Source organism: Rhinopithecus roxellana, chromosome 19, assembly GCF_007565055.1.
Source record: "Rhinopithecus roxellana isolate Shanxi Qingling chromosome 19, ASM756505v1, whole genome shotgun sequence".
Lineage (NCBI taxonomy): Eukaryota > Metazoa > Chordata > Mammalia > Primates > Cercopithecidae > Rhinopithecus > Rhinopithecus roxellana.
The window spans coordinates 51,424,597-51,568,431 of NC_044567.1; the positions used below are offsets into that span (position 1 = coordinate 51,424,597).

The window sequence follows — 143,835 nt, forward strand, 5'->3', positions numbered from 1 at the left end:
TATTCATAGTAATTCAACTGGATTTGTAAAGTTATTATTAAGCATTTGTCACCACAAAAGTCACTTTGATTTGGCTTTCCTTGGAGCTGTTCTTTCTGCCCAATTTTGCTTCCTTGTCTTACAAGGGAGGCCTAGAGTATTTAAGAGGCCTACCCAGAACACACAGAAAGAAACAGAGATGACTCTTCTCAGGAAGAGAAAACAAACCCTTTGAGACTTGCATCTCAGAGGAAGAACATGATGTGGATATCAATGATCGCGAACATGCACAGAGCACTTACCATGAGCCAGTCACTGCTCCAAAGTGCTTTATAACATTACAAGGTATGTGCTATTAATACCTCCATTTTACAGATGAGGAATAGGCACAGACAGGTTAAGTAAGTTGTCCAATGTCACACAGTAGACAGCCGAGTTGGTATTTGAACTCAGGCAGCCTGGCTCTGGGACTTGGGTTCAGAATCACCCAATGACAGCTCCTGGTGACCATCTGAGAGTATCTGAGAGACAGGTGGTGAGAAAGAAACGAGGACAGGGACCCCGTGAGACCAGAGTTAAATTTTGTGTTTTGTTCTGCAAGCCTAGAACGTTACTTCACTTGGCCTGGGGAGGGAAGGGGGATTTCCAAGTGAGGAAAGCACTCTGCAGGTACCCCCAGAATCCCCTTGAAGATCCCCTGCTGATGAACGTTGATGCGGACACAAGAAGTCCCAGGAAGGTCAGCCTCAGACGGCATTTATAATCAGATGTGCTGTGAGCTGGTGAATTGAACACAGGCTTTAAAAACAAACAGACTTGAGATCAAATCCCAGCTCTGCCAGTTTCTAGCTACATAACCTTGAACAAGTGACTTTCCCTCTGGGAGCCTCAGCTTCCTCCTCTCTAAATGTAGATAATATTTACATACCACCCAAGATGCTAGAGAAGCTTCAAAGAGGCTTTGGATAGAAAGTACCTGAGACAGTGCAGGGCCATGGTGTCTGAACTACTGCCTGTTTTGCCATATGTTCGTTCGTTCAGTAAATGTCTAGGAACATTCACTCCATGTGTGCAGCTGTGTTCAATGTTATGGAGGATTTAAAGATGAACAAAATGTAATCTGTGTCCCTCTATTAATCAATTATTGCATTGCTATAAAGAAGTACCTGAGGCTGGGTAATTTCTAAAGAAAAGATGTTTAATTGGCTTCTGGCTCTGCAGGCTACACAGGAAGCATGGCACTGGCATCTGTTTCTGTTGAGGGCCTCAGAAAGCTTCCAATCATGGAGGAAGGCAAAAGGGAGGGGCAGACATCACATGGTGAGAGCAGGAGCAAGAGAGAGAGAGAGAAGTGGGAGGTGCCACACTCTTAAACAATCAGATCTCATGTAACTCAGATCTGGCAAGAACTCACTTATGATCTCAAAGACAGCAACAAGCTATTCATGAGGAATCCGCCCCCTGTGACCCCTCCCACCAGGCCCCACCTCCAACACTGGGGATTACATTTCAACATGAGATATGAGGGGACAAACATCCAAACCACATTAGTCCCTACAGATTTTGTAAGTGAATGAGAGGAAGCCTAAACGAAGATCAGATGGACTTTAACTATGAGGCAGACAGTGATTGATCCCACCTGGGGTGGATGAAACAGACTTTACAGAAGGGCCCCAAGAAGAGATGGGGAAGGAGGAACAGGCATTCCAGCAGAGCAAAAGGGCACCGCAGCAGAGAAAGGCATGACTGATTGGGGAAGAATGGCCAGAACTGGGGAGGGTGGGCTGGAAGGTATGTGTCAAACCCTAAATGCAAATCTGGGGAATTTGGGATTAATCCTGTGGGCTGTGTGGAGCCATAGATGGGTTTTTAGCAAGAGGAAGATGTAAGGGAGCTGAGAATTAGATCTGGGAGGTGGGGTGGAAACTTGTAGCAGGATTCCCATCTTCAAGGATCTGGAAAGAGAACCTGGGTTTTGATCTCAACTCTGAAATGAGCTCCTGTGTGAAATCAGGCAAGATACCCACTGCTGTGGGCCTCACGTTCCCCCGTAACGCTAACAGGTTACCAGGATGGCCTCTAATGGCCCATCTGGCCATATAAGTCTATGATGTGAGGGCTTCCCCTCTTCAGAGCAGACCTGGCTTCCTCTGCAGTCCTCACCATGCCTGGCTTCTTCTCTCACCCTCCCAGCAGGCCCAATTGGCCCTCCTGCCCAGTTCAGGAATCCTGGGCACTGCCAACCCCAGGAGCCAGGCAGAGCTGGCTCAACAACTCTGGGAGGTCACGGGCAGTTGATCAGGAGGCCATGGAGAGAAGTTGGGCCCCCGGCTCTTCCTCTCCCACTTGTACCTGGCAGCCAAGTTGGCCAACAAACAAGTTTGTAACCATATCAGTTTGCTGCCATTTAGCTGCTGGGCTGTGGCAAAGAAAGTGTGCTTGCTCTCTTCGTCTCTGTATTTCTGTCTCTGGCTCCTGCTGTCTTTCTCTGGCTCGCATCAAGCAAGCGCTTTGCCCTGGAATTAAATGAAGCTGTATGGGGTGGGGAGGAAAAGAGGGGGAGGGGACAACAGAGCCCAGCCTGCATGGCTAAAGTCCAAATCCTCCCTTGGCTGGGTGCCCGGGGTGGTCCTAGCTTACTGTCCACGTGGGCCAGAGGGAGGAAGAGAAAGGGGACAGCTAGAGTCAGGGCTGGCCACGGGGTGGGGGTTGGAGGAACTGTGCTGCCTGAAGAGGAACTAAAGGTAGAGATTCTAGGGAAATGGGGGTAAAAAGATCTGTAAGCAGCCCATACAGAAGGTTACCCATTTTGCAGAGAGTTGAGTTGCCCAACTAAAGTTGGGCATGAATGTGGGGTCGGGGTCAGGGACTGTGCACAAATGTGTGGTGTCGGAGTTAGGGACTATGCACAAACACACTGATAAAATGCTTCGTAAGCATCCCAGTGTCTTTGGCCCCAAACGTGTGAAGTTGTATGACTGAATATAGTAACCATGAGCGTGCACGTCACACAGACAGGTATCTTTGGGCACAGAGGCAATGGGCCTGCTTCCTCTCCAGCCCCTTTCCTAGCTTCGCCCCAGCTCTCAAATGCCCCAGCCATGCAGAAACACTCACTCTCTCCTGATCACACTGTGTCCTCCCTGGATGCAGGCTTTAAAATGTTGTTTTCTGTTCTTGCAGCAGCCTCCTTCCCTCCCTTTCTTCTCCCCACTTCCCCAAACCAGCTTGTCCTACCCTCAGTGCAGCTCAAAGTCACCTCCTTTGAGAAGCTTTCCCATATCCTGCAGCACCCATGTCCTAGGCTGAAGTAGATGCCCCTCATTCCAGCCCCAGGGCTCCTGTGCTTTCCTCCAGGGTACCCACTGCCACTGGGCATCATAATCTTATGTGTCTACCCACTTCCCTCTCCCACACAGTGGCAAACTCCTTGAGGGCAGAGGCCATCTCGTTCATCTAGCATAGCTCCAAGCACACAGTAGGTGATTAATAATTCACTTAGTCTATAGCCATTAACTGAATACTCAACAGACATCAGGCAAGGGGCACATGACAAGGTTCAGCACAGATAGTGCCTGCCTTCCTGGGTCTCCCCTTTATGGGAGGAGACAAGCAAATCAACACAATCTGAAAGCTGCTTAGATGTGGGAGACGCAGGGCCTTACAGGTGAACTGAATAGGGATGGGAGTGTGGGCAGTGTCAGGGAAGGTTTCAGAGAAGAAGAAATGTCCAAGGTGAGGCTGAATGACTGGATGAGTACATAAATGCAACTGATAGAATTGGAGTCCAAGGTCTGGTTCAGTCTAGCATCCACACTGCATCAGGGACAAATCCCTGAAATAATTACCCAAGGAGCATCATTCTCTCCAGGAAAGAAAAGATGGGTTTCCAAGTCCAAGACAGGGCTGAGCCAGGCAGTGAAAGTTTGGGAATGGGCACACTGTGGGGCAGGGAGCCACGCATATCCTTACATGGGGTTATATTCCTGTCTGTGCCAGTAACTGGATGTGTGGACTTGGGCCTGTCACTAGCTCTCTCTGGGCCTTGGGTTTCTTAATTATAAAAATAGCAAGGGGGTGGATTCTGAGCAATAATCTTAATGAGAACATGACCCCTTTGCAGGGGGGATTTACTGTGTAGTGATGACTGGGCACTCAAGGTACGGAGAGAGACTAAACAGAAGGAAATGTGGTCAGAACTTGAACTCTGCCTGATTCCAAAATCTCTGTTTGTTCCTTTTTTCCATGAGGCCATATAACCATTTTGCAATGTGTCTGGGAACTTCATAAAGAAGACCCCTGAGCTGAAATGTGAAGATGGGCAGGATTTTAATTGGTGGAGAAGAGCACAAAGGAAGCTGGGTACAGCAGGAACAAAGGTGTGGAGGGAAGAATGAGGCTGGCATGAAGAGGAGCATTCCTCTTGATGGTGGTGGCAGGGAGTTCGGCTTGGCCCAGCTGGAGCAGAGGAGTCACGCTGGGGAATGGTAGGAGATGCAGATGCCTCTGTCCTGCAGGACTTGGTGGGGGTGGGAAGTGGTGGGAAGAATCAGGGCTCTGAGGTCCCAGCCCAAGCCCTACCAGTCAGGGTGAGGCTGACATGGCAGGTGGAGGAACTCCACCCTCAGCAAGTAAAAGGGCATAGTAAGAGTTGGGACTGCCAAGAGAAGCATCAGGGGCGTGGGCTGTGGGCTCCCAGACTCTGGAAGATCATGGAAGTGAGGTGCCAGGCAGAGTCCTTATGGGAACACAGACCCAAGACCCATTTATCGGGACTGGGTAAAATCAAAGACCAAGTTACTGAAGTCAGTGAATATGGATAAATAATCTAGTCAGTTTATTTTGTTGAGCACATATACCAGGCACCATTCTGGGCACTGGGGATACATTGGTGAATGGTTCATATAGAATCTTGGCCCTTGGAAAGCTTACATTCTTTTTGAAGAGACAGATACACAGGCATATTATAAAATAAAATACCAACTGCTATGAATCCAATTAAAGTGGCATAAAAAATAAAGCAATGGAAGTAGAACAATAGTTGATTATTTTGTATCAGCTCATCGTATATCTCGGAAGGCATCTCCAAGGAAGTGGCAGTTGGGCAAAAACCTGAATTAAGTAAAGGAGCAAGGGGTTAGGGGAAAAGCATTCCAGGTGGAGGGAAAAACAGGTACAAAGGCCCTGAGGCAGGAATGTGCCTGATATATGACTGCAGGGTGGCCTTTGTGGCTCCAGTGTAATAAAATAGAAGGGGGGAATGGGGAAGAAATGAGTTTGGAAAAGCAGCTAGGAGTCAAATCACATAGGCCTGTAAACCTTATTGAGCAGTTTGGTTTCAATAATAGCAATGGTTAACCTATACAGAGCATGCAGTGGTGCTCAGTACAGTCAGGTATAATCAGTATACATTTACTAGTATTTTTAAAGTGCCTGCTTGGGGGAGTTGGTATGATTATCTCCATTCAACAGATGAAGAAACTGAGACTCAGAGAGGTGTGGTGGTTTAAAAGAAGAAGGCTGTAGAATGAGTGATGGGGCCAGAATGTTAGGGTGTCCATATGTTCCAGTTTGCCCTAAATGGTCCACTTAAGATTGCTGCTCCAAAGTAATTTTAGCCCATTTATGCCCAGTGTTCCATTATTGGAATGCTAACCATGTGGGAATTATTTATATCCTACTGCTCCAGGTCATTGCCAAAATCCAATTGCAAAACTTCAAAAAATTGCAACCTCAGGCATAAATGGGTTAACAGAACCCCTTTTTACTCTCAAATATATCTTCCACCTCCAAAATTCATATGCTGAAGTTCCAACCCCAAGTAACTCAGAATGCAACCATCTTTGGAGGTAAGGTCTTTAAAAGAGGTGAGTAAGTTAAAATGAAACCATTTTCATGGGGCCTGAATCCAATATGACTAGTGTCCTTATAAGAAGAGGAAGATAAACCATGATTCATGAACACAGAAAAATGACCATATGTGAAAACACAGCAAGAAGGTGTCCATCTTCAGCCAAGGAAAGAGTCCTAAGAGGAAACCAACCCTGCCAGCACTCTGATCTTGGACTCCAGCCTCCAGAGTGGTGAGGAAAAAAAAACTTCTGTCGTTTAAGCCACTCAGTCTGTGGTATTTTGTTATAGCAGCATGAGCAAACTGATACAGTTGCCTTGCCTCCTAGGACTGGAACCCAGGTCTCTGCTTGGCAAAGCCATGTGCTGGCCATCGTGCCACGCTGCCCTTCACTGCTGACATTCTCCTGCCCCACATATCACTATTGGTCCTGGAATCTGAGCTGGGAGCTCAGCCTACAGGGAAAGGCAAAGCAGCCCAGCTGCATGGTGAAGGCTGGACAATTGCTACAATAGCCATGTGTATGTATAACTGTGTACTAAATGGGGTGAAAGTCCAACAGCCTATAGGTGTGAATCTGGGTACTGGGGAAGGGGAACAAGAGGGTGAGCTGCTCAGAACAGTACTGCAGAAAGAATACTACCTTCTCATCAGAGGTGCCTGTGCTCTCAGGGCCCCTGTGCTGGCCTCCTTCACACACTGCCCTCCCCATGTTGAATGGCCTATTTATGCCTGGTACCCCACTGCCCATAAACATGTCCACCCAGAAATGATAGCTTTGTCATATATGAAATCCTGGGACCTCGCATATCACAGTGAAAATGGCTAAATGGGTTACGTACCTGAGCTTTGGAATCACATAGATGTGGTTTTGAGTTGTGACTCTGCTACTTTCTAGCTCTATGACCCTAGGCAAGAAACTTACCTTCACTGAGCCTCAGTTTTCTCATCTGGAAAATGGTAATAATAACAGTATCTACTTAACAGGGTTGTAGTGAGGACTCAGATAGCGCATGCAAAATGCCCGGCACAGTGACTGGCACATAAAAAGCACGTACTCTTTAAGATTAGCCATTAATATTTCTAGGTTCTCTGTACAGGCTGTAAAAGCGCTTGAACTTCTGCCATCTGGGCCTTATCTGTCTTGTTCAACCTATGCATTCCAGTACAGAAGCATTCCATAATGCTTCACACACAATTAGAGCTCAATAAAAATGTCACAGGATTTCATAAAATGACTGAATTAACAGGCCTCCATTTTTGCAGCTGTGAAATGAGAGGGCTAGCTTAGGAAATCTCAGAACCCCCTTGAGCTGAGACAGAGTAGGATTCCAGGATGATCCCAGGAACGTGTCTTCGTGATGCTCCACATTGGCTCGTCTGATTGTCTCCTGATGGTAAGCATTCTGAAAAACAGAGGCATGCTGAAGGACAGATGTCACCTGGCCCATCATGAGGGCAGGTCAGGCATGGGAGGAAGTGGGTGCCAGTTTATATATGGGTCCTTGATAAGCATCCATGCAGGGCGCTGGGGCCTGGGACAGAACCCCGCTTGCTGCCTGGTTCCTTGGCAGGAGGACAGGGCTGTTTCAGGCATCACCTGGGAACTGGTGACTGAGATAACCTCCAACCATTGCCAATCCTCTGTCCAGGAAGACACAAATAGAATGGAAACAGCAGAGACACTACCACTTTAAGTTGATAAGGTGCTCATCTGGGATGGAAGAGTACACACATGCCAGGTCCTTTCTCCAGCCTGGGCTCCAGTTGGGGTGACTCCTCTGACTTCCCCTTATCTAGGCTCCAGTGGCATTGCTGGTTGGGAATCCATAACTAGGACTCATAGGTAAGGCTGAGGGCAGTCTGCTGGGGTAGTAGGAAAGGCAGAGGGAATGTATAGAACCCCTTTCCGGGTACATGGCATGCAGGACTGGAATAGCTGAAACAACTGGCTGTCTACCTTGTGCCAACTGCCTTCTCTCTGAGCTGTAGGATTTACACTGCTGAGAATGACAGGTCCATGGAGCACTAGAGGTTGGAGTCATATTTTGTTCCTCAGGTGGGCTATCGGCTGCCCTTCACTTCCCTGAGGCAAGGAGGAGGAAAATCTGGCATTTGGAGAGTCAGATGATCATCAGGCCCACGGACTTGGCAGAAGGCTTCAATCCAGGAAGGGTAGCTCCATATCAGAGGTACAGGAAGAACCTGGGGCTGAAATTGTATTCTCTAAAGATAGCAGGCTGCTCCCTCACCCTTTCCAACCACAGGCCTCAGTCTTCTCCATAAGATGGGCAAAGTGCATGATGCCAAATCACACCACAATTGCAGGCAATTAGAAGCTTAGTGTCTGCCTTCCCTTCTAGAAAGTAAGTTCCACGAGGACAAGAGTTAGTTTTGTCTTGCTCACTGTTGTACTTACAATGCCTGTGATGTTGGAGATATGCACCGTACTATTGTGAAAGGGAGGGACAGAGACAGAGAGGAAGGCAGGGAGGAAGGAGGAGAAACACTCTCAAAGGAAGGTCTATTTTCCTATCACGTAAGAGCTATGGGGTGGGGTGAGATGGGGGTGCAGAGAGAAGAATTCGATGTCTGAGTCCCTGCTCACCCTGACCAGAACACCGTGCTGTTTCCACAGACAGCTGGGAGAGGGGTGGCATTGCTGCCCCTCAGACGGGAACATTTCAGGGGAAAGGGAATTTGATCCACAACACAGAGTGAGGTGTGTCTTGGGCTGGGTAAAGTACCTCATCTCTTCCCTCTGGCCATGCTCAGGCTCCATGTCCCTTCTGACAGAGTGCTGGGCAGGGACGGAGGGCCCTCCTGGCTTCCTTCCTCCTCTTCCTGAAGCCCTCCCCTGCCTCAGGAGGTGGATCTTTCCCCTTTCTCCCCCACGCAGAGCCTGATTGCTAGCTTGCTTCTCAGTGGGTTGGTGAATAAGCCCTTGGGTGACATTAATTGCCATCAGGCATTAGGGGCCTAATGAGAATCATCTTCTTTGACGACTCCAGCACCTTCTATCCCCAGGGCCTCCAAGAGCTGGCCAGCTCTCGCCAGGCTGCACCTCCCCCCAACTCCAGACAGATGTGGGGGTGGGGGAAGGGCCAGAGCAGCCCTCTACAGGCCCCAGTACCAAGCCAGGCAGCAACAGCCAGCAGCCAGGGAGGAGGAAGGCTTCCAGGAAAAATGCAAACACATTTTCCAAAAACAAAATGTCACTGTCCTGGATGAAAGGAAACTCTCAGGGTCAAGAGGGCTAGCATGGAGTCAGGCAGATGGAGGGTAGGGTTTGAGCACCCCAGCTGGCTTTGCTCTGATCTGGCCCCACACTCTCACTCCAGTTGAGTGCAGAGGTATAAAACGGTGACCCTCAAGATCCATATCCTCCCCAGTAGGGATATGCCCATGGGGTTGAAGACCCTGTCCCTCCAGAGTAGGGTGGAATTGAAATGCATCCTCTGGGGATTGGGGCTGATACCCAATGAAGCTATAAAATCACTGCCATGGATCCGATGCCTGGTTATCAGATGAGGGGTGAAGGTTGACTTGTCGGGTCTGAGCTAGGTTGCACTCTAATGGAAAGGGCCTGATGGGGGAACAAATATCACTCCAGCCACCCCTCCCCCTAGTCAGCAGGTGCCTGGGTGAGTAGGCAAGAGGGGCAGTTCCCCACCCCCACCTCATGCCTCTTTAAAGGCTTGCTAAACAACCTGTAGGAAAGCACTCTCCCCTCCTCTTCTCCGTCTTCCTTCCCCAGCAGCGAATAAATAGGTCTCCCACAGCTGCGCCCCGGACCCATCCCGCACGAAGCTGAGTCCCAGAGCCCCCGCGGCCCGAGAGGAGCTGGGCACAGCAGCGAAGCTGATTCCCAGCCTGTGCCCAGCGGACTCTGGGGATGGGTGTAGGGTGCCCCCTACCCGCGCCTCTGGCAGAGCGGCTGCAAAACACCTCCGGCTCCCGGTGGGGAGCGTGCATCCTTTGAAAAGGGACATCAGTGACTGCGGTGGCGTCTACCCTGGAGAAACGCAGCTGCCGCAGCTGGCCGGCCCCATTCGGGTCCCAGCGCTAGCCGGCGTTGGGAAGGAAAAATCAAACATAAAATAGGGGCGAGCGGAATCGCGAGGTCGGCCCTTGGCCCGAGTCTCATTAAGTAGCCGCGCGCGCCCCCAGGCTGGGAATGCGGAATGGACACGTGGACAGAGGAGGGGGAGCTAGGAGTGGGGGGAGTCTCCGTGGCGCGCAAGCCGTGGGCCGCGCGCTTCGGGGCCACGTGACCACGGGGAATCTGGGAGGGGTGGGAGCGAGCGCGCCAAGCTCGGGGCCCGCTTCTGCCCGGGTGGGCGCTGAATCCCGGACGGAGGAGGAGGGCGGGCGAGCGCGAGTGTGTTTGTCTCTCTCGAGTCATTTACGACGGAGCAGCCGGCGCGAGCGCCGAGGAGGCGGCGACAGCGGCGGTTGCTGCTTCGTGCAACTGTGGCTCCCCCCACCTCCTCTTCCTTTTTGCTCCTCGATTCTTTTTCTCCCCCCACACACGTCCGTGGGGAGCCGGCTCCCCACCCGGCACCTCCTCTCCTCGCCGCCCCGTAGGCACCAGCTGCCGCTTCCCTGGCCGCAGGCTGCGCTGGTGCCGGCTGCCCTGGCCCCTGGCGCCGCGCCCGCCTCTCACCGCCCGCAGCGCGGACTGGCGCGGCGATCCGCTCGCCCAAACTGACTCGGAGAGAGCGGGAGCCGATGCCCGGCAGCACCGAGACGACAGGCGAGCGGGCGTCCAGGGGCAGGGCGAGGGCGGCGGGGAGAAGGAGGCGTCGGAGACTCTGAACCCCAGAAAAGTTCAAGGTTTGTGCAGGTTCCCCTAGGGAAGGCGAGGAGCGAGGCGGGGCAGCGCGCCCCTCTGCTGAGACAGCGAGACCTGAGCGGAGAGCGAGGTGGCCCGAAGCTGTCGCGAGCTGCCGGAGCCCCTCTGCATCTTACAGCGTTTATGGTCATCAAGCTGGAGTCGACGCCCTGGGCAGGAAGGGCTGGAGCAGGGCCATTAGCCGGCTTTCTCGCTCCTTCGCTTCTCCAAGCCTCATCTACATGGGGCAGCCCGTTCCGGCCGCGCCACCCTTGCCCCAACCGCCGAGCGGCTGCCTGGGCAGGAGGCGCTGACCTGGCCTGTGTGGAGCCCTGGCCCTGATCCAGACTGGTGAAAGCGCGCTGGAGCCGAGGAGGGAGGCTTGCAGAGGGGACAAATATCTGGCCGCCCGCCTCGAGCATCCGGTCTGGGCGTCGCCTAGGGTGGTGGCGACCCGCGTCGCCAGTCTCAGCACCGCACGGAAACTTTTCCTTCTCCAGATGGATTAAAGTTCCCTGGATTTCCTCTTTCTTTGAGAAAGACAGCATTCATTTGCACCTGACCTGGGATTTTTACGCTGGGCTGCTGCAGGGTCTTGGAGGAAGACAGCGGCTCTATCCATGTGGGGTTACTACCGAAACCGAGGAAACTGGGGCTTGCATTGGAAGTCTGCAACCTCGAGTGAGTTCGGATTCGAGCTGGGCCGTGGGGCCGGGAGATTCAGCACTGGGCTCTAGGTAGCCCCCGGGACGCCAGCGGCCACCGGGCTCGGGACTGCACGTGCGGCTCCCCCCGCGCCTCGCAGATCCTGCAGGGGGCACCAGCTGGGGGAGGTGGAGGCTCCTCCCGCCCCGAGCTGCGCCCCCACCGGCTCCGAGGGTGTAGCCGCCAGGGCCTGGGACGCCCCCTCCCCGCAAAGTGTCCCCGAATTGCACTCTCTGGCCCCGGAGCTGCATCTGAGACAGCCGGGCGCCACGGCCGCCCTGAGTTGGATGTAACCAAGCCCAGCCTGGGACCAAGTCGTCGTCGACAGTTGCCCTCTCGGACCCCTCCCGCCCCCGCCTCCGCCATGGCCCCGGGGATGTCGGGCCGCGGCGGCGCCGCCCTGCTCTGCCTCTCAGCGCTGCTCGCCCACGGTAAGTGTCGCGGCGCGGACTCGGGGTGAGGATGCGGCAGGCGCCACTGGAGGGGGCACGGGGAAGAATGGGGAGAAGAGCACCCACACCGCCTGGACTCGCAGCCGCCACTCCGGGTTTGGCCTCTCGGGTTGCAGCTCGAGTTACCGCCAGCCCCCGAGTCCTCCGGCGAGCTCAGCTGAGGGGACCGAGCCCGGCACCAGAAAAGGGTGGGGGGAGGGCGTCGCTCCAGTCCTCTCCGGGTTATAAAGAAGGGTTCGAACCCGAGGGTCTGGGGGCGTGTTCGCCCACGGAAATCTAGAGGGATCCGAGAGATCCTCCCGATCGCGTCCCGACCGCCCCCCGCCCCAGTCTCCCCTTGCGGTCAGCCAGCCTGGGGTCTGCTGGGATCCGCCGGTATTGCGTCTTTCAACGCCCCGGGCGCGCAGGCCGGTGCGGGGCCGCGCCGCCCGGCGTCTCGCTTCCTGCGGCGGTCCTCGGGAAGGGAAGTGGACTGACTCCGGGCCGGGCAGCCGCCGCGGCTCGCACGCCCACGGTCCTGTGAGCCGCATCTAAATGGCCGGCTTAGGCGAGCCCGGAGGGCGGGGGTCTGGGCACCGGCACAGGCCGGGGCCGCGGGCGGCGCGCGAAGGGAGCAGGCTCCGCGCTCTCGCATTCTGCAATCTGTTGCGTCTGCTCCCCAGGCTCGCCCCGGGCTCCGCGGTAAAGCGGGTGGGAGAAGGAGGGACAGGGGTTGGCGCGCTTTGGCGGTGGGACAGCGGGCATACGGGTGGCGGGCAATGGGTCTTTGAACAGCCCCCAAGAGTGGGAACTCAGACCAGAGGAAAGGAGGCTGCAGCGGGCCTTCCTCAAGCTGGAGACGCTCCAGGAGGCGAGGGGCGCAGACCGAGGTGGGAGGGAGACAGCTCTGAGAGGAGAATGGAGAAGCGGGGCCCTCTGCTCCCTCCCAACGTGAAACCAGCAGACGTGGGATACATTTTCTCAACCAGCAAGGTGTGGCGGGGTTGGGGGGCGAGGGTGTTTCGGTGCTCCACGCTGAGGGTTGAGCCTCAGGCAGGATGGAGGGCGCTTAGATGGAGGGGGCAGTGGGCTGTCTGCATTGGTGGAGCGCCCTCGATGTGCCGGGCTCAGCTCTTGCCCAGATCTGCCCAGTCCCTAAGAGCCTGCCCAGTCCCTAAGAGCCTGCCCAAGCTCGCCAGGAGTGTGCCCAAGATCTCTAACCAGCGGCCTCTTTCACCCCGACCAAAGCGCATTCTCAAGGTTGAAAGAATAAGAAAAGGAAGGGGCTCTCGGAATCTTAGGGTCCTGGGGCTAGGAGGGGAGAGGGGAGCAGGCGGACCTCCCTCTGTGGGTGGCTTGGTTATTCCCGGCTGAGGTGACTCCAGGGGGGTTGTTGTGCGTTCAGTTCACCAGAGACAGCTAACCTCAGTTCTTTATGGGAGGAATGGGCAGAGCAGCGTGCCAGCAGGGGGACGAGGGTGAGATAGGGGGAAGTGGGAGCATAGCGGGGAACCGGAAATCTCCAGGCTCTGTGTGCAACACTGAGAATGGGGTTGGGGGAGAGGGAGGTGGGCTGCCTGTCTGCGTGCTGGAGCTGCATGGACTGCACTTGTGACCTAGCACTGGCCGGCAGGGAGTTTCCCTGCCCAGTAGGGGGAAGCCCAGAAACCCAGGCCTGAGTCCAGGTGGCTTCTTCCCCTTTTCTTTCATCTTGCTGTCAGAATTCCCTACCCAAAGCCCAACCACGGCCTCACCTCAAACGCTGTTGATGGGCAGCTCAAACTCTGTCATTAGGGCCCCTCTGCCCACCTTCCTGATCCCTGAGACTGGAATTAAAGATCCCTTTCCCTTCCTCACCTGCCAGAATCCTGCCTGTTCCTAAGACGCAGTTCCAGCTGGGCCTTAGCGTCCTGGCTGCCTTCCTTTGGTCTTGGCCTTGGCCTCCTTTTGTCCTTAGGCACCAGTGCCCTCTCTGTGCCCCAGTAGCCCTGGATTGGTGGAGGCAGAGCCGTGGGCTTATTCCCTGTCTCTCCACACAGCCAGTGCCTAACACAGTGACAGCACACATAAGGACAGAGGGCTTGGCTGCCTGAGCAGAAAGAAGGTATTTGAGGAGGTAGGGTCAGAATCGCCCCATTGAGTAGACATTTTCCTCCTGACTATGTGGCTCCATTTCCAAGCTCCTTCCCTGAGTCCTGAACTCTCTTCTCCATCCCATGTCTCAGTCTCCCCTGTCTCAGAGAAGGGTGCCAGCAGATACTTAAAACTTCGGGGATCCCCCAGATGGGTAAGGCCAGTATGATAGAAATCCCCCCACAATAAAACCCCCTCTCCTCTGGGCCGCCCTCCTCCTCCAGGGCTGCCTGACACCCACCTAGCCACCCCTTCCCTCTGTTAAGAATAGGGTACAGGGACTTAGTCTCCCTTTGAGCTGACTCTTGGTTGGGGTTTCTGGGCTTTTCTAAAATACTGGGGGATAGAGGGACAGTTGCAGTTTTCTGTGCCTGGCAGGCAACTGAGGTCACAGGGTTCTGACCACACGGCCAGACTGAGAGCCAAGTAGCCTGGGTTTCACTCTGACTCTGGTGCCACCAGGCAGGGTTACCTTGGGCTGCCTCCCTCACATTCCCCATTTCCACAGGCAGTATGGTCTCTGGTCTGTCTCTCCCCTTTCCAGTTTCTGCCAGGAGTCTTGGACAGAGACCATGTGTGAATGGAGCCCCACTACCTTTTCAGGGCCCAGTTCAGCCCATGAGATAGGCAGAGTGGTGTGTCTGGGCACCTCTACACTGTTCCCAGTCTCCAGGCTTCTTCCAGGGAACATCTGTGAAGACCACTTTCTTGTATCTAATCTTTGAGGAGACTCCCAGCCCCGTTGTTAAGTTCAAATAGGAGTTTGGAGGTCAGCGTGGTGGATAAATCTATTAGAGAGTTGATTATGTCAGCTCCCTACTCAGGAACCATTACTGGCTCCCCACAGCCTCTAGGATCAAGGGCACACTCATTGCCCTGGCCTCCAAAGCCCTTTATGATCTTGTCCCAATCCACATCTTCACTTCCATGATACTGGCCTCTCGCCATCCTCCATGTGCCCCATGAGGTATTGCTTTTTCTCACTTTCCTGCCTTTCTGCTTTTGCACCCACCAGCCCCTCCATCTGGATTACTCAGCCTCCAGAAATTCTTACTTAACCTTCAAAGCTGAGTTCAAATGTCACCTCCTCCAGGGAGCCTCCCTAGATTACCCCCTAGCTTCTCACCAGCAGTCCCCATGCCCCGATAGAAATATATGAACTTTTTCCATGACTTCTTTGGTACTTCATGTGACTTTTCTAGCACTTCTTCCTCATAGGCTGCTGTGTGAGGGGTATACATGGGCATGCTTACCTGTGCAATCCTCCTGATCCCCACGTTCTTGCATTTAGGGCAGGAGCCATGTCTTCCACATGTTTGCATGGCTCTCCAGTGTTTGACACATAGCAGGTGCCCAGAAGAAATGGATGGGGCAGGAGAACAACTCTGCATTGAGGCACCCTCCCAGCATCAGTTGAAAAGGGAGCTCTGGGGTACAGGGTAGAAGAGGGGCAGGGGAGGAGACAGGCAGAGATACCACAAAGAGAGTAAAAGGATGGAGCAGGCCCATGCCGTGCGCCTTGAGTGGGCACATACAAGATCCAAGTGTCTCAGGTGACATGCTATGACATGGTCTCACAGGATACAAATGTAGTGCCCAGGGTCATTCTAAATACATTATCTCAAAACGTGTCCTCACCTCCATGATCCCCAGCCCAGCAACCTTGAGTTTCTCCTGTGGGTTGTGTCCACACACCCCACCCCATCCCTGATCGCCCAAGCCCTGAGCCCTTTTGGAGATGCAGGAGGAACACAGCAGGACAGGGTAAGCATCAGCCCTTGGGAGACCCCCTTACTGCCGGGCGTGAGGGATGATGCTTGTCTCCCCTCTCCCACACCCATCTTTCTTCTGGCCACACACAGCCATATTCACAACACAGCCTTGTTAATGTTTAAGACCAGTAGGTGGGGATGTGTTATAAACTTGGTGGCAGAAAATGAGCTTTATTGGAATCCATTCTGAGAATGGCTGGTGCTTCACTGTGGGGGATAAGGCCACTGTGGAATACCAGAGCTAAACTTGGGTGTCTCCTAGGCCCTTGCCAGGGGCCTGTCTGGAACTGATAGACCCTGGACCTGAGATTGGTAGTGAGTGCTGGTGATGCTGCAGAAACTGAAACCCTGAGAGGCACCAATTCCCACCACTGGGGTCTGGCCCGCCTACCTGGGGTAGGGGAGTGTGCATTGGGGGCAGAGTCTCACCTTGTTGCCCTGCACATAATGATGTCCACAACACTGAAAGAGGAACCGCCAAATTCAGCCTCATGTGGATGAGGACATGGACACACAGAGAAGGGACTGATCCAGGTCATTTTGCAAGTTTGTTCTGGGATCAGAACAAGCACCAGAGCCCAAATAGGGCTCCTGGCTTGGCTGTCTGCCCCAGACTTCTCAACAGATTCCACCACCTCTACTTTCCCCTCTCTCGGCAGCTTCTTCCAATGATGGGCTTCTAGCCTCAAGCCAGCCTCTGGTTGCAAGCAGTCATGATAATCAATCACTAGTAGCATTCATTAATAAACCTTACCAAGTGCTATGAAAGAAATGTGAGGGGTTCCACACCTGATCCCCAGCTCTTTCAGTAGCTCAAAGTCCAGCTGGGGGGAATGAGACAAAGGTCCAAAGTCTTGAAATTCAAAGCGGTTTGAAATCACACAGTCCTCAGGATATAGGATATCTGGGTTCAAATCCTGACTTTGTCATCAGTTTGCTGTGAAGCCACACGTATTTCACCTACTTCTCTGGGTCTTGTTTTCCTGCTCTCCCAAATGAGAGGGGGCAGTTTCCTCCAAGCCCCCTTCCAACTCTTTTATTCTGTGATGGAGAAGCCCCTTCTTAACTCCCTCATCTTTCTCTGCCCAAGCCCACACCTCTCTCCCCTGATTCCTGCAGCCGATGCTAACAAGTGGATACGATTCTTCCTCCCCATTTCCTCCCCAGGGTCTTCCTTACTTCTTCCTTGCCCGTGCTCAACACAGAATTTTAATAAGAGATTAATGAACCAGTTGTGTGTGTGTGTGTTTTCAGGAACATAAATTTCTTTAAAAATTTTCCTTCTCTGTCTTTTTAAATGAAAAGAAAAGTAGGCCTTATTATCACCAATTCAGCTGGCTCCAGCAGTCCCCAAGGATTGGACAGGGTATCACAGAGAGCCAACACTCATCTAGCTACTGCACGGGGTCTCTGGGGGACAAATGGAACCTCCAAAGAAAGGGGGGACTGAGACAAGTGAGGCCATTGTTGCAACAAGTGGGGACAAGCAAGCCATTAGAGTGGTCTCAGCACCCACAGTCTGAGTCCAGGCACCATTATCTCCTTTCTGCTGTCTCAGCTAGGATACCTCACCCTTACTTCTAAAGCCCTTTCAGCTCTCCACCACCACCACTTCCCACCCACTCTCTGCCATACACACTTCCACCCCAGGCCCTGCTGGCTATCAGACAACCCAGGAAGATGAAGTGGAAAATGGAAGCAGTTACCTAGATAATTCAATGCTTGTTGCATGAATGAATGAGTGCAAGGATGAATAATTCAATGCAAAAAAAAAAAAAGGAAGTAGAAAAGATAATTGAAGGAAATCTCTTCTTGCCTAAATTATCTAGGACATTACTTGCCCTCAAAAAGTTCTGCTTTTTATCAAACTTTAATCCTTCCTGCTGCATTCTCACCCACACTTTTTTGGCCTGTGAGAATGAGCGGCTGGTTATTCTCTTCTCTTACATGGCTTTTTCTGTTCAGTTCAAACTAATGGCAGTGGGCAGGATGTGTGCCTGCTGGCAGAGTTTCTCAGATTTTCTGTTTCCCTGGGCCTGTTTTTCATGACCACAGGAGTTAGAGAATGAGGTACCCAGTGTTACCAGGATGGATAGGATGACTCTTAAAATGGTCCAGGTTCTCAGCAGTATCTCCATCCAAGAATTTCCAGAACTGAACATCAGACCCCATGGGGCCCTGGCCTTGAAAGAACAGGCAGCTAGGATACCCCACCCTTACATCTAGACCCCTCCCCAGGAATACAGCCCTGGAGCTGGCCAACCCTTAAACAGAATCAGTCACAGTCACACTGAGTGGCAAACTCTCTCTTATTCTGAAGAAGAAAAGTGGTGTGGGGGTGGGGGAGTGGGGAAATGGTTCTTGCACTTGGGGAGCATCCAGTATAACAAGGGAGGCACATTCCCATCTTCAAACAGGCCCCAATAAGATGAGGGAGGCACAGCTCAAGACCTCAGGGGTAGCGTTTGTTCCTTGCATGGTGAGGGTCTAATGGTGAGTGACTGACCACTTTGCCCAGCCCTTCCTGGTCTCTCCTTCCCCACCTCAGCCCCCAGGGTTTTGGGGGAGCCTGGCTCTGGTCCAGACGCCAGTGTATTTTTAGTGGCTTGGTACAGGTGATGCAGCGACCTTGTCATGGTGGAAGAAGGGTGTTGGTGGGAGGTAGGAGCGCAGATGCACACTCATGTGCACACCCACTCAGTCATGGCCACACACTGCTAACCTTGAACATTCTAACACTTCTCCAGTTCAGATCTATGATGACTTTGTCACAGTGGCTGCTATCTGAACGCAGCACTGTGATCCCCTTTTTAGGCAAGGCAAAGCTGAGGCTCAACAGAGTCCTGGCCACACTGGCTCTTGAAGTCAGGTTTTCTGACCCTGCCTTCAGAGGTCTTCTTATCATACCTCTCTGTCTCCTGCCAACAGAATCAGCACAGATGCAGGCAGCCAGCCATGCGAGCCAATATACCTGAGTGAGTCCTGCCTGGTGCTGTCAGGGCCCACTGACCCTCCAGTTTCCTCTGAGCCTTTATCTCCCCTTGCCCTCTATGCTTCTTTCAGTCCCTTGAATAAGTCATGCTCTTTTGCATGTCACGGTCTTTGTACATGCTGTTCCCTCTGACCAGAACACTCTTCCACTCCCTTGCCTACTCAGCTTTCAGGGCAGAGCATATCCACCACGTCTTCCTGAAAGCCCATCCCTAATCGAAGAAGAACAAGGACCCACTGCAACTCATGACAGATTTGCCGTGGTTTTAAGTCTGCATTGCCCGGCTTCCTGCTGGCTGAAAGCTCAAATGGATCTGGACCGTGTGTGATCTTTTCCCTGCCTCCGTATTCCCAGAGTCTGTCTGGGAGGGGATGTCTGAAATAAAATAGGCAGCCGATGACTTGTCAAATGAACCAGTGAACAAACCATTGTGCACATACATGCACATAGAGACATTGTCACTCAACAAGTATTCAGTTAGTGCTTACTATGTGCCAAGCACTGTTCTAGGCACTTGGTTGTAGTCAGTGCACACAACAAAAATCCCTGCACTCGTGGTGGGTATGTTTGTCAGAGGAAGGATGCACAATATACATTCTTATGTATATTGGGGGTGGAGAAGGCAGACAGTAAATAATAAATACATTGAATAAGTGAATTATATATGTTCAAAGGCAACAAGTGGTTTTTATTGTTGTTTTGTTGTTGTTTTTCTGAGACAGAATCTCACTCTGTCACCCAGGCTGGAGTACAGTGGCGCCATCTCGGCTCACTACAGCCACTGCCTCCTGGGTTCAAGTGATTCACCTGCCTTAGCTTCCCGAGTAGCTGAGACTGCAGGCATGCACCACCACACCTGGCTAATTTTTGTATTTTTAGTAGAGACGGGGTTTCACCATGTTGGCCAGGCTGGTCTCGAACTCCTGACCTCTGGTGATCCACCCACCTTGGCCTCCCAAAGTGCTCGGATTACAGGCAAGTGCGTTTTTTTTTAAAAGACAGGGAAACGGGATAAGGAGAACTGGAAATTCTGAGGTGGGTGTGTGTGTCAGGGGAGGGATGCCCAGCATTGATACCAATGATCATTTGATAGTACGTCCTTCAGCAAAGACATTAAGGTGAGAGAGAAACTAAGTGAATATCTGAGAGCCTTTGGGGTGGAGGGACCAGCCAGGTTAAGAGCTCTAGGGGGAGTGGGCTTGACCATTCAAAGAACAGCAAGGAGGTCAGTGGGGTAGAGCACCTGGATGGACCAGGAGGGAGGGGATGATGGGGCTGGGGGCGCCCTTATAGGAACAGTGACTGGCAGGCTGAGGGAAATAGGGAGCTGTCATGATGGAGGCCACATGCCGGCTGTTCTTATCTGCCCAGGGCATTTGGGATCCTAAGCAACCTTCAATTTATTTCGCAGGTTTGGATTTTCTTCCTAATTACCTACCTTTACAAAAAAGCAGTTCAGGGGCAGGGATTACATGCACTTGTTTGGCCTGTCTGATCTTACACCACTGATTTGCGGAGTGTGACAGTGGCAGGTGTGGAGGTCCTTGTGTTCAGGGACTGCAAAGTCAACTTCTTCTGAGTCCCTGAGCACCCTGCAATGGCCCTGGGTTACTTGTTGCTCTGACCTCACTGCCTGTTGCCAGTCTATGTTTGCAAATGCCTTAATTGGTGGTCCCTCCACCCACCACTGGAGCCCTGCCACCTCATGACCGCTGTGGCCCACGACTCCTAGCCAAGGAGGTGACCTGCCCCAGGATGACCACATTGTCCCCTGCCCTGTCCCTCCTGGGGAGAGGCTGGCTTATGGGGTCTTTGTCCAAAAACAAGTAACTATTGAATTGGAATAGGAAAAATGGCCATTTTCTCAGCTGCCAACACATCAGAGAAATGATCTCAATTTTCTGTGGCTGTATTCGGCAGGAGAAAAACTGCCATCAGTCAGCCCCGTGCATGAGAGGTCTGAAATGCTGTGGGAGGTTGTGGGGCGAGAGGCAAGGGGACTGGCATGGTGCAGACGACTGGGCTCCCTCCTGGGGCATTGCCAGCCCTCCTGCTTGGGAAGTTCGCCCCCACCTCCAGCCACCACTGGCCACACACCTGTGTCTGAGCAGTTATTGCACTATCTAGTTATTTCAATGGTCACCCGTTATGAGCCACACCCTGTGCTGGACACCAGGAATCGTCCCCCCCGGAGCTGGCTGTGGACTCTGTTCTCTCAGCTTGGTCCCGACACTCATAGCTTTCCTCCTCCACTTTCAACCTTTCCCTATACTCAGCTCTGAAACCAACCTGTCTGCTGTCCTCACTTCCACATCTGCACAGATTGTAATAAAATGCAGAGTCATAGAGATGTTGCAAAGGATACAGAGCATTGCAGAGGAAGAGGGAGAAATCTCATAACTGTTAGAGGGACCCGGGGAGGCTTCATGGAAGAAGTGCCACTTTAGGAGCCCTTGATTAAGTTCAAGAATTCTGCTTCTGAAGACTAATCAGTCGGCATCTACTGTTTGTCTGATACCGTTGGTAAGATAAAAACACAAGGCAAAAATGGTCACTGGCCAGCTAGCACTCAGAGTGTTGGTGGGAGAGAGCCAAGCTGCCTGTGAAGAAATAGCAAGATATGGTGATGAGTTCATGGTATGTAATTGGTAACTGTTTACCTGGGTGATCTTTAAAGACCCCTCGGAACTTTGGCCCAATGTTCCATGGAGTGCTGGGGAGCTGTAGAGTGTTATGGAGTGAGGGAATGACATCATCAAAGCAAGGTTCTCAATAATTACTTGGTCAGGGAACAATGGGCAGATTGGAGCAATGCTGAAGGAAGTGTTGGCAGCATCTGATCTGGGAGTGGGGGTCTTGGGATGGGAAATTAGCACTAGAAGTCATTCGAGGCGCCACCACATGGCAAAGAGCCCATCATTAGAACCAGAGTGATGCATCTGAGTGTGAGTGCTGACTCTGCTGCTTACCAGCAGCCTGACTTAGGTGTCTACTCCTTGGTTTCCACCTCTGTAAGACTGGATGACAGATTGAAGGTGAGGAGCCCGCAGCACGAAGGCTGAGTACTTGGAAGTGTCTTCATTATTTTAGCAGCCAAGGCCTGGAGAGCAGAAGGGACATGCCTGTGACTTCACAGCCAGTTCTGACTACTTGGGTTACAAGGAGCATCTTTATGGTCCAGTCAGGAGTTCTGAAGAATATGACCAAGTAAGAGAACCTAGAGAGAGATGGGATCTCCCACACTATTTTTTTTTTTTTTTGGAAGTCAAGGTCTTGCTGTCACCCAGGCTGGAGTGTAGTAGTATGATCACAGCTGGCTGCAGACTCAACTTCCTGGGCTCAAGCAATCCTCCCACCTCCACATTCCCAAGCAGTTGGGACTACAGGCACATGCCATCATACCTGGCTAATTTTTAATTTTTTTCTTTCCCTGGGGTCTTGCCATCATTGCCCAGTCTGGCCTCGAATTCCTAGCCTCAAGTGATACTCTGGCCTTGGCCTCCCAAAGTGTTGGGAGTATAGGCATGAGCCACCACATCCAGGCTTCCTCACTATTTTTAATGGAGAGGAAGCCTCCCTCCTCATTCCTCACCCAACAGTCAGCCAGCAGCTGAAGGAGCAGATCCACACAGGTATCACTCTCAGCATTTGGGCCCCAGGAAGGCCTTAGGAACCAGTTATGTCAGAGAATCGTGGTGGGTCTTCAAGTCACACAAATGTAGGTTGAAATGGTGTGGGCTGCCTGCCCTGCTGCGGTGTAGCTGAGTGACCCAGGAGCACTGACTGACATCTCCCTGAGGCTCTCCTCCCCCATCTGCAAACTGGGAGTAATACCCTCTCTCAGGCTGGGCTGCCACATGAATGAGATCCCGTGGTGTGTTTGGAACTATCCAGAACAAACGCTACGTGCCTGCTGGAGGGGCTAGGTAAACTGGGGTCTTTCCATCCTTTCTTGCCTAGAGCCAGGCCTTACTGCTGGGAAGCATGTTTAAGACAGCACCAGAGACTTCCTGGAGAGCTGTGTTCTGGTGGTGGGGTTTTTTTGTTTTGTTTGGGATCTTTTTTTTTTTTTAACCCTTGATGCCTCTTAGCAACATGCTGCTTGTCTTAAAAACAGCAGTGACCAGCTGCTGGCCCCCTCCCTTCCTCCCTCCCGACTTTCCTTCCCAGGAAAGAAGTCACAGGCATCGTCCCATGTTCCCAGTGCTTCTGTAGCCCAGCCGGGGTGGAGGAGGCATTCCTGGGTCCAGCAGCCAGCCCCCATCACAATATCAAAGTTATACCCAGCTGGCAAGGCCACTGCTTCCTGAAATTTGCATCCTCCCCATAGTGGCCCCTAAGGTGGGTATAAAGTCTGTCTACACACTGACAGGACAGCACTGCCATTGCCAGATAGCAGGTCTAGGGTTATAGGGAGTTTCTGGCAAGGAATACAGGCCTCCCTAATCTGCAGCCTAAAGGTGTGTGGGGAGAGATACAGGCTTGAACCCTGAAGATCCTGGAGCAGAAGCCTCCTCGTCCACTCCTAGCAGGATGGCCAGGTGACCACAGGCAAATTACTCTTTAGTTTCAGTTTCTTTATGTGCAAACAATAAGAAGAAAAACCTACCCATCTTGCAGGGTTGTTGAGGATGGGGCCACTGCAGTTATGCCCTGTCAGTGCTCGCTTAGTAAATGGTTGCCATAATCATTATTTCATAATGGTATCATTGGCATCAAGGAACCCTTAGGCGTCACCTCAGACAAACCTGATCCACCCAGCGTGTCCCCCACCTCCCCACCTTCCCACCTCTGGTGTTGCTCTTTCCACTGCTGTTCTCTCAGCCAACTGCATACCCTGTGACAAACCCTTCCTCTCAGTGGAATTTTGTTTTCTTGTCTTTGAAATAGAGGTTGCTGAGCAGCATCGGCACTGTCCAATAGAAATATAACACCAGCCACATGTCTCACTTAATCTTGTCTAGTTATCACATGAGAAAAAGCTAAAAGAAGCAGGTGGAATTAATTTTAATAGTATGTTTTAACCAATATGCCCAAACAATTGTCATTTCAACATGTAATCAGGACCAGGCGTGGTGGCTTATGTCTGTAATCCTAGCACTTTGGGAAACTGAGGCCAGAGGGTCCCTTGAGACCAGGAGTTTGAGATCACCCTGAGCAACAGAATAAAACCCCATCTCTACATTTTTTTAAAAAAACAAACATTATATTAAAACGATCAAAAATAAAAACGTAATCTGTATAAAAGATTATGAATCAGATATTTTGTTCTTGTCTCTTGTATTACATCTTCAAAATCCCTTGTACATTCTGCCCTTGCCGGCAGCACATCTTCATGCCAATTAGCCACATTTCAGTTACTCCACAGCCACATGTGGTGAGTGGCCACCCAACAGGACAGTACAGGGCTGTATGCTGTCCACGGGCTTATCCATACCCAGTTCTCCTATTGGAGGTATTTTCAGGGCCCCGGAGTCAGTGCTCTGGGACTGATGAACTGAGCCCACTTACCTCCTGCTGTCCTTGGAAATCCCCTGCCTAGCTCAGTGCCTGCTCAGCCCTTCCTCAGCTCTGGCATGATTTGTGCTGGCGATGATGACTCCCATCCATTCAGAGGCAGCAGCTCCCAGGGCCGGGGTAGGCAGCTCCCAGCTGCCTCCCAAGGCCACCTTCCCTTCCCCTCTGCCAGGAGATCCTGTAAACTACAAGTCAAATCATCACCCTTCTGCTCAGAATCACCTCATTGAGAGTGACAGCCAACGTCCTCACAGCAGCTCACACCGCCAGCATGATCTGTCCCTTTTCCCGACACTACCTCTCTGACCCAGTCTTCCCCTTCACCTGCTCAGCTCCGGTCACGCTGGCTTCTTTTCTGGCCCTGACATGCCAGGCACAGAGCCTCAAGGACGATTCCCCACTCTTACCTCCTACCTCTTCCGGGTCCCTCCCTGGTCACCCTGTATCTAAAGTAGCCCTGTTCACTTTCACTCTGTCCCCTGACCCTGCTCTGTTTCCCTTTACCTGACATATGACATGGTTATGTGTCCCATAAACCCCTGAGAGCAGAGGCCATCTCTGTTTTGTTCAGTGCTGTATCCCCAACTGCTGAGGTCTGGCACAGAAGAGATGCTCAATAATGATCTGTGGGATGAATGAATGAACCTGGGAGCCTCCTCCTTCCCACCCGCTCACTCTTTCAAACCAAGGAGTCACTAGGAAGACAGATTGGGTGGCATGATTGGCAGTAACCAGAGAGAAAATATATTCCTTCATTCACTCATTAACACATTCATCTGCCATATCCCAGCTGTGTGGTCTTGGAAATATTGCTTAAATTCTCTGTGGCTCCATTTCCACATTTATAAAATGGGATAATAAGAGTGCCTTTCTCATAGAGTTGCTGTAATGAATAAATGAGTTAATGCATGTAAAGTGCTTGGAGCAGCGCCTGGCTTGTAGGAAGTGCTCAAATAGACACTCGCTATTGTTTCATTCAGCACGTGTTTTTTTGTTTGTTTCTTTGTTTGTTTTGTATTTTAGAGACAGGGTCTTGCTCTGGCATGATTATAGCTCACTGCAGCCTCGAACTCTTGGGCTCAAGCGATCCTTCTGCCTCAGCCTCCCGCGTAGTAGCTGGGACTACAGATGCATGCCACCATGCCCAGCTAATTGGTTTCTTGGAGTTTTATTTTTGGAGATGGAATTCTAATGATGTTATCCGAGCTGGTCTCGAGCTTCTGGCTTCAAGTGGTCTGCTCGCCTCAGTTTCCCAAAATGCTGGGGTTACAGGTGTAAGCATGTTTTTGAACACCTACTGCACACCAAGCACTATGGCAAACACCAGGTAGGCAGAGACGAAGATACAGTGGCTGGCTGATATGAGACAAGGATGCAAATAATTTCAGTGCAGTGTGATTGATGCTAGGGTGCGGGAAGAGCAGGGACTGGCCTACCCGGACTTTGAAGAGGGCCAGGTGTGGCTTCCTGTCATTCTGTAGAAACCACTGCCAAAATCTATGTGAACTGGTGAGTTGAGCTCCAGCAGCACCATGGCATAACATTTCATCCAGGGCTTTTCCCATTCAGTCACTGCAGTGTGCTGAACAGAGCACAGCCTAGGAATTAGGGAACCTCAGCTCTGACAGCAACCTGATGGGAGTCACTTTTCTTCCCCAAACTTCAGTCTTCTCACCTGTAAGGTGGTCTATAATGAACAGTGCCCACCTCTTAGATCATGAGAATTCAATGAGCTGATGGATGTAAAGTACCAGCATGTGCCTGGACGCTCAATAAACAGGAGAGATACTCTGATTATCCTCATTATTGGTACCAGCCAATGGGAAGACCTCCTTATAGGGTGCCCTGCATACAGCTAGCGCTAGATCTGTGTGTGTGGACCTACACTGAGAGCCTGTGTGTACTCTGAATTTCTCTCTGGACTGTGGCACAGAGGGCTGCACAATGAGGTGTGATCCTTAAAGTCAAAGAAACATGGGATGGGGGCTGGCAGGGAGATTCGGGCCCTTCTCACCTGGAACCATTTCTGTTTTAAAGATGGGAAAACCAAAGTCCAGAGAGGGGAGAGTTACAAAGCCAGGGTTAAGACCCATGTGCCTGACTCCCAGGCCAGTGGGCTTCTTCTTGTGTCTTCTTTGGTTTCACATGAGGGTATTGACAGGGGCAGCAAGGCCAACAATTGCTGAAGGAAGTTGGTTGGTCACAGCTGTGGGTACCCTCACCTCTGGCTTCCCTAGGGACTGTATCTGGGGAGGCGCCCCAGCAGGCCTGGTGTTTACATTGAGTAACCAGATTCCATCTCCAATAATCACATCACAAACAGCATGAAATGTGAACTATGGGGAAGGCTTTGCTAAATGTGCGACTGGTTTTCTTATTTTTCCCTCCATTCCCCTCCCTAGGATCCCAACCCCTCTCTCCCTCTCATGTCTCTCTGTCACACACACACACACACACACACACACACACACACACACGACCTGCATTGCCCAGGCAACCGGTGCAGGCCTTTGATTCCAGCCCAGTGAAGGCCATCTTTAGAAGAGAGATTTCCCCTGTCTGGGGTGTGGGCAAGGGGAATTGGTATTTGAAGATCAGGTTCTTGCTCCTTGAAGTTCACCACTGTTCCCCACCATGACCAAGGAATGTGGAGCCGTTGGCAGTTTAAAAATGGCTAAACATCTTATACCATGTAAGCCTCATCCATGAAATTGGCAATCATGATTCCCATTATATGGATGAGGAAACTGAGGCTTAGAGTATGGAAGGGACCACCAGGTCACAGAGACAGAATTAGCAGAGCAGGACTCTAGCTCAGGAGACAGTCCTCTACTCCCCCTGGGCCTGAATCCTCCAGGCCTCAAGACCATTCCTCCAGCCCCTGGTGTCATAGAGGATGTGTCACACCCATTCAGCTTAGTCCCAGTGTCATCAAATTTACCCGTGCAGGTGCCCCAGTCACAAAAAAGGGACACTGAGGCATGGAATGGCTGACTCATTCCTGGCAGTTGCTTTTCTCCTCACGTGTCTCAGCTCTTGGTCCATAATTTGCTTCCTTTCTCTTGGTCCCTGGCTATTCCCAAGGGGTCTCCCAGCCCTGATGTGTGGGACAGAACTCTGCAGCTCCTTCTCAGAATCCAGATTCTCCTCCACATCTCTGCAAAGTCGATCAGCATAAAACCATCCCTGGGCTTTGCCTTTAAAAGTCTTCATCTTTTCTCTTCTCCCTAAATGGCCCCTAAATGATTTCTGTAAATTGCTCTAAGTAGCTCAAAAAAAAAAAAAAAAAAAAAAAAGGAAGAAAGAAATAATAATAACTCAGCGACTGACTGCCTGACCGGAATGTCGATGGCTCTCCTCCTGCCTGGCTGCACCTCCCAGCTCCTTCCCACTGAGCATCCAGACACTCAGCCCCTCTGCTCCAAAGCTAGGAAGGGGGAGCTATGCCTCAGCCTGAGCCCTGCCTCCTCCCTCAGGCAGGAGGCTGCCCAAATCAGAGCTGCAGCCACCATATCAGACAGGGAGCTCCTCAGGACAGCAGTATCCTCCCCTTCCCTTCCCCTACCACCACCAGACTGGGGACTCTTCCAGGGGAGACCTGCACCTCCCTCATCAGTCTGGGGACTCCTCCAACTACCTCCTTCTCAGACTAGGGGCTTCCCCAGGAGAGACTGTGCCTGCCCTGTCAGACAGGGGATTCCCTCGGGGCAGGGCTCCAGAGGCACTCAGAAGCCCCTCTGAGTCTAACTTTCTGCATCTAGCTCCTTTATAGAGCCTCATTTTTTTTACCCCAGGTTAGAAATCTAGGTCCTGATTCCTAGGAAAATAGATCCTAGGATCTTTTTCATTGATTCAGTCAACTATTCATTGATTCATTCCATTCTACAAAGGTTTCCTGAACACCTACTGTGTGCCAGACACTGACTGGATATGTGTCCTTCTGCAGATATGGTTCTTCTTGGGGTAGGGCATCCAGCCCGAGGCAGGCACTGTGGTAGCCGCCCCTGTGGAGGTGAACCCAGCCTTTTTTCAGTGTGGGCCAGGGAGCAGAGCCCAGAGGTAGGAGGTCCCTACCAGTTCTGGCCTGGCCCTCCAGGCCAGGTGCCTCCCATGAGCCTCTGGCCTGGCCCACCTTTCCATCCGTAATCTCCACTCACGCTCTCCTCCACACTTCCTGCCCATGCAGCTCTGCCATCTCCTGGCCACTGGGGGCTCAGATCCTGCCCAGAGACCTCAGTCCTAGCAGCTCAGCCCCTAAAGTGATGGTGTGGACTTGAGCAAGTCCCTTCCCTTCCACTGGGTCTCAGTTTCCCTGTCTGAGACGTGACAGAATTGGACTAAATCAGTGATTTTCTAAAACGTTTCTAGCCAGTAAAGTATCTATGTGATAGATAATCCATTACAATATATAATATACATTACATATAATACATGAATTATATATAATGCATATATGATACCTGTGAAAGCAGAACTACTGGTTGAAGGGAGAGTGGAGGTACCTCCCTAAGGTCTCATCTGTCCCACCTTCCCCTGTCACCCCATGGAAGGCCTTGAGACATCCCCAGAGAGCCCCGCTGGCAAGTGGTTGGTGAACTTGATCCCTTCCTAACGCCACTTCCACTGTGCCATGGTGAGAGGGCTCTGGGTGGTGTTATTGAGCCCATCTGGTGATGGGACAGTGAGGGAGACATGGCACAGTGAGGGAGACAGTCCCGTCAGAGAGTCCCATCACCTGTCTGCCCCCTGAATCCCTGGGGCCCCACTCTGCTTTCTAGCGGGCGTGTAGCCCAGGAGAAAGATTGGCTCTTGCTGGGTATCCAGCACCCTCTAGGACTGGAATGAGTCCAGCCCCTCATTAGAAATGCAGGCCCCAGGGAAGCTTAGCAGGCAGAGGCGGGACCTCCCCAGGACAGCCCTGCCCGCCCCTAACAGAAGGCAGGATTGTTCCAGATGAGATAAAGCCTCTTTGTCATCCTCCCTGCACTCCCTTCGATGCGCAGAAGGTGGAAGGAGGAGAACAAACATAGACACAGCCCTCTGCTTCCTCTCTGATGTAATTGGAACCCAATTAAGTGAATAATTGTTACAAATGTTGAAATTACCTTCCACCAACTTGGAGATGTGAGCCTGCTCTCAGCAGGAGCCTTTGAGACCCAGGCTGGGACCTGGCCCTGGCCTAGCAGTTTTGGTTTCCCTTGGATGGGGAGGTGTTGAACTACAGCACTCTTGATTGTCCTGCCAGAAGAGATGCTGGGCGATCCAGTCCAGCCCCTGGCTGCTGCAGACCCTGGCCCCCAGCCTCAGATATTCATTCAGCTAACCTTTATTTACACTTCCAGAGCTCACAGACACTTGCACATAGGAGCTGACCTGAGTCCAGGTGCATGAAAATAAGTAGCATGGTCGAGGCATAGACAGGAGTCCCAAGGAGAAACAGAGAGGTAGGGCCCCAACTGGAACACTGCAAACCTTAGGCAAAACCTTGCAAGATGGGTGGGAGTGAGGTTCCTGGTTCTGTCCAGAGTGGGTGTCTTCAGAAGAAACTGAGGTGGGGGTTCTCCACAGCAAGAGGGTGTTTGGAGAATCAGAGCATGGAAGAAGAATGACTCAGATTAGGATGCATTCTAGAAACCTGCATAAGGAACACTCCACCATGGGGCGCCCGCTAATGCTGGTCAACCCCCACTGTCTAGCCGTAAGCGCAGTTGCACCATCATGGGGCGCATCCAGTCCTCACCTTCAGGGCTGGTTTATCTGATGGTGGCCTTTGTATTGGGGCTTCTAGAGTATACCAACCTCATTGAAGACACTTGCAAAGTGAATGGCTGATGCCACTGCTTCTGCCAGCGGTGGGTGGAGAGGAGAGTAGGAGGACAGGGCAGGTATGAATTTGGTAATGAATTTGGTGGATTCAGATGCAGGGAAAGGCAACACTTTTGTGAAAACTAGAACTCAGGTAGTGCTTCTCAATCTCGGCTGCACATTCAAGAATTTTATTTTTTATTTTTATTTTTTATATTTTTAATGTTTTTTATGCCAGTATCTGGGTCCTAGCCCTAGAGATTCTGAAGTCACTAATCTGGGCACAGCCAGGGATCCCAGGTCTTCTAGTGGGAAATCAAGACTGAGCCTCACTGTCAGAGCAAGGCTTCCCAAGTGTGGTGGAGCGAGTGGGGAGGGGGCCAGAATCACCTTCTCAGCACCCACACCAGACCTTCTGAATTAGGATAGCTGGGAGGGGCTCAGGGAACTGCATTTTATAAGGCCCCCCAGCATTGTGACAGGCCTAGAGGAGATCTCCTGATGCTGGGGGCCCTGGTGGGGAGGGGAGCTTGGAGGCCCTGCGGCCAGAGGATAGGACCCCAGGAAGGAAGAAGAACATAGAAAAAGTGTGGAGGAGAGGCATGTCTTATTTTAAAATGATTTGTAAGGGAAACTATTCACTTCCTGTCTTCTTTTCTTCCTCTCGCTCACTTACTCCCCTGTTCCAGGACCCAGAATCCAAGACAATGCTCTTAGAACCACTCTTTAGTCTCATTAGACACATAGTAGATGCTCAATAAATATTGACTGAAGGAATTATGGGTAAACTCTGGTGGGCTAACCCGGAAACGTAGCTACTGATAACTGCTACTACTACTGAACTACTACTGATAATATTGTCCCTGTGTGGGGAAGTATTGAAATGTGTTTCCGAGCTCTAATAGCTAATTTCCAATGAACTTTTGATAAGCAACCCATTTGTTAAGTTTGAGTGTATATGAGTGTGTGTGTGTGTGCGTGTGGCAGGGTAGGTGAGAGAGAGTTCTGCTCTCAATGAACCCAGCAGGGGATCCACTCTTGGGAGTCTGCCCTGAGGTTTGCCATGGGGCACCCAGATTGATATTCCCAGTGGGGCATTTATGGAGATGGCAAAGTAGAACAAGGTCGGGGTAGGAGGTCCTGAGTGACTGCTGAGGAAAGAAGCAGCCAGGAGAAGCCAAAGAAAGCTGATGGGTCTAGGGCAGGAGGGCCAGCAGTTGGAGTGCGGCCCTGGCACAGCTGGGGGTCCAGGATGGAGCTGTGAAGTACCCAGAGCCGCAGGATGCCTTGCCATGGCCTTGCTGAAGTGTGTGAGAGCAACCCCAGCAGGTCAAAGGCTCCAAGCAGGAAAGTGATGGATGCAGCTGCAGAGGCGGAGCTGTGAGACAGAGGCCATGAGGTCATGGAACCAGGAGGTCACTGGCAGCCTGGAGCCCCTAGGCCCTCGCCAGCTCACGGCAGACGCTCTCTCTCCATGTTTGCTGTGGGAGAGAAGAAGGGCTGGTCTCCACTGGGGAGCAAACAGAATCCAGGAGGCCATTGGGCTGGACAAACGGCCTTCCTACCTTCTCACAGGGTGAAATGTGAGCAGCAACAGCCAACAGGGATCCTAGGGGGTGCAGTTTTCAAGAGGATTTCAGGAAATCTCAGTTTGATTCTTGCCACATCCCCAACACCCCCTATGCCAGCATTAGTAAGGAAATAGGTAAAAAGCTGGAATAGAGAGAAGCAGAGCGAGTCCGGAGGCCTGGGAAGAGCCTACCGTTCTGTGAGCCTCTGGAAAGCCCAGGAGGCAGACAGCACCTCCTGGAGGTACTACAGTCAGTCTTTCCCAGTGAATCCCTCCCTCTCCCTGGGGCAGCCATTGATCTCAGAGTGAGGGTCTTAGAGGAGATCCCCCAGTCCCTGACTGCCCTGTCCCAGGCTGGGTTGTCTCTGCTGAAGCCTGGCTGTCAGCTCTTCAGGCAACTCCGGCCTCTGGTTGGAGGCTGTCTTTGTCCCCAGAGTCCCCGCCCTACTCCTTACTGATGGAGGACTCCAGAGAGGGGGCCATTCAAAAGGGAGATGACCCTGATGGCCTTGTGGGAGGGGGCTGTCCCTGACCACACAGGGTGACAGTGATTAAATGCACTAGCAGCTGGGCCATCAGGGCCCTCCCTGCTGCTAATTTGGGTCAATTAAGCCAATTTGTCTTTGTTGACTTGAAGTCTCTTCTCTGTAATGGCTCCAGCTCCTCTGGGGCTTCAGAAGGAAGAGAAGAGGGAAGAAGCAGTCCCCTGGCTACATGACTGCCTCTCCCTTCCCCACCTCAAAACCCCAGGCCCATGTACCTTCCTCAACCTTGTGACCCCTCTCACTGTCCTACCCAAGGGCCTCCACAGCTGTCATCCCTGCAGATGCCTCAAGGTTAATCTCACTCCACAGATGAGCAACTAGGGCTTCTCTAGAGAGGGTGCTACTCCAAGTTAGTGGGAGATGGGGGAGCCCAGCATTTGGACTCACAGTCCCGTGCTCCTCTCCAGTCTCCACAAGGCACTGGGTTCGTGGTCTGGCCCCTTGGGAGTCCTGCTACCATGGCCCCCTGAGGGGTTCCAAGGAACACCATTTGAAAACCAGTTCCTCAGCCCATTAGGCTCCATCTGGCACCCCAAAAATGGGGGAGGCAGGGACCAAAAAATGGTTTCTCCGGAGAGAGACAGCTGCCTGTGGGTGGCCTCCCAGTCTAGGAGAGGACAGAGTCTGAAGCGAACAATTGTGCTGCCTTGAGGCTGGCTCTCATGTCCCACTGCCCCCAGGGCTGACCCAGCCCGCAAAAGAGATTGAGGTATTGGGAACAGGTCACAGATGAGGCTGACACAAGGCTCCATCCATTCTGAGGCCCCGTCACTTCTCTGGGCCTCAGTTTACCCATCTCTGGCATCACAGGGGCTGAAGAGGAAGGCTGCAGTAGGCCCCTGCAGCTCTCGCATTTGGAGAGTTGGCCTGACAGGGGCCAAGGTGGAGGAGGTGGCTTTTCTCCCTTCTAGCCTAGGAGATGGAGTGCTTCCTCTCTGTCTCCACTCTTGACAGGTGAGAGCAAGTGGGACATGTTGTCACACTGGAGACTGGCAAGGACAGGAAAACCCAGAGCTTCAGCATCCCCTTCAGGAGACTGCAGCTCAGATTTCATTCCCCATGGAGCCAATCTGGCCGAGGGAGGGCTTCGCCCAGGGCAGTGGGGTCAAAAGGGAAGGAACTGTGGTTTCTGGGGAAGAGAACCCAGGAGCTGTACACAGCAGGATTAGTGTCCACTAAGGACAGAATCAGCTGAGTTTCCCTTTCAAACTCCACGAGATGGCTTCCTTAACCCATCTGTGGCAAGGATCATTGGCGCCAAGGGCAGAAGCTGGGGAAGCAGATCCATGTGGGATGAAAGTAAGTGGACTGTCATTGTAAAGAGAGATGCCAGTCGCCTCTCCCAGATCTTCCTGGAGGTGCTGGTGACAAACACCAGAGCCAGCTACGTGGGGCTGGGAGGTGGCATTGCCTCCCTGGGAGGCACAGAAACTGTGTCATCCCAGCCTAGGCCTGTCTTACACAAGAAGGGGGTCATCTCCTGGTGTTAAGTCACTTGCATTAACTCCTCTTCGTGGCTGCATCTAGGCTGGCAGAAAGTGGGATGGGCAGGGGTCAAGTTGCGAGATAGTGATGCATGGAGGAGACTCTGACCTCCTAGCCGTCTTCCCGGGGGGTTAAGCCAGTGTCTGTATCAGATGTGTGTAAACTCAGAGTCCTCCACTACAATGTTAGGGCCTCTAGGGCAGGAGCCTGGAGGGTAACAGACTCACAGACCCTCAGACCCCTAGAAGGAACCTGAGGGAGGGGCTGGCTCAACCCCCTCTTGTTATTACTGGTGGGGAAACTGAGGCCAGATGGGGCTTTCCCCAGCTAGCACACTGTGCAGATGTGCTCCACTGAGACTAGAGTATGACTCCCAGGCTCAGCTGAGCACTGTTTTCCTGGTCATACCTTAGAAACCTCCATGCCATGGCAGGGACTGCAGGAAGAGGGGCTATGTGCCATGCCCGCTCCTGCACAGGGATCCAGCAGACAAAGGACACAGAGGTGTCAGGCAGCGATGCTGAGTGGACCTGAGTCTGGACCCTGGAGGGCACCCTCAGAGGCTATTCCTTCCCTGTGGCAGGGTCCTCCTCTGGCCAGGTCTTCCCCCTGGGTGTTCGTGTCCTCCCTTCCCTGAGCCCTGCTTTCTCAGCCTCATGGTGGCTCCTCTGCAGTGCCTGCCACCCTCAGTGATATGCCCTTGTGGGCCTCCATCCCTGGCCATCTCAGCCATACTCACTGTCTGAGCTCCAGCTGACCACTCATCCACCGTCTCCTGTGGCTATTCCACAAGTTCCTCACTGTGGGTATCAGCCCCCTCCACTGCCAGGCCTGGTCCCTTCTTCCATCCCCCTCCCTCACTCAATGGAGCCACCCTCCCTCCACCCAGAAACCAAAGCCAGACAACTGCACCCTTCCTTCTTCTCTCTCCTGCCCTGGAACCCCCTGGACTGTGCTGCTTTGGAGTAACAGCAACAGTAAACCTCTTCCTGAGTGCTGGGCATTGTTCTAAGGTCTTTATTTAATCCTCACAACAGTATTTGTACTGTCTTCACTTCACAGGCTCAGAGAGGGCAGTAACATGTCCAAGGTCACACAGCACTGGTAACAGTGGGGCTGGGACGAAGTGGAGGCAGAGTCTGAGCTCTTCAGAATGGCTTCTTAGGAAAGGTTCAGTCCTTCTTTGCTGCTACTGCCTGTTGGGGCCTCCACATCTCTCCCCTGGACCATGACAGCTGCATTCTGAGTGCTCTCCCTAGTGTTAGTCTCCCCAGCGCACCATCCGCCAAGAGAGCCCTTTCCAAAATGAAAATCTGACCATGACACCAGCATCCATCCACATTTGATAGCTTCCATCTCCCATTGCCTGTGTGAAGGATGAGATCCTCCCAGCTCCTCATGGCAGCATCCAAGACCCCTGTGACCTGACTTTGCCTATTTTCCTGTGTCATCACCTGCAGCTCATCCTTCCCCTCCAAACATATGCACACCCTCTGCCCCCTCCCCCGACTCAGAGGACCATCAGTGCCTGAGCTCACTGAGCCCCTCATCCTCTGCCAGCCCCTTGCTCTGCCTGGCTAACTCCTGCCACTTTCCCAGCTAAGGATCTGCAGGCTTCCAGCTCTGTACCCGGAGCATCTCCACTAGCCGCTTGTGGGTCTCTCCCACTCAGAGACCAACTTTAACCTCTCTGTGCCCTTCCTGGCACACAGTAAGTCCTTGAGGGACTGAAGAAAGGGAAAGAATGCATTTTGAGGAAGATGAAGTCCAAAGTCTAATGAGAATGATTTATTATTAATAGCAACAGCTAACGTTTATTTCTGAGCACTTCTGTGCCAGGCACTTGCATTTCCTGCTCACGGCAGCCCCATGAGCTGGATGTTACTGTTGTCAGCACTTTAAAGGACAGGCGGCTGAGGCTCAGCAAGGTTAAGCAACTTTCTCAAGGTCACACAGCTGGAAAGAGGCAGGACTGGGATTCAAAGCTGGGTTTATCTGAGACCAAAACTTAAGCTGGAGACCTTTGCTTTTTGTAACCCACCTGCTGAAGCTGGCCAGAATAACTGGGTGGGGCCTGTGGATTCGTAGCCCGCACTGAGAGGGATGTGCCTGTCCTCCACTTCCGAAAGAGCTGCCTGTATTTGCTTATGTAATCGGCCATGAAGTCCTAAGTGAGTGGATTCAGGTCCCTTGTCACCAACTGTTGCACGGGCTGTTGGGGCCCTCAGAGCATGAACCGTGTAATGAGTGAGGCTCAGCCCAGCTTCGGAACCATGTGGTGCTTCAAAGCTGGGCCCAGGAAAGGTATTTCCTTTTGGAATAAAGGGGTCAGGCGTACTCAGCACCCATCTCTGTGGGTGGCGTCAGCCAGGAGGGGTGGCCCCTTCCAGGCTAGCTTCTGTGGAAGACCTTCCCTCGCTATCCAGAACAGGCCCCACTGAGCCAGCCTCCCCCAAGTATCCGCAGCATCACAGCATCCTGACCCCACCCTGCTGTCCCGCTTGGGCTGAACACAGACAGGGAACAGCCCTGTGGCTCTCCTAAGCGATAGCCTTGCCTGCAGACAGGGGAAGGGCTGAGGTTTTCCTTCAAAGCCTCCACCATCAGCACCAGGATTCCAAGCATCTAGGAAAGAAGATTTATTTGCTATCACTACAATAATGCCACATAACAAACCACCCCCAAATCCCCTGGCCTGAAACAGTGAGCATTTATTTCTCCTGAGTCAAACAGATTTCTGGGGTTTGGCTGCTTTAGGCTGGGTTTGGCCGGCTGGACTCCCAGCTGCTGATTTGGTCTTGGTCTGTTCATGCTTCTCTCCTCCTCTTTAGAACCGACACTACTTGAGGTATATTCTTCTCGTGGCGAAAAGGCCCAGTTGTGCGAGCACGTTTCCAACCTCTACATGCATCCCATTTGCTAAAATCTCACCCACTAAAGCAAGTCACATGACTGAGCCTCAATTCAGGAGGTGGAGAAGTAGATTCCACCCACCACAGGGCCATGGCAAGAGTGTGGCTATGTCATACTATTCCAGAGCAATGTGAAGAATTGAGACCGGGTTGGGCGCAGTGGCTCACGCCTGTAATCCTAGCATTTTGGGAGGCTGAGGCGCGTGGATCACCTGAGGTCAGGAGTTCTAGACCAGCCTGGTCAACATGGTGAAACCCCGTCTCTACTAAAAATACAAAAAATTAGCTGGGCATGGTGGTGAGCGCCTGTAATCCCAGCTACTCGAGAGGCTGAGGCAGGAGAATCACTTGAACCTGGGAGGCAGAGGTTGCAGTGAGCCGAGATCGCACCATGGCACTCCAGCCTTGGCAACAAGAGCGAAACTCCATCTCAAAAAATAAATAAATAAAAATAAAAAAAATAAAAGATTGAGACTGATATTCAGTCTACCACACAGGAAGAGAGTAGTCCAGAAGTCAGAACTGGAAAGGGCCTGAGAAGTCACAAGCATAGAAACTGAGGCCCAGGGAGGGGAAGAGACTTATCCAAACCACAAAGCAAGAGCTGGGCAGAACCAGGAGAAGCACACATGCTCCGAGTTCCAGATTTGTTCTGCCCCACAGCTCTACCTCTCCTTCGCCCTCACGGACTTCTGGGAAGCCCAGTCCCTGGACGAGGGGTGCTTAGGGAGACATGAGCCCAGTCTCATTCTCAGACCATGATTCTTATGTAGGTCCCCTGGCAAGTTGGAGAAGCTGGGCCACCTGGGGCTGGGGCGGTGCTGTGCCAATCCTGAACCCAGAACCTCCATTAATGAGCAGAGAGACATGGCTGTTTCAGTTTTCCCAGCTCCGACCCTGTGTGCCCTGCCTGGTTGCACTTCCTCTGCCCATAAAACAGTACAGAGGCCCTCCTCTCCCCACTCACTGGCTCTCTCTTTCCTCCTTTCCTGGCCTCCTTCCGTTCCTCCTCCGCCTTCCACACAGCAGGCAGCAGCTCTGAAGAATGGCAGCCTCCCAGAATCTCACAGCTGGAAAATCATCCAGGCCAATCAGCTGCTGTACGGCATCCCTGATGGGAATCAATCAGCTTCAGGTGGCTGGGATCCTTCCTGGAACAGGGAGCTCAGTACGCTACAAGGCAGCTCCTTCCGTTACTGGACAGCTCTGACCCTGAGAAATTACTAACCTATTTTTAGTTCCAAGACAGCCTTCCCCAAATTTTTCTTTACTGATCTTAGCTCCAACAATATTTAAGGAGAACTTACTATGTAAAAGCTGTGGACCAGGGATACAGAGATAGGGCCACTGTGCACCTCCTCAAGGGGTCCAGAGACCACAGGGGAGACAGACATGGCAACATGGTGCGAGGTGACATGTGCTCAGGCAGAGAAGGACCGGAGAACCAGGGTTGATTTGGGGAGGACCCCTATTCTTCCTGCAGCAACAAACAAATCTCTTCCCACAGGAAAATCCCGCTCCTCTTTTCACAACATTTCAGACACCAAATGTGCAGGATTTTATTCCTCACACCAAGCAATTCTCCAGTTCTCTGTGGGCACGAAATGGGTGTCCACAATTCAGTTTTCGATATTAACTGCCTGGAGTTAGCACAGACTCCACAGGTTAAAGGCTCAGTCCCACAAGACCACCGCCCATTTCAGATGCCAGTTGCAAGTATTGAGTGCCCAGGTACCACACTTCTGTCTGACTCAGCTACGTTGGGGATTCCCAGGACCCCTTCCTCAAGTTCAATAATTTACTACTCTGGCTCAAAGAACTCAGGAAAACCTTTTTTTAAAAAAAAAAAAAAAAAAAACTATTTACCGGTTTATTATAAAGGATACAATGAAGCATCAAATGAAGAGATACATAGGGTGAGGTCTGAAAAGGTCCGGAGTGCAGGAGCTTCTGTCCCCCTGAAGCTGGGGTGTACCACCTTACCAGCAGATGGATATATTGTTCACCAACCTGGGAGACCTCCAAACCCCGTAGTTTAGGTAGGATTTCAATGAAGGTTCCATTATGTAGGCCTGATTGATTCAATCACTGGCCATTGTTGATTGGCTCAGTCTCCAGCCCCTGTCCCCTCCTTGGAGGTCAGGGAGTGGGGCTGAAGGTTTCAACCTTCTAATCACAAGCTGGTTTCCCTGGCAACCAGCTACAGCCTCCTGGAGTCACCCCATTAGCATAAACTCAGGTTTGGTTGAAAGGGGCTTATCACGAATAACAAAAGATGCTGCTCTCACCTCTATCACTCAGAAATTCCAAGGGTTTTAGGAGCTCTGTGTCAGGCACAGGGGTGAAAACCAAATATATATTTCTTATTACGTCACAATGTCACCCTTCCCCAGGACGCTCTGCAGATGCCTTGGTGCTAGTCACACCTGTGTTTGAGTTCCAGATCCATCATCTATTAGCGATGATCTTGCACATAGCTAAGCTGCAGTGTCTTTTTGTATACAGTTGAGAAGATGGATGCATATTCTCATGGGGGAATGGAAGGTAGAATACATAAACCACTCAGCACATGCAAGAACTCAGCGAATGGTGCTGTGGCCATTGTTACTATTGTTCATTATGCAACCCAGGATGGAATTAGCACTCAGCACATCTGCACTCGTGAAATTAAAACCTTGTCCTTCCAAGTGGGACTGTACACTTACACCATGTTGGAGTGGGCAACGAACTGTTGGGAATATGACTCTGTTATTTGCCTTCTTGTCTCTTCCTCTCAGAAATCAGGATGGAGGGGCTTGGCAGCAAGACCCAGCCGTGGACCGTTCAAACCACGTAAGGCATCTTTTTAGCAGAGACAGGGGAGCAGGTGGCCTTAGCATTGAAGAAGATGTCAATATCATCTGCTCTTGTGTGGCCTCATAGGGAACCTTAAAAATGTCCAGCCCAATACCCCATCTGATTATTGTAGTCAGAAGGGTAAGGACAGTAAAGCTATGACACGGAGGCCCCTGTTTCCCACCCAGTACTTGCAGCAGGCAGCCTTAATCAGTCATGGCTGTCTTCTTCCTCTGAGTTTGGACTCAGATCCTGAATCATTCCTCATCTCAGACTCCTTGGCATGAGAGAGAAAAACCTTTTAACCAGCCTGGCTCTACAGCAGTCAGGACAGTCTTCCTAGAGGAGGTGGGATTTCAGAATCTTGTAAAATGGGGTGAATCACATTAAGCAGATGTGAGGAAAGCATGTTTTGAGTATGGAGTTTCAGGGGTTTCTGAAGAATGTCTGTGTTCAGTTCTGTATGTGGCCTGGAAGAGAGAAACCTCCGGCTGCCCTGCCTTTCCTGAACCTTCCTTGCAGAGCTTGGGTAAGGCCCCAGGAAGGGCGAGGAATGTGAGAAAGAGGATGAGATGGATGGAAGTGAAGTGAGATGGGGACGGGTGGGGAGGAAGAGGAACACAGCTATGAGGTCATCAGATAAGGGGAGTGGTGGCTGCCCCTGAGCAGAGCCAGGGCAGGGGAGTTCTTTCCTCCCCAGGACCTGACAGATTGCTGAGATAACTTGAGCTGGAGAACTTAATTACAGCACCTGCCTCTCGCTCTGTGCACCAGCCCCGTGGAACGGCAGCTTTATCTGCCTCCCCTGTCTTGGCCCTGCTGTCCAAGTGTGTGTAGTATGTGTGGATGTGGAGGAGACAAAGACAAGCACCACCTCGTGGTCTCATTCCCCTGCTCAAGAACCCTAAAGGCTCCCAATGGGGAAACTTTTAAAGGCATAGTATCTATTATTTTTCCGACAGTCTGTGTGAAAAATTAAAACAACAAAAGCTGACCCTGGGACCCGGGACTCCTCTGCAGAGTCCCAGGGCTCTAAGGAGTACAGTTTCAAAACCCCTGGGATAAAATCCACAGACTCCTTAGCCTAGCATTCAAAGCCTTTTGTTCTCGGTGTTAATTAACCTGCCGGTCCAGCCCCATCTCTGTGCTTTCCCTCTTCCATGCCACTCAATCCAAACCTGCCTTTAATTCCTGGACCCCAGTTGCCACTCTGTTCCCTCCATCCCTGCCCCCCACCCAGGTCCCACCACACCCAATCAGTTCTCGAGTTTCTACCCATTCTTCAAGATCTTACTATTCAAATGACTCATCCCCTTGAAAGCGTTTCTTATGTAGGCATCTGGCTCTTAGAATGCTCAGGGAGCTCTGTGCTCCTCCGAAGCCTAGCAGCACTTCCTACCTTTTAGCATGGTTATTTATGTACTTGTCTGGTCTCCCTGTTAGCCAGCAAATTCCTTAAGGGCAGAAACTATCGTCTTTATCTCCGTCTCCCTGGCAGTTCCCAGCAGGGTCTGGTGCAGAGAAGGGGCTGAATAAATATTTATTTGTTATATATCTTTACTGCGTGTCAGTTACACTGTATTGTATTAGGTAGTCAGGCTGCATGGTGAAAGGCCTGGTCTCTGCCCGCAGCAGGGCCTCCATCTAAGAGAAAGCAAAACATGCAAACTGACAGTTGCAATGTAGAGAAAAAAATACAGACTGATAGATGTGAGCAGCCCAGAATCCTGCCTAACCCAGCCTTGTGGAGTGGTCAAGGAAGGCTTCAAAGAGGAGGTGATGCTGGGAGAAGTTAAAGGACATGTGACACTGATACTGGTGGGCTGAGGGAGGTCCTCAGATGCCGGTGGAAACCAGCTGGTGTCCAGGCTCTTGACACTGTTGTGAGAATGAATTCAAGGATGAGTCAAATAATAGTGAAATCACGAAGATTTATTGCAAAGGGAGAAGTGCACACTCAAGAACAGGGAGCGGGAGCATACTAAAGAGAGTCATGCAAGTGGGCTGGGGCTGCTACCTTTATGGATTTCTATAACTGAGAGGTAGAATATTCATGAAAACTCCTGAAAAAGTGGAGATTTCTTGGAACTGTGGTGCTACTCATTTTTATACCAAATATGGAAGTTCTCAGAACTGTCATGGCACTGGTGGGTATGTGATTTAGTGTGTTAATGAGCGGATAATGAGGTCCTAGGTGAAACCTAGATCAAATCCAGTGCCATATTGGGTCCAGTCGGTCTTAGCCAACTTGATTCACACCCTGTTTTTCAGGGTCCTATCAGCCCATAGCCTCTAGTCATGTGAAACTGCTGCCTGGAATTTTTTATTCTTGTCTCAACACCTACCAGGTGGAATGTGTGAGGAACAACACAGCAGACAGAGGGAACAGCATGTGCAAAGGCACAGAGGCAGAAAGAGCATGGCTGGAAATGCCCAGACCTGGGGTGTGAGTTGGGGAGTAGGAGAAGAGAATTCAACAGCAGGCAGGAGTAGATGATGCCAAGTACTGTGGGACAAAGGAAACACTTGTGGAAAAGTTGGATTGGGAAATAGGAGGATAAGCAGCCCTCAGAGATGAGAAATGAGCTACAATGAGACAGAGTGGCGGATGGGAGAGGAGAGAGCTGTGAGATCTTGGGCAGGTTTTTTTTCCTCTCTGGACCTTGGTCTTTTCTGGAAACTGAGTGTTTTGAACCAGAGTCTTGAAAGCCCCTTTCCAGCACTGAGTTAGAAGTGCTGATGAAGCAGCAGTCAGACAACTGTCAATCAATCAATATGGTGCCAAGATAAACCAAGTATAATAAGGCGTAGGCTTGGAGTGTGGTTAGAACAGGGAAGAGCCCATCAGGGAGGACTCTGTGGGGAAGACCAGGCAGCTGGAGAGTGGGGATGTCACATGTGAGCCAGGGTCCAGGAGAAGCACTCTGCCTGGATTCCCATATTCACTCCACAACAAGTGTGTGTTAGTAGGTTTTGTTGGCCCTATTTTGTAGATAGGGAAGCTGAGGTTCAAAGACTAAGTGTCTTGAATTCAAGGTGATGATTCCAGGGGCTTCCATCCTCCACCCCCAACATAAGAAACTGGCCCAGTCCCCAGTCACCTCTGCACACTTTGCGGGTCTCTTTCTGGGCCTTCTCACCACTCTATGGGGGCAGAGAAGGGAGGTTAGCCTTGTTCTGAGGGCGACTAACTGTCCCAGTTGGCCTGGGATCTAGAGTCTATTATTAAACCTGTAATAGTCTCAGGCAAACCAGGACAAGTTGGTCAGCCTACTCATTCCACAGGTGGCGAACTGAGGCCCAAGTCACCTCTGGCAGGTGGCAGTACTCTAGGCCCCCAGAGTCTGCCCCACTCTCAACGCACACACACCTGCTGCCTGGAGACCAGGTCAGGAGGGGGGCTTTCCTTCCCAGCCACCCAATTCTCTAGGCTTCATGTGAGCTGGTCCTGAGTTGGAGGCCACTGAAGACACTAGGAAAGTAAAGAGCGTGTAACTGAGTCAGGGAAAGCAAGCTAAGACTCAAAGACTAAGCACAGAAAGGAAGGGGTCAATTCAGGGCTGAGGAAAGCAGGCTCCTCCTCAAGGGGCAGGTGCCCAGAGGGGCTTGGAATGTGCTCTGCTGTTGCTTCACTCTCCTCCCCATTTGGAAATGCCCTGGCTTTTCCAGCAGGCGCCTTGGCTTACGGGACCCAATTGTGGAGCCCTGGCAGAGCCCCCACCCAGGGGCAGGAGTGTTAGTTCCAAAGCCCACTCTCTGCCACTAAACCTCTGGGATCTCAAACAAGTATCTTCCCTTTTCTAGGCCTTAGTTAAAACAGGGATCAGAAGGTGGTCCCGGTCTCAGGAATGTTGTCAAAACATCAGAGATCATTCACACATAAGTGCATAGCAGAGCAGTGAGAAAGTCCCACCTTCATGACCAAGCCCACCTCCAGCTCAGGTCTAGGAACATAGCTCAGGGGATCTCCACGCCTGGTGCCCAACTTCCAAGCTCACTGCTCCCATGAAATGAGCCCAGGGCCAGGGAAATCAGGAGGGCCGGTGGGGCCTATCCCCAGCTGTGTGTTTTGGGCAAGGCTCTTAGCCTCTCAGCTTTGGTTCCATCATTGGGGGGAAAAAAGATGCTGTTTCCCTGGAGTTATTGTGAGGTTGGGGTGACACTCAGCCAGTACCTAGCGCTCCAGAGGTAGCCTGTAAATGTTAGGGGGACCCCATGTCTCCCACCTTACACCTCTAAGGCTGCTGTTTGTTGCAGCTCTTACCTTGCCCAGGGCTGATTGGGCTGGAGGGGTGATGTGGTTCCCCAGCTCACCCCAGAGCCTCCCCTCCCAAGGCCCAGCTCGAAACCCTTCTCTACCCACTGCAGGCCTATGGTGGCACTCACACATTCTTTGTTTCTCTCCACACACACATACACACACACGCACACACACGTTCTTGCATTCTTTTTCCGTTGTTTGCAGCTAATTGTTTATTAGGAGATGCAGGTGGCTGCGCCAGTGGGAAGGCTCAGCTTGCTCCGCTATAATTAGGATAATGCACATTAGCCATTTAGTGTAACTGGGAGAGCAGCCCCTCCCCCGCACTCCCCTCCCCCACTGCTCCTGCTCCGCTGGCTGGGTTCCCAGGCCAGGGCTGTGCAGGTTTGTTCAGATTCCTTCCTGGGCCTCCTTGGTTGGCCCTGGCCCTACCTCACTACTACTCCATCCAGCTGTTCCCAAGACCCCCACCGCCTTCCCCTACTCCAGGATAGGCTTTTCTCTATTTTCTCTCTCCAGCCTTACCTCCTAGTTCCTTCCTCTCTGTGTCCCCTCTTTCTCTGCCTCCCCCGTCTCTTTCCTTTGAACCCTAGCTTTCTCTCCCTCTCTCCGTTCTCAGCCCTTCTCTCCAGCTTCTGCACCCTTGCCTTATTTCGGGTGTCTCTGTCCTTCCCCAGCCCTCCATGGGTAGCCCAGCAGAGCAGGTCAAGCCTGCGCTCCAGGCCCTGGGGGGTTGGTGGCAGTTCTCCAGTCTGGCATGACTGTAGGGGGTAGTTCAGACCCTCTCCCTGGGGCCTGATCCTCTGGAGGTTGTCTCCTTGCTGCCGCCTTCCCTGACACCCCCGCCCCCAACCACAACCCACTCTTTGGCTGAGGACTAGGCTGGCAAAGGCAGGCTGTTGTCTCCAAAAGACGCTTCCCATGAGCACATCAGTGTGCCCTCATTGCCTCATTCCCCCATTCCCTCGTGGTCATCCTGAGATCCAAGAAATTGGGCCCCACAGGAGGCTAGGGTGCTTGGGGGTGAAGGTGAGGGCTCTCAGCGTGCTGACTGTAGCAGACAGCCCTCTGTTTCATGTGGCCTGGATCGAGCATGGGGCAGTATCTTTTCCACTAAGAGCAAGAGGCTCTTCAGCAGTGTCCTTTTGTCTCTAGCTGCACAGCCACTGGCCAACTCCAGACCTGGTGACAAATAAACCTCCTGACCCCTATTCCTACATCCCTGAGACCCCCGCGCAGCCCTTTCTATTACAAAAGGGACCTCACATCAGAGCCCATTACAGCTGAGCAGACTGAGGTCTAGGGCCAAGGGTTTGCCCTGCAGGTCGCTGCTGGGGTAAGGATGAGGATGGAGTCCCTCCAGTGTTTCAGAAGTAAAGGAACTGTTCCCAGGGGTAAGCGATACTTGAATGGAAGTACAAGGCCTTTCTTGTCTTCATAAGCCTGTTGATGTCTCTGGTCCTGATCCTGAAATCACAGATGCAGACAGACTAACAGACACAGGCTCACAACTTGCAGGACAGGCTCACAGAGCAGGTACCGCAGAGGGCGTGGGGTCATTGTGCACTTGGAAGGGCCAGAGCTTCTGTCCCTACATCTGATATCCCTCCTCTGCCTGGACTCTCTGTGCAACAACTGGGCCTCCAAACTCCAAGCCCCTCCTGCCTTGGGACCCCTCCAGCCCAGGGACACCAGCCTGAGTTGTATATATTGTAGTCCCTGTCCCCAGAGATCCACATCACCCTGTCCTGCGCTGCTCCTTCTCACCCTCCTTCTCTATCATGTGCCCCGAGGCCCTGCCCCTCAGCGCCATGTGCAGTTTACAGGATCCCATGGGAGCAGAGGCTGGAGAGGAAGGGAGGGACCCTGGCCCAGCTGATCTCCCAAAACCAGGAAACTTTTCCTTGGCCTCCTCTTGGGATTGCTTCCTCATAGGTGACAAGGCTCCAGGGGCCAGAGGAAGGTACCCCTGAGACTAGCAGGGAACTGGGAAACAAGGGCCCTGGTTTTCAGTAAGTCTCTCCTACTACCTTGCTGTATGTTTTGAGCAAGACTTCCCTCCCTGGGCCTAGGTTTCCTCAGGAGCAGGACTAGGAGGCCAGTTCAGGGGCTGTCCTGGTGGCAGCTTCTTGGGGTCTCATGGCCACCTGTCCTTCTGGTACCCTGGTCCTCCTTCAGGCTTTTGGGAAGCAGACCTAGCCCCCAAGTTAGCTGAACTTGACTCATTCTTTCACTCACCAGTCTGTGGTTTAGTACCCCCCTCCCCAATTTCTCTACCTAGGTCTCTCTGATTTCTTTCTTTCCTTCCTCTCAAAAATGAGGAAGTCACACTGAGCAGCAGCCTTGGTCCTGTTTTAGGCTGAGGGAGCAAAAGGAGTGGCCAGTTTAAGATAGATGTCCCAGGATGGGGTACAGCAGGGGTGCCTGCAAGGGGACGACTGGCACAGATCATGTGTGTGTGTGTGTGTGTTTGTGTGTATGTGTGTGTTAGCAGGCACAACCACAACCACCTCCCAGGGCCATCCCAGTCATTCCTTCACTCATTCATTCACTCGACAGTCCTCTGTTCAGCACAGACCATGTGCGAGGCTCTGTGCTAGGTGCCAGGGATTGAAAAAAACAGCAGGATTTCCACCCTTAGCGGCAGGCAAGTGGAGCCCCAGTCAGAGCACAGGAGGATTGGCACTGGGTTCACACACAGGATAGAGGGGAGTCGGTCGCTGGGTCTTGGAGGATCTCTGCCTCCTGACTCAGGAGGCCATGTGGGGATCCATTTAATGATGATGATAATAACGCTCAGAGAATAGCTAATATTTAAAGAGGGCCATCTGTGTGCCAGGCACTGCTGAAATATTTCCCAGGTAATCTCGTAACGTAGGCATTTTGTCAGCAAAGCAAGTCAGTGAAAAAGGGGCTATTCTCACTCCATTGTACGGTTTAGGAAACTGAGGTGGGGGATGTGAAGCCACTTGCCCATGATCACACAGCTAATAAATGACAGAGCCAGCCCGACCCAAACCTTTGTGACCCTTCTTTCTCATCTGTGAGGCGTAGGGGAGGGAACCTGACATCCCTTCAGCTAAGAGATGGGGAGTTCCCAGGCAGATGGCAGGAAACCAGAGCTGCTGGGAGTCAGCAGGCAGGAGGTCTCCTGGGAGGGGATTTAGGGCAAAGTGGAGGAGGGGCGTCCCTCCTGCTGGCCCCTCCCCACAGCTGACTTTTATTCCAACATTGGGTTCCAGTCAGGCATGGGGGTGGGGTGGATGACAGTACTGGGAAGCTGCCTCTCCAGGATTTACAACCTGCCAGGGAGTGGGCAAGAGCCATCTTGGGGATGCTGGCTGCTGGTGACTTCAGTGGCTCTTCCTCCCACCCACCCACTGGGGGAGTGGCCACAGCATGGAGTCAGCGATTACGTATTCCCAGGCTGCATGTCCTTGCTCTGGGGCTCCTGCTGCTCCCAGACCAGCCCAGGCTGCAGTCACCCAGAGGCACTCAGTGTTGGGAGTACAGCGGGGAGAGAAAAGTGGAGCCTCCAGGTTGACGAAAGAGCCACTAGCCTGTGCCAGAGGAGCACCCAGGCTGATCCTAGAGATGGGGTTTGCAACTTTGTGGTGGGGATGGTTTGAGCTGCTTTGGAGGAGGGAGGTGCTACAGGGCTGGGGATGGGGTGGACATCTCCCTCAGACCTCAGACCTCAGGAAGGCACTCATTCCTCTGTCTCTGGGCTGGGCCCCTCTTCACCCCGCTGGCCCAGTGTGGTTTCCTGCACCTCCAGCCTGGTGTGGGGACATGCCTGTGGGGACCAGCTTATATGGTATCTTTGTGTATCTTAGAAAGATACAGAAGCAGCCCTTCGCGAGGCACTGGGCTTGGTGAGCAGAGCTGGGGCTGGGTTTTAACCTCTGCTTGCTCCTTGAGCTGTGCATCTTTGTCCAAGACACCAACTGTTCAATAGTATTATACATAGAGGCCCTGTCCTGGTGGTTAGGGAGGGCAGTGTTCAGGGCCCACCTGGCCCAAGTCATCACCTCTTCTTCAGCCAGCTGACTGCTACCTAGTCCAGAACTCCCTGCAGACATAACCCCTACCCACTTCTAGGTCACCCATGTGGCATGCAGAGCAGGGACTATCCTCTTCTCCCAAAGAAAGAATCTGAGGCCCGGAGAGAGGAAAGAAACTGCCCAAGGTTACACAGCAGATCAGTGACAAAGCTTTCTGGGCCGAATACTAGGGCCCCTCAACAGCTGGCACTCCTTCCAGCCTCGGTGCTTCTTTGGAGGCCTTTGGGACACTGCTCCATGTACCTGTCATCTCTGTACTTGTCTTATTTTGACTTAACCAACCTCGGCAGAAGACCTGCATAAGCCAGACAATGCATCAAGTGCAGGAGAAAAACAGGTCAGCACTTACCACCTCTGAGAACTAAATAACCAATAAATGTTGGATGAATGAATGAATGAACGAACGAACGAATGAACACTGAGCACCAACTTTGTACCAGAAATTACATCAAACAATTTGCTTATTTAATCACAACTCTATGAAATAAGTTCTAATGTCTTCATTTCACAGGTATGGAAATCAAGGCTCTGAGATGTTAAGTAACTTGCCCAAGGACACACAGCTATGTTAGAGCTGGGATTTGAGTGAGAGTTTATGTGACTCCAAAGCCAAACAGGTTCTTTCTTCTTTTTTTTTTTTTTTTAGAATTTCCTCTTTAAAAAAAAAAGAAATTCTTGGAACAACTTCAAACACTTTCGTTTATTTTTAATGGCAGTTATTGTTTCCTTCCTAATTTTACAAGCAATGTGTGTTCATTGCAGACAACTGGAAAATACATAAAAACATAAAGTAAAAAATAGCAATCATCCATAATCCCCACTCCCTATAGATAATCACCATTAGCATTTTGATACATTTCTTCCCAGTGTTTACATCTTTGTATAGAAAATTGGTATTATGCTATATAGTCAGTTTAATGCCCTGCTTTGTTAATTTGCACTGTTTTGTGAACATTTTCCCATTCAAGTAAATATTTGTCTTGAAAACTTGATCTACAATGGCTGCATATATCCATTTTCATGCATTTGCATTTATTTAATGTAACTCTGCTTTTGACATTTAGGTCGTTTCTAATTTTTTACTGGTAAACCTGGCATTACAGTGAACATCTATGTAAATTTTTTTGTTTTCTATTTGTTTGTTTTAGAGATAGGGTCTCACTCTGTTGGCCAGGCTGGAGTGCAGTGGCATGATCATAGCTCACTGCAGCCTTGAACTTCTAGGCTCAAATGATCCTCCTGCCTCAGTCTCCCAAGTAGTTGGGACCACAGGTCCATGCCTGGTGATTTTTTTTTTTTTTTTTTTTTGAGAGATGGGATCTCTCTTTGTTGTCCAAGCCGGTCTCAAACTCCTGGTCTCAAGCCATACTCCCTCCTGAGCCTCCCAAAGTGCTGAAATTATAGGAGTAAGCCACCATGCCCAGCCAACATTTGTAAATCTTTGAGCAGATTTTTGTTTATTAGATTCCCAAAGTGGAATTTCTTGGGTCAAAGAGCATGGACAGTTTTAAGACCTTTAAAACCTATCTTGTAATTGGTTTCTAGAAAGCTTGCCTAGTTCACCCTCCACCAGGAGGACAGAGGAATGCACCAGTTCTTTAGCCCCTTGCTAACACCGGGTATCACTGATTATTTTTAAAATGAAACATCTTTCTCAAGACCTAGGTTTTTCCTACTGCGACACTCTGCTCCACAGGAACGATTTGGTATCATGGGCTAATAATTCCCCATTTGCCTATGGGGAAATACGGCCCTGGAGAGCAGAAATGACCTGCTAGGTCAGACTTGCCAATTAGCCAAGGAAGAGCAGGCCTGAAACCCAGGCATCCTTCCTCCCAGTTCAGAGCCCTCTTCTTTGTACCCTGGGCCTCAGCTTCCTCCGCTGCAGCTCTCCTGGGTTGGGGGTGTTTCCCCAGGGCCAGTCCCTCCCACTTCCTTAGGTTATACCACTCCTGTGGTCCTCCAAGTCTGGGTTGGGGTGGGGTCACTGGGCAGAGGCTATTTCTGGCCTCTTCATCATGGACCACATGGGACCTGGAATTCTCACCACTGGCACTAATCATGGCTCATGCCCCCTCTCATTCATTCATTCATTCATAGATTTGATAAAAAGATGTGTTTCACATCTATATGGACCAGGCATTGTTCTAAGCTCTGGGTACTTGTCATCATTAACTATCAACAGCGCCAACGTTACGCTATGCAACACAGCCTCTTCAGTGTCTTCACCAACCCTTCCTACTTAGCGCTATGATCCAAGCATCTGCCATGATAATAATGCCTGGGATGCTTCATAAACATATGGATATCAGGCCTGTCCCCTGGAAATTCTGACTGTATAAGCCTGGGCCCTTCCTTAGGCGTTGTCTGCTGTTGTTTTGTTTGCTCTGGTTGATTTCTATATTCAGGCAAACCCAGGAGCAAGTGCTAACGGATCCCTAAACACTGACATCTGGTGTGGATGCATGTGCGTGTGCACACACACACAGGTGAGCAGGCCAAGCTCCCTCCCAGCACAGCCCAGCACCCTCCAGCCCTGCTGGCATACCTGCTGTGCCCCTGAACCACAAACTCACCAAAGCTAATGACAATTTTTTTTCTGATTTGCAAGAGATTAGTTTTAATTTGGAGACAATTAGAGGTAGAAGTAGGAGGCATCTGATCTTGATTAGAAGCAGGGAGATGGTCGGGGGGCCCCCACCCCCGAGCTGCCTGGCCCTAGCTTTCACAGAGATTCATTTATGCACCCAGTAAGGTAGCGGCTTGCCTCTGCACCTGGGGAGAAGGTTGTCTGGGAGAGGCAGAGGGCCCCTGCTGTGCTCCTAGACACCTAGGGCAAGCCTGAGCAGGTACCCCCAGCCTCAGAAAGGTATGGAATTGACATTTGTTAAGCACCCACTGTGTGCCACTTGAGCTGGGCATCTTTGTCCAAGATACCAACTGTTCAACAGTATTATACACAGAGGCCCTGTCCTGGTGGTTAGGGAGGGCAGTGTTCAGGGCCCACTGGGCCCAAGTCATCACCTCTCCTTCAGCCAGCTGACCTTGTACTATGCAAAGCTGGTCCAGCCCCAATGTCCACCCATATCCCAGTTCAGTTGGATAGGCAGAGGTATGAAAAATAACTATGTGCCATCTAATGGTGGAGACGGCTTGAGAGACCTCTGTGCAGGCACAGGGACGCAGGAGCCAGTGTCTCATGGCCCTAGGGGAGCAATCACAGAAGTGACTAATGAGAGTTCCCACATCACGTGCGTTTCATTCGTACCAAGGCCAGGCTCCTCCTGATCTGTCAGAGTCAGAGCTGGCCAGAGCAGAGCAGTAGCAGAGAGGAGGAGGGGCTGTCTGCCTAGGATGGTGGCTGTGAGAGGTATCAGAGAAGGCTTCAGGGAGGAGATGATGCTTGAGCTGGGCATGGAAGGATGAGGGAACCCCCACATCCTCCCATGTGCAAGTCTTCTCTTGGGTCCTGTTGGGTCAGATACCCTCCTGCCGGGATGGTGAAACCACTATTCATGTATTTGTCTCTTTGGGTTATGAGAAGAACTGGGCTGGTCCAGCTCACATGGAAAGGGTCTCTCGCTAGGCACAGTCTGGCAGGGGTCGGGGATGCTGGAGAGAACTCGGAATACCTCAGGCATCATCGTTATCCCCATGTGCAAAAGCTGGATGATCCCAGCCTGTCTTCCCCACCCCCCACCCCCGCCACCCCCCGCCGTATGGTGTCTCTACATCTTACTGGGGGAATCTGAGGCTAGGAGGGGCAGAAATAGTCAATCCTCATGTATCAGTTTGCTAGGGCTGCCATGACAAAGTTCCACAGCCTGGGTGGCTTAACAGAAATTTATTTTCTCACAGTTCTGGAGGCTGGAAGTCTGGGGTCAAGGTGTCAGCAGGATTGGTTTCTGGTGAGGGCTGTCTTCCTGGCTCATAGACGGCTGCCTTCTCCCTGTGTCTTCACAACATCGCTCTGTGTGTGTCTGCATCCTCACCTCTTCTTATAAGGACACTGGTCATATTGGATGAGGACCCACCCTCACAGCTTAATTTAAACCCTAGTAGCCTCTTTAAGGATCCTGTCTCCAAATACTGTCATATTTTGAGGTACTGAGGGTTAAGATTTCAAGGGCAGGGCACAGTTCAGCCTGTAACACCCCACCATAAGTCAGAGAAGACATGGAGAAGCCCCTTTTCTCAGGAGATGGCAGCAAGGGAGAGGGTCCCAGGGCCAGACCCAAATGCCTGAAGACCAAGTCAGAGCCCAGGCCATCAACAGGAAGGCAGCAGACAAACTGGTCTGCAGGGCAAACTGGGGTCAAAACAGAGCTGCAGTGCAGCCTGGGGGCACAGTGGGGCCAGGGTTCGGAACCAGGCCTACGGAACTGTTATGGGCAGCCTGCTGTGGAGGTGAGGGACAGACAGGTGCCAGCGGGTGTGTGTGTGTGTGTGTGTGTGTCCTCCCAGGTCAGTCTGGAGGGCATGGGCACTCCTTAGTGCTGTGCGTCCAAGGTGGGTCCACGCAGTGCCTTCCACCCCGATCTCTCCCCTCTTCCACCTCCAGTCCTGGCCTGACCTCAGTCTCTAAGTTAATCAGCCTCCCTTCTCCCCACCCCACATCTGTCTTCCTTCAAGGAACCTTCCAGTAGCTTTTCCTCCCATGCCATGCTCCATGATGTCTGGCGGTCAGAGCTCTGTGCTGAGAGGCAGGCCAGAGTGCGGGTTAGCACACATATATGTGTACACTCAAGCACACACTTAGTGTCTCTGAAAACTTGACGGACCATGTATCTATTCATTCCACCAGTCTTACCTCCTCCCTCTCCAGCCACACCAGAAGGCTTCAAGGGCCTTCCCCACCTCCCAGGGAAAACTGAGGTCCAGAGAGATCAAGCAGGATCCTTTTAGCTCCAGAATAGGTGAGTGGGAGAGCATAGATTAGTGCTAGCGTCTCAGAGACCCACCCTGCTCCACCGCTGAGGAGACTATAGGGCCCCAGCAGGATGGAGTGGTTCATGGTGGTGATGGGAGAGGCTGCTGTGGGCCACAGTGACATAAATATAAAAATTGCAATGCCCTAATGTCAGCTTTTTGGCTCCCTCTTCTGAATGCCAGCTGTTTTCTTGATACAGGTTACTTCCCCTTCCAGGAACTCAGCTTTCTTATCTTCAAGGTTGCTAACAGGGTCCAGAGCCCCTAGGCCTGGTGCCAGGAGCCCTCCCCTCAGTGGCCACCCAGTCTCCTCTTGGATGCCCCATTGACAAGAAACTCATTACCCCCACAGCATCCCAGTCAGTGCTGCGCTATTCATTCAGAGAATTTCATTCTTTCAACAAAAATGTATTGAGGGCCTGCTATGTGCCAGGCCATGTTGTAAGCACTAAAATAGAGCAGGAAGCAAAGCCCTGTCTGTGCCCCCATGGAACTTAATTTCTAGTTGGCAGAAACAGACACATGCATATAATATAGAGTTAAGTGGTGGTAAGTGCTATGAAGAAAATGAAACAGGAAAATGGATAGAGAGAGATCAGCGGCAGGGATGGGGGAAAGACAGCGCTACTTTAGATAAATGATCAGGAAGATGTCCCTAAACAAAGATTGATGAGAGAGAGAGAAAAAAAAGAGAGGGGGAGAGAAACATGTGAATATCAAGGGGAGAAAATTCAAGGCAGGAGGAATGGCAATGCAAAGGCCCTGGGGTAGAAATATTTTCTCAGCATATTCCAAGAACAGCAGATGGTTTGGATGATCCAGGATCTTGGTTTTGCTAGACCAGCTCCTCCCCCAGCGGGGTGAGGGGATTCAGGTGGTGGATGCAGTCACACTTCCCCAATCCCTTCCTTCATGCCCCTCTGAGTCCGGTGCCCATCTGGTGGTCTCTGCCTCTGCTGTGCCTCCAAGGAATCCAGATGGTCAGTCGTGAAGTTGGAACAGTAAGAGAGGGCAAAGGGGACTAAGTGCCACTTAGCAGCTCTGGGGTCTCCAGGGGATGGATAACAAAGGCAGGGCTAGTCCCCCCCCACCACCTTGTACCTCTGCAGCCTGGATAGTGAGCACTGAGAGCTCACTGACCGCAGCTGCACTTCTCCCAGCCTAGAGGGAGGAGCGTGGGGCCCCACCTTGACCCCAGCACTCAAAGGCCCTGTACCTCCGCATACATGCAGCAGTGCTCCTGCCCTGAGCGGCTCTGCAGGTCCCAGAGGATGTCCTGTTCTTGGTCTTTCAGCTACTCTCAATGTCCCTGCGAGGGGGAGGGACTGATGTCACCACCGCAACTTTAGAGGTGGAAACTGAGGCTCAAAATGGAAAGCAACTTGCACAGTGAGTCTGGGGCAGAGAGAGGCCTTGCACTTGAGTCCCAAAGCTGGTTGGTTCGCCTGCTTGCTGCTGCTTCCAAAGCAGGGTCCAAATGTGGATCCTGCATTTCCATAGTCAGCTTCGGGGCCAGCATTCCCCAGGCTGCAGGGACACATTATGAGACCTCAGGCACCAGCCAGAAAGGCTCTCACCGTCTCTGCAAACAACTTCCTGTCCTCATTTGGACTCTGCTGCACACCCCCACCCCACCATCAGTTCCCAGCATTTCTTGCCAATGATTTCCCCACTTGGTCCTAAGGGCTGCTCAGGTCCTCCCGAGCATGCCACAGGAGAAGTGGTGAGAGCACGTGCCACGCCTCTTAAAACAACTGACCCCAACGGCCTTTGTCATACCCCAAGCCTGTTGCCTTATTTTTTGAATGAGGAAGATTACTGCAGATTTTGTTTTAAAGGATATTGAGACCAGAGCCCCAAGAGCAGGGAATTTTTAGTTCACTGCTTTTGCGAGGAACTGGATGTGAAAGTTTGTGAAACTGCCAAGGTTTAATTGACAGTGGTAAAATGATAAATATGCATAAACTGCAAGTAATGTCTAGTACTGACTAGGAGTCTCCTCTTTGGGACATAGGTCTCTGCAGATCACTCAGTGTTGATCAGCCATGATTTATTGAAGGCTTTCTTGGTGCAAGGCCAGGTAGGTAACAACTCCTACACAAGGCAGGACGGGAGGTCCCCTCAGAGAAGGACAAAGCTCTGAGGAAACTCCCAGGAGTTGAGGGTACATCTTGGAGGGCTTCATGGAGGAGGTGGCATTGAAGCTGGACCCTGGAGGAAGATTCAGATTTGGATGTGCACAAATAAGAAAGGAGAGAATCTAATGCGAAGGGTGCAGCATGAGCAAAGGAGGGGAGATAAAGCAGCATCTGTGAGTGTGAAGGTCAGTGAGTTGTCCAGTTAAGCCACCAGCAGGGGACTGGGAGGAGGAGTCCTAGGAGAAAAAGGATCCTGATGCTTTGTGTAGGGGGCCCTGAATGTCACGCTCAGGTAAAAAAGTGAGTTTGGGTTTTATTCTGTAAGCAGATGGGAGAGCTTCTTTGATATATACACATTTGCATTGTGTTGCACAATTTATAGAGTGCTTTCTTATTTGATTCTCAGAAACAAAACAAATGACAACACAGCCTCCTGCGAGACCAGCATTACTGTTATCATTGTCCTGATTTTACAGTTGAGGAATGTGACTCGGGAGGTTCTTGGGGAGATCCAAAATAAGATTTCAAACCTCAAGCCTCCACTTGGGTCCTTCCTGTTCCTTGACAGTGTCCAATAAGTTTTGAGCTGGGAGGGGGGCAACAATGTCTGATTTGTGTCCAGGAGAAAAAACACTCTGGCTGCTGTGTGGGGGAGGAGAATGCCAGGGAGGAGGGGAGACCCTGTTGGCCAGTGGTGTGTCGTCATAGCGACAGGAGTAAGGCCAGAATGGGAGCAGGGAGGAAGGATAAGGGGCAGCCCAAGGTGGAATTGCCAGAAGTTGGCAGCCTCCTTGGTAGGTGGGGAGAGGGAGTTAAGAGGAGGGAGGAGGCCCATGTTTAGGTATGCGAGACTGAGAATAAAATTTCCTGTTTATATAGTCTGTGGCCAAAGGGAGAAGGGAGACAGCTGGATCCCTGGGGACCCTACACCAGCTGAGACAGCAGGTGCAATACTAAGGAGCTTGGGTTTGAGAGTCAGGGGACCCCAGGTTCGAGTCCCGCTGCTGGCCCCTTTACCCAGGTAACTTGGTTAAACTATTTAAGTGTCTTGCACCTTAGTTCATTTATCTGTAAGATGTTAGAATTGGCAGTCAAAAAGGAAGTTACTGATAGAAAACTGGTTGCCTGGAGGGAGATCATAATAATACGTACCTCAAAGGATTGATCTGAGGATGAAAAACACTAACGCCTGTCCCACACGGAGCGCAGTGCAGGTTACACAGGGATCACAGGGACTCTTTTCAGCACCAGAGTCCACTCAGTCCTTTATTTGCACAACATTGAAAGTCCTCACAATGGCACTTTGAGGCAGAAACAATTTTTATACTTGTTTTACAAGTGAGGACGCTGGGGATAGAACCTCCTGAAGGTTCACAAGGTTTTGCGATGGCATTAGTTTTACCGCTATGTCGCAGGTAAATAAATGAAGCGGCGACTGAGAGGGTAATTCACATACGAGCAAAGGGGGTGCCAGGCTTGGAGCTCGGGGAGTCAGGTCTGAGCCAGGCTACGGGCCCACCAGAGGATGGACAGCCAGGCTGAACTTGCCCAGTTAGAAGAGTGGGCAGCCCTCTGTGGGGTGGGCGAGACGACTCTGGGAGCACCCGGGGGTCCCAGCGTGCCCTCTCCTGACCACCCTGGACCTCTTTCCTCTGTCTGTCCCCAGCCTCTGGCCGCTCCCACCCGGCCAGCCCCAGCCCGCCGGGGCCGCAGGCCAGCCCGGTGCTGCCGGTCAGCTACCGCCTGTCGCACACGCGGCTGGCCTTCTTCCTGCGGGAGGCGCGGCCCCCGTCACCCGCGGTCGCCAACAGCTCCCTGCAGCGCTCCGAGCCCTTCGTGGTGTTCCAGACCAAGGAGCTGCCGGTCCTCAACGTCTCGCTGGGGCCCTTCAGCACCAGCCAGGTGGTGGCGCGGGAGCTCCTGCAGCCTTCCAGCACCCTGGACATCCCCGAGCGCCTGACGGTGAACTGGAAGGTGCGGGCCTTCATTGTCCGCTCGCGCGTGCCTGCCTCGCAGCCCGTGGCCCAGGTGCTGTTCTACGTGGCCGGCCGGGACTGGGACGACTTCGGCGTCACCGAGCGGCTGCCCTGTGTCCGCCTGCACGCCTTCCGGGATGCCCGGGAAGTCAAGAGCTCCTGCCGCCTCAGCGGGGGCCTGGCCACTTGTCTTGTGCGGGCCGAGCTGCCCCTGGCCTGGTTCGGGCCCCCAGCCCCGGCTGCGCCGCCCACGGCCCGCCGGAAGTCCCCGGACGGGCTGGAGCCGGAGGCGACGGGGGAGAGCCAGCAGGCCGAGCTCTACTACACGCTCCACGCCCCTGATGCGTCGGGGGGCTGCGGGGGCTCCCGCCGTGGGGCCGGGCCCGGGGTGGGGGCCCGAGCGGAGAGCCCTACCCAGCACCCCCTCCTGCGCATCGGGAGCATCAGCCTGTTCCGCCCGCCCCCCAGGAGGACCCTGCAGGAGCACAGACTGGACAGCAACCTGATGATCCGCTTGCCAGACCGGCCCCTCAAGCCCGGGGAAGTGCTCAGCATCCTCCTCTATCTGGCCCCCAACTCCTCCTCGCCCTCCAGCCCCAGCGTGGAGCACTTTACACTCAGGTAGTAGGGAAGATGGGTGGGGATCTGGTTTCCCTTCCAAAATCAAATGCATACCTGACTCCTTGTGGGTGGGCGGGAGGGGGGACCTCCCAGCTGTATCCCTGTCCAGCATCCTAATCCTGAGTCTGTCATTTAGCACTTGAGCAACCTCAGGAAGATACCTCGCTTATTGGAGCCACAGTGCTCTTATCTGTCTAATGGCAACAAACATTCCTGCCCATATTTCTGGATCTCATAGAAATGGCATCATGATAAAGAGGAAATATCAGTTTCACAATCATAGATGTCCAGAAAAATAGAACTGGGACTAGAAGGCCCTTAGACATTTTACAGACAAGGAGACTGAGGCCAAGAAAGAGAAATGGGCTCCAGAGAGCAGCCTCTTGGCTGGGAGCCAACAGAAGCATGTGTGTGTGTGTGTGTGTGTGTGTGTGTGTGTGTGTGTGTGTGTGTGTGTGTATGTGTGTGTGTGTGTGTTTAGGGACATTTGCTCCAGTCCTAGAGTTGGGAGAAAAATTTTCAGGATTCCCAGCTCTTCTACACCTTGAAAAGGACACAGTTTGCAAACTCAAAAATGCCTTCGATTGTATCACATCCCCCCAAAACATGATAATATTTCACACTAGGAATCTATGGTTTGACCTATGTTGTGTAACTCTGAGGACACACACCAAAATGCTTCCCCACCCCCAGACACTATGCACGGGACCTGAAATATCACCGTTAGCCTGCAATTTCTAGTATTTCCCTGTCTCCTCAGTGTCCTACCTTCAAGTTTAAATATTGTTGGAAAGAGTCATGCCTGATTCAGTGATTGATACCTGAATGTGAACATAAGTTAAATCAGTCATCAGAGATCTTGGGCTGCATTAATAGGAGTAGAGCTTGCAGAATTAGAGAGGTGGCAATCACCTCACTTTAGCTGGTGTTCATTGGGGTGCAGCTGAAGTGTCGTATTTAGTATCACATTTAGTGTCCAGAGGAGTGTGACCGGCTGTGAGGTGATTCAGAACTATGGCAACAAACAATTGGAGGAACTGAAGGAAAGAAGATTCAGAGAACACCTACTCACTTCGCCAGCTTTTTGAAGAACTACTACAGTTAAGATGGAGGGGAATTGTTCTCTGTTGCCCAGCAGAACCTGTGGCTGTTTTAGCTCAACTACATCCAGGGAAGATCTTTCTAGTTTTCATGGGCTTTCCGAAAAAGGAATGAGATGTGTGCAGAAGTAGTGAGTCCTGTCACTAAGGTATGCCAGTAGAGATGAGGCAAAGACTTGGCAGGGATATGGTAGAAGGGATTGCAGCTTTCACCGAGGGTCAGAGTTTTCAGCTATGTGATACCAGATTCCCCAAATTCATCTGAAACATTCATCTGAAACATCCAGGACTCAGGGTAACTTAGCTTATCTGTTCTCCTTTCCCCCAGTACAGCCTAGTGATGGTGGCCAGTTGGGCAGCTTTGGGCTGTAGCCTGACCCTCTCCCTCTTCTTCCTCCCACTTTGTCCCAGGGTAAAGGCCAAGAAGGGTGTGACCCTTTTAGGTACCAAGTCACGCAACGGCCAGTGGCATGTGACCTCGGAGCTGCTGACTGGGGCAAAGCACTCAACAGCCACCGTGGATGTGACCTGGGCTCAGGGCACACCCCTGCCCCCCTGGTGAGCCGGAGTTGGTGCATCTACCCACCTCTTTGCAGAGCAGCCATCTGAGAGGGGTGGGGAATCTTTGAAGGAAGAGGCTGGGCCTGGGGAGGGCTGGGGCTTGGCCATTGGGGTCTCTGAGGTCCAGGCCCCTCAGTGGCATCCTGGAGCTGGAGCACCTCAGATGGGCTGGAGAAGGCTCACAGGGCCCCATCAGGTAGCTCCCAGGGAGGGATGGGGTCCCCATTGAGGGTTTCTGAGCTCCTGGGCCACTCCCAGCCCTTCATCCTCTGCTCTCCTTCCCTCCCCTCCCCTGGCAGGGAGGGCCAGGGCCCCTTGGAGATCCTGCAGCTGGACTTTGAAATGGAGAACTTCACCAGCCAGTCGGTCAAGCGGAGGATAATGTGGCACATTGACTACCGTGGCCACAGCGCCCTGCCTGACCTGGAGCGGGCAGTCACTGAGCTGACGGTCATTCAGCGGGATGTGCAAGCCATTCTGCCCCTGGCCATGGTGAGCAGGCAGGTGACCGGCCCAGAACATGCCTGGGTCTATGCATGCATGTACATTTGTGTGACAAGAATGTGAACCACTGAGTATATGTACAGATTGACATGTGTGTATATGTGAGATTTCCTGCCATGCCCAGGTATGCCTGTGTGAGAAGGTGTGTGCATGTGTGTTATATTTGTGGGGCCATGAGGACAGCAGATGCTCAGGGGGCAGAGGTGGGAGATGTCACTATGGAGGGACCACTGATGGGAAGTTTGCAGGAGGAGGTAGCAATGCAGTTGAGTCTTGGAGGTCACCTGGGAGGGAGGGCTCCCAGAGATGCACAGGGTGTCCTAGGCAGGGCATTACTTGGGCAAAGGTACAGTAGTGAGAATATGAGTAGTTTGTTCAAAAGAACTATAGATTTAGAAAGAGTGTCATGGAGTGGTAGGGTTGGAATGATTGTCTGGAGCCAGCCCAGGGCAGCTTGAATGGCCAGGGGCATGTGTTGGATGTTACTGTGTGAGTCCTGAGGAGCCTGGAAGCTGTTTAAGAGGAGACGGCAGGGGCCTGGGGAAGGATTGGTTCCTGGCAGCACAGTGAGGTGGATCCTGAGGTTCCTGCAAAAGCCCAAGTGAGCAGACCATCTGTCAAGGAGAGCGAGGCAGGGTGGCTGCCTATCTCTGCACACGTGTGCAAGTATCCCCACTGGAAGGATGTGCATCTGAGGAGTCGGGGGGGGGGGAGTCCAGGAGCCGGGGCCTTAGCTAGTGTGCCCCAGGACAGAAGAGGACCACAAGCAGAGCCCCCCTCCCCGCTTCTTCTCCCTGCAGGACACAGAGATCATCAACACGGCCATTCTGACTGGCAGGACAGTGGCCATCCCTGTCAAGGTCATTGCCATTGAGGTGAATGGCCTCGTCCTAGACGTCTCTGCCCTGGTGGAATGCGAGTCAGACAATGAAGACATCATCAAGGTGGGCATCCTGGAGGTGGGGGCCCTGGGGAAGAAGCCCTAGGCCTTCAGGAGAGCAGAACCTCAGACCAGAGTCCAGATGGCTGACTCTTACTCATCCACTAAGACTGAACTCATGCCTCCCTGTGCTGGGACCCCTTCTGTTGCAGCAGCTGCCCCACCCTTTTCCTGCTACAGCACTGGCCTGACTTCATCCCAAGCTTCACCACACCATTCTGAAAGGGTTCATTCCCAAGTCTACTGACTCCCATGGTACTCCGTCTTCCTGCCCCTGGATACTGCTTTGGCCAGTCCTGGAGGGCTTCCTATAGGAATATGAAACAGACTGTCAGGCCAGAGGGGAGAAGGCAGTGTCAACAACTTGAAATCAATCTAGCAAGACATTACTGAACCTTGGTGTGTGGCAGACACTTGGCAAGGCAACAGGGGGTGGGTGAGGGAGACAACCCCTCAAAGACCTGCTCTGAACCCAGAGTGCGAGTGATCGGATGAAGGCAATGTAGCTCAGGAAGAAGCCTGAAGAAGTATGTGAGTAGGGCCAAGCGTGAAGGTTGTGTACTGAGGGCTCCACTCCCGGCACACACACTCCAGCTCCTCCAGCTCCTAAAGGCTCCACTCAGCCGTGAGCTCCCACCCCACCCCTGAGCTCCTCCCCAGGGACCTGCTCTGGCTCCAGGTCCTCCACAGCCTAGCCCACACGACACTCATCTGACTCAATGACCCAGTTTGCCACCTCCCCAAGAGGGCTCCAGATTCGCTTCTTCCCCTGGCTTTGAACGGTGGTCAGAAGTGAGTTGGGAAGAGGAGGCAGTAGAGTGGGCAGTGGTGTGAGCAGATGTCCAGCCCTGGTACCTGTGGGGTGGGCCAGCCGCTCACTATGCCACCCTCCAGCAGGCATCAAAATCAGATGATGAGACAACTGAATTCGTTTTTGCTCCTGTAAATAATTCAGCTTGAAGGAGAGCAGGACCGTTGGAATGTAGATGCCCTCCTCCTGGTCGCTTGGGCTCCCTCCTGCTCTCTCTCTCTATGCTTTGCCTTTGGGTCCCTCCAAGTCTAGGGAGCATGGGGCTTACCTCTTCTATCCGTGATCCAGGAAGGATGCCTTCCAAGGGAGCCAGAGCAGATGGTCTGGTGCCCCCCACTCCACTGCATCACCCCCTTCAGAGAAGCCTCACCAGAAGCCTGTGGGGCTGTCCCCTGCTGGCAGACTGGGATGGGAAGAAACAGGTCTGCTCCCAAGGGCCCTCACCCAGCACCTTCTCTGCCACCCAGACTCCCCCACCCCAGCTCCAGAGCAGAACCAAGGGGAATTAGAGAAGATGTTAAATGAAATTGGTTACAAATCTCGATGAAATATACTCAGGTCTTATGGAGTCTGCCACATTGTAAGTGGAATTTACAGGTCTGCAGTTGGAATTCTTTGCCTTCCGATGTGGGAAATGAGCATTTCTGGCAGGGCTGCTGTCCCATCCCTCCACCCACCCCTCTGAGATGATGATGGGAGGTGGCAGAGTTTGGGATGCCCCAGGGGCTCATCTCCATGGATAAGCCATAGTCCCAACGCCCCTGGGTCCTTCCAGAGCCTTCAGGGCATCATCAACCCACCAGCTGAATGATAGACCTGTTCCCAAACTCAAGACCATGTACCCATGGACGTGCGCCAGCATGAGCACCTAGATGCATGTACACACAGCATCCGTTCTGGGCTGCCAGGTGTGTGCGTGGGCATATTTAACACACAGAGCCATCTGCGTTTGCCCTAAAGTACTGGCAGTGACACCTCTGTGAGTGGGCACAGGTATCCACCAAGATGTACTCAGCAGGCATGTGGTTTCCATCCAGGGAACCTCTAGGAATGCAAGTCGGTATCCAGGTGGGCAGGCATTTACCACAGCCACATCCGTTGGTGGCAGCCATCCACCCATCTATGCTTGGGGTTCTCCGGTCCTGAGTTTTCCTCTCCCATTCCCTCATCTCCACACCTGGTTAATTCCCCCTCACCGGAAATTAACTACCTGCCCATTCTCCTGGGGCAGCCATGCCGGAGAGGCTGTGGAGGACATGGGCCTGCCCCTCATCTCCATCCCCTCCACCTCAATGTCCTCCCTGCCCAGTTAAGTGCCCATGTCCTTTTCTGCACCATAGATGACTCTACCTGCCAGACCCCTGGCTCCAGAGCCCCGCCAGTCCTGCTGGGGGAGGGGAGCCAGCCCTGAGTGGCCCTCACCCTGGAGCCTCCTCCAAAGTGTGGCTCTGACAGATCGGGAACAGCCGCTGAAAAGCATTTGCATGTTGGCTCCTTACTAAGGAACAAAAGCCTTCCCCAGTGGGCACCAAGAGGTGATCTAGAGAAAGAGCAAAAGCAGTGATGGAAGCCGGGACTCCCAGAGGAATCAATGCCTCCTTCCACTGGCCCCCTCTCCTTCAGCCTCCTAGGACTTTCCCTCCAGCCCTGCTTGTCAGACCGAAGTTCCCTGCATTGCCTCACAGGAAGACCTGTACGGCAAGACGTACCAACTGTTCCTCCCTTCCCCCAGGTATCCAGCAGCTGCGACTATGTGTTTGTGAGTGGAAAAGAGTCTCGAGGGTCCATGAACGCCAGGGTCACCTTCCGCTACGACGTTCTCAATGCCCCCCTGGAAATGACAGTCTGGGTCCCCAAGCTGCCCTTGCACATTGAGCTCTCAGATGCCCGCCTCAGCCAAGTGAAGGGCTGGAGGGTACCCATCCTCCCCGACCGGAGGTACAGCCCCTCTCCTATGGCAGATACTTGGGATACTCATGGGTGGATACAACCTCGGCCAACAGTCTGACCTGCATATGGGTATAAGGCCCTTGGTATACATAGTCTATCAGTTGGTTGTGCAGTGAACAAACTTTCATTGACCAGCTACTGTGAGCTAGGCACTGGCAAGTGTTTGAGAGATGGGATGAGTATGGCCAGTGCCTGACCCTGCCAGTCTCTCAGTCCAGCAAGGGAGGAAGGCATGTGCATGCCACAGAACATGGTGATGGGTGGGAAGCCCTGTGTGCAGGGAATCAAGTGGCACAAGGAGAGGACTGCTTCTTCCTCCAGGAGAAGTCAAGGCAGGCTTCCTGGAAGAGATAACTCTTGAGCTAAGTCTTAAAGAATGAACTGAAAGGAGTTGGCTGGGGAGACAGGTTAAGAGACTGCCTGCAGTCAGGCAGACAAAATGGAGCAGACACACCTGTACGCATGTGCCCCAGCCTGGGCACACCAAGGACACACTAGTGAGTGCATGAGTGCAGGCACACTGTGACTCATACTCAGGCTCCCTTGTGGGCTTGTAAGCTCAGGCACCTGGATGCCCATATGTGGGGCATATATGTGTGTACTCACCGCATTCCAATCACCCACTCAGAGCTGCTGGAGAGAAAAGCCCAGCAGGGAAGAGAAGAGAGGAAAGTGACAGGCAGCTAAGAGCAGGAGGTGGGTGGGGCTGGAGAGAGAAGCAAGTGGTGAGAGAAACAGGCAGCCAAGTGAGAACTGGGCTGAGTTCAACTCAGAGAGATTTGGAAGAGCAATGTGGCATAGACCAGTGCCTCTCAAACTTTAATGTGTACATGAATCACCTGGGGATCGGAGTAAAATGCAGATTCTGACTGGGCAGGTCTGGGGTAAAGCCTGTAATTCTGCATTTCTCACCAGCTCCTGGGTGATAGTGATACTGCTTTGAGTAGCAGTGGACTCTGAAGCCAGACAGCCTGATTTAAGTCCTGCCTCTGCTATTTACTAGCTGTGTAAACTTGGGCTACTTATGTAACCGCTCTGTGCCTCCATCTCCATATCTGTAAAATGGGCACAATAACACCTGCCTCATACGATTTTTGTGAGGAATAAATTAATTAACCCAGGTGAAAGAACTCTCTGTGTAAATGAATATTCTAGTTGCTTGATCCCCCAGTACACCAACAAAGCACTAGCTACAGAGAGAAACACTTGACTTTATCACCAAAGCACACCTTCCTGACAGTAAACCTCTCAATTTTAGCATTTTTTTTTTTGCAATGTGCACAGGCTGAGAATTTCCCAAATCATCAAGTCCAGGTTCCCTTTTGCTTAACAGTTTATCAATGTGTCTCTCTCCTCTCACATTTGACTAAAAGCAGCAAAAGGAAACCAGGCCACAATTTCCACACCTTGCTTGGAAATCTCAGTTAAATGTTCGAGTTCATCACCTACAGGTTCTGCTTAGTGTCCTCATAACCGCAGAACACAATTCAGCTAAGATTTCTGGCATTCTATAAAAAGGATCACATTTGCTCCAGGTTAGAGCTTAAAACAGTGCCAGGCACAAACTTAGTACTGAAGAAGAGGCAGCAGTTGCTGTTAGGATTTGACACCAGCTATTCTCAGGCTTGGCTTAAGCCAAGAGGAGGCATATAGGAATAGGAGGTAGGGTCAAGAAGGTACTTTTCTAGGAGAGAAAAGACTAGGACTCCTGGCTCCAAACTTAGAGATGAAAGGCACGAGCCAGAGAGGAGGCCTGCTTTTGCAGAGCTTCTGGGAAGCTGGGAGGACCCAACAGGACAAGGGTGAGGGGTGTGAACTGTGCAGGTCAGAGTCCAGGTGAGAAGCCTTCAGCATGACATGTCCCCACCCCAGGTCAGTCCGGGAAAGCGAGGACGAGGACGAGGAAGAGGAGGAGCGGCGGCAGAGTGCAAGCCGGGGCTGCACCCTGCAGTACCAGCATGCCACCCTGCAGGTCTTCACCCAGTTCCACACGACATCATCCGAGGGCACCGACCAGGTGGTCACCATGCTAGGCCCGGACTGGCTGGTGGAGGTCACTGACCTAGTCAGTGACTTCATGCGGGTGGGTGACCCCCGAGTGGCACACATGGTGGACAGCAGCACACTGGCAGGGCTGGAGCCAGGCACCACCCCCTTTAAGGTAGGTATGGGCTCTGTCCCAGCACAAACGGGCAGTGTTGGGAGCCTTATTTACCTGTGGGTGCAGAACTCAGATTTTCCCAAGCCCAACTGGCCCCCAGAACACTCTTCCCTGCCTGCCCCTTGTCTGAAATTCCAAGGTCAAGCTCTCTTAGCTTCATCCTGGTAAAAGTTCTCACTCCAAGCTCTATCAACCTTTATCAGTCCTCAGTGTGGGTGACTCAAGCAGACCCCTCCCTGAGAGCAGAGGGGGAGCAGGTGAGAGTCAGCCAGCCTAGAGTCCAGGAAGGTGCGTTTAGTGATCTAGGAACTCAACTTTGACCTTTCCTGACTTGTTTCTACCCTAACAATTGGGTTACTGGATAGAAATCATCTACCTAAGAAACTATTGTGACCTGTAGGCTAGAATCTGCCTGCAGACATATCTTCTTCATAAAACAATTGATCCAACGTGTTTTCAATTGGGAGATTTCTCATTTAAAAAATACATATAGATTTCTGGTTTCACAAAAAATGAATCTGGCAACAATCAGCTGAAGCCAGTATTGGTGCCTCCTACACGTGAGAATGAGTTCCCTCATTTTCCACGGTCCTCACCACTCCCTTTTGTCTCCCTGACATTGAGGTTGCACATCAATTGCTACTTATCACTGTGTGGGGGTTGTTGTTTTCCTTAGAATTGGCCCACCTCTCTCATTTGTGTTCTTGCCTGACTCCTATGAGCCCCCAACCCTCTCAAGACCTCTGGACACTGGTTCCTGGTTGCAGACCTGAGCCAGAGCTGCGAAGTCCTGCCTTCCAGCCTGCCTCACCCTTCAGGCCCCTCTTGCAGCAGTGCTGGGATTTCTCCCTAGCTGGGGATCTTGGGCAGGGGGGTTGCGCTTTCCTAGCTCTCTCCCATCCCGGTCCCGCTCTGCCTCAGGTGGTGTCTCCGCTGACGGAGGCTGTGCTCGGGGAGACACTGCTGACAGTGACGGAGGAGAAGGTCAGCATCACACAGCTTCAGGCCCAGGTGGTGGCCAGCCTGGCCCTCTCCCTGCGGCCTAGCCCTGGGAGCAGCCACACCATCCTAGCCACCACAGCTGCCCAGCAGACCCTGAGCTTCCTCAAGCAGGTAACTGGTTCCTTGGCCCACCAGCCAGGGATTTGGTGGTACGGAAGGAGGACCTGGGGGCTCTGCTTTGCCCTAGCACCAAGAGTCCCCAAATTAGGGCTTTAGGAAAAGGAGGATCTCTGCCCTCCATGCTCTGCACACCTGCCCACCCCATGGCCACAACATCTACGTGGGAGGTCAGAGCAAGTTCTCGCTTGCTGCTCTTGCTACCTGAGATGTTCCCTCTGAGAGTCTCCCTCCTGGATTCACAGAGGGCTGTCACCTCCACATCACCCCCAGGAAGTACCCTCACTTATCTCTGGAGCCCCAAGTATACACCATAGGCATAGCCACAGGACAAAAGTGGAAAGGTGACAGGTGGGAGTCCTAGGGAGTGAGGAGGTGACAGGTGTGAGTCCTGGGGAGTGAGGAGGTGAGCATCAAGTGCTGAGCCCAGAATCAGGACACAGGGGTCCTCTGTCCCTAACTCACTCCATCACCCCAAGCCAATCACTTCTCTCTGAACCCTGCTTCCTCATCTGGAGCGAGGGCAATTCTCAGAAGGTTTTAGCCAACAGGCAGAAGTGAGTAGTGGGTGTGTATTCTCAACAGCTTGTTGTCTGATGGGGGTAAGCCCACGGTCAGGCATGGAGATACGGAGCTATTCCAGCAGCAGAAGGGACTTGAATTAGACCCAAGGCAAAACTTACCTTCGGCTCATCCAGGGCAGAGGGGTGAAGTGGACAAGGGCATCCTCAGAGCAGTATGAGGCCTGGATGCCATGGTCTGGGATTTACCCTCCCCGCACCCTGTAAGGGGGACTCTCACTTGAGCAATAGTTCTTAGTGCCCGCCACAGGCCAGGCACAGTTCCAGTGCTGAGAATACAGCAGGGAGCCAGAGACCTGTGGTCCCCGCCCCTACAGAGCCCAGGATCTAGCGGGAAGCCAGCTAAACAAGCTCTTTGACTCCTGACCCCTCCTTCTCCTCCTCCTCCAGGAAGCCCTACTGAGCCTCTGGCTCTCCTACAGTGATGGCACCACAGCCCCACTCTCCCTCTACAGTCCCCGAGACTACGGACTGCTAGTGAGCAGCCTGGATGAGCGTGTGGCCACTGTGACCCAGGATCGGGCCTTCCCTCTGGTAGTGGCTGAGGCCGAGGGGGCAGGGGAGCTGCTCCGCGCAGAGCTAACCATCGCTGAGAGCTGCCAGAAAACCAGACGCAAGAGTGTGCTGGCCACGACCCCTGTGGGCCTGCGGGTGCACTTTGGGAGGGACGAGGAGGACCCCACTTATGACTACCCGGGCCCCAGCCAACCAGGGCCTGGCGGGGGCGAGGACGAGGCCCGGGGAGCTGGCCCGCCAGGCTCTGCGCTACCTGCACCGGAGGCCCCAGGCCCGGGCACCGCCAGCCCCGTCGTGCCACCCACAGAAGACTTCCTGCCGCTGCCCACCGGCTTCCTGCAGATGCCACGGGGTCTGACCGACCTAGAGATTGGCATGTACGCGCTGCTGGGCGTCTTCTGCCTCGCCATCCTCGTCTTCCTCATCAACTGCATCGTTTTCGTGCTGCGCTACCGGCACAAGCGCATCCCGCCCGAGGGCCAGACCAGCATGGACCACTCTCACCACTGGGTGTTCCTGGGCAACGGGCAGCCGCTGCGAGTGCAAGGGGAGCTCTCGCCGCCGGCAGGCAACCCGCTGGAAACCGTGCCCGCCTGCTGCCACGGCGACCACCACAGCAGCGGCAGCTCTCAAACCAGCGTCCAGAGCCAGGTGCACGGCCGGGGCGACGGCTCCTCGGGCGGCTCAGCCCGGGACCAAGCCGAGGACCCAGCCAGCTCGCCCACCTCCAAGCGCAAGCGGGTCAAGTTCACCACCTTCACCACGCTGCCGTCAGAGGAGCTGGCCTATGACTCAGTGCCCGCCGGCGAAGAGGACGAGGAGGAGGAAGAGGACCTGGGTTGGGGCTGCCCCGATGTGGCGGGCACCACGCGGCCCACTGCAGCCCCGGACCTGCACAATTACATGCGCAGAATCAAAGAGATTGCATAGAGGCGCCAACCGGAGTAGCAGGGACTCCCCCCATCGGGGTCAGCTAGGGGTAGGACACAGCCGGGACCCCCGGTTCACACGGACTCTGGGCGGCTGAATTGATTTTGTACTCCCTGCCCCTGCAGCTTGGCTCGGTGCGGGTCGGGCCGCCTCGGTGTCTGGGCCTTCCCTCGCCTCACACCGTTACCCTCTTCTGCCCCCTGCAGGTGGAGGGCTCTTCCTCCAGTGGCTCGCAAGGAGGAAAGCAACCCCAGCCTCTGTTCTACCCTTTCCAAATCTCCTCCCATCTTAAGCAACTCCCTGCCCCAAGAGTGAGGCAAGGAGGTCCAGCTTGGGGCCAGGTGGGCCCACGCTGTGTCCTGGCCCCTCCTCCCATCCCCCCTGTCGTCCCCCTGTGCTGGGGGTTCTGTGGGGGTCTTGTGTCACAGACTGCACAAAGACTTTCCTCAAACTAATATTCAGGGATTTCTGTCCTGCAGGGTGGGGAGGTGGCGGCTGCCTGCCCTGCCAAGGATCTTGCTGTGGATGACATATCTGGGGGCTAGGGGAACAGCTGTAGCATCTGCTGGCATTCGCGTGCCTCCCAGGACCTGGGAGCTGACTCTACAGAGAGGTCTGGTGCCAAGCCAGGCACCTTCCTGAGTTCTCAGGACTTCCACCCCTGCCCCAAGGCTTTGGGCAGGGACCTAAAGGGGAAAGAGTCCTGGATCCATCTCTAGCCAAATCACACCCCAGAGCCAGAGGCCTGGGGACCTCCTTGCCTTCCCCTTCCCCCACAGCAAGGTCAACACTACTACGCCTTAGCCACCCCTCACCCTGCTGACCGCGCCTTCCCTCTGCAGCATAGGGCAGGCAGCCACCTATCCCCCACAAGACGGAACCCAGGAGGGGAGTAGAGGGCACCGGGGAATGCTGTGAGGGACTTTAGGGTGGGCAAACGCAGAAGGGAGCCAGTGTCGCCCCTACCCCATCCCACAGCCATTTTTCTCTCGGGTTCTACCCACCACTGTGTCAGATTTTTCTTAAATAAATGGAAGTGGTCAGACTGCAGGTGGGGGCAGCAGCTCCCATGAACAAACAGTACATGGTGGCTGGCTCTGTATCTTCCTTGTGTGCATGGGCAAACACACACACACACACACAAAGAAGTCCACACATGCGCGCGCACACACTCACGCACTGGGCACACTACATGACATGAGACCAAAACTCGGCTAGACCAGGCTGTGGTCCTGCTCTTCCTCCCCCGACCTGCAGGTCCCTTAAGACCCTCTGGTGTTTTGGGATGCCCAGGTCAAGGGATGAAGAATCCGCTGACCCACAAATGTGCCCTTATAAAGAGGTGCCTCCTCTAAGGCTCTGTCCTGATTGGCTCAGGGGACGGAAGGGCAGGCCTCAGAGCTGCAGAGAAAGATCTTCTGGGGCGCACAGAAAAATAAGGAGAGAGGTGAGAGGGTTGGTGTGCCCACCTGAGTTACTCCAGCTTCCTTCACTGCCCACCTCTGAGGTGGCCCTCCCTGTAACCACCTCTCCTCCCTTCTCTCCCCCTTGGTGTTGATGGAGAAAGCCTGGGGATCTACACGTTAGAAACCAGACAGGAGAGAGCACATGCGTGTTGGGGTGCCCCTCCCCACCAGTGGGCCATGGGCTAGCTGCATCTTATGCCACACTTGACCTGTGAGTGTGCATGCAGCCTCTCATGAGGCCCTGGGAGCCCACACCCCAGCACAGGCAGCAACCTAGGGGGCACAGGAGCTCAGGCGTGAGTGGGGCAGGAGCTCAGCCAAGGCTACCTGGCTAGCATCCAGTGCCCATAGACAGGTGGCTCTGGCAGTCACTTTTGGAAAGGAAAGGAACAGTGACCAGCATGTGTCCCAGAAGCAGCCAGCAGCAGAACTGGGGCTACACTGGCACCTGCCCAGACATGCTATTGCTCACTATGGAAGGAAGCCTGGCCTCCCACAATCATCTGCTCAGCTGATGGCTCAGCCCAGGGTGGTTGTGAGGATTAAATTGGATCATGTATGGAGAGCACTCTGCACAGCTCCCGCAGACAGCATGCCTAGTACAGACAGCTGCGCATAGAGGGTATCAATGAATGGACTTTGCCACAACCAGGTCTTAATTTTCAGGCAAGGCATAGGTCTGAAAGGAAGACTAGAGACTGACCAGCTGTGCCCAAGATACGTTTGGCAACAAAGAAAGAGTGCAGCTCAGCAGCAAGTAAGGAGCTAACAGCTGAGCCTAAAGCAGAACCACAGGGGAGCCTGGCAGGGGGGGCTCTCCTTGAGCTCTCAGAACAACAGTTATCTGCCATTCAAACATTGTCCTGACTACATGCTCCTGGAGGGGTATGGGGGTCTCAGTCATTTTTTAACCCCCTTGTGCTTAACCTGGTGCCTGGAATTAGCAAGTGCTCGACAAAAGATTGCCTACCAAATTAAGTCCAAATGCAAACTCTAAATGGTTTTCACATTATCCCGTATTGAGGAATTTGCTCACTCTACCACCTTATTTGAGGTTTATCACCTCATCCCCTTGGAGTTCTTATAAGAGATGAGGAGGGCAGGGATGTGAGTTGAGGAAGAATACACTAGGTTGGGGATGTGTGTCAGGTGGGGTAGGTTGCTGGTGTGAAACTTGGAACATGGAGTCATTTGTTTCCTCAAGGCATTAAGCTCCTATGCCCTGGACCCTGATGGGGAGTCTGGGAAGCAAAACTGGATCTGTCCTCAAGGAACCCCCAAGCCCATAGAGAAGATGGACAAGTCAGCTGCCCATTGTCATTGGGGATGATGACAGACCTTTACCCTAAGTTGACAGGGCACAAAGGAGGACAGGAGAAGACAACCAAAGCTGAGTTTGCTGAGGATAAGGCCAGGGACAGTCCAGTAAGGAGGACAGAGGCTACAGACTCCACACCCTGTGTTTTGCTGCCTGACTTTGCACTTGCTTTCCCTATGCCTGGAACACGAGTCCCTGGTGAGAGGGGAAGCACAGAAAACACACATGCAAAGGTGCGGAGGCCAGAGAGGGTGATGGGTCCAGCAAGGACAGGAATCAGGCTCAGACTTGAGGTTTAGCTCTTGTGAAGGAAGGAAGGATGGAGGAGAAAGGGGACCCATTAAGGGGATGCTGCAACAGAAAGCATGAGGCCCTGAGCCAGAGCAGTAGGTACAGAAAGCTGGGAGCAAACTGTACCCAGGCAAATTTGGCTACAGAATTCACCAACTGTACATCCCACACGGGGACGATGAGGAGGAGACATAAGCTGCTTGGCTGCAGACATCTCTTTCCCAGATGAACTTCGGACACCAGGCCACCCCAAGCAGGAAAGTGGAATGCTGTTTGCAGGCACCAAGGGTTTCACAAACAGGGAGACGAGGACCTAGAGAGGAGAAGCAGTTGGCTCAAAGGCACACAACAAACTCGCAACAGAGCCAGAGCCATGCCTGCTGCCCTGTCCTGTAATTTGTGTCCCTCTCTCCTCATCCCTCACCCCCTGTCCAAATGCGAGAATTCAGAAGCAATTGCAAAAAACGTCAACTCCTGACCCTCGTGGAGTTCAAGCGGGAGCCGGCTTGGTGGGAATGCAGCAGGACATTAAGTTAACAGCCCCTCTGGAATGGCCTCAGTCCTTGCACTCCTCTTTAAAAATTTGTCTTCAACCCCGAAAACGAATCGAGGGACCTTGTAAAGAATAGTTATTGACAGAGAGTTGCTCAGGGAGCACCAGGGAGCCAGGCCCATGAATCAGATCACTAGCAAAATGAGATTTCTCAGACAGCCAGGGCTGGTGAAGGCAGACCGGGAGATTTGGAGGAACTGCCCGGAGCCCACCCTGCCGCAGCCCCAGCCCCACACTGCCCGCTGTCCTCTCCACATCAGCCCTGGATGCTCCTCCATGCCTGTCTTTAACAAACACTAACCTCAGCCCAGTGTGCTCCCCTTAAGAGAAGGCTTCAGGGGATGGGGTGTGGGGAGTGGGGTTGGAGCCCAGTTGAGAAAATGGAAAACACAATAAGTAGGCTAGAGAAGGAAACTCTCGTCTGAAGGGGCAAAACGTTCTAAGATATGTTGGCAGGGACTCGTGGGGTCTGACAGTGCATTTGCCATGTGACCTTTAGCTAATATGTCACTATTTCTGAGCCCTGGTGTCCCCATACATAAAAACATGGGAATCACTGCTTCTAGGCAGTGTCTCCTGGCCTCCCTGAAGAGGCCCTGCTATTTCAACACTTGTATTTCTTTTTCTCTCTTTTTTTATTTTTCCATGTATTTATTTATTTATTTATTTAGAGACGGAGTCTTGCTCTGTCACCCAGGTTGGAGTATAGTGGCACAATCACAGCTTGCTGCAGCCTGGGCATCCTGGGCTCAGGCGATCCTCCTGCCTTAGCCTCCTGAGTAGCTGGGACTAGAGGTGTGCACCACCACTCTCAGCTACATTTTTATTTTTTATATTTTGTAGAGATGGGGTCTTACTGTGTTAATCAGGTTGGTCTTGAGCTCCTAGCTTCAAGCAATCCTCCTGCCTCCCCCTCCCAAAGTGCTGGGATTATGGGAGTGAGCCACCATGACTGGCAACACTTACATTTCTAATAAGAGTCGTGGAAGATAGGAATTATGGCCGTTTTATAGATAAGGAAGCAAGCACACAAAGAGGGCAAGTAACTTGCCTTCAGTTTAGAAGTGACCTGGTGGGCAGCTCTAAACCTACCTGCTTTCTGCTATATCCTGAGGCAAGTGATGATGATGGAAAGTGAAGGGAATGAGGTTGGAGAGATTTTTAAGTGGGAGAAGAAGAGGTAAGGGTCTCTAAGCATTTGATGTGCTCAGTAGTGGGGTCAAGGCTGTGGGACCCCCATTTAAGTCACAGATTGGGGATAGTGTTGGGGCAGATGGAAAACTGTGAATATGCCATAGATGCTTGGCCTCTGCCATTGCTGGAGTAACCACACTCCCTCCTCCACTGGGAACTCCATCCCTAGCTGACTATCACAGCAGACAACCATCAGCTCCTGAAAGCAGAGAACCAGCAGAACTTCCTGAGCAAGGCGCTGAGCTGAACTTGTTCGGAGAGCTGGTGGCACAAGTGGAGATGCCTCATGTAGGGAGATGGGCATAAGCCAGCACCTGCCCTTTCCCTTGAGATACTGGCTGTTCCTTCAGCCTCTCGGGCTAAACAAGAGAAACTGGGAAGTGGAAGCCATCCCCTATGGCCCTCATCCTTGCTACATCGGCTCAGTGAATGCTTATTATACCCTTGCCATAGATCTCACAGAGTGGCAAGCACAGAGGAAGTAAGAGTATTAAATAACCACTGGCATTCACTGAGAGCTCATTACATACTAACCACCATAGAGCCGTCATTTTATTGACTCCCCACAATAACCAAGTAAGATAGGTATTATTATTATACCCATTTTACAGATGATAAAATTGAGGCTCAGAAAAGTTACATGACTTGTCTCATGCCACCCAGCAAATAAATATTAGAGGCAGGATTCATTATAATAGTCCCAAGTTCTATGGTCTCTCTGCTGCTCCACACTGCCCTCCTCAGTAGAGCCTGGCAGTTCAGATAATCATTCTGACTCAATGGCAAGAGTGCTAGACTGGATTGCAGGGGCTTAGTGGGGTTCTCACTCTGGCATTGACTGGTCAAGTGGCCATGAGCCTGGTACCGCCCACATCTGGAGGAAACCAAGACCCTCAACAAGAGGCCAGGAGCCAGGTGGTCCCTCCAGTGCTGTCCCTTCAGTCTTGATGGTTCTTGGGCCTTATGGTATGAAGCCTGGGCGCACCCAGACCTGCCAGCTCACACCCTCCCTTCACTCATCCTCTTGGATAGTTGTTGTGTGGTGGGAGGTGGCAGGAGTGGGCAGTAACAAGTGTCAGGGGTCCCCAGCTGTCCTCCAAGCTTTGCCAGCTCTACCATCCTCTATTTGGTGCTGCCATTGGTGGGTGCTCCTGTGGGTTTGGGGTTTGCTGTGTTGGAGGAGGCTGGGCATTGTGAAGGAAAAAGGGAGGATGGGAATGGTAACTACCCCTTTGCTGTGTGTGCCAGAAAGACAGTGAGTCTCAGGGTTAAGACAGAGCTGGAAAGTTCAAGTCATCTATCCTCTGCCCACAAGGAGTGCTCAGGCAAAAGAAGAGAAAAAGGATCTGTCCTACAGCAGCTCCCAGGCTAAGGGAGAAAACAAGACTCTGGCTCATGAGAAATACCCAGTCTGATGGGGGAGACTAACCATACCATGAAGAAATGATGTCATACATTCAGGGAAATATACAAATAAGTGCAAAGTAACCTATGCATGTAATTTGAGAAGAGGAAATGGAGCAAATGCAGAAGCCAGGCAGTTCATCAGAGAGGTAGCCCGGAGAAGGGTAGAAATGGTGTGAGGAGAGGTACTAGAATGGGCCCACCAGATGGCTGGGATGTCCAAAACAAGCTGAAGATTAGGAGCGGGGATGGATTTAGCCTGGCTGGAGGGCTGGAGTCTTGGGGGCCTGACTGAGAGGAGGGGTGGGTGTAGGGAGGCAGAGGAGGTGACCCTCCCTCACATCTCAGAGCCTGGAGCAGCCCTGGAAACCTCCAGTCACAGTGTGAATTTCCTGGGTCTCTGCCGTCCTGTGAGATGGATCTGGACTAAATGTTCTCTGAGTGTCTTCCCCATTCAGGGCCCAACCCTAACTTGTCTGCAAAGCGGGTTCAAGTATCACCATCACTGGTGTCTAACAGCCCTCCCTGGTCACTGAGCAGGGCTGGAGCACAGAGTGGGCCTCAGCACCCTGTGTTAATCCCAGCTCTGGAGCAGGAGGCAGATAGCTGCAGAGTCCCCTGAGGATGAGGCCAGCAGAATTTGAGCCTTGTCTCTGCCATCGCCTTCTTGTGTGACCTCAGGCAGCCCCTGCAGCCCTCTTTGGGCCCCACTGCGGGGCTGGAAGGGCTCTTTCCCGCTTGACCTTCTGCAATTCTAGAATGGCTTCCTTTCTCCTCCATGACAAACATTTCCAACAGTCCTCCTGTGCTTCCCATGGGACAGGGGCACTGGGGCTGCTTCCATAGCTTCTGCAAGGTGGGAGGTGTGGGAAGCTGCCAGTGAGGAGAGTTGACAGGGAACAAAGGAAAAGTGGGCATGTCCTGGGAGCCAGCCTCTACGGCCTCATCTGTAGCAGAACTCTATGGCCCAATCCCTGCCCTGAGGGTTGACCCCATCTGACAGACCCTTCCACACCCAGACACAGAAGAGGGGAAGGGGAGAGAGGGCAGAAGGGTGTTTAGAAGGTTGAAAATGGTGGAAGGTGCAAGGAAAGGGTTCCTCTTTCCTGCCTCTGCCCTCCTTACTACCTGCCACCTCCATCTCGATGCACTCTGCCACTCCAAGAAGCAGAGAGCCCAGCCCACACCTCCCCTGGTGGGATGCAATTCATCAACATTGACTGGAGCCTGGAAGATGTCGGGGGTGGGCCCGCCTGAGCCCACTCCCTCTACACATAGACACACTTGCCCACCAAGTCCCCCTTCCAAAGTCCCTGCCTCTCTAGGCTCAGTTCCAGAATCATCCCTTGTGGGATGGCACTCTGCCAAGGAAGGGGCAGGCCCCGTGGGGTAGGAGAGCTAGAATCTTGTTAGCCCACTGAGCAGGGATCACATGTTCCAGAGATTGGGGAGAGAGGAGAGGAGGGGGAGGAACGAATACTCCAGCAGCTGCAGCTCCTCGAGATCTTTAGTGATGCCAGGGCCACGGGGCGACCCTTCACCCCAGAAAACCCCACTCCAGGAAAACACAGCAAAGCATCAGTCATACCTGGTGATAAAAGTGCAGCCCTTGTCAGGAGACAGGAAACGGGCTCTGTGGGCACTGGGCACACAGGGCACACACATGCACACCCACTCCCTGCATACTCACAGGGCACACACTGTAAAGGCACACTCTCTGAGCACTCTGCTCACACACCTGCCACACTCACAGGGCACAAACATGCGGGTGCACATATGCACATCCACCACACATGAGCACTTGTGCATATGCATGTGTACCCTGGCTACTAGAGCCACACAGCTCTAGTGCAGTAATAACCAGGCAGCTAATGGGAAGGCAGAGTTCACAGGGGTGGTGGCCAAACCCAGGCGTGGGCCCAAAGGAGAGGGGCTGGAGTAAAGACAGCAGCCCTCCAGACTCTAGTGTACCCGGGGGTCCCCGCAGAGGGGAACTGCTGCCCATCTGTGTAAATAGCCTTCAGAGGTCCTTATTGGAATAAGAGCTTCTCAGAGGGAGGGGTGACCAGGAGCATATCTACTCCATACTTAAAATAATAGATAAACAGTCTCATGGGACTCAGAAGAATAGCCATTTGCATGCAAGCCAACTCTGAGTTAATGACAAAGATTCTTATCTGTTCATTAAAGCAGACTAGCGGGCTCTCTAAGTGAAAACACTTTGCAGTTAAAGGGACTATGTTATTAACTCATGAAATGATTTATTTGGGGCTGATGCCAGTTGAGGTGCAACCTAGGAACAGAGGCCCTCATTCCTGGGTGTCCCTGGACTTCCGGGAGGAAAGGGGCAGAGATCCTGGAGAGATGATTAAAATCCCTCCTGTGGATGGAGAGAGGTCTGTCAGAGGCTGGATGGGGCGAAAGGGCACCTCAGGTGATTCAGGTTCCATCTGGCCTGGCTATGGAAGACAGTAGAATTGATTTCTCTCTGAGCTTCAATTCCCTGTCTATGAAATGGGGATAAAATAGCACCTCCCTCATAGGGTTCTTGTGAGGAATAAATGAGTTATTGTCTGTGAATAACAGAAAATGTCTGGCCCACATCTCACCTCTGCAAATGCAAGCTATTATTTTATCATTTTCCAAAGAAAGATGAATTTTCTAAAGGGATGTGACAGGGAGATCTGATCTGATCCTCCATTTGATACTCTAATTTTTAAAACATTTTTCATTTTTTGGTTTGGTATTTAGAGGCAGGACTTCCTTCTTGAACTAAGTCATCTCTCAGGGGTACTTTTGAGGAGATGTTAGAAGTACTCCAAAGAAAGATATTGTTGTTTTGCTAATTTGGGGCAGGAGGAGTTCAAGCCATCAGTTTGACAATTCAAAAGAGAGCTTACTCTAAAGTGATGTCAAGGGTAGCTGCATTTAAAGCATCCTTCAAGACAGGTTCATTCCTGGAATTATTCTAAAATGAGGGGGTCTGAACTGAACCTTTCATGTAGAGGGGAGGGGGCACAATAAATTGGTCTTCTTGGTCTAGACGACACTAACTGGGGATAGGAATCCTTAAGCAGGGCAGGCCCTGGACACTCAGCTATAGAACTAGGCCCTCAGCTAAGGCAGGCCAGGGAGCTTACAGGCCCTGCACAGCCCCACACTCCCATCCCTCAATGAGGCACAGAGCTCCAAGGACCACGGCGGGCCTCAGCTTCTAGCCCAGCAGAGATGTGTATCTTCAGGGTGGAGATAAGGCCCGGGCCCGGCAGCAGGGAGCTTATCGCAGTTGGCCTTTCTCTGGGCTGTGTTCACAAACCGGCTGGCTGCCACCTCTCCCCACTTCATCCTTCCATTCCTCTCCTCTTCCAAGACCTGCATCTTAGTCCCCCTGAAGGGGCTATGCACTGGGACAGGGACTGCCAGACACACCAGCCTGGGCCCCCTCCAGAGGAAAGAGCTTCTGCACTTGGGGCAACCAGAGCAAGAGAAGAAAGAGGAACATATACCCTTTCCAGACCTGAGCATCACCAGGAATTGCCACTGTCTCTGATGGCAAGGACTCTCTTTCCATGGCAAGACACCACCTGGGAGCAGCATGCCTCATTTACGTGCCTCATCTGCAAATGCTCCCTCCTTGGGATTGATGCAGGGCAGGCAAGCCCGAAACTGGGGCTTAGCCCTGGAGTGTTCTTGGCTTTGCCCAGGAAAGAATTCAAGGATGAGATGGTAATGTTAGACAGTGACTTTTATCGAAGCAGCAGAGGTACTGCTCCTTGCCAAGCAGGGCGATCCCATAGGCAGTGTGCCCAGAGTTGCAGCTCCAAGACAGAGCGGCAGTCATATTTATACCCAACATTAATTATATGCAAATTAAGGGCAGGATAATGCAGAAATTTCTAGAAAAAGGATGGTAACTTCCAGGGCATTGGGTCATTGCCACGAAAAGAGGCAGTAGCCTCTGGGTGTCGCCATGGCGATGGTAAACTGGCAAGGCACACTGGTGGGCATGTCTTATGGAAAGGTGCCTTCCTTTCCACCATGCCAGTTTACCACCTCCCCCACCTCATCCCTGTTTTAGCTAGCCCTAATTTGGTCCAGTGTCTGAGCCCCACCTCCAAAGTCAAGTCCCACCTCCTACCTCAGGATGATGAGCCTCCTAGGAGGGCTGCAGCCTCTGGTCTTGGGGGTGTCCACCTGTTTGTTCAAGGAGATGCACAGACTTTGGCCGAGGCCACCAGATCCCAGGGTAGGACCCAAAAGCTGTCTTCTGTTTGTCTCCTCCCAGGACCATTGGTCCCTGAAGTCAGTTTTGTGGAAACTCATATCCTGAGGATTTGATCCAGGACTGGAGGACCAGCGGGAAAAGCCCGTGATCCGATTCTTGCTTGGCTATCCCATCCTCAGAGGGCCCTTCTCTGACCCCTCTACCCAAAATAGCAGACCTGGGTCACTCTCCATCCCTCTAGCTTGTGCCCATGTCCTGTTTGCACCCACCCCCACCTGGCATCCAATTTTGTTAATGCTCTGTCTCTCCCCCATTAGGATGGAGGGCTCCAAGAGGATGGAAACCTTGTTTTAGTCAACACTGTATCCCTGCATCTGGCTCTGGGCATGGCACACAGGAGGAACTTCATACGTGTGTTTCATTCTGAGTTGGCGGGGATGTGAGCAGGGGCAGAGGCTTCACTCAGGGAGCTGGATAGCCCACTGAGCATCACAGGCTGGTGTGCACCATCAGTGAGCATCTCCATCTCGGGTGGAAAGGGAGCCCAACATAGTAAGCTCACGGGGCCCAAGGCCTCCAGCCCATCATGCCAGCTTCATTCTGGGTTGCCCTGGGCCTGTGAGATAGCTGAGGGCACTCCCAGGCTGAAGGGGGACCCACCACCCCATCGCCAACAATACGATGACAGTCGCCCATTAGCTGGGGGTAGGGGGAGAATGGTGGGGTGGGAGACTCACAGGCAGGGACTCTGCCCTGGTCAGAAGCACTGGGAAGGGAGGGCATGGCCGAGGGGAGGGCACTGGGTATGGAGCAGGGCTCTAACTGGAGGTTTATGAAGGACGTCAGGGAGTCCACAGCCCCCTGAAATGATTCACAAAGGGAATGTGGGTGTGTGCACTTGCACACTGGCTTTTCTGAATTTGATTCATTTCTCAAAGTGGCCTTGACACTGAACATATTGAGAACTTGAGGTAAGGTATAAAACAGTGCTTAAGCCACAGTCTAGGCCCTCCTCACCCCTCCTTCCCACTCCAGGGTCCCAGCTGGAATCCCGCCCTAGGTCACACCTGAAGGGGGATCCATTTAACAGTCAACAAGGCCACTCACTTGCCATAGCAGACAGTAGAAGTTACCACCAAAATAAAATGAAATAAAATCTCTTACCTCAACTAGCCCATAATGCATTCCCAGACAATGTGGATATGAATTGGAGTATGATGATTCTGTTTGGGATACTCTGTACTCCCTGTCCTTCTGCTGGAAGGAAATGAATGTGCAACAGTTTTATTTATCATTCGCTGGGAACCCACAGAGGCTGGGAGGCAGCTCCTGCGGGGCCCAATCAACCCAGTAGAGGATTCCTGCATATCTTAACCTGCCTACAACCCACAGTCTCTGGGCAGGTGTGGCAGGAGCCGAGCTCAACAGCGAGACTGGGAGAACCCCTGCCTTTGATTGCTCAGGCTCAGTCTCCTGTAAAAAGCCCTGGACAACCTTCTCACCTGGACAGCTTTCCAGGGGTTGGGGGCGGGGCAGGGAAGGAATGAAGTCCGATGGGCAAATAGCGGGGAAAGGCTTTAGTAAGGGTTCAAAACTTTCTTCTGGACAACATAAGGATAACTCATGCTGGCAAGAGGAGAAATCTAGATCCCCAGAAAAGACCCAGAGGCAAGAGGGGGCCTGGGAAATTTTAGAAAATCGCAAGGTTTCTCCCACTGAGCTCAGTGAGCAAGCTGGGAATGGCAGGAGAGGAGAGACAGGGTAGGTAGGCAAGGCGGTCCTAAGAGTCTGGACTTTATCCTGACCCGGAGTGTACTAGGAGAGACTTTTTCAAAGAGACTGGCTCAAGAAGATTAGACCAATAGATTTCAGAACAACAGATATGATGCAGGAGAAAGGCTGAAGGACGGGGACTAAATGAGATGAAGCTATGCTAGGTGTTAACTGAAGCCAGGAATGGAAATACTTCCCAAACAGCTTTCTCAGGGTTCCCAAATCCCTCATTTCAATTCCTCGACAAGATTTCCTAACATGCAGGCTTCCAAGAATCTCTGTGCCCTGGGACAGACATGTCATCTAGCAAGAAGAAAGGACTTTGAAGTTCAACAGGGTTGGATTTGAATCTTGGTTCTTCACCTTTTTTCTTGCATGTGACTTTGAGTCAGTATCAAAGTCTAATATGTAAAATGGGGCCGAAGGTGGCTTTTTCTAAAGATGGTTGTGGAGATCAATGATCTTTTCCATACAGTCTAAGGCACATCATAAGTGCTCAATAAATAGTGAACATGAGTACTATGTCTTTAAATTCCCAGCATGTGCTTGTTAGTCTGGAATCACCAATCCTTAGTACTGGGAGGAATCCATTCCAATATTGGAAGAAACAAGACCTAGAGCAGAAGAGTGACTTTTCCAAAGTCCTAGAGTTTTATTAATAAAGGGGCTGGGATTCAAATCCAGCTCTCCTAACCACTGTTCCATCTTCCATCTTCCCAGTAGCCTCACTCCCAGGCAGACTTGGCCTTTGGGTGCTTCAGTGAAATGACCACCCTTCATCATGCTTTAAGACTGTGAGGATGTCAGGTCTATCGCCAATGCCTTCTCTTCGCCTCTCCCCAGATCACAGCCTCATCGTCTCCCTGCCTGGGAGTATCTGTTTCCAAGTGCCCTCAATGCCCCCAGACCTGGAAGAGCAGCGTGGGGTTTGGTCTGTGCAGTGGAGTGGGTGGATCTTGGGGGAGGGAAAGGGCTGCACTGAGGAAGGGAAAGATGCTAAATGTTCACCCTGTCACCACTCTCTCCCCTGGGCCCCAGTGCGGGGCTGAGGGATGGGCCTGTGCTCTGTCAGCAGCCCCGGTCCACGATGGATGTGGAACCCGGGAGAATGGTGTCGGCACCACTTGGTGAGATTCATTTTCCCACTGCTATGGGAGAAAAATGTTGCCTTTGTGTCATCCATCTGCTCTGCAGCGAAGTGGTAAACAGGCAAGCCTTGCAGAGAGCAGCCTGGAGTCCAGCCCAGCTCACAGTCTTCCTACAGAGCTGGGAGGCTGGGACAAAGCACTGGATCCATGTCCCTGGGCCCACGATGGCAGGGCTCCCTGGGGAGGACCCACTGACTGGGAGCCTTTGGTGCTGCCACGTGCACCTCCAAGAACCAAAAGCTAGAAAGTCAGGTGGGCCATGATTCCACATCCAATTCATTCTTGCTTCTCACATGGATTCCAGAGATAAATGGCTGGGATTCCCTGAGGTTCCCAAAGCCAGCCCCTCTGCTCAGGCTATTCCTCTCTCCACATCAGTCTTGGAATTCTTCCTGTGACCAGCCCACAAGTCATTTCTTCCAGGAGCCTTCCCAGATCTTCCCAGCCTGATCTCAGTGTTCCTAGTGATTCTCTTACCTTTGGATTGGGCTTTAGGTAGTTGAATAGCTTTTATCCCACCTCCACCCCCCACACACCGCTTCCCTGTCAGCTTCACCGATAGTGAATTATCTGCATTCCAGCTCAATCAAGGACTGGGTTGGAACACAAAGAAAGCCAAAGCTCACCTTCTTCCCCCCGAATAAGAGGCCACCTCCTAGAAGACTGTGTCAAATACTCTTGTCAAATAAATGCATTGTGCTTCCAGGAAAGCAACTCGGACACCTCAGGGGAGTTGACTCGTCCATCTCCTGACACTCGTCCATCTCCTGACACTCTCCATCACCTCTTCCTTTCCCCACCTCATGTCTTTCTATAAAACCTTTCTCGAGTCCTTGCCAACAGTCCCTCCATCTATTCTCTGCAATGTCAAAGCACTTTCATGCCTGCTTGCCCTCTTGTTTTCAGGCCTCATTGGCTAAGAAGGGTTGATTGCTGCTATGATGATTTCCCATCTTACAGATGGGGAAACTGAGGCCAGTGCAGAGATGAGTCTTGCCCTAAGTGACAAGAAGGCAATGCAAGGATTAGGACGGGATGGATTGAATTCAAACCTCAGAAGCAGTCCCTTTCCACATTTTTAATGTTCCCAGCACCAGCATAAGGCCCCTGCTGGATCTTTTACTCTGTTTCCCCACGCTTTGTTCTCCCCAAGACAACGATGACACCCTCTTACCCAGCCTCCCTGCCCGGCTCTCCCCACGTTCAGCCTTTAGCTGCAGAGCCATCTTTCTAATCTGTCTCTGATCCTGTCACCTTTCAAGGAGGCTGCCCTCCTCCCTTTCCCCTGTCCCCTATAGGTGTCCTTTAGGGGAGTGCAGAAATGACATTTATGCCACCCCAGGTGGGTGGCCCTTGCGGGTGCTTTCAGTCTGCCCCGTGGAACACCAGAGCCCTCCCTACTTCCAGGACTCTCTGAGGAAGTGGGAAGGATGGCTCATCCATCCAGCGACATACACCAGGCTCTGTTCAAAGGTCTTGTCTCCACCTCTTATCCCTCAGACCTCCTGCCCCATGGTTCACCAGGAGAAAGGGCACGCAGAGGACAATCAGGAGGTCTGAATCAATCCTTTTCCTTCAATGCCCCTCTTTAGCCAGAGGCCTCAGAAACCATGGGGAGACAAAGATGAAGATGATCACAACCCAGCCCATCCCCCAGGGCTCACCCCCCATCCCATGTGACACTGGACAAGCCCCTTTCTCTCCCTGTCTGTTAAGCAAGAGAGAAGAATCCAGATCTTAACTTGGGGAGGGGTCATGGACCCCTTACACACCATCCAGCTGGGTGGTTGAGGCATTGACTGCTTCCTGACCATAGACTCCCCTTAAAGCTCCATGGAGGCCACTTTTAGATGCCCTTTCTAGTTTCTGCATCCCCTAAACAGGCCAAGAAAAAGCAGTCCCTGCTTTTTCTGCTGTCCCCTGGCAGCTAGTCCCGGAATAGGCTAAGGGAGGGGGCGTTTCACCTCTCATCCCTCATGTGGGGTGTTAGTGGAGCCGGCAAGCCCATTACTCACTATGCCAATCTCTTGCTCCAGCGCCAGCCCAATCCCATCCCCTCCTCTGGAGAACAAAATTAAAAGAGATTTGTCCTCCAGCGAGGACAGTTCATCTCTCTTGCCCCCAGCTCTCCGCAGGCGTGGCTGGGTGAGAGCCTGGGAAGGACCCTGGAGACCACCCTCCAACTTGGCAGTCTGCCCGGGTCCTCCTGCTCTCAGCATCTCTTCAATACTCAGCCCCTCCCTCTGGCCCTCTCCTCCCATCCTACTTTCAGCCCAGGAACATTTTAAATGAATTCAATTTAAAACTTCAGAAGCAATCCCTTCCCACATCTTTAAAGTTCACGGCCCCAGCATCAGACTCATTTGTTTGAGCTTTCATTCAACAAGCAGCTCAGTTTGTCACCTCTTTGCTGAAGCATCCAAGCTGAATTTCGGCATTCTGCTTGGAAGTCCTAGAATGAGCACTTCCTCGAGGCTTCTGTCCTCAGGGTGAGGGCCTGAGCTCTGGCATCTCTGCCTCTCCCACTGGACTGTGAACAACTCAAGGGCACACACCCTCTGGATTCATTTTTATAACTCTCTACCTGTGCCTGGCATACAGCATGTGCCATGGATGGTTGACTGCCTCTGCTGATTGGGGATCCACTGTGTAGCCAGCACTGTGTAGGCCCAAAGGGCTGACCAAGAACAATGCATCTAGTGGAGATGACAGATGCAGAAACCAACAAAATACAGCTGTGACCATCAGCACAACAAGGTGAGCAGCCCCCACCCCCATGCTGTGCCCTTTATCCATTTACACACAACTCCAGCAGCATCGGCCACACCCTCTAGAGCTGAATCAGGCCACCCAGGCAGATGAGGAGTCCAGCTCTCCTAGATTCCACCACTATCGTCACCACCACTCTCCAGAACATTGGGCCTAGAAGAGAAAGCTTAGTGTCAGCTCTGCTCCTTGAGAGGAGAGTAGAAAATTCTCTCTGGCTGTTCTTATAAAGGACGGGGAGGGCCTAGCAAAAAGGGGGAAGCAAAGAGAACCATTCTCTCACTCTGCCCCGGATCACTGGCTTACTTTGGTTTAATCACTGGCATTATCCCAAATGCCATGGGGACAGCAAACTCACTACAGAAAACAACTGTAAGCCTCAGAATGCATTTGGAGGAGCTGCTTTGGGAGATCTTCCCAGCTCCCTGGGGGTCTTCCTTTAGGGAGCTTGCAGCTACAGCAGAGGTCTAGACAGACTCCCCATTGTCCATCTGGTCTCAGTTCAAGGGGTTTCAAGAAGGAGAACTACTCAGATCTAGGCAAAAGGGGCCCTTGCCCAGGGTTAACAAACTTTCTCAAAGGACCAAAAATAAGTGTTTAAGACTTGCAGGCCATCCAGGTTCTGTTAAAACTACTCTGCCCTTGTACCTCAAAAGCAGCCATAGACAGTATCTGGACAAATTGGGCTGGCTGTGCTCCAATACGACTTTCTAAAAACAGGCAGCTGTCTGCTGGAACTCACACACAACCACACAAACACACCCTTAAAGAACATGGGGTGCCTCCCATCACTCAGAATTATTATGTTCAGCACTGCCATGATGCAGCCCATAATCCTAAACATCTACTTTCATGATTAACACTGTTCAGGCCCCAGGGAAATGTTTTCCACATATTTTGCTCTAGGTTCTCAAAAGAAAAGACCACAGAGTCAGAATGCTGTGAAGTTTCCTGGGATCTGCTGCTGGTGACATCAGGCTCCACTTCAGAATGTGGAGAGGGTATGCGCAGCAGAAGCTCTTAGATAAGAAAGGAGATAATTAATTAGCTTTTCAAATCCTTGCTCTTTGACAGCATGAATGCAATAGATTCTTGAAAAGGTATCGTTTCCAAGTAATGCCAAGTGTCCATGCTCTAGCTGTCTTCCTGTTCCAATGAATGGTTCTGGAAGCACTCACGAGTTGTCAAATTATTATTTGTAGCATTTACTATGGTTGACATGGTGGCTGAGAAACATTTTTCTACATTAGCAATCTGTATTAATCATATGGTACATATGTAGGTCTACATGTAAAAAGTACGATGCTGATTGATTACATTAAAAAATGGCACATTTCATGTTACAGTTGTGAACAGTTTTATCTTTATAAAATATTTAATAATAGTTAAGTATCTTTTCCAAAAATTTAAATAAAATTTCAGCTGTACTCAAATGGTGTTTGTTAAATTTTTTATATTCATTAATCATAATGTGAATTACACCTTTTAACTTTATAGGTGATTTTGAATACTTTTTTGAAAACATATATATAAGTATAATGTTTCAATTTCATACTATTCTTGAACTTAAATGTTTAAGAAAAATACCTTCAAATTTTGGACACTGAAAAGGATTACATTTTATTTTCTAATCCTTTACTTGAGTTGTCCAATACAGTATCTGTTGTTTGCATATGGCTATTCAGCACTGGACATGTGGCTTGGCATACTGAGATGAACTGTAAGAGTAAAATACACACCAAATCCCAGAGACCTAGTATGAAAAAAGGAACATAAAATATCTCATTAGTAGTTTTTAAATATTGATTCCCTGTTGAAATAATAACATTTTGGACATCTTGGATTGAATACAACATATTATTAAAATTAATTTCACCTGCTTCGTTTTACTTTTTTATATGAGTCACAACTAGCCACATTTCTGACTCACATAATTGTATTGGACGCGGCTACTTTAGAGCACGACTGTCAGTGCCACACAAATTATATGGAGATCCTCATTTTAACAAAATTGGTGTTAAATTTTAACCAATTAAACATTATGGCAAGAAAAATACATTTTATGGAGTAATAATTTAAGTATTAAGTACATCTATTTTTGTGTAATTTTCATTATACTTTTTTGAGACAGGGTCTCACTCTGTCACCCAGGCTGGAGTGCAGTGTTACAAAAACAGCTCACTGCAGCCTTGACCTCCCAGTCTCAAGCAATCCTTCCTCCTCAGCCTCCCTAGTAGCTGGGACTACAGGCACATACCACCATGCTCAGATAATTTTTGTATTTTTTTGGAGAGACAGGTTTTTGTCATGTTGTCTAGGCAGGTCTCAAACTCCTAGGCTCAAGCGATCTACCTGCCTCAGCCTCCCAAAGTGCTGAGATTACTGGCATGAGCCACCGTGTCTGGCCAATTTTTCTGTAATTTTTAACACCAATTTATTCTAAATGTCTCATGATTCTGATGTCATTAAGGCTTTTGTTGTACTTGAGGTATAATTTACAGACAGTGAAATGCCCTTATTTTAAGTATACAGTTGAATGCGTTTGGCTCAGTGTTTACACCATGCCAACACTCCAGTCTAAATAAAAGATAACTGCATTGTCCCAGGAAGCACCTCATACTCCTCGTCAGTTAAACTCACCTCAGAGGCAACTGCTTTTCTGATCTCTAATCCCCTAGATTCACTTGCCTATTCTTGAACTTCATATAAACGGGATCAAGCATTATCTACTCTCTTAGGTCATGGCTTCTTTTATGTGCTTTTCTATTATTACTCATCTAAACATCAGCGGCCCAGTAACAGAACACGTACAGGAAAAATTTAATTCAGTTGTCTTCAATATTTGCCACCAAAGCTTCATACATATTTTTCGATTTTGTCATTATGAAGGTATACTTGCCAAGGGAGATGGATAAAACATACTTTGTTTACCAATCTGCTTGCTGAATTAATGACTTACAGGTATTTAGACATGTGGTATGTGAGCCTCCCTTCTGCACTTTGCCCTGGGCCCCACAGATGGTAGGTAGGCATGGGCTGGCAAGGAGGGAGAGAGAACAGAGGCCAGGGCTGCAGAAGAGCCTCCACCTTCCAGCCCAGGAGCGTGGCCTGGGAAAGTGGGGCAGAGGAAGGGGCCCTGGGGTGCCAAGCTGAAGCAGGCACTATTCATTTAATTAACAGATCTTTACCGAGCATCTAGTATCTGGCCACAGTGTGCTAAATTTTAGGATTACAATGAGGAAAAAGTAAATAAAAAGACATCCCCTCTGGCCTCATGGAGCTTACAAATTAGAAAGAAGAGACAGATATTTATCAAATAGTCACATCCACAAGGGAGAAAACTTACAGGATCCAGCACAAATTTCCTTGATTGATATTCAGGCCTTTATTCTTGCTGCCCTCAGTGCTGGAGATGCCCTTCTCACTCTTGCACCTACAGAAGTCCATAGTCATTCAGCAAGGCCTGGCTCCAAATGCCCCGCCTTGAGAAGCCTACCCTGTCATCTGTATTTGCAGCACCTTCCCCTGAGTTCCCATAGCACCATCCTGTCACCCCTGTTATCTTGTGCATCATGTTAGATGGGCACCTTTGCCTCTGCATCTGTCTCTCCCACTGAGAGGTCTCTGGTATGGAGGTATGGGGATGAACAAAGAGGTGATGTGCTTTAAGGCCTGCTTTTTTTTTTTTTTCTTCAAGGTAGGTTCTCACTCTGTTGCTCAGGCTAGAGTGCAGTGGCGAAATCACGGCTCACTGCAGCCCTGACCTCCCAGGCTCATGTGATTCTTCCGCCTCAGCCTCCTAAGTAACTGGAACCATAGGTGCACACCACCACTCCCAGCTAATTTTTTATCTTTAAATTTTTTTGTAGAGATGGTGTCTCACTATATTGAACAGGCTGGCCTTGAACTCCCTGGCTCAAGTGATCCCCCCACCTTGGCCTCCTGAAGTGCTGGGATCATAGGCATGAGACACCGTGCCTGGAAAGGCCTGCATTTGAGGCCTGGCTCTACCACCTCAAAGCTCTATGGGTTTGCCCAGGTGAATTCTCACCCCTGAGTCTGCTTCCTGGTCTGCACAATGGGAACAATGCTAGTTACTTCATACCATTTCTGTGAAGATTAACTACGTCTACAAGCACAGACAAACACTGAGTGGGTTAGTCTTCACACACACACATTCCTCCCCTATTCGTCTGCAAGGCCCAGGACCTGCTGAAAAAAGAGCTGTCCACCCTCACCTGGCCTCGTAACCTCTGCATCCAGGGCTCAGGGTGCCTGAAAGCAGATAGACAGCTAGGACAGGGAGGGAGAGGGACAGAGACAAGCTGAAGGCTCAGGGCCCCCGGGTTTCCTGGTTGGCAGAGCAACTGGGTGAATTGGTCCCCATCTGTAACATGCCTGAGGGTCGGAAGAGGTGGCCGTTCTAGCTCCTGGCTCAGAGCCAGCTGCTAGGGTAGACCCTGTGTGGTGGCAGAACAGGCTCAGAGCAGCTGGGATCCAGGTGGGGACTGCCAGGAACAGGCCCAGGATGCTGGACCAGGGCCCAGAGCTGCTTTCCAAGGCCCATCTTCTCCCCATTCCCAGAGTGTGGCCACCACGCTGCCAATAGTCCTGGCAGCCCCCAGCCCCTCTGTTTCCAAAGCAGCCTGAGATGTTGCCAAGCCAGCCACCAGTGGGCAGAGGTGCCCCTGCCTGAGCTCTGAGAGTAATATCCTTCATCCATTTCATCACCAAGCTCCAGACTCTCAAAACAATCACCAGTGGCCCTGGAACAAAGCTCCCACCCCCAGACAGAGAAGGCAGGATGGAGTCTTCATCTTGAACTCACTGCTTCCTCTCTGGAACTTTCTTTGACCTGGTTGGTGCTTCCCCTCTTCTCACTTATAAAAAGGAAAGAGTAAGCTCTGTGATCCTATCTCCCGCAACTCTGTGACTGTAAAATAAGACCACTCAAGGGGATACGTTTTACACATGGGCCAACTTACTATGTGACCTAAGCCAACATGTTCCCCTTCTCTGTGCCTCAGTTTACATGAGGCAGCAGTAAGACAAAGCCAATATGGTGCTTCCTGACCCCATCTCAGAGAAAAAGGAAAGCACTTCTTAGCAGATATCAAGTTTTCTTTTTTTCTCCTTAGAGAAATCAAGGTGGCTTGATTTCCACCTTCCATCTCCATCCGTCCAGAGAGGGTTCCCAAGTCCTGGAAGAAGTCCAGAGGGCTCCTGTACGGAAAGGTAAGTCCCCAACCAGAGCTCAGCTCCCCTACCAGCAGCCAGGCTCAGCTAGGCTCCTCCTGCCCCCCGCCAATGCCAATTATCACTGGTCCTGGCAGCTCCTCCTGGCAGCTCAGACCTCCACACCTTGCCCAGCTGAGTCTTTCCTCCTGTCATTCTTTCCCTGCTCCTCCACACCTGTCATCATTTTTCCAAAATCATTTCATCTAATAGGGATTAATCAACAGCCTGCTAAGGTCCAGGCACTGAACTAGGCATGGAGATACTACATAAACGAGACACAGCCCAACTCCATGTGGCATGTGGCCAGAATTTACCCCCAGCGAGCCCAGAAAGATGTGTTTCCTTACAGGTGTATATCAATAGCCAACATTTATTTAGTGATTACCAGGTTCCAAGGACAGAGCTGAGGGATTTACAAGGATCATCTCCTTGAACTATCTCAGCACATCTGTGCACTACAGATACGCGGTGTACTGTGCAGTGGGGCTGTGCCCTAACACTGAGGGTGAGCCAAGCCTGGGTAGAGGCTGTCCGTGCAAAAACAAAAACGTAGGGTCCCTCTGATATCCTTCCCCATTCCCTGGATCCTTACCCTGCTGTCATTCATGTCCCAACTTTATAATAAAGCAAATAAGTCTGGCCCATGAGATACGGACACTGAGGCTCAGAGAGGCTATTTCTTGCTCAAGGTGGCAATGTCTAATGGGGGCAGAGCCAGAGTTCAGACCCAGTGTGCTGGGCATTAAGTCGCTTACTCTTCACTTCCCACCTTATACGATGACCACAGCTGGGCAATGAGGAGCCACCAAGTATGCCTGGGAAGACCTAAGAATGCCGAGGTAACTTTCAGACAAGGATGGACTTTGGTAGGTGAATAAGGCTTTGACAGGCAGACAAGGACAAAAAGGCATTCCAACTAAGGGGAATCATGTGGGCAAAGGCACAGAGGCATGGGAGCGCCTGGTGGATTTGGGGAACACCAGGCTCTGACGTACGGGCAGACCCAAAGAGAAGCCAGAATGAATGTGCAACATGCAAATTTTCTCATCTCACCTTTTCTTTACAGGGGAGAGGCTGAGGCCCAGGAGGGCTCCACCCACCAAGGCCAGGTGGCCAGGTTGAGACTTCCACTCTCAGATCAAGCTATCTTTCTGTTTCTCCCCTTTCCTTCCTTCTTTGCCTCTTCTCCTTGTTCTCCTTCACTCTCTGCAAGCCTTTCCTCCCCATCACTCCCCTGCCTGCTACTAGAACCACCCGCAGGGGGTTCCCAACCTTCTGCCACCACCAAGGATCCTCCCCTTTCTCTATCCCCAGCCTCCTAGACCTGGCCTTCCATTTGCTTCCCCACTACCTCTGATGGGCTTTACCCATAATGCAGAGGGTGGAGTGAGGTTGTGGGAATGATTTTCCTAGTCTGTGTGGAGGGCTCAGGCCACAAACTGCTCACCCACAGGTAAAATACAGGTCTCAGATTAGCCACTTACTTCAGCCTGCTTCCTGATGGCGCACAGGTACGCAGTGCCCTGTGCGAGTGCACTGTGCCCTAGCACTGGGAGTGGGCAAGCCAAGCCTGGGTAGCGGCTGTCCATTGTGAAAACGAAAATGTGAGGTCCCTTCTGATTGCTCCCTCCCTTTCCTGGCCCCTTGCCTTGCTGACATTCATGTCCCAAATGTATCGTAATGCAAATAATTCTGGTTCATAGAAATGCAAATTGTCTGCAGAGGAATGCAATTGATTGTTGTCCTATGGAGGTTGACTAGATCGCCAGGCTTTGCATCTCTCTGTAATTTCATGTCAGCATACTGTATCTGACTATATATGGGCGGTACCTGGAATTCTGCTTTGAACAGGTTGTAATATCTCATGGAGTCCCTCACTAATTAATGAGTTAAATGCAATCTTTAACACACGTTCATTTTATTTCCATATGAGAGTCATGATTGTACTTTTTCAAAATCAATTATTATTTAATGCTCCCAAGATGGCGGTGGCCAGCTTTCTTCTGGAAACTGAGATGGTTGGGATTACGGGCAGGGTGCCAGTGGCAGGGGTGTGCACCCCAACGTCTGGCTGGCCCAGCACTGCTGCTCCTAGGTAGTTGTTCCCTTGCTATCATCCCTCCCTTAGTGAAGCATTTGCTTCACTAAGTGTTTTTTTCTTTTAAACAAGGGAGTGGAAAGACTTCTGTGTTCCCTCTTGAAGGGAGGCCTCAGCCCCACACTCTGAGCAGAAAAGGGCCTTTCTCTTCCTAGTCATACTCAGCCCTCGAGTCTCACAGAGGAGGACTCTAGAGGCCAGACAGTGGGGACTCAGGATCTTCTGCTGGGGGTCCTCAGTCAGCCATTCACTCAAGTAGCACTAATCGAGCACCTACTAGGTGCCAGGTGCACTGAGAATAGAGTCCAAGCAGAAGGGCTCCCCGCTCTGGTCCCTCTCACCTTCCCTTGGTCTTGACTCATGACTCATGGCCCAACTGGCCCTGGCTTCAAGTGGGGCCTTATGGAACCAGAGAGGCCCTCTGTACCAACCCCATCCCTCCCAGCAAACCTGGCCATAAGTCCTCCCATGGGAAGCAGGGCTCCCACAGGACTCCAGGGCACTGACCCACCTCACTGACCACTCTCCCGACCCCAAGGGAAAGCTTTCTCACATGGGGCCTACTTCCCCAGGGAGGAAATTGTCACCTTTTTCCAGCAAAGGTCTTGGGTCTTTAGAGTCTCCCATAATAATTCAGTAAAAAGAGCACTGGGCGGGAGCAAAGTTGGAATCCTGGCTCTTCCACCAATTACTCACTGTGTGACCGCTCCAATTTCCCATATGGAGGATGGGGACCACAGTACAATGGCCCCTACCTCATAAGGTTGTGAACATTCAGTGGGACCACGTAAAACATCTGACCATAAGCCCAGTACACAGTAAACTCAGAATAAATGCTGGCTGCTATTATAGAGACTACTAATTAGTAAAACCCACCCCCAGCTCCCATAAAAGGCTAAGTGAGGTCAGGGCTTTTAATTTCGTCTCATAAACTAGCGAATTGAGGTCCAGATGACAAGGAGATTCCAAAATGTCTCTAAATGTAATGTCAAGAACAAAGCCAGAAAACAAGAACCTGGAGACACCCCACCTCCACCTCCACCCCCAGCACTACCACCAATTTGAATTCCCCTCACCAATTCCTGGGGAAGATAAAAGGCTGGGATCACTGAACAGGCAGATGGGGCAGTAGGAGGAGGCTGGCCACAAAGGCCTGGGCACCCCAAATCCCAGCAGTCCTGTGCCCAGTTTGCTGTATCCCCCTTGGAGTAGTTGAGGGGTCACGTAGGCAGCACAGTCTTCCTGGGACTTCAGCTTGCAGCTCCAGACACTCCCACCAGGGGATATGGAGGGTGAGAGGCCTCTCCACCTGGGGCTCCCCATCCCTGTCGCTATCCCGCACTCTCTGGGCTGCAGCAGCCAGCGGGGAGCAGCAAGCAGGTGTCCTGGGAGGCAGGTAATGTGAAAGACTTCATGGAAGCTCATTAAAGAGCTATTAGAGGCTCCACTGCACCCCTGGAGATGGATGGATGGATGGATGGATGGATGAACAGGAGAGTGGAGGGAGATCTTTCCAGGAGACCACAGCCCCACCTCCCCCTGCTGTGGCCCAGGTTGTATCCCCACTTTTCCCCCACATAGTTTTGGAAGAGAGGAGGAACAGGAAGGCATTTCTGATGATAACCAAGACACCCTCTCCTTTCAGGCCTGGTGGACCTGGCAGGGATCAGGGTGAAGGGTTCCAAGGGAGAAGAGGGTCAGAGTCCAAGAGGGTCAGAGTCCAAGAGGATGGGGCTTAGGTGGATCACAACCTATTCTGGCCAAGCATCGCGCCAATGACAATAGGTGACCTTCACGTGATGCTTCCTCTGTACCAGGCACTGGTCCAAATGCTTTACTGTGCTATTTCCTTTAGTCCTCACAACTATTAGAAGGGAGCACTGTTATTATCCTCACGTTACTGATGAGGAAACTGAAGCACAGACAGGTTAAGTAACTTGTTGAAACAAAGCACTGTGTGTACAGGACCTCATTGAATTATTCTCACAACTCTGTGGTGTAAGGGACTATCTCTATCACCATTTTATAGAGAAAGAAACTGTGGCTCAGAGGGGTTAAGTAATTTGTACAGTCCACACAGCTAGAAAGTAGGACAGGGTGAATTAGAACACGGGGTTCTTTAGCCACCTTCACCCCAAGTTTGGGTTCATGATCACCATATCACATTGCCGTCAACTGTGAAATGAAGGTGCATGATCACCAACCCCATTTTCCAGAGGAAGAAGCCAAGGGGTGAAGTGAGTAGCCCAGGGCACACGGCTAGTAACCAGGGCCACCTTCATCAGGAATGGAGCGCAGCCTGTCTGTTTCCACACTCCAGGACACCAAGCACACCTTCCACCCACACGTGTGGAGGCTGCGTCTTCCACATCAGGCCAGGTACCCCCGGAATAAGGGACTCTCTATTTCCAGAATTTCTGCAGTCTCCAGCTGGGTATCTGCTCAGTGTAGAGAAGATGCCTCCTCAAGCACAGCTGTCTAAAAACAGACTCAGCACTTCAAAGGTAGGGAATTCCTGCCCTGGAAGGCCTGCATCAGAGACTGGTGGGCCGGGAGCATTTGGTGGGCTTGCTGGTGGGTGGGGGCCTGCTTTGAGAGGTCCTTGGTGGACCTGATCTCAGAGAAACTTCAAATTCCACCCAGTTCTCAAGAGCTTCCCCTGGAATCCTTGACTCTTGGGAGCCCTGCTTGTTCCCTTGGGACCTACCCCCTGTCCTGGGGGTCTCAGCCTGAGGAGGACAAGAGATCTGCATGGTGCACTGGTTCCCAGTCTCGACTCCCCTGCTCCTCTTCTCCAGTACTGGGTGGCCCTGGACGAAGGGCCCTTCCAACCCGGGCCTTGTGTGTTCGTCCATTTTGCACTGCTATAAAGCAGCAGCTGGGGCTGGATGATTTATAAAGAAAAGAGGTTTATGTGGCTCATGGCTCTGCAGATGTACAAGCATGGCAGCCACATCTTCTTCTGGCCAGGATCTCAGGAAGCTTTCCCCATGGTGGAAGGTGAAGGGGGAGCGGAAGTGTCACATGGTGAAAGAGGAAGCAAGACAGAGGGGAGGAGGTGCCAGGCTCCTTTAAACAACCAGCTCTTGTGTGAACCAACAGAGAGACAACTCCCTCAGTACCCAGTACCCTGGGGAGGCCACCAAGCCATTCATGAGAGGTTCGCAGCATGACCCAAGCACTTCCCCCCAGGCTCCACCTCCAACATTGGGGATCACATTTCAACCTGAGGTCTGGAGGGAACAATTCTCTAAACCATATCCCCTTGTCTCTGTGAGGGGAGCAGAGGATCCCACCTCAAGTCCCTGTACACATGGAGCCATGAGAATCCCCACCAGGTGAAGGCAGCCGGGCCCAGGACACTCAGAAACCCACCCCCACGTGCATGACCCCACACTGCCACAGGAAGAATGTGTGGCAGGCCCGTGAGGAAGGCCGCCTGCTGTTGCTCGAGGCGGTTGTCTGGAGGAAGGGCACAGGACACATGGGAGAGAGACGGAGATTGAGAAATGGGGGGAAATTAAACAACAGAAAGACATACGGGGATTTACCAAGACAGAACCACAGGAAAAGATAGAGAGAGAGCCAGAGGGCATCCCAAAGGTGGAGAACCATGCAGAGAAACAAATCTACAAATCCAAATAATAGATCTTGAGGAAGACAGGCAGTGAGAAAACAGGGAAACGAACAGTCATAGAAAAAGGGAGGAAGACGGGAAGGAGTGTGGCAGGGAGTCTGAGAGAACGGGATTCCAAACCAAACACAGAGACCAGGTGCAGAGGAGAAGGTACAGAGCAAGGGGGCAGCAAGGAAGAAAGAAGAGAGGAAGCAGGGGGGGCGGGGGGGACTGCTGGAGGAGGTGGGGCCTGGAGGGAGCTGAAGCAGAGGGGCCCAAACCCCCACCTCGCCCGCCCCATCACACACAGCAGCATATGGCTCCTGATTTCCTAGAGGCACGAGAGTGATAACCATTAATCTCTATAAATAATTTTACCAACCCAGGCTCCTAAATGGGTTCTCTGTGTCTGTGAAAGCTTTTAAAAACCATTTGCTTGGTAAACATGCAGGCAGCAAACAAGGCCTCTCCCTACCAGCAGGAGAGGAGGCTGGAAGATCAGTTCGGCTGGGGGGATAATTAGAATGGAGAACATGTGCGCAGGCTCGCCCTGCTGCCTCCTTCCCATCTGGGGCCACGGACCCCGCTGATGAGGCTGCTGGGACCCCTGGCTCTTCACCCCACTTGCACCATACTCCTCTCTTCCCTGCTCGGTGGGCCTGGGTGGGACACCCTGTGGGCATCTCAGACATTCCCCTGTCCTGATCCCACAGCGGGGGTCTTTTTCTTAACAGAACCCTGAGGGAGAGTAAGACGTTGGCTGGTATTCCTAAGCGTTTAGGAAGTTCTTCTTCATCTCTACCCCGAGGTCCTCATGCTTTTCCGTGTCCTTCAGCCTTTAGACTTGATATTTCACCAGTTACAGCTGTCTCAAAACAGACTGGGGCCAGACAGGGTGGCTCACGCCCATCATCCTAGTACTTTTGGAGGCTGAGATGGAAGATTGCTTGAGCCCAGGAGTTCGATCAGCCTGGGCAACATGGCAAAACCCCATCTCTACAAAAAAATACAAAAACTAGGCTGGGCAGAGTGGCTCACACCTGCAATCCCAGCACTTTGGGAGGCTGAGGCAGGCAGATTGCCTGAGGTCAGGAGTTCAATACCAGCGTGTCCAACATGGTGAAACCGTGTCTCTACTAAAAATACAAAACTTAGCCAGGCATGGTGACACACGCCTGTAATACCAGCCACCTGGGAGGCTGAGACAGGAGAATCACTTGAACCAGGAGATAGAGGTTGCAGTGAGCCAAGATGGCGCCACTGCACTCCAGCTTGGGTGACAGAGTGAGACTCCGTCTCAAAAAAAAAAAAATTAGCTGGGAGTAGTGGTATGTGCCTGTGTCTGGAGTCCCAGCTACTCAGGAGGCTGAGGTTGGAGGATCGCTTGAACCCAGGAGGTGGAGGCTGCAATGAGCCTTGATTGTGCCACTGCACTCCAGCCTAGGAGATAGATCGAGATCCTGTCTCAAAAATTTTAAAAATAAGCAATTAAAATAAACTGGGCAGCCTTCCATATAAGGAGTTCCAAATCCTTGACTCTAAACCCCAATGTTCAGTGCTGGCCCCAGGCCCTTCTTCCAAATATGATGGTTTCAGGGCCCCTCCTGGCCATCCCCTTGACACACTCCATTTTGTCAAAGTCCTTCCCATGTCTTATACTGGGAACTGGACTTGCCCAGAAAAGAATAATCTTGCCTTTCAGTTTGGCTGCTGTATTAACAGAGCCCAGGAGAATATTAGTTATTTGGGTATCTATACCTCCCCCTCCAAAAAATAACTGCTGCCTGATGTCAACTGTGTGTTTGCTGAAGCCCCCAGGTCTTTGTCACTCCTGCTGACCCCAGCCTTGACTCTTGAGACCCCCAAAGCAGGGTTTGCCCTTTGTTTCTGTTAAGCTTCATCTTAGATGTTGGACTTTGCTCTAATCACCAAGATCTGCTTGGATCCTGATTCTATCATCGGGCTTATTCACCATCCCTCTGGTTCCTAAGCAGCCTTTGGTGGCTGGGCTCCAGAGCATTGCTGGGGACACTAGTGTTGTTGGGGACAGGGGACTCTTGTCTGCCCTGACTCTTCAAGGCTGATCCCTTTGTGGGCTGCCACCGAGTCCTCCATTCATGCTGCACACAATCGCCCAGCTGCACAGAGAGCCCCACTGGGGACCCCAGCTTCATGGACCATGCTCCCACATGGCCCAAGGTGGTCCAGTGGTGCTGAGGCTCCCCCAGCCAGCATTCCTTGACGCCCCACCCAAGCTCCACAGTTCCTTGACTTTAGGGCTTAGGTTAAACCAGCCCATGAAGGCTCCACATAGCAAAGAGGGAGCCTGCACGCCAGCTCCAGGTGCAATTAAGCAAGATCCTGCCCCTCTGATCCCCAGAGGCCTTGGTGGGAATGGCCCAGGGGAGGAGGGTAGGGTAATGGCTGGACAGATCCATTTCCCAGTGCTGATATATAACAGCACTCTAAGCCAGGCACAGTGGCTCACACCTGTAGTCCCAAGTACTCAGGAGGCTGAGGTGAGAGGATGGTTTGAGCTCAGGAGGTTGAGTCTGCAGTGAGCTATTATCACAACACTGGGTGACAAAGGAGACTCCTTCTCTAAAAATAAAACAAAACCCAGCTCTCTGTGCAAGGCCAAAGATCACCCAGAGATATGGTAGTTGTAGCTTCCCAAACTCCACCTGCATCAGGTGGAGAGAGGAGGAGCCCAGGACTCTGCCAGCCTTTCCCTGAGTCCTGTGTCCAGCAGAGGCCAGGGCCAAGCTGGAAGTGGGAGGGGAATAAGTCATGAATAGAATTCATCCTTGATTGACTCTTGGAAAAACAAATCACCTGACAGTGGACATTTTCATTTAGTGACCTGTATAATGACTAAGACTGAGTTTTGTGTTTGAATGCAGTTCTGCCACTTACCTGCTGGGTAATCCTGAGAAAGTTACCTAACCTTCCCGAGCCTTTATTTTCTGATGTGTAAAATGGGAACACTACTGCCTCCTTACAGGGGCATGTGGCCGTTGCCTGAGTGCCCGCTATGTCTAGGGAGTCACAGGAGGACTGCTTCATTTCAGCCCCAGTGAGCAGGTGCTATAGGTCCACATCCATCTTCAGAAACTCTTGCAACCAGATTTTTGAAAGGTAATTCGGTGCATATTCTGTTTTATTTCATAATGCCTCCAGGGGTGTACCCTGTAATCAAATGCATGAATGTATCTGCAGTGAAATATGTGACTGCACACAAAGCAAAACAAATAAACCCTATATGTTTACAGCCTCATGTCCTTTCAAGTCAAGTTTTGTCACCAAATGAGTTTTGAAAAAAGTTTGGTTTTGGGGGATTGTTGTTTTCTGAATTGCGGGTAAGAGATGTGGACCTGAGTTATTGTCCCCATTCTATGGATGAGGCAATGGAAGCCAAGAGGGCTTAGGCAAAGTGCCCAAGAACCCCCAGCGAGTTTGAACAGGGCAGACTTGGAGCTGAAGTCTGTCTGACTGCCCGCATCCAAGACCTGAGCCCTTACCTGGGCACTCAATATAAGATTTTACCTCTTGCCTGCTACCCAGTGCTTTTATGTCCAGTCTCTACGCTGACCTTTGTAACCCCTGAGGGGCAAACAGGGAAAGTTTGATTTCTATGAATGAGGCATTAAGTCCTAGATTGGATAGTGACTTTCTCAGGAACACAGGATTTGCCCTTGTTTCTTCTCCCTCCCTTCCTAGCTGGCTTCTCTTTCCAACCCAGACCCTTTCCCTGGACAGCCCCTCATCTTCCAGACCTCACTAAGGCCGGGATCAAAATCAAAGACCCACTGCAGCTTGAGCCAAGAGGCCGAAACTTTGTACTTGTCAGGGTATGTGGGTGCTTATTGTGAGCCAAAGGCAGGCACAGAGGGGGCAGGATTAAGGCAGAGTGACCTACAATGGCCGAGGGACTGTGGGTCAGGGGCGTGGCTTCATGGTACTCTGGCGAAAGCTCTACCCCCCAACGCCCCACCACTAGCTACCAGACTGTGCCCTGGCCTTAGCAAGGGAAACACTGCCCGTTGCCAAGGCCACAGACCTGAGACTTCCTCCCACTGTACCTCACCTTCCCTCTCTCCCCTTGAGCAGGTCTTCCCTGTTGAGCCCAGTCCACAGTCATCTATCCCCTCTAAACCTAGAGGCTCGAGTCCAGGATACTGAGGACATGCACATTGTACTCTCCCCAAGTCCACCCTCCATTCTGAAGATATCCTAAGCCAGGGCTTCCACTCAGAGGTCAAGCCGCTTCCAAACATAATTGGTATCAGTCTTCCATTGCTGCTGTAACACATTCACAAACATGGCAGCTTAAATGATATACATTTATTATTTCATAGCTCTGGGGATCAGAGTCCAAATGCCTGTCATGGACATTACATCCTAGCAAGAGGAAGATGGGGAAAAAAAAAACAAATCAGGCCGGGCGCGGTGGCTCAAGCCTGTAATCCCAGCACTTTGGGAGGCCGAGATGGGTGGATCATGAGGTCAGGAGATCGAGACCATCCTGGCTAACATGGTGAAACCCCGTCTCTACTAAAAAATACAAAAAACTAGCCAGGCCAGGTGCCGGGCGCCTGTAGTCCCAGCTACTCAGGAGGCTGAGGCAGGAGAATGGCGTAAACCCGGGAGGCGGAGCTTGCAGTGAGCTGAGATCTGGCTACTGCACTCCAGCCCGGGTGACAGAGCAAAACTCCGTCTCAAAAAAAAAAAAAAAAAACAAATCAACATATAAAATGTCCAGTGTAGGGGATAATTATCGTGGAGAAAAATAATCAGGGAAAGGGTATAAAGACCAAAGGTCAGGGCAGGTTGCTATCTTAGGAAAAATGGTCATGAAAGGCCTCTCTGAAGAGGTGGCATTCGAGAAAAAGGAAGGAAGTGAATCAAGGCCTGTGAATTTCTAAGGGGAAGGATGTTCCAGGCAGGCGGGCCAGTCAAAGCAAAGGCCTGAGGCAGGAGTGTGCCCGGAGTGTTTGAGAAGCAGAAGGGTGATCAGAGTGGTGGGAGGAAGCAGGTTATAGATGAAGACTTTCAAGGCGATGGGAGCTGCATTAAGTAGGGCCTTGTGAGCCATAGGGAAGGAGGACTTTGGATTTGGTGCTGGATGGAACGCTCAAGTTGAAAATAAACTTCTTGGGAATTGATGTTGTGTAAAAACACCTGGTGCAAGGCCTGACACGTAACAGTGTTTTAAAACACTTCCATCCCTAATCCTCCAGGGTAAGAGCTTTGCGTCCTCCGTCTGTCTAGGATTCCCCACATGCTAAGCTGTGTCTCCTCCGTCAGACTAGCGGATTCCCCCTTCCAACTTCTCCCAGCCTGCAGGGGCCTTTTCCTCACCCTCAGAAGCTACAGCCCAGAGCCCAGCCCTCTCCCGACAGCCTCCCGCCGCTGCCCCTATTTGTGTTTGCTTAGCATTTCCTCGCAGCCCCCGCAGTTCTGTTAGTTTTCGTTGCTCCTTTATTAATTGCCTTTTCTGTCCTTAGGATTATTTGATTTCCACTTAATTGCTTGATGACAGTGAGGTTTATTTTTGTTCTCTTCTTTCCCAGAAAAGGGGAGGGTGCTGGGGAGTGGGCCAGGCTGGCCGCTCAGGGCTGTCTAGTCTCTCCCCTGGGCCCTTGGATCCCCTTCCCACCTGTCACCCTACAGGGGATGGAGGCTGGGGACCAGAGGCTGCCACAGCTCTAAGCCCCAGGTCAGGGCTGTAGGGGCCAAGGAGGAGGAACACTCATAGTGTTTACAGCCACGATCTGGCTGCTAAAGACCCAATCAAACCCCTCGTCTGTGGCACTGGTGCCTGGAGCTGACTGGGAAGAGGCTTGAACATACACCATCACTCACTCCCAGCAGTCTGTAAGTGGGAACCATTAATATCCCAGTTGAGGCAACAAGAACTGCAGGGAACTTGCCTGCAGCCTCAGAGCCAGCATGGGGCAGGACAGGAAGCCAGATCTGTCAGACGCAAAGGACAGACCATTCCCTTTTCTGTGCATGAGCCCTACCCTCTGGGGACTCTCAGAGCACGGCAGTGATGGACAAAGTAAGCCGACACTGAGCAGTGAACATGGAAGGCAGAAAATCACCCGGCCACCCGACCAGGGAAAAAAGCCACAAAACCCTACAGAGTGACCCAATTTTTGGTAAATGAACACTATCTATTCACATATATGGAAAGATTCACTCTTTCAACAAATATTTACTGAGAGCTTTGTGTGCCTGTTTCTCATCTAGTTACTAGGGATAATGCAGTCGTGGAAAAGAGAAGGTCCTGTCCTCATGGGCCTTGCATTCCAGAGGGAGAGATGATCACCACAAGAAAATCAGCAAGTGACAATTTTAGATAATACTACATGCTGTGAAAAATATAGGGCACAATATTAAATGGTGTGGCCAGGGAAGACCTCTCCAAGAAGGTGGCATTTTGTTGAAATCTGAGTGATGAGGAGCTAGTCAGAACCAGGGCAAGACTGTGCCAGGCAAAGAGAATGACCTGTGCAAAGCCCTGAGCTTGCAGTGTTGGACGACCAGACAGAAGCCTGGGGAGTGAGTGGGGAGGAAGAGGTCAGAGGAAAGCAGGGCCAGATCACAAAAGGCTTTGTCAGCTATGGAATGGAGTTTGGATTTTATATTAAGTATAAGGGGATGTTATGGGAGGATTTTAAACTTTGTGTAGAAAAAAAAGGTCTGGAAGGATACCTGCTATGTTCTAATTGGTGGTTTTCCACTAAGAGAGAGTGTTGCAGGGTAAAAGAAGAAAGGATGAGGGATTGGGGACAGCAAGACTGACATCAAGGTACAAGAGTGAGAGGCAGACTTGAGGCCACTCACAGGCATAGAGGGGCCCAGCACTGGGAAGGCAGAAGGCTTCAGCCAGATGCCTGGGGTGGGGCTGCGGAAAGGGATATTTAGACACCAATGGAAGAGGCCACTGGGCAGGGAGATGAGTTGCTGGAAGCTTTGTCTGGTTCCAGGGGACCCTGAGAAGGCTGGGTCAGTCTGCCAGGTCAGGGAAGGCCCTGCAAATCTTGACAAGGAACTGGGCTCCCAAGACATGAGCAGAGGGCCAGCTCTGAAGATTACATGTTCACGTTGGGGAAGGGGAAGTTAAGTAAGAGGCTATAGCCTCTGGAGTCCAGGACCTAGGTCACTCAGGGTCACTTATACATTCATTTATTTATTCAGTGAGCATGCATTAAACACCCACAAAGCACCAGACATGCCATCATCACCGGAAATAGAAGAGTGACCATGATACACTTGGATCCTACCCTCTTGGATGTGAGAGCAATGTAGACTTGACCAGACCCACCTTCTTGTGGGAAGAATTGAACTCCCTGAGTCTGTGCGACGTGTCAGGCATGCAATAGGTCTCTCATATTCATCACCTGTTTAATCCTCACGACAAATCAAGGAGGAAGTATCATTGTTCATGGTTTATAGATGAGGACCCTAGGCCTTGGAAGGATTTGCTGAAAGTCATGCAGCTATAAATGTGAGCCAGAATTTGAACCCAGATCTATCAGAATTCAAATCCTGGACTCTTTTGACGCCACCATGTTGGGAGCTCGAGGAGGATCTTGTTTTCAGGAGCTGGTGGGGTGAACCTGTGGATGGCTGGTGATCATGGGCGTGTGTCGTGGGGGTGCAAGGTGGTGGAAGGTTACTCAAGACTGACAATCCTGGAGGAGAGCTTGTCATAGGGACTCTGGCAGAAGCTGCCTCCTTCATCCATGGAGACCAAGGCCCACACCTTGCACTGAGCACTGAGAAGACTCTGAACTGTCACCCAACCCTTGGGCTCTCTGGCTGGGGACACTTGGAGCCTAAACTTCAGGGTTAGACCCCTTCTTTCCACTACATTTGGGCTTCCAGATCTGCTCAAAAACATCAATGACTCACTCCTCCTCACCCATCACTGCCTACAAATGTACATGTGATCTCAAAGCCTGGCATTCAAAGCCTGGCCCAATCCAAACTCCTCAGATTCATTTCTAAAGACCTGACACCTCCCCAGCACACATGCTACATCCTGTAGTAAGCCAGGGGTCTTAGCCCAGGGATTTTTGGTGGCCAGGTATAGAAACCCACTCCTGCTAACATAAGGACCCAACAGGACAACTTGCAACAGGTCTCAAGGGCTTTCCCCAGCCCTGCTTCCTTCTCCTGCTCCTTGCTGCACACCAGCTTTCCCTGCTCACAGCCCCATCACCGGGATGGCAGGTGGCTCTGCCTTGTCTGGCACCAATTCCCACTCCCACGCTATGTCTCCTGTCACCTCACTTCCTCACTGCCATCCGTCTGACTAGTTTTCAGGATTCAAATTCTCAATTATGAGAAGCAGGGCTGTGATTGGCTCAGCATAGATTAGGGGTTCACCCTGGCCCAGTCAGCTGTGCCTTCAAGGAATGGAGTTCCTTGTACATGACTGCCCTTTCTAAGTGCCTTGGGTCTGTAAGAATGGACGGTGGGCCTAGAAGCCATGGTTGACATTTCACCTCTTCCTGTTCTACAAGCCGACCCCTACTTGCCAGTCCCTGAGCTTTTGCTCCCCTCTACCTGGAACACTCTGCCCACATTTGATTTCTCCAGTACTCCAACTGGGTAACAATTCCCACTCCCAAATGCCTTTAGATGCCCCTTCCCCACCTCTTGCCCCATCCAATGATGCTCTCCAAACCTGTCCAGGCTCTTCCCCGGCACTCCCCAATTTGGTCCTGCCCAGGCCCAGTTTGCACTGGCACAGCATACTTCCCCTAGTCTGTATCCCCACCCCTACCCTGGTACCCAGCATCAATGCTCAAACACATTGATGAGGAAAAAGCAAGTGCAAATTCTGAAGACCCTACCGGTGATGCCAGGCTTTCCAAAGCAAAGCTGACTCCTTCTCTAGATTTGGAAAATTTCTGCTCCCTCTTCTGACTACTCCCCAACCCAGTCTCTAGGACAACTCCCACTCTCAGACTGGGCTTTTTGGCCAGATTCCCCCAGCTGCCCCATCATCCTCCCTGGAGGCCCATCTCCTCCCCCTCCCCTTCCTGACACCTACTCTGAACCTCCAAGTTGGGCAGGGGGAGTTTTCCTCCACCCCCACACATGCACCTGCAAAACCTTTTAAATCAAAGATTATATCAAAATGCTCCAATGCTGAAGATAATAATCATGCCCTCCCTTGCTCGCTTTGCTGGAAGAGCAAGATCTCACTTGGACTTTCCGTTCTAAGCTCCATTAATATTTCCCCTCTCTCTTCCTGTTTAAACACAGGGTAATTTAAAACCTCTTTTCACAGATGAGAAGCTTTTGACTTTGGCACCAGAACCTGGATTTGATTTAGGGTTTTTTATTTATTTTTTTTTATTTTCTTACCCTCAGAATAGATTTTTTTCCCAGCCAGAGGGACCCCCTGATCCTCTGGGCCAAACTGGAGCTTTTATAGAAATGATTGCTCAGAAACAGGGAGAAGTGGCCCTCCCCAGGTCCCCAGCGTGAGCAGGGCGAGATCCCAGATTTCCTGACTCCCTTGTTTGTACCCTCCTCACTCTGCTGCACATGGTCATATTTTAATACTTGCAGAAACTATGCACTGAAAGAGAAAAACAGGAAGGGATTGGACCAACAAATGTCATCTTAGAGAGGACTGAAGCCAAACTGATTCCAACACAGACTGGCATAATTATGAGGACAGTCACTGTGTTACTGCAAAGCTTAGGGCTGGACCCAGAGTGCAGTGCTAGAACCACAGCTGCCTCCAGAGATCCCTGGCCCCTGAGCAGGGCCTTGGACATGAGAAATAGAGGCTTTAGGGCCGCTGGCCCCCTGACATCCAGGGAGGGAGGGATCCCAGGATCTACCCAGCGTTGTGGCTGCTCCCATAATAGAAGCCCAGGTTCACTGAGGGCTGGTGGCATGCCAGGAACTTTGCATGCATCATCACATCCAGTCTTCCCAACAATCCCATGAGGTAGGCATCAGTGCCACTAGGCCCACTTTGTGAGTGAGGAAATTGAGGCTCAGAAGAATTCAGCAACTTGTTCAACATCACACAACAGGTATAGGGTAGATCTAGGATCAGAAGCCATCAGGCACAAGAGCCCGAGCTCTTCCCATTACTGCCCTTAGATTAGATTTAAAAAAAAAAAAAAAAAATTCTGCAGGTTGGAAAGCAGCCAGGTGGGGAAACATGAGAAGGACTGAGGGAATGTTATATACATGGCTGGGGGCGTGAGGATGCTGTCAGGAGGGCCAGAGGCCAGCAAGTCAGCAGACAGCTGATCTCATTGCCAGCCTGGCTAGGCCCATTGGTAAGATTAGCAGCTTAGATGCTCAACTGGGATCAGACCTGTCTTCACTTCCCTCTGAGGCTGACTGTACCCAAGTGGACAAACCAGTCATTCCAAGGCCAAGAAAGCAGTAAGACCCCAGGACAGAGGATGTGGCCCTGACCCATGGGTGGCACCACAGTAGTGCTGGATGAAAGCTGAATGTGCAGGGCCATGGAGGCCACCTGTACCCATTCCTGACATAGCCAAGAATGAAGGAAGGAAGGAGAGGGAGACCAGAGAGGAAGAGGAGGCAGCAGCTCTTGCAGGTAGGAAAATGAAGCTGATCTCTCTTTTGAGTTTGAGTCTTAGAGGATTTCCTATGTGATTGGTGCTCACCCAGAGTAAAACCAACATTCTTGTCATGACTGTCAGGGTCCTAGGTGACCTGGGCTTTCTGATCTCGCTGACCTCACCTCCTACTTCTGTCCTCAGTGCAGACTTCTCTTCAACCACATCGGCTGCTTTGCTGTTCCTCAAAGGCCACAGGCACCACCCTGCCTCCGAGCCTTTGCAATTGCAGTTTCCAACAGTGCCTAATGCAGAAGTGCATCACTGAATGAGGTTGGTCTTCAGTTTAGCTAGTGCCACATTGATCACAGTCAAGTAGGTGTTTGAAAACAGCAAGGAGATGTTACACCCAGGTACCTGTAAACCACTCAGCTGTGATAGGGTATGTGAGAGAGGGCAGTGGAAACCAGGATGCAAAGCCAGGCCAGGGAGGAAATTTCCACTGAGTAGTTCCAACTATTGTGGCAATTATAGCTGCACATTTCTCTCCATTGCAGCATATGCTTCTATTCAATCAGGAGGGTCTACACTAACACTGGGGGTTGTGTGTGAGTGTGCGTGTGTGTGTGTTGAAAGAAAAAATTAGAAAAAGATACTCAGAGCCAACAGATAGCCACAGACAGACAGAAAATGAGATGAGAGTGGGTGAAAGGAAGAGCTAGAGCTCCCTGGAATATCTTGCAGAGTTGCTTGAGCATGGTACCTCATGCTGTCGAAATTCTTGTTGCACTGTCATATTGTGTGTAATTATGGGTGCACTTGTCTCTTTTTCTCCCGTGCTGTAGCTCTTTGAGGGTGGAGACATTGTGGCATTCACTTGGACCTCCTGTGTGTATGTAACTGGGCATCTAGTGTATATATAATAGGTGCTTGGTACAGTTTTGAGAAATTGACTTGGCTTTGGGGTTTTTTATTTGTTTGTTTATACTTTAAGCTCTGGGATACATGTACAGAACACACAGGTCTGCCACATAGGTATACACATGCCATGGTGGTTTGCTGCACCCACCAACCCATCATCTACATTAGGCATTTCTCCTACCCCACCCGTATCCCCTCAGCCCCTCAACAGGCCCAGTGTGTGATGTTCCCTTCCCTGTGCCCATGTGTTCTCATTGTTCAACTCCCACTTATGAGTGAGAACATGTGGTGTTTGCTTTTCTGCTCCTGTGTTACTTTGTTGAGAATGATGGTTTCCAGTTTCATCCATGTCTCTGCAAAGGACATGAACTCATTCTTTCTTACGGTTGCATAGTATCCCATGGTGTATAAGTGCCACATTGTCTTTAACCAGTCTATCATTGACGGGCATTTGGGTTGGTTCCATGTCTTATTAAAAAGTCAGGAAACAACAGATGCTAGAGAGGATGTGGAGAAATAGGAAAACTTTTACACTGTTGGTGGGAGTGTAAATTAGTTCAACCATTGTGGAAGACAGTGTGGTAATTCCTCAAGGATCGAGAACCAGAAATACCATTTGACCCAGCAATCCCATTACTGAGTATATACCCAAAGCATTATAAATCATTTTACTCTCTTCCAGAGGAAGGATCAGGCAGCAACATTTGCTGTTCAACAACATTCGCTGTTCTGCAGCCTCAGTTGCTGATACCCAGGCAAACAGGGTCTGGGGTGGACCTCCAGCAAACTCCAACAGACCTGCAGCTGAGGGTCCTGACTGTTAGAAGGAAAACTAACAAACAGAAAGGACATTCACACCAAAACCCCATCTGTACATCACCATCATCAAAGACCAAAGGTAGATAAAACCACAAAGATGGGGAAAACACAGAGCAGAAAACCTGAAAATTCTAAAAATCAGAGCACCTCTCCCCCTCCAAAGGAACACAGCTTCTCGCCAGCAATGGAACAAAGGTCGATGGAGAATGACTTTGACAAATTGAGAGAAGAAGGCTTCAGACGATCAAACTTCTCTGAGCTGAAGGAGGAAGTTCAAACCCATCGCAAACAAGTTAAAAACCTTGAAAAAAGATTAGATGAATGGCTAACTAGAATAACCAGTGTAGAGAAGTCCTTAAATGACCTGATGGAGCTGAAAACCATGGCACGAGAACTATATGATGAATGCACAAGTTTCAGTAGCCGTGTCAATCAACTGGAAGAAAGGGTATCAGTGATTGAAGATCAAATGAATGAAATGAAGCAAGAAGAGAAGTTTAGAGAAAAAAGATTAAAAAGAAATGAACAAAGCCTCCAAGAAATATGGGACTACGTGAAAAGACCAGATCTACGTCTGATTGGTGTACCTGAAAGTGATGGGGAGAATGGAATCAAGTTGGAAAACACTCTGCAGGACATTATCCAGGAGAACTTCCCCCAATCTAGCAAGGCAGGCCAACATTCAAATTCAGGAAATACAGAGAACACCACAAAGATACTCCTCGAGAAGAGCAACCCCAAGACACATAATTGTCAGTTTCACCAAAGTTGAAATGAAGGAAAAACAGTTAAGGGCAGCCAGAGAGAAAGGTCGGGTTACCCACAAAGGGAAGCCCATCAGACTAACAGCAGATCTCTCAGCAGAAACTCTACAAGCCAGAAGAGAGTGGGGGCCAATATTCGACGTTCTTAAAGAAAAGAATTTTCAACCCAGAATCTCATATCCAGCGAAATTAAGCTTCGTAAGTGAAGGAGAAGTAATATCCTTTACAGACAAGCAAATGCTGAGAGATATTGACACCACCAGGCCTGCCCTACAAGAGCTCCTGAAAGAAGCCTTAAACATGGAAAGGAACAACCAGTACCAGCCACTGCAAAAACATGCCAAATTGTAAAGACCATCGATGCTAGGAAGAAACTGCATCAACTAATGAGCAAAATAACCGGGTAACATCATAATGACAGGATCAAATTCACACATGACAATATTAACCTTAAATGTGAATGGGCTAAATGCTCCAATTAAAAGACACAGACTGGCAAATTGGACAAAAAGTCAATGCCCATCAGTTTGCTGTATTCAGGAGACCCATCTCACATGCAGAGACACACATACGCTCAAAATAAAGGGATGGAGGAAGGTCTGCCAAGCAAATGGAAAACAAAAAAAGGCAGGGATTGCAATCCTAGTCTCTGATAAAACAAAGTTTAAACCAACAAAAATCAAAAGAGACAAAGAAGGTCATTACATAATGGTAAAGGGATCAATTCAACAAGAAGAGCTGACTATCCTGAGTATATATGCACCCAATACAGGAGCACCCAGATTCATAAAGTAAGTCTTTAGAGACCTACAAAGAGACTTAGACTCCACACAATAATAATGGGAGACTTTAACACCCCACTGTCAACATTAGACAGATCAATGAGACAGAAAGTTAACAAGGATATCCGGGAATTGAACTCAGTTCTGCACCAAGCAGACCTAATAGACATCTACAGAACTCTCCACCCCATATCAACAGAATATACATTGTTCTCAGCACCACATCGCACTTAGTCCAAAACTGACCACATAGTTGGAAGTAAAGCACTCCTCAGCAAATGTAAGAGAACAGAAATTATAACAAACTGTCTCTCAGACCACAGTGCAATCAAACTAGAACTCAGGATTAAGAAACCCACTCAAAATCGTTGAACTACATGGAAACCGAACAACCTGCTCCTGAATGACGACTGGGTACATAACGAAATGAAGGCAGAAATAAAGATGTTCTTTGAAACCAATGGGAACAAAGACACAACATACCAGAATCTCTGGGACACATTTAAAGCAGTGTGTAGAGGGAAATTTATAGCACTAAATGCCCACAAGAGAAAGCAGGAAAGATCTAAAATTGACACCCTAACATCACAATCGAAAGAACTAGAGAAGCAAGAGCAAACACATTCAAAAGCTAGCAGAAGGCAAGAAGTAACTAAGATCAGAGCAGAACTGAAGGAGATAGAGACACAAAAAAACCTTCAAAAAATTGGTGAATTCAGGAGCTGGTTTTTTGAAAAGATCAACAAAATTGAGAGACCACCAGCAAGACTAACATAGGTGGGAACTGAACAATGAGATCACTTGGACTCAGGAAGGGGAACATCACACACCGGGGCCTATCATGGGGAGGGGGGAGCGGGGAGGGATTGCATTGGGAGTTATACCTGATGTAAATGACGAGTTGATGGGTGCTGATGAGTTGATGGGTGCAGCACACCAACATGGCACAAGTATACATATGTAACAAACCTGCACGTTATGCACATGTACCCTAGAACTTAAAATATAATAATAATAAAAATAAATAAAAATAAAAAATAAAAAATGCAGAATAAAAAAAAAAGAAGAAAAGAGAGAAGAATCAAATAGATGCAATAAAAAATGATAAAGGGGATATCACCACCGATCCAACAGAAATACAAACTACCATCAGAGATTACTATTAACACCTCTACACAAATAAACTAGAAAACCTAGAAGAAATCGATAAATTCCTGGGCACATACACCCTCCCAAGACTAAAGCAGGAAGAAGTTGAATCCCTGAGTAGAACAATAACAGGCTCTGAAATTGAGGCAATAATTAAGAGCCTACCAACCAAGAGAAGTCCAGGACCAGACGGATTCACAGCCAAATTCTACCAGAGGTACAAAGAGGAGATGGTACCATTCCTTCTGAAACTATTCCAATCAATAGAAAAAGAGGGAATCCTCCTTAACTCATTTTATGAGGCCAACATCATCCTGATACCAAAGCCTGGCAGAGACACAACAAAAAGAGAATTTTAGACCAATATCCCTGATGAACATCGATGCAAAAATCCTCAATAAAACACTGGCAAACCGAATCCAGCAGCACATCAAAAAGCTTATACACCATGATCAAGTGGGCTTCATCCCTGGGATGCAAGGCTGGTTCAACACAGGCAAATCAATAAATGTAATCCAGCATATAAACAGAACCAAAGACAAGAACCACATGATTATCTCAATAGATGCAGAAAAGGCCTTTGAAAAAATTCAACAGCCCTTCATGCTAAAAACTCTCAAAAAATTAGGTATTGATGGGACGTATCTCAAAATAATAAGAGCTATTTATGACAAACCCACAGCCAATATCATACTGAATGGGCAAAAACTGGAAGTATTCCCTTTGAAAACTGGCACAAGACAGGGATGCCCTCTCTCACCACTCCTGTTCAACATAGTGTTGGAAGTTCTGGCCAGGGCAATCAAGCAGGAGAAAGAAAGAAAGGGTATTCAGTTAGGAAAAGAGGAAGTCAAATTGTCCCGGTTTGCAGCTGGCATGATTGTATATTTAGAAAACCCCATCATCTCAGTCCAAAATCTCCTTAAGCTGATAAGCAATGTCAGTAAAGTCTCAGGATACAAAATCAATGTGCAAAAATCACAAGTATTCTTATACACCAATAACAGACAAACAGAGAACCAAATCATGAGTGAACTCCCATTCACAATAGCTTCAAAGAGAATAAAATACCTAGGAATCCAACTTACAAGGGATGTGAAGGATCTCTCCAAGGAGAACTACAAACCACTGCTCAGTGAAATAAAAGAGGACACAAACAAATGGAAGAACATTCCATGCTCATCGATAGGAAGAATCAATATTGTGAAAATGACCATACTGCCCAAGGTAATTTATAGATTCAGTGCATCCCCATCAAGCTACCAATTGCCAAGACAATCCTGAGCCAAAAGAACAAAGCAGGAGGCATCAAGCAATCTGACCTCAAACTATACTACAAGGCTACAGTAACCAAAACAGCATGGTACTGTTACCAAAACAGAGATATAGGCCAATGGAACAGAACAGAGCCCTCAGAAATAATATCACACATCTACAACCATCTGATCTTTGACAAACCTGACAAAACAAGAAATGAGGAAAAGATTCCCTATTTAATAAATGTTGCTGGGAAAACTGGCTAGCCATATGTAGAAAGCTGAAACTGGATCCCTTCCTTACACCTTATACAAAAATTAATTCAAGATGGACTAAAGACTTAAATGTTAGAACTAAAACCATAAAAAGCCTAGAAGAAAACCTAGGCAATACCATTCAGGACATAGGCATGGGCAAGGACTTCATGTCTAAAACACCAAAAGCAATGGCAACCAAAGCCAAAATTGACAAATGGGATCTAATTAAACTGAAGAGCTTCTGCACAGCAAAAGAAACTACCATCAGAGTGAACAGGCAACCTACAGAATGAGAGAAAATTTTTGCAACCTACTCATCTGACAAAGGGCTAATATCCAGAATCTAAAAAGAACTCAAACAAATTTACAAGAAAAAAAACAACCCCATCAAAAAGTGGGTGAAGGATGTAAACAGACACTTCTCAAAAGAAGACATTTATGCAGCCAACAGACACATGAAAAAAATGCTCATCATCACTGGCCATCAGAGAAATGCAAATCAAAACCACAATGAGAAACCATCTCATGCCAGTTAGAATGGCAATCACTAAAAAGTCAGGAAACAACAGGTGCTGGAGAGGATGTGGAGAAATAGGAACACTTTTACACTGTTGGTGGGACTGTAAACTAGTTCAACCATTGTGCAAGACAGTGTGGTGTTTCCTCAAGTATCTAGAACTAGAAATACCATTTGACCTAGCCATCCCATTACTTGGTATATACCCAAAGGATTATAAATCATGCTGCTATAAAGACACATGCACATATCTGTTTTGCGGCACTATTCACAATAGCAAAGACTTGGAACCAACCCAAATGTCCATCAATGATAGAGTGGATTAAGGAAATGTGGCACATATACACCATGGAATATTATGCAGCCATAAAAAGGATGAGCTCATGTCCTTTGTAGGGACATGGATGAAGCTGGAAACCATCATTTTCAGCAAACTATCGCAAGGACAAGAAACCATACACCGCATGTTCTCACTCATAAGTGGAAATTGAACAATGAGAACACTTGGACACAGGAAGGGGAACATGACACATCAGGGCCTGTCGTGGGGTAGGGGGAGGGGGGATAGCATTAGGAGATATACCTAATGTAAATGACAAGTTGATGGGTGCAGCACACCAACATGGCACATTTATACATATGTAACAAACCTGCATGTTATGCACATGTACCCTAGAACTTAAAGTATAATAAAAATAAAATAAAATAAAATGTCAAAAAAATAAAATAAATCATTCTACTATAAATCACATGCACACATATGTTTATTGCAGCACTATTCACAACAGAGAAATTGACTTGGTTTTAATTGCATTTAATTGGCTGGACCAAGGGAAGGGGTGTGTTTGGGAGCTCCCTCAAGGGCCCATGGTGGGCTTGTCCAGGCTATACCCTTTACCAGACATGTGTCAATGAAAACACTACTTGCCTGCTTTAGACCTCATTTTAGTCATCCATGAAATACATGCTTATGCTATATCATCACTCAGAGGGTATCCAACTTTAATATTCTGTGGATTTATGGGAGTTTATTCCAAATTGCATGAGCCCCTTCCTGAATGGAGGCAGCTACTCCCCTTAACTAGAGGGAAACTGAGCTACTACCAGAAGAGATATAGTGTGTCCAGCTTCATTGCCTTGCCCCAGGGGTCAGCCCCTTCTTTTTCCTGGTGGTGTGTCCCAGTCTACCCTCTGCTTTATGTGGGGTCATTGTCCATTCTGCATAACTTTGCTCAGACTCAGGAGTGGCCTAGGCCTTCTCCATGTGTCTCGCCCCTCTTCAATCCCATCATCATGTCACTGCCAGAGAAACCACATTGGAGCTCAGCTCTGATGATTTTACCCCTCCTGCAAGTCCTTCCATGGCTTCCTATTGCCTACAGAATTGCCTCAGTCTCTCATCTGGCATTTGAGGCCCTCCACGATGTGACACCACCCTTCCTTGCTTTCCCACTCTCAGCTCCCTTTCTCATCTCCTCTTCTCCAGATCAGGTTCTTTTCTACCTCCATAACTTTGCTCATGCTAGTGCCTCTCCTAGACCACCCTCCCAGTCCCAGTATTCATTTTATTCATCCTCCATTGATCCAGTCAAAGACCATTTCCCCCTCTCTCCATTAAATTTCCCATAACTCTCCAAACAATTGGAACATTTGACCCAGCCCAGCCCCAATGCCCTTTGTCTGTGTTTGTTGTAAACATCACGGAGGGGTATGTCAGGGGTTATCTCTGACTGATCTTTGTACCCTCCACACACCAGCAAGTGACCTGCACACAGTAGGTGCTTTATATCCCTGGTAGAATGAAGCCAGGCATGATGGCTCACACCTGTAATCCCAGCATTTTGAGAGGCTGAGACAGGAGGATTGCTTGAGGTCAGGAGTTTGAGACCAGCCTGAGTAACATAGCGAGACCCCATCTCTACAAATAAAATTTAAAAATAAAAAAATTAAAATATATCCTTGGTAGAATGGGATGTCAAGGACTCCAGTCCAGGGTAGAAATAACCACTGACACTGGAGCACATGCATTCTCCAGGCACTGTTTTAGCTTTGTGATGTAACGAAAAATATAGTACAGATGCTCCTTGACTTACAACGGGCTTACTGGACACAACTCCATGGTAGACCAAGGAATGTACTGAATGAGTATTGCTTTTGCACTATCATAAAGTCAAAAATTGTGAAGTCAAACCCCATCTGTATATTTGGTCTTTGTCCCTGGTGCCTGGTGCAGAGCCCCTAAAGCCTTTGGAATTTCCTGAGTGTAAGAGCATCTTTGATTATCCATAAAGAGCCCCTTTCAACCATACCTGAATTTATAGTAATGAGGTGATATTTGGGCCCCTAAATAGCTTCAGGACAGGAGCTGGTAGCCAGAGGAACCAGACATGTGACCAGAGGGATTTGGAACTTTCAACCCCTTTCTCCAACCTCCTGGGAGGGGAGAAGGGCTGATAATTGAGTTAATCACCAAGGTCACAATCATGCCTGTGTAATGAAACCTCCATAGAAATTTCTAAATGATGCAGTTCAAAGAGCTTCCAAATTGGCAAACATATCTGCATGGCAGGAGGATGGTACATCCCAACTCTATGGGGACAGAGGCTCCTGCGCTTGGGACCCTTCAGAACTTCACCCTATGAACCTCTTCATCTGGCTGTTCGTTTCTATCCTTTGTAATAAACTGTAAGTATAGCATTTTTTTGAGTTCTGTGAATTATTGTGGCAAATTATTGAACCTTTGGTAGAGGGATTGTGGGAACCCCTGAAATTTGCCCTTTGCAAAATTTTATCTTTGCAAAAATTATAACAGTGAGAAAATTAGGACAGTGAAAGAGATCTGACCTAACCAACCCCCACCTTGCCTTTGAGCTCCAAACTGCCCTTAGTCTTTCCTGGGCTTTGGCCAAACTATCTTTGGGAGAAATTTAGTTTGTAGTTTAAATGATGATAGCCCTTCCCCAAAACTAAACCACCTTTGTAAAACAATAAAGATCACCAGGTTAGAAGGATGAGAGGAGCCTGAATTCTGCTAAGACATAGACATAAATGACTGCCAGTCATTATTACGGAGGTCACAAGATTTGCGACTTCCCCATTTACTCCTGCAGATAACATCAGTATTGCAGAACCTAAAATTGGGTCTTTCGAGATGTCTTTTCAGGCTTCTGCATTTCTGATGTTTAATAGCTCCACCCAGACCCACAATTCTTCATGCAATTGGTCTTGTGGCCCCTACCCAGAAGCCAACTCAGCACACAAGGACCATTATCCACATCCCTATGATTGCATCCACAGTGAATCAGCAGTACCCATTCCCTTGCCCATCAAACTATCCCTGAAAAACTCTAGCCTCTGAATTTTCAGAGATGCTGACTTGAGTAATAATAAAGCTCCTGTCTTCCATTTTGCCAGCCCTGGGTGCATTACACTCTATTGCAATTTCCTTATCTTGATAAATCAGCTCTATCTGGCCAGTGGGCAAAATGAACCCATTGGGTGGCTGATCCTCCAGCCAAGTCGGGCAGAAGTGAGGGTAACCTGAGAGCCTGATACTTGAGACTGGCATCAGAAGTGTGGGTGGTCTTATGGGACTGAGTCCTCAATCTGTGGAGTCTGGTACTAACTCCAGATAGTTAGTATATCAGATTTAAATTGAATTTCTAGACATCCAGTCAGTGTTAGAGAATCAGAGAACTGGTTGGATGAAGGGGAAAAAAATCCCACAAGCTCTTATATATATTAACTTATTTTATCCTACAGCAATCCTGTGAGGCAGATACTGTTACTACCAGTACCTCTACTGTACTGGCGAGGATACAGTGGCTCAGGGACCTGCCCAAGGCCACAGAGCTGATACCAAAGCTGGAATTAGAGCCCATGTCCTCAGGAGCTGCATACACTGCAGGCCCTCCCCAAGCCTCCAGGCTGGCCACACTGAGCTCCTGTGTCTCTCAGTTAAGAGGCATGAGGAACCCCAGCCCCTGACAAGATTTCTTGGAATCATTCCTATAGAAGGGAGCAGTTTGGATGGTTGATCCTGAGCCCTGCGTGAGAAAGATGCCTCAGAGAAGTAGGGATTTCATGAAGTAGATGCTCAGCAAGTATTTGAAGGTTTTTTGTGGTTTGTTTGTTTAGAGACAGGATCTCGCTCTGTATTCCAGGCTGGAGTACAGGGCTGCAATCATGGCTCACTGCAACTTCAACCTTCTGGCCCCAAGTGATCCTCCCATCTCAGCTTCCTGAATACCTGGGACTACAAGTACGCACCACCACACTTAGCTAATTTTTAAATATTTTTTGCAGAGACGGGGTCTTGCTTTGTTGCCCAGACTGGTCTTGAACTCCTGGCCTCAAGCAATCCTCCCATCTCAGCCCCCCAAAGCACTGGGATTATGAGTGTGAGCCGCCACGCCTAACCTTCAACAGGTATTCGCTAGGAAAATGAAAGGATGACTGAGCAGATGAATAAGTGAGAGAGAAGGTGAGCAGGGAAATGCGTACAAGGGCCAGAGGGACTGAGGAAAAGAAATGAGGTAGAGTGAGGGATAGCTCCCTTCTCTCTCCCATCTTAAACAAAACCCTATTGCTTTAGCCACAGAGCTGGCCACAGTACAAGGAGAAACCTCCCCGAGGGATCCAAAGGGAATATGACAGCAAGAATTCCTGCCTTCCCCCATTAGGGGCTTGTGGGACCCCAACGGAAAAAGAGGGGGTTCTTTATTAAGACCCCCAAGACTGTATTTACCTGACATTCAATGTCTGGATAAAAGATGAAAACTCATCATTGTCAGGATGGTTTTTTTTTTTTTTTTCTCTGTGCAAAAAGAAACATCTGGGTGAGGGGCTGGCTGATTCTGCTTGTCATCCAGATGTTCAACATTATCTACTTTCAGCCAGAGTGGAGGGGTTGAAGCAGAGGAGACCAGGGGCTGATGAGGGGAAAAGGACAGCAGTCCTGCCCTGTGGAACCTTCTGTCCCTTAGATCATCCTAGTCTTCACCACCATTCAGAGACTTGCCCCCTTGGCTGGGACGATTTGTTCTCCTCTGACCCCATCACACTGCCCCCAAGTTGCAGGGAGCTAAGAGACATCGACATTTATACATCGTCCACTGAGAAACAGCCGGCCTGGTACAGAATTAACTGGCGTCTTCCTGCTCCCAGATTATGCAGGCAGCGACTTTGATCGAATCTGGCAACCAGATTTATGAATCAGTCGATATTTATTGCAGGGAACAATCCATCTTCATGACTGGTCTGTGCACACAGAACTCTGCTCTGGGCACACCCAGGGGCCTTGATGCTAAATGTTGGAGAGGTCCAGTGAACACATCTGAGGAAGGGGGCAACAGAGAGGGCTCTAACACCAATCAAAAAGGAGACAAGATATGATGTGGGAAGTGTCAGTTGTGGGGGATAGCTACCACATCCATCCATGTTTGTCCTGGTCTGCCCTTCCCACACCCTTTCCCACTCCCCACACCATCTGACTCAACAGGAGTCAACTAATTGTTAAAGTATTTGAAGTCAAATATAATGCAAAATTTTGATGTAATGCATTCCCAAGTGAACTAAAAGTATGTTGCTTTGTTCTAACATCTACTCTTTTGTTGCCCACTGGCCCATTAAAGAAGATAATTGAGCCTGAGCTCTCAAGCTGTCTTCTGATAGACCAATCAGAGAGACGAGGTTAAAACTCTGCTGGTGAGTGGCCAGGGAAAAAGCTACTCAGGATTCTCTCATTTGCATGCCTGCACTGATTGGCTAAATTGCTACAGCCTGCACTAGAAAACTAGTTCCCAGTTAAGGCAGAGGGCACAATGACCATCAACCCAGTGACAAGCAGTCGGCTCATTTGGAGGACTAGGAAAGATGGTGTGTTGAGTAGAGCAAAACCATCCTGGGCTTCTCAGCCTAATTGGAAGAAAGGAGTGAGGGACAGAGTTTAAGATGGGTAAAGAGGAAGAAAGTAGAATTGTCTCCCAAATATAGTTTTCTACTGCTCCCTTCTCAGCCCTAAATCTGCCTCCTGCCCTGACAACCCCTTATTCCTTTGGCACTGTAGTTCCACATGATCACACTTTAGATACTATGCCTATGGCCCACCCCCAACAATCCGTCCCCTGCTTGGGGCTTCTTGTAGGAGGTACAAGACCCATTAAGGGGTATTGGGGAGGAAAAGCAGAAATGTTTGTGGAAAGCTTAGTAGCCTCCCCAAAGCTGCAGAATGGAATTTCTCTCAGTGACGACATCAGAGAGACCTTGCCCTTCCTCATTAATCCAGCCTGCATACGCCCCAGGCACGTGGAGGATGTTCTAGCAGTGATGAAGGAGCTGAGAGGCCAGGGCTGGGTTGAGGAGACATGCCCAGGAACCACCTTCACCCAGCTACAAGGCCTGGGCCTGAAGTTGGGCGGGGGGTGCTGCTTTCTTGCCTTACAGAGACATAGATCCATGGTAAAGGGCTGGGGAGGAACGGGCAGGTGAAAGGGACAGCTCAGATGGCACAGAGCCAAGAAATGGGCCAAGTTAGCTCCTTAGAACACGTGTATTAGTCTATTTTCACACTGCTGATAAAGACATACCCAAGACTTGGTAATTTACAAAGAAAAAGAGGTTTAATGGACCCACAGTTCCACATGGCTGGGGAGGCCTACAATCATGGCAGAAGGTGAAAGGCACGTCTTACATGGTAGCAGGCAAGAGAATGAGAGAGCCAAGCAAAAGGGGAAACCCCTTATAAAGTCATCAGATCTCATGAGACTTATTCACTACCATGAGAAGAGTATGAGGGGAAACTTCCCCCATGATTCAATTATCTCCCACTAGCTACAATTCAAGGGAAGATTTAGGTGGGGACACAGCCAAGCCATATCAGCATGATTGATGGGAAGAGATGGGGAGCACCCAGAAGAGCTAAGATAATATCCCTCCCCAATCCACCCCAACTGTGGACCAAGACACCTCTGGGCACTTGGGTTCTTAACCTAGCTCTGAGCCTTGGTTGATAACTTCACTTTTCCAGACCTCTGTAAGATGGAGAACCATCTCTTCTCAGGCTTTTCCCAGAGTGATGTCAACAAGACAATACACGTGAAGGGCTTGAATCTCTGTGGTTCCACAGGGCAGAACCAGGAACTGATGGGTAAAATCACAGGGAGGCAGGCTCTGAAAGACATGCAGTCATGTGCTGCAGGTGACATTCAGTCAACAAAGGATCACATGCACCACAGAGGGCCCATAAGATTACAGCACAGTATTTTTGCTGTACTTTTTCTATGTTTAGATACACAAATATTTACCATTGTGTTATAGTTACCTATAGTACTCAGTAACATGCTATACAGGCTTGTAGCCTAGGAGCATAAGTTATATCAGGTAGCCTGGATGTGTGGTAGTCTGTACCAGCTAGATTTGTGTCAGTACACTCTACGATGTTCACACAAGGATAAAGTCACCTAACCATGCATTTCTCAGAACACATCCCTGTCATTAAGTGACGCATGACTGTAGAAGCATGTAGAAGAGTTTTCTGTATTCAAAATATCCAACAATAGAGTCAGTTAACATAATGATTTCTCTGTCACCAAAAGCATCCAAGCATACTTTGGATGACCATGTTTTGTAGAGTATAACTTCTGGACACTCCCGCATGAGATGGGAATTTTATCATAATGTGTTGGTTGCTTCTAACTCTTTATGATTCTATTATTCATTCAACAAATGTTTATCAGTTTCCCACCAAACCTTCCTCTGAGGCTAATGTACTATATGACTGCCATTTTTCCTCTTAGAACCCAGTATTTTTATACATAAAATGAGGGTGTTGTGTCAGCAGACCTCTGAGGGCTGTTGCATCTCTGACCACCTGCCTTGCTCAAAACGACAGTGGGACCAGAAGGAACCATGAAGGCACATTGTCCTCCCCCTTATCCCCTTCCTTCTTGGACTTCTTTCTGCACTGCCTGTTACTTAGAGTTAGGACAGAATGAACATCCCTTGGCCTGGGATGCCACATGAAACAGATGGCCCTGTTGCCACGGAGACCAGGGAGGGCTGGGGATTGCCCTGGGGGGCTGGGGATTGGGTAGGGATGAAGGCAAGCAAGGGGATTTACTCCTGCAATAGACCAGCCTGGAAGCTACATGAATGAATGTTCAACAGGGGTGGCTCCAGGCACTCATTCAGTCAGAGAGATCAGAAACCACTTAAGATGAAAGACTCAGAACATTTGTGCATCTCTTCCCGAGAATGCTGCAACTTCCTCAGCTCCCCATTCCTACTGCACAACCTTGGGCAGGCCCAGGGGATTTGACCCAATTCTCCTGCAGGCAAAGCTGCAGTTCTTCAGGAGAGAGATACAGGCAGCTCTGGAGAGGGCCCTGGAGATGGAGGGAAGCTGACTTATTGGGCTTATACAAAAAAGAAGAAGAAGGAGAAGGAGAAAGAGAAGGAGAAGGAGGAGGAGGAGGAGGAGGAGGAGGAGGAGGAGGAGGAGGAGGAGGAGGAGGAGGAGGAGGAGGAGGAGGAGAAGGAGAAGGAGAAGTTCTCCAGCAATCAGTGCTGTCCAACCACAAATGGGCTGTCTTGTGAGGAAGTTGGCTTCTTACTCCCCGAAGCATTTGAGCTGGACTGGGAGAATTCTCAGAACAGCTTTCCCTACAAGTAGGAGATGGAGCTTGGTGACTTCCTAAGGTGGCTCTTCCAAGTCTGAGATCTTGCAGTGGTAGAGGTGGCGAAATGCAATTGGGTTTAAGTATGTGCTTTGGATGCAGGCAGCCGGGGCTCTGGCCCCAGCTCTGCATCTTACTTGCTGTGTGACCTTGAGAAGGTTAACTTCCTCTGAGCCTAAGTTTCCTCATCTGTGAAATGTAAATCAATACTGGCTTTAAAAAAAGAATTTGAAAGGATCTAAATGGAATAATGCATTTAAAGTGCTTAGTACAGAAACTTTTATATATTAAATGCCAAGTAAGTGGTAGTTATAATTATTCTGCAATAGTAAACTGACAGCAGAATTTGGATTGGACTCACTCAAGATACCTGGCTCCTGCTCTGCCATTTACTGTGTGATCTTGGTAAATGTCTTAATCTCTCTGTGCCTTGGTTTCCTCATCTGCAAAATAAGGCTAATAATTGTGCTTACCTCATTATTGTGAGGATTGAATTCTGTAACACATCTGAAGTGTTTAAAATTGAATCTAGCCAGTAGCAGTGTGCTATTGCAATGAACCAAATGCTTGTGTTCCTCCCAAATTCATGTTAAAAATCCTAAGCCCCCACTGTGATAGTATTAGGAGGCAGAGACTTTGGAAGGTAATTAAGTTACAAAGGTAGATCCCTCCTGGGTAGGATTAATGTCCTGATAAAAGGGACCCCTGAGAGTCCTCCCGCCCTCTTCTGCCATGTAACAGTACAAGAAGTCAAAAGTCTTCAGCCCAGAAGAAGTCTCCCACCAGAACCTGACCATGCTGGCACCCTGATCTCTAACTTATAACTTTCACAATTGTGACAAATAAATTCCTGCTGTGTATAAGCTCCTCAGTCTGTAGTATTTTGTTATAGCTACCAGTACTAAGATAACTATCATCATCATTATCATCATTCTCATTCTCGTCTCTAAGTCACCTCTCTAATGCCTGGTACTTGTTAGTGCTTATTTAAAGAAAGATTGAGTGAATGAATGAGTCAGATATGAGGTACAATAATAAGCATTTGTGAGGATCTGCTGTGCTTGTGGTTCCTGTGCCGGCCAAGAGAATGCAGAGGCACTGTCCTTGTAGGGTTTACACTGAGTTTAAGCAACTAGCAACTTCAGGAAGAAATGAAACAGCAGTAAGTTCTACAGAGCACCGAAGAAGAGCCATTGTATCCCTGATGGCATGACCAGGCAGGCATCCCAGAAGAAGTGAGAGCTGCATGAGGCTTGAGGAAGGGGCAAAAATTGGGCAAGTGTCCAGACATAAAGAGGGTAGGTGGGTAGTATACCAGGTAGGAGGACAATAAGGAAAAGAACCCAGGTAGTAGTGCACACGACCTTTCTGGAAGACAGTAACAGATGAAGAAGATGGGCCCCAGAATTTCCATCCAGGACATCCATGCCTGGAGATGTGACAGTGCAAGTCTTTAGGGATGAAAAGGGAGTTAGGAAGCAAGGTAAAGCGCTTCATGTGAAAGGCAGCGATCTGGATTCCATTTCTACCTGGTAGTTGCATGATCTTCAGCAAATAATTCAATATTATAAGCCTCAGTTTCCTTGTACTTACAAGGAGGTTAATATATGATCCCTACAAAAATTAATAATAGTTACCCTACAAAGCTCATTTTAATGCAGAATCTGGCATGTAGCAGATACCCAACACATAGCAACTATTGTTTGTCCTGTCAGCAGCAAAGAGCCAAGGGAAGCTTCCTCCTGATAAGTTTCAGGAAAATTAATCATCGAGTGATAGGAAAAATGGATTGGAGTGGGACAAAGGGGAAGGTCAAGAGATTGGTTTAGAGACAGTGGTTCATGAGCAAGGCAATGTTGCTTTAAGATGTAGAAGAGACAGCAGAGGTCAAAAGGAGGAAAAAGATAAGGCGGTGCAACCCAAAGGACCTAGCAGAGCAGAAGTTGGTAACTCATGGAAGAGCAAGGAATCACCAGTGGCTCCACACTTTTAAGGAAGAGAGGGTGAGCGAGAGAATAGAGGAGGGAACTGATGGGCAAAAGCCTGAGTGACTCCACGTGGAAACCCTGATCTTCCTAAAATGCAAACGTTGTACAGTCAATAAACAAACATATCCTGAGCACCTACAATGCATTAGGTACTATGGATATAAATATGAACAGACATAGCTCCTGCTCTCAGGGACTTTGTGGAAGCAAAGACATCAACAAATGCATGCAATGAAGGATGACAGATGCTTTTATCCACAGAATCTGTCCAAGTAGACTGCAGAATAAGGAGGTGATTGATTTCACCAGGCTTCATGGAGGAAGTTACTCGTGAACTGAGCAGATGTTCTCCAGGGAGATTGTAGGGGGGAAATATTCTCCATATGGAGAGGAAAGCATGAGAAAAATACAAAAAGCATGACATGCTGGAGACTTCCAAGTCACGCTGATACTCAGGGCTATCAGAGCCAGAGCTAAGGCTGGAGATACCTAAAGGAACCATTGCATGAACAACAGTATGGGTTGTAATATGGAAAGAGGGAAGAATCAAGAATATTGTGTTGGGGGTGTTAGAACCCTAAAGGGGAAGGAGATGAGAGTTCAGGTCATGGACTTAAAGTCAGATATATATGGGGAGAGTTCAGATGGGAAAAATCAAGGACTATACTTTCTTTAATATAGGAGGGAAGGAAGAAAAAAAAAAACAGATAAAGGCAGTTTAAAGTAGGGAGTGGGGAGCTAATAAGCCTGGGAGATCCACCTTGACCCTTACATAAAAGCCAGAAGCAAGGGCATTAGTTAAAACAAAAAAAGGGATGGGCAGGGGCAGGGACAGCCAGCCAAGCTAGGTTGATGAAGGAAAGAGGGAGCACAACTTACTGATATCAGGAATGAGAGAAGGATTATTACTACCGTTCCTAGAGATATTAGAAGGAAAATAAGAGAACAATATTAACAGCTTAGACAAACTGGACACATTCTTTGAAAAACACAAGTAACTAAAACTGACACAAGATAAAATAGAAATTTCAAATAGCCCTGTATCTATTAAAGTAATTTTTAAATCAAAAACCTTTCCACAAACAAAATTCCAATAATAGATGGTTTCACTATGGATTTCATCAAACATTTAAGAAAGAAATAATGCCCATCCTACACAAACTAAGAAAATAGAAGAGAATGTTATGATGCCAGATTAACCCTGATACTAAAATCTAATGGACACATTACAAAAAGAAAAGAAAAAAATGCCAGAACGATATCTCTCATTAATGTAGATTAAAAAATTATTAACAAATCAAATTCAGTAATATATAAAAAGAATAATTCATTATAATCACCTAGGTTTATCCCAGGAATAGAAGATTGTTTGAATACCCAAAAACTAATTAATATAATTCATTACATTAATATAATACAGCAGAAAAAATCATAGAATTATTTTTATTAAACTTAATACTTGTTTATCATTTGAAAAAACAAACTGAGCAAATTGAGAAGAAAAGAAACTGAGAAAATTGGGAATTTCTTCAATCTGATGAAAGACATCTATGAAACACCTACAGCTAACATCATATTTAATGATAAATGATCAGACCCATTCCCCCTGACATCAGGAATAAAGCAATGATGCCCACTCTCACCATGTCCAATAACATTTTATTGCAAGTTCTAGCCAGAGCAACAAGGCAAGAAAAAGGAACAAAAGGCACGTGCACAGATGACTGATTGTTTATGCAGAAAATCCTAAGTAATATACAAAACAGCAGTTAGAACTAATAAGTGAATTTAGCAAAGTCCCAGGATAAATGGGCATTACACATAAATCAATTATGTTTCCATATACCAGCAGCAAACTACTGGAAAATGAAATTTTCAAAAATTCTATTCACAATCAGGCAAAAAAATTACTTAGGAATAAATTTAGCAAAAGATTGGTAATACTTACACACTGAAAACTACAAAGAATTACTGAAATAAATTAAGGAAGACTTAAATAAATGTTTCTGTACTGGAAAACTCAATGTTGTTAAGATGTTAATTCTCCCCAATCAATAACTCCCCTGTTAATTCTTCGGATTCAACATAATCTCAATCCCAATTTCCATCAGGCTTTATTTGTTGAAATTCATAGGCCCATTCTAAAATGGAAATGAAAATGCAAAGAACCTAGGATATCCAAGGCAAACTTGACAAAGCAAAACAAAGTTGGAGGACTTAACACTACAGAACTTCAAGTCTTATTGTAAAGCTAGTATACTGTCACCAAGAAAGGATGGTAGTATAAAGGGAGATATAATTCCATGGGAGATAATAGGGAACCCAGAAATAAACCCACATTTGTATGGTCATTTGATTTTCAATAAGAAACCAATGCAATCCTATAGGTAAAACAATCTTTTCAACACATGTGGCTGGAACAACTGGTTATCCATAAGGAAAAATATGAATTTTGACCCCTGTCTCACATAATGCATAAAATTTAATTTAAAAATGAATCGTGTTTCTCAACATACAAGCTAAAACTATAAAACATCTGGAATAAAACATAGTTTAGAAAATGAACGGCTAGTCACAAACTAGGAGAAAATATTTGTAAAACATATCTGTTAATGGACATATCAAGAATGTACAAAAGAATTCCTAAAACACAATAATAAAAACACAATTCGGTAAGGAAAAGGACACAATATTTAAGTGGACATTTCACAATAAGGTATGTATACTAAACATATACCTGCTCTATGACCCAGCGATTCCTCTTTTAGGTATTTGCCCAAAAGACATTAAAACATACGCCAACAAAAAGACTGTACAAGAATATTCCTAGCAACTTTAATCACAGGAGCTGCTAACTGGAAAAAACAAAAACAATAGAAGAGTGGGTAAACAAATTGTGATCACTACTCAGTGGCACAAAAGGAAGAAACATGCAAAAACATGGGTGAATCTCAAAAACACGACGATGCTGGGTGTAGTGGTTCATGCCTCCCAGTGCTTTGGGAGGCCAAGGCAGGAGGATTGCTTGAGCCCAGGAGCCCAAGTCTACAAAGTGAGACCCCGTCTCTACAGAAAAGAAAAAAAAGATTAGTCAGGCATGGTGGCATATGCCTGCAGTCCTAGCTACTCAGGAGGCTGAAATGGGAGGATCACTTGAGCCAAGGAGGCTGAAGCTGCAATGAGCCAAGATTGCACCACTGCACTCCAGTCTGGGCAATAGAGCAAGATCCTGTCTCAGTAAATAAATAAATAAATAAATAAATAAATAAATAAATAAATAAATAGAAGCATGATGAGTACATACTAGACAATTTTGCTTATATAAAATTCTAGAAAGGGATTTTTTAAAAGAGAACTGTGATTGCCTCTGCAAAGTGAGAACAGTGATTAAAAGGAGCATGAACAGGTTTTCTGTGTGATAATAATGTTCCATATCTTGAAAGAGATTTGGGTTATACATGTGTAAGCATTTGTTAAATCTCAAAGGATACACTTATAATTTATGCGTTACTGATGCAAATTTAACCTTCCCATCTCACACATACAGAACTACAAGCAAATATTGAACTCTACTTAAGGGTAAAGTATGCCAAAAGTCTGCATTTTACTTTTAAAAAATACCAAAAATAAGATTGAAAGATAGATATATACATAGGTATTTGATGAAAGAGATAGGGCAAAATGTTGACAATTGTAGAATCCAGATACTGGGTATATGAGTATTTACAATTCTTTCAATTGTTCTATGTGTTTTAAAATCTCATTTTAAAAGGCTTTGGGAAGAGGCAAGCCAGGAGAAGGGGTGCAGGGCTGGTAAAGAATGGGGGGGAAAAAACTCAGAATAGCCTTGATGTGAGGGCAGGAAGGAGTGGTCAGGATTTCCCAGGGAGAATGATGGCTCAGTTAGGGTTCTATAGCACTTATGTGTAAGGAAGTCAGTCAGTATGTATCCCAGAAGTTCTCCAGCCCAACAGTTACCCCCAGCCAGCTTGATCACCCCCTATCCAATTGGACATCTAGGACAGAATGGTTCTATCACATCTGCATCTCCTGATGGGGAGTACCTCCTCCATCAGACCAGAGGTTCCTCCAGGGTGGACTTAGTCCCCCACATAACACTGGGAGTTTAAGCAGGACCAAGGTCTCCCCCATTACACTAGCAACACCCTTAGAATAAAGACTATGTCTTTTCCATCAACTTGGGAGCTTCCTCAGGACAGGACTAATTCCATCGTCAGAAGGCTCCTCTGGATGTATCTGCCATCTGGTAGGGGCTTCTTGGAGGGCTGGCAATAGTTTATCTGTGTGTCCCCCATGACTCTCACATGGGCTCTGCAGGCTGAATGCACCCAAACAGGAGCACTCTATCTTCAATCATCCCAGGAGCTCACACTTATATGGGTTTCACATTTAACCAGGAAAAAGCAGCATTAATTCACTGTGGTGACAGAGATTTTACACATCCTAACGTGAAGAAATTCTAACGTGAGTTTCTCCCAGCAACTGTAGCTGGGCAACATAACCCCAGGCATTTGCAGGAGGTCACAGCATTCAACAGCTCATTCGGCAGGGGAGAGCACAGGTGCCTTCACACACCGGGGTCCACTGGAACTGAGGATGGGAATGGGATCAGGGAAAGGGAGACAGTGCCGAAGACCCAGGGAGAGAATGCCTACCACTCCAGTTTTCCAGGTCTCTGTGTGAGGGACGGTTCAAACAAAATAAAGTGAATCGTATGGAGAAATGTAGGCAGGAGATGACAGAAGAAGAGCCAAAAGTGTGTTCTCTACTTTCCCTCTTTAGAGCACACCATGGGATAAGTAGTGCATCTCTCCCATATCTTTCTCTCTCTCCCATCTCTCTCTTTCTCCTTCTCTCTCTCTCATATGCATACACAGATGCACAGCTTAAAGTATGACTGATGTTCACAAGAGTAAGTTCCCTAGCAACTGATGATACATTTCCAAGATGTTGGATGATTAAACACCTAGAGTCGACACCTGGCTGAGAAATGGAACAAACTTGGTTATTATATGGGATATGAGGTATATTTATCTCCCATCCTTCATGCCAGTTTCCCATGTGCCCCCCTTCTCACCAGACCCTTATAAGTTTGACTAACTTCCAGATTCTCTTTGAGACTCAAGTCCCATTATGCTAACACAGCTTGTTTTTATTATTCTGGGTAAGGTGGAGAGGGGGCCATCAAGCCAGGCCATGAGGATTAATCTCTCATCTTTTCTGTCAGGTTTTTTCAAAGGGTGATCTTATGTTCCTTCCAATGATTGTAAACTGTATAACCTAAAGGCTTTTTTACCTAAAAAACGTCCAACTTCTGCTAAAAGAAACTTAAGTACATCTCTCGGCTCAACACAGGTAAAAGAAATATATAATAATCCCACCCATCTCTCAAAATGTATTAAAACTAGGATGAGGAGTAGTAGGTAGGAAGGCAATTCAACATGCAGGCGTTGGAGCAAGACAAGAATACCTACTTTCACCACTGCTATTCATCGTTGTACTACTAGAGCAATGAGACAACAAAAATAAAGTCATCCAATTGGAAAACATGAAGTAAAACAATCTCTATTCGTAGAAGATATAATCCTGTACATAAAAATCCCGAAGAATCCACAAGAACATTATGAGAGCTAATAAAATAATTCAAAAATGTTGAAGGTATAAGATCAGTATGCAAAAATCAGTTGTGTTTCTATACATCTGCAATGAAGACAGGGAAATTAAGGCAATACCATCCACAATAGCATCTAAAACAATAACACTTCTAGGAATAAATTTAACCAGGGAGGTGAAAGACCTCCACAGTGAACTCCACAAAACATTGTTAAAAGAAATTGAAGAAGACCTAAATAAATAAATGAAAAAACAACCCACGCTTATGGTTAGGAAGACAATATTGTCAAATGGCCTACGCTACTTGAAATGATCTTCAGATTCAATACAATCCCTATCAAAACATCCAACAGACATCTTTTCTTTATTACTACTTTTTGCAGAAATGGAAAAGCCTGTCTTCGAATTCACATGGAATTGCAAGGATCCTTGAATAGACAAAATAATCTTGATGGAAAAAAAAGTAGGAAGGCTTGCACTTTCCAATCTCAAAATGTACTGCAAAGCTGCAGTAATCAAAAGAATGTGGTACTGGTATAAGGATTGTCATACAGGCCAATGGAATAGAACTGAAAGTCCAGAAAATAAACTCATACTTCTATGGTCAATTGATTTTTTTACAAGAGTGCCAAGTCTTTTCAATAAAGAAAAAAGAGTCTCTTTAACAAGTGGTGCTAAAACAACTGGATTTCCACATGTAAAAGAAAAGTTGGACCCCTATCTCACAGAACATACAAAAATTAACTCAAAGTAGATAAAGAACTTAAATATAAAAAAATATAAAATTATTGGAAGAAAACAAGGGAAAATCTTAATAATCTTGGACTTGGCAATGGATTCATAGGTATGATACCAAAAGCATAAGTAATAGAAGAAAAAAAAATAGATACATTGTACTTCATCGACGTTAAAAATATTTGTTCATTAAAAGACATTATCAAGAAAGTGAAGACAATCTACTAAATGTAAGAAAATATTTGCGTATCATTTGATAAAGGCTTGTTATCCAGAATACACAAAGAATTCCTACATTCAGTAATAAAAAGACAAGTGATCCAATTAAAAAATGGACAAAATATTTGAAGAGACTTTTCTCCAGAGAACATGTACAAATAACCAATAAGGACATGAAAATATGCTCAGTATCACTAGTCATCAGGCAAATGCAAATTAAAATCACAGTAACATACCACTGAACACATATCATGATGGCAATAATAAAAAATAGTAGTGGAAAATAGCAAGTGTGGTTGAAAACGTGGAGAAATCGGAACCCTCATGCATTGCTGGAAGGAATGTAAAGTGGTGCAAACTTTGCGGAAAACGCTATACTGGTTCCTCAAAATGCTAAACATAGAATAATGATATAATCCAACAACTTCACTACTAGGTATATACCCAAAAGATGGGAACAACCTAAGTCCATCAACTGATAAATAGATAAGCAAAATGTGGTATAAACAGGCAATGTTAGTATTACTCATCCATAAAAGGAAATGAAGTTCTGGTATATACTACAACAAGTATCAACCTTGGAAAAATTACTGTAAGTGAAATAAGTCAGACACAAAAGAATAAATACTATATGGTTCCATTTATTTGAAATATCTATAATAGGTAATTTTGTAGAGACAAAAATTAGATCAGAGGTTGCCAAGGGCTGAGTGAAGGAGAAAATCAGAAGTCATGGCCTAATGGTAGAAAGTTTCTGTTGGGGTGCTGGTTATAGATAGTGATACTTGCACAACACTGTGAATGTAATTGATGCCACTAAATCGTACACTTAAAATGGTTAAAATCACAAATTTTAAATTTTTGCCACAGTTACTATATGTTGCCACAAAAAAAGGTAGGACAAGCATTCCCTATGGACAGTTGCTGATATCAGTTCTTCCACTGATAGGAATATTAAACCCAAGAGCGGTGGTAAGGTAGAGAAACTGAGCCAGGGCTCCCACTTTAATCTGGGTTCTCAAAAAGGTTAAATTGGTTCCAGAACAATAACATTCCCTTGGTTCCTGAAGAAGCAAATAAGTATTCTCTGGAAAAAAGACATGTATAATTTAGGTTCTTCACATTCCCACACATCATGTGCAGCCAAATATGAATTCACAATCAAAGATTACAACTGTATAGGGAAATAAACCACTCTAAGTGAGAATCAGCAGAAGCAACCAACAACAAATTCAGGCTCTCAAGGACTTCAGGTATTGGAGCTATTTATTAGAATACAAGCTTCACAACAGCACGCATTTTTACGTTTTGTTTACTGCTGATTGTCAATCTCTATAACAGTGACTGGTATCTAATAGGCACTAAACAAACATTTGATGAATACTCAGACATAAAAAATCAAATACGTTTAAAATATTTAAAGAAATTCGAAAATCAGAATAATGAGCAAACAGTAATGGACTATAAAAACGATTGGAAATATTTATAAGAAGAACCAAATAGAAGCAAGGCATAGTGGCTTACAGCTGTAATCCCAGCACTCTGGGGGACGAAGGTGGGAGGATCACTTGAGGCCAGCAGTTCAAGACCAGCCTGGGCAACAGAGAAGACCCTGTCTCTAAAAAAGAACTAAATAGTACTTTTAGAAATGAAGGGGATATAATAAATCAGACACAGCTGAAGAGATAATTTAGTAGACTGGGCAATCAATCTGAGGAAATTATTCAGAGATAAGATGTTGTGAAATAATGAAAGAGAGATTAAGAGATATGGAAGATAGAATCAAAAGAGATCTAGCATGCATTTATCAGAGACCCAGATGGAAAAAATAGAGGGTATCAAAGAAGAGGCCCAAATGGAGAGAATGGAAAGAATCAAAGAAAAAAAAATGTGAATAAAAATGACTGAAATTTTTCCACAAGGAATAGAAGAAATGTATCCAAAGTATAGGAAGCACGACATATAACATGTAGAATTTTTTTTTAATTTATGTTTACACACATCATTGTGAAATTACAGGATACCAAAATGGTGTCGAGAGAAAAGAAATCAGATACAAGAGCCAGAGAGAAAAGACAGATCTTATGTAAGAGAGCTAGAGTTAGGCTAACAGTGGACTTCTCATAAACAACAGAAACCAGATGACAGTGGAGTGTCTTTAAAATGTCTAGAAAATAATCATCAATATAGAAATGTGTATCCTGCAAAACTGTCTTTCAAAAGCAAACGTGCAATAAATATATTTGTAGATGACCAAAATCTGAGATAATTTACCACCAACAGAACTTCACCAAATGGACTTCTCAAAGATCTACTTCAGGAAAAAAGAAAATGATTCCAGAAGGAAACCCTTAGATGCATAATAGAAAGGGGAGCAAAGAAATTGGCAAAGATAAGCATTAGTAAATACACGGGTAAATTAAAACATTGTTTGTTAGGAGTAATTACTATTATAATGTCCAATGTTGGGATTAAAACAAAAGACAGACCAAAAGGACTGAAAAAATAGCAATTCTCTTCTGTTGGCTGTCTGAAGTGAAGAAGGTCAACAATATTGCTGTGTACATAGCTGAAACTTCAGAAGTTGAGAAAAACATCACTTTGAGTGACTAACTCTGAGCCTGTTTCTCTGTGAGGGAGTCCATAATGGACATCGTATTCATATCTCTTCCTTGGACTGTGGTGAAGTTCACCTTTAAAAATTTCAGCTTCCTAGATGGGCCTCTTGCTCCACTCGAAATTCCCGACTTAAGACATCATCTGAACACGTTTCATAATAAATCTAAATGTGTATATTGGTCCTCTGTACTGACCACTTTTGCATTGTGCTTTTTATTGATACATGTGTTTTTTACTTCCAAACCTTCCTTTTTGAAAATTAACAAAAATTTAACCTTTTAAAACAATAAAATTATATGTACTTTTATGAGGTGATATGCATTCTATGTACTCCTAACAAAAGTGTGGTCTACTGACCACCCACATCACATTCACCTGGGTCACTTGTTAAAAACACCACTACATCCCTGATAAATCAGAATCTCTGCAGGTGGGAACCAGCAACAAGCATGTTTAAAAAAAAAAAATTGTTCAATTATGCTTCCCGCTAAAAAATTTGAGACTCAAAACCATAGGTGACAAAGGAGAGAATGCCATTAGGAGTAGAGAAGAGAAAGTAACAAGGTGAAACTAGTCCTTGAGAATCAGCTTTGGGTACACATCTGTCACCACCAGAGCTATTAAAGACTTGGTGGAGATCTCACTATGAAATGAGTTCACCTATTCTTACTGCCACTTCTCTCCCAACCCATCTCAAACCCCTCTCCCCAACACACACATGCACACACACAAATCTATAATTTATTCTGCAATGTTAAGAGAAGACCAAAACTGTAAGAAAGCAAACAACTATTCATAGGCAGCACCTACAAAATGAATAACAACAATAGCCACCTTGAGGGAAGGGGTGTAGATTGTGTAGGTCTTTGCATTTTATTCTTAAGTAAGATAAAAGTCATTGGAAAGTTTTGAAGAGGTAAAATGCAAGGAGAGAAGCAGAAATCGTTTAGAAGGCTAGTGAAATCACCAGGTGAGAGGTGATGGTGGATGCACCCAGGATGCAGCAGTGAAAGTGGTAAGGAGTAGGAGGATTCTGAACATGTTTTGTAAATAAAGACAACAGGATTTTCTAACAGAATAAAACTAGTGTGTGTGTGTGAAGGAGAGGAGTTGAGGATGACATCAAGAATTTTAGCCTGAGCAAAGGATGGATGGAGTTGACACGGAGATGGGAAAGACTGTGGGAGAAGCGTGGTTAGAAGAGGGAATATCAAGAGTTTCTTTGGGGATGTGTTAAGTTTGATTTAAGATGTCTAAGAGGAGATGCTGGGTAGGCAGCATCTGGCAAGAGTAGGCAGCTGGGGATATGAGTGAGTCTGGAGTCAGGTATGTGTCAGAGATTGTAGATTCAGGACTGTTAAGATATTTGTCCAAGGTCACACAGCGAGAAAGTGGCAGAACCCAGAACTCAGGCCTACAGCATCTGACATCAAGGCCTGGGTTCTTAACCTCTATGTTATACTGCTTCTCCAGGAACCCAAGGTGAACCAAGATCTAGTTTCTGAGAGAAGAGAACAGAGTCGAAGTTTTCAAACTGCAGACCCATGACCTCAGTGACTATAATTCTTCCTGTCACAGCCTGAGTTGTTTCTAGGTTACGACTTCGTCTTTACTCCCTTTCAGCATGTACTTGCCTTTCGAAGAAATCATTTCCCAGGAAATGGGCACCCCATGTACTTCTGTGCATGTGGATAGAGTGGGAGGAAGGGAGAGTTGTCGAGTTGTTGAGGGCTTTTTTCCCCCTTTCTTTCTTTTCTCCTTATTTTATTTTTTTATTTTTTATTTTTTGGAAACTGTCCGGGGGCTGTGGTGTTGCTGCTGGTGGTGGCAGCAACTGCTACAATCAGAGCTATTTTGAACCAAAGAACTAATTTACTGCATGAATGACTTTAGCTCAAAAGAAGAAATAAGGACGATCAGGAGTCCTAAGGGAAACGAATAATAGGGTAATTTACACGGGGAGATGAGGGAGGTGGGAGGAACACACAGGGTAATTCTTTTGCATAATCTTTATTTTATATTTTTGCCCTTTCTCCCTCTGCCTCTCTAGGGACAGATCTTCAGCTCTGAGATGCTTCTGGCCATCCCCAGGATTGATACCTGAAAAGGATGAAAGGGCAAAGGAAATAGGGCTGCTTAGAGTGGAGAAGAGAAAGTCAAAACGCAGTTTCATGTCCATTTTCTAAAGCTATCTTCTACTAGGGAGATGGTCTGTGAGAGGCCACCATTAAGCCTTGAAACAGGTGAGGGATTGCAAAGGACAGTATCAAAGGACAGCCCAACTGAGTGTCATATACACCTGTACCACCAGCTTGGGATGGCCCCAAACTGAGAACTCACTATAACCCCTCTTTCTTAATTTCCCAGCACAGAGAGAATCAGGAATAGCAGGACTCTTGGAGAGGACTTAGTCCAAGGCCCATATATTCCATGGCAAGGAAACCCCAACGGCATGGATTCTAGATCCTACTCCAGCACGTAATAGCTATTTGACCTTGGTCAGACCCTGAAACCCAGAGTTTCCTCACATATACAATCAAAACTGTCATTTTCTTCACTGAGTAATGAGGATCAAAAGGCCGGGCACCATGGCTCATGCCTGTAATCCCAGCACTTTGGGAGACTGAGGCAGGTGAATTACTTGAGATCGGGAGTTTGAGGCCAGCCTGGCCAACATGGTGAAACCCTGTCTCTATTAAAAATACAAAAATTAGCTGGGCGTGATGGTGGGCACCTGTAATCCCAGTTACTCGGGAGGCTGAGACAGGAGAATCACTTGAACCTAGGAAGCGGAGGTTGCAGTGAGCCGAGATTGTGCCAGGACACCCCAGCCTGAGTGACAGAGTGAGACTCTGCCTCAAAACAAACAAAGAAAAAAAACAAATTAAAAAACACAATGTCTGACAAAGCACTTTGTAAACTGCAAAGCACCCATAAAGGTGAGTTATTGTTTTTGGTACTTGTCAATGAAGGAAACTGAGTCCCAGAGGCATTATGTGACTCATCCAAAGTCACATTGCAAGTAAATGCAGAATAAAGACTTGAACCTAAGCCTCCAGTGTTCCCTCCACAGGAGAAGCAGTGTGGCATTATGGTTAAGGGTATAGACCTTGGAGCTGTGAAAGAAGAAATTAGTCATAACTCTTGTCATGAATCAAGGTAGGCTTGATTCGAGGCTATTGCAATTGGTATAGGGACAACTGCTATGGAGTTTTGCAGTAGAGGAGCGAGATAGGGCTCAACTTCCAATACAACATGAAAAAGTGGGAATTTATAGCCAAAGAGTGTGATGGAGAGGGGGTGATTGACGGGTGAAAAATCACTAAGTAGACATTTCAGGGGGAAAAAGGGATTTCTGGCTAAACCAACCTAACAAGATTTTTGCTTGAGGCAGGCCAGAATGACCAGATATCACCTGGGGAATGGTAGAGGGTGAGGAATTTGCTCAGATATTGAAGGTGGAGGATCTTGCTAAACCAATTGAGCAGGATTCTTGCTAAAATCAGGCAATGCAAAGACAAAACCAAAGTCCAAAAGTCAAGTCCTGGTTGGGAAGAGGACTCAGGGGAGCCTGACTTAAGTTTGTTCAAGGAGGGGCTCTTCATCAGAGCCAAGCTATCTTGTTCACTGTTTGCCAACCACGGGACTTCGGGTAAGTCGGTTAACAAAGCTGTCTTCAATCTACTTCATAGAGATGTTGTGTGAGTTATATGCATACATGTAAAGTATATATATATGCAGCTACAAGTATACATGTGCAGCATTTAGAATAATGCCTGCAAATGATGTCTAATAAATGCTAGATGTTGCTATTATTCAGGAAATTGGACTAAGCCCAGGGAGCTTCAAAGCATGTGGAGATTCTGCCCTTATGGATTCTCTCAAAGACCAAGAAAAGAAATGAGAGTCAGGTGCCACAGTAGGAGTTGAGGTTCAGCTGACATGGAGCTTCACATACGGTAAAGCCGAAGTATCTTGCCTTGGAGTCAGGAGTCCTAAGTTCTTGTCCCAGTTCTGTCATCTAAGGCAGACCCTGGACAAGAGTCTGTCTAAGGTTCAGGTGCTTTGTCTATAAAATCAATCTAATAATCATTTCTCAACCTGTCCATACTACAGTGCTTTGGTTAGATTCAAGTCAAAAACTCATGAACTGTAAGGTTCTGTGAACTTATTAGGATTATTTTTGGCAGTACAGCTCTCTGAAACACATTTTACAGGTGTGTGCATTGGGGATCAGGGGGTGACTGGTAAAGGTATGGCGTTTTCTGCCTCTGGAAAGCATGAACAATAGCCAGTTTCCAGAGTATGTCAGGTTGCAGTTCCTTCTGACAGTGAAAGATGCTTAGGGTCTTTTGTGCACAATCCTAGCCAGGTACTGCCCAAGAATAGACATGAGGGAGGTGGAACAAGACAAATTAATTACATACTTTACACCATCCTCCAGCACCTACAATGCTCCTATGGGTGAAATCGGGCTAATTGCATATATTTACATCTTTCAATGCCCTCTGTCAGACGCTCCCTTCAGAACAACTGCCTAGAGTTTTTAGCTGGTGATCCTCTCCTCCTTCCCAGGATACTTTTGTTCCTTGCATAAATGGCTAACTCTCAATTAAATGGAACAATGGAACATAGAGGAGTAGAGGGAAGCCACAGATAGCCCTGAGTCACAAATAAAACAAGACTGCAGTAACCTTTCATTATATGTTATCAGATTACTGTGGGGAAGAAGAGCTCTAGACCTGGGGGTGCTCACTTCTCAGAAGGAGCTTGGAAATTGGGCCAGGGATGATGGGTATAATTATAGAAAGGAGTCAACCTTGGGGTCAGGAAGCTAGGGGTGGAGATAGAAAAGGGAGAGAAGTTGTTTCAGTTGTGAAGCAAGTAAGAGTGTATCCGACCTCTGACATGGAATCACAGACATTTGCTCTTCACAAAGCGGTTTCAATATACACTAATCACCTCTGCTAAGCCTCATTGGGGTAGGTGAGCACATCTCAGCCTCTAAAGTATTTTAGCCACAGATAATGCATTCATTAACTCTCATATAATGATAATAACAATGGTTTTATTACTACATCTAGCACACTATATTGCAATTTGTTACCTTTACAAGTCCCACACCAGATTAGAAACTCCTTGAGGGAAGGGATTGTGTCAAATTCACTTTACACCCCTTGTGTCCAGAGCCTCACATGCCATAGCTGCTTAGCAAAAGTGTGTGGGGCAAATATTTGTTGAATTTAGAGAGTTGAATGTGTCATTAGAGTGTAACTTACTGCCTTTTCCAAAAGTAGGGAGCAGCAAGAGGTTTACCCCATAAATCAGTCTCTGTCCTATGTGCTGAATGGATCAGGGGAGGCCCCAGAGGCCATCAGCAGATTGGAAGGAAGGAGCCTAAACTTCAAGACCAGACTCAGAGCTGAGTTCTGAATGCTAACAGTGACGATGACTTACTGAATCAAGATTTTTTGGGGGGATAGGAAAGGAGAACCCAAGGAATATTTCAAAACATCATGCTTCCTAAATCCCCATGTAAGCATCACCAATCTGACCTAGATACTGGCACCATCATTCTTGGAGGCAGAAGCATGGACAAACTGACTTACTTCCTTGGTCATGAAATTCAACCTTGGCCACAGTTTTATGTAGACTGACCTTCTCTGTCCCAGACCTCTTTGTTCATCCACCATAATTAAGCAGCCACAAAAGCTGCATAAAGAGCCAGTTATTACCACAAACCCAAGATCAGGAGTTATTCTCTGTTACCTGTACATAAATGTTCCTACTTAATGTGTAACAGCACCTATTCCATGATTGAATGGGCTCTAGGTTGATGGCTGTAGCTGTTGCATGCTGTAGCCTGTGGTTTTATGGCCCTAATTCCATAATAAGTCTTAGTTTTAATTTTTCTCCTTCTACCCTGTAGCCAGAGTCTCCTGGGTGTGGGGGAAGGTAGAGGGCTTCTGCCCAATGGCTCTAGGCAACCTGTCACAGAAAAAAATCCTCGCTAGAGCCAAATCAACCCACCTGCTCCTCCATCAAAGAAGAAGGTCACCTACCCCGTGGGGAGGAGGCCTGAACAGCCCAGATGCCCTCCATGTCGGAGGTCTAAGCTTTGAAAGTGGCAAGTTTGTCCTGTAAATGTGCCAGGGCAGTGCCAGCTGTTCATGGCCCCAGGAGATGTCCTAGCTGGGGCAAAGGGGAGGAAGGGGTCAGGTAAACAGACCAGGATTAGGAGGTCTGCCAGTTGGAGGACCTGACCCTAGCCATAGGGCACAGCATCATTAAGCAAGAGCCAAGGGAAGGGGGTGTGCGACAAGTTCCGTCGCTGTCCATGGTGTTGACTCCTGCTTGCAAACTAGGTCCTGATTATTTCTCCGAACCCTAGGATTCTGGAGAATCCTGTCCAACCTTCTTTTGATTATATTTCCTTTTCTGATGGCAGTTTAGCATTTTTACACTGCTGCAGAATAAACAGAATCATGACATGTGTTTCACAATTGAAGCAATGGGTTTCAAATAATGTTGACAATTCTATCACATTTCCAACATTTACAAGAAAGTATTTTCCCTTGGACATTTTAGGTGATCTTCCCCCTAAAACACCATTGCTATTCACATAATCTCAGCACACAGTGTAGAGGTGACAAGTGGAAAGAGGATGGCACCAGCAGGAGCTACTAGGTGAGTAAAGTTGGTCCCAGCAGGACGCCTCCCACCTGCAGATTTACTATTCTTGCGAGCCACCAAACGACCCTTGTGAAGCAGAACATGTAGTTTGAAACATTCTAATTTTGTAAAGTCACTTAGTGTGACAAAAACTCTCTCAAGAGACATATTTAAGAAGTAGGTGGCAAGAATAAAAAGGGAGAAGCTCCATTCCAGCTCCACTCTCCAGAGAAGAAAGAGTAATGGACATACCCCAAGAAGGAATCTGGTATTTTACCTGCTATAACAAAGACAGGGACTGCAGATGAGGAAAGACAGGAAATTTGGAAGAACTCAATATGAGATTATTTTAGGCCCATTTTCTTCCTACTCCTGACCTGTATGCATTTTGGAGTGGGAGAAGTATAGGTCACTTGCTACCTGGTTAGTTTGGGCCAAGCAGTCAATCTCTCTGTACCTCTGCTTCTGTATCTGTCAAGCTGACAACAACAATAATCCTTTACTATGGTTTGAATGTTTTTGTCCCCTTCCAAAATTCGTGTGTTGGAAACTCAGTCTCCAGTGCAATAGTGTTGTGAGGTGAAGCATGTTGGGTGATGTTTAGCTTATGAGAGCTCTGCCCTCATGAATGGATTAATGCCCTTAGAAAAGGGGTTGACAAAGGAAATTATCTCACTCTCTTTTTTCCTCCAACCTTCTGTTATGTGGGCACACAGTATTCCTCCCCTCCAGATAATGCAGCATTCAAGATGCCTTCTTGGAAGCAGAGAGCAGATACTCACTAGACACTGAACCTGCCGATGCCTTGTTCTTGGACTTCCCAGCCTCCAGAACTGTAAGAAATATATTTATGTTCTATACAGATCAACCAATCCATGGTATTTTATTATGGCAGCACAAATAATTTAAGACATCTTTCTTCACAGGGATCTTAGGAAGACTAAATGAAATAATAAATGTAAAACACCAAAAGCATGGTGAAGACTCAATAGATGATAGATTCTCCTCTACCCTCCCTTATGTGTCTTATTTTTCTCAAATATTCAATGAGACTTTGAACACCATCTGAGAAATCCAAGAAGGCAAAAGAACATCAATCCAAGAACGTCAGATTACCAAAGCTCAACTCCTTGCCTGCTCTAAATCCAGGAATAGAGGAGAAAGGGAAGCCTTTTCAAGCCAATTCTCTTGTTAAGATATCTGGCCAGGTGTGGTGGCACATGCCTGTATTCCCAGCACTCTGGGAGGCCAACGTGGGTGTATCACTCAAGCCCAGAAGTTCAAGGCCAGTCTGGCCGACATAGTGAATCCCTGTCTCTATGAAAAATACAAAAATAGCCAGGTGTGTTGGCTTGTGCCTGTGGTCCCAGATGAGCAGTCTGAGATAGGAGTATCACCTAAGCCCAGAGAAGTCAAGGCTGCAGTGAACTGTGATTACACCACTGCACTCCAGCCTGAGTGATAGAGTAAGACTCTGTATTAAAAAAAAAAAGATATCTGAGGGAAACCTTGAGGTCATGGAGATCAGCTAGTGATGAGAGGACTATTGCCTGCCCCATGAAATCACACTCACACTCATCCCATAAAGAAGAAGGAGGAGCATATGACTAAATAACTTGCTCCCTGTCTTCTCTAGTTCCCCACAATTCCTCTTCATGACTCCTCTGCCATATACACAGGAAATTTTGGGAAAACAGGCATCAACGGCAGTCCTAACCAGTGTACCCAGGGGGTAAACATCACAATAAAGTGATAGGGCTGGACTAAATGTCCTCTAATCTCCTTTAGTCCTGATCCTACTATATGTATATTCCAACTTGCACAAGCTGCTTGGAGGCAGAGTTTGCATCTTAGATTTTGGCTATGTCACCCACAGCTCTGATTATAGACTTATCACATGCATGCACAAAACTTCAAAACATCATGTGGTTTACCATAAATATATACAACTTTTACTTGTCAATTTAAAAATAAATAAAGTTAAAATTTTAAAAACCATGACAACTGACAAACGGGGAAAAAAAAAGTGCAACCGTAATTGGGCCAGATCTAAGATGGTTGATTCTCCCTGGGCCCAAGCTCTTCAGAACCGTGGACAGCTCCTGACAGCCGGGAGAAGGGAAAAGTGGTTGAGCGGAGTGGCAGAAAAACAAAAACTAGACTGTCAGAAACTGGAAAAGACCTGAGAGATTTTCTAAATCAAATCATTTATTTTGAAGATAGAAAACTGGGGCCCAAGAATTATTCTGGAGTCATACAGTGACCAGGTGAGTTCTTATGACTCCCAGCTCATTTTCTCATAACTCAAGAAAGTGCAAAAACGACTTCAACTCTGTAGAGTGAGACATAATATTTATATGTTTGCTCCCAATTTGAGCATTTCTGTCTCAAATGACAAGGAACAGAACAAGAGAATCTTTTTCTCAAGGTTTCCTTGTTACATTGTCTGTTGAACAAATTTAGAATAAGAGCTCCTTTCCTAGGCATGGAGTCACACACACACACACACACACACACACACACACACCACACTTTTCCCAACTATGATCTCCTTTATTACTGTGCTCCCGGAGAGTGAGGGGCTTGACTCACCTCTCTCCAAGACAAAGGCCACCTGAGGTTAGGGACCCTCCTCTTACCTCTAGGATCCAGTTGAACACTCTTTTTTAGTCATCTTTCTGCATCTGAACTTTATGTTCAACTCCCCTAACTCCTTTGGACCAACATCCCAACAACAGAAACCAGGATAATATCTGCCCCACCAGCCCAAGAATTCCATAAAGGAGATAGCCACAATATCTTGCCAGGTTGGGGCTCCTTCTTACTGGAAGTCACTCTTCCCTCATCAGGTTTGCACTTCCCATAAGATGAGAATGGGTCTCCTCCAGCAGGCAGAGCCCTGTCTCTTCCTCTCATTCCAAAATACTTGGGATGATAGCTCAGAAAAACGGAGCAATTATAAGAAAATTATACTGAGGCCAGGAGTCCTTTCAGGAACCAGACACCTTCCTTAAAGTGTAAAGAAAGTGAAGCATTTAAGAATCTGAAATATCTCTCACTACATTTTTACAAGTTCACATCCTACCTCCCACCCTCCTCATCTCAGCTTCAGAAACATCTCCATTATTCAGTGTCTCCAAAAGCAGGAACACGTCTGGGAACTTTGGTGCTAAGCTGCTAATTGGAGTCTGTGGCTTGAAGGGAGGGGGCAAGGAAACAGAAGTTGTTGGGCCCCAGAGACACAATATATTCAGATTTCCTTGCCTGCTGGAATCCTGAGGCTGGACTGTCCCTTTACTCCCCTCCTGAATGCAGTAACTTGTCTGCAGAGCCAGAAACAATAGCCAAAGTATACGAGGTGCCTGGAGGTGGCAATGACATGGCCTTGAGAGGCAGAAAGTCTCCTCCCTAGTTCACTGATGACAAAGATCAGGCTGAACACTTTAATGTCTCTCCAAGCCATTCAGCCTTCTGAACTTTGGGTTGGGGAAAACCTCCAAATTCTCAACTCTTTTTTTTCTTCAACTTTAAAGTTCTAAAGTACATGTGCAGGATGTGCAGGTTTGTTACACAGGTAAATGTCTGTCATGGTTTGCTGCACAGATCATCCCATCACCTAGGTATTAAGCCCAGCATCCATTAGCTATTCTTCCTGATGATCTTCCTCCCCTTGCCCCTCTGACAGGCCCCACTGTGTGTTGTATTCCCCCATGTGTCCATGTGTTCTCATTGTTCAGCTCCCACTTATGAGAACATGCAGTATTTGATTTTCTGTTCCAGTGTTAGTTTGCTGAAGATAATGGCTTCCAGCTCCATCCATGTCCCTGCAAAGGACATAATAATCTCATTCCTTTTTATGACTGCATAGTATTCCATGGTGTGTGTGTACCACATTTTCTTTATCCAGTCTACTATTGATGGGCACTTGGGTTGATGCCATGTCTTTGCTATTGTGAATAGTGCTGCAATGAATATGTGTGTGCATGTATCTTTATAACAGAATGATTTATATTCCTTTGGGTATATATCCAGTAATGGGATTGCTGGGTCTAGTGGGATTTCTGCTTCTAGATCTTTGAGAAATCACCATGCTGTCTTCCACAATGGTTGAACTAATATACACTCCCACTAACAGTGTAAAAGCATTCCTTTTTCTTGGCAACCTCACCAGTATCTGTTGTTTCTTGACTTTTTAATAATGGCCATTCTGACTGGCATGAGATGGTATCTCTTCGTGGTTTTGATTTGCATTTCTCTGACGATCAGTGATATTGAGGCTTTTTTTCATGTTTGTTGGCTGCATGAATGTCTTCTTTTGAGAAGTCTGTTCATGTCCTTTGCCCACTTTTTAATGGGGTTGAACACACGTCTTTAGCATGGAAAGCCAGTACTAAAAGGGACTTTAGAAATCATCTCTTTTCATCTTCTCATTTTACAGATGGGTAAATATAGGCTCAGAGGGATTCACAAAGCAATTTAGCATTGATGTTCATCTCTGAAACTCAGAACTCCCAAATCTAGTCAGGAAAGTGGCACCGTGGTAAAGTAGAAAGGGCTCTGAAGTCAGACAGGACTGGTGTCCAAATCTTGACCCTGCCACCTGAAATGCTTTGTGTTCTTGGCAAAGTCACTTAACCT

At 49.1% G+C, this 143,835-nt stretch overlaps 2 protein-coding genes across 3 annotated transcripts; one reads left to right on the top strand and one right to left on the bottom strand.

Moving 5' to 3' along the window:
• Positions 1–8,189: 8,189 nt before the first annotated feature.
• LOC104675106 (uncharacterized protein C17orf102) lies at positions 8,190–9,927 on the bottom strand. Its single transcript, XM_010379564.2, is given in 4 exon segments — positions 8,190–8,280; positions 9,538–9,592; positions 9,595–9,861; positions 9,864–9,927. Coding segments are annotated over 4 exon segments (477 nt in total).
• Positions 9,928–10,229: 302 nt separating this feature from the next.
• TMEM132E (transmembrane protein 132E) lies at positions 10,230–69,611 on the top strand. 2 transcript variants are annotated; one of them, XM_010379563.2, is made up of 10 exons: positions 11,412–11,800; positions 56,425–56,882; positions 57,153–57,355; positions 58,867–59,013; positions 59,316–59,508; positions 60,321–60,464; positions 63,004–63,209; positions 65,094–65,382; positions 66,304–66,495; positions 67,473–69,611. In XM_010379563.2, exons 1-10 carry the CDS (start codon positions 11,734–11,736, stop codon positions 68,526–68,528), a joined length of 2,955 nt encoding a protein of 984 aa, XP_010377865.2. In that variant the 5' UTR covers positions 11,412–11,733; the 3' UTR covers positions 68,529–69,611. The 2 variants fall into 2 exon arrangements, with proteins under 2 accessions (XP_030779792.1, XP_010377865.2); XM_030923932.1 differs by having other exon boundaries at positions 10,230–11,800; positions 56,425–57,355.
• The last annotated feature ends 74,224 nt before the right edge of the window (positions 69,612–143,835 follow it).

Coding starts and splice junctions, on each gene's coding strand:
- TMEM132E (XM_030923932.1), top strand. CDS start 11,734: ATGGCCCCGGGGATGTCGGGCCGCGGCGGCGCCGCCCTGCTCTGCCTC. Junction 59,014..59,315: donor GGCACACCCCTGCCCCCCTG/GTGAGCCGGAGT, acceptor CTCCCCTGGCAG/GGAGGGCCAGGGCCCCTTGG. Junction 59,509..60,320: donor CCATTCTGCCCCTGGCCATG/GTGAGCAGGCAG, acceptor TTCTCCCTGCAG/GACACAGAGATCATCAACAC.